The sequence below is a fragment of the Schistocerca cancellata genome, chromosome 4 (genome assembly GCF_023864275.1).
Source record: "Schistocerca cancellata isolate TAMUIC-IGC-003103 chromosome 4, iqSchCanc2.1, whole genome shotgun sequence".
In the NCBI taxonomy this organism is placed as follows: domain Eukaryota; kingdom Metazoa; phylum Arthropoda; class Insecta; order Orthoptera; family Acrididae; genus Schistocerca; species Schistocerca cancellata.
In genome coordinates this window covers 28,196,020-28,312,518 of record NC_064629.1, presented here as the reverse complement: position 1 = coordinate 28,312,518, position 116,499 = coordinate 28,196,020, and the positions used below count along the sequence as shown (strand labels likewise).

At 39.2% G+C, this 116,499-nt stretch overlaps 1 protein-coding gene across 1 annotated transcript; it reads right to left on the bottom strand.

Annotated features, from left to right (window-relative positions):
* Window positions 1-5,171: 5,171 nt before the first annotated feature.
* LOC126185171 (homeotic protein female sterile-like) lies at window positions 5,172-83,275 on the bottom strand. Its single transcript, XM_049928014.1, has 7 exons — window positions 82,787-83,275; window positions 75,594-77,077; window positions 16,468-16,748; window positions 12,752-12,921; window positions 12,504-12,670; window positions 11,805-12,413; window positions 5,172-11,726 (listed from the first exon to the last, which is right to left on the bottom strand). The coding sequence occupies exons 2-7, from the start codon at window positions 77,044-77,046 to the stop codon at window positions 11,614-11,616; spliced, it is 2,793 nt and encodes a 930-aa protein (XP_049783971.1). The 5' UTR covers window positions 77,047-77,077; window positions 82,787-83,275; the 3' UTR covers window positions 5,172-11,613.
* Between the last annotated feature and the right edge of the window lie 33,224 nt (window positions 83,276-116,499).

Below are 116,499 nucleotides of genomic sequence, written 5' to 3'. Positions count from 1 at the left end.
CGTGTCATCGTGGAAAGAACAATTTTGAGATCTGGGATACTCTCGGTAACACTGAGTGACAATGGCAGCAATTTTTTGATTGACACTACACATAGTTGGCAACTTGTTGAGGACTGATAGGGTACAGACCTCCTGTTACCACCTCCAGTCAGATGCAGCATTGGAAAAATCACACCGAACTATGATGGAATTCCTGAGATACTATATCAATAGAGCTCAATCAGATTGGGATTCGTGGCTCAATTCATGGTATTTGTGTACAATAATATACCCTATAGCACCACAAGTTGTGTTTCAGTAGAAAATGTAACATACCAGGTATATTATAAGGAATATCCCGTCACCATCCCCAGTCAGATGCAGCATTGGAAAGAATTATAATTGAATTCCTGAGGCACTATATCAATAGAGTTCAATCTCTTATGCATTTGAATTAGGAGACAAAATGAGACCAATGTACCAGTGTGTCAGGGATTATTATAAATGGTATGAAGAGAAGAATAAGGAGTACTATGACAGAGACCAGTATCCAAAATACTTTAAAACAGGTGATCAAGTTCTATTAGTTCTATTATACAATGAAAGCTTTAGAAGGGGTGGTAGTTGTAAGCTCCAGAAACAGTTGTGTGGCCTAAGGCCAAGGGGACCAAACATTGTCATTCATTTAAAGGGAAAAATTTTTAACAGTGCATGCCCATAAGCTAAGAAGTTCTACTAAGATAGCACTATTTCTTGAATTTCAGATGAGGAAACTGATGGGGGTATTGCACCTGGTGAGATTTATTGCAGCAGTGTACACCCTTGTACTAAACCAAGACTTTAATATAGAGAAGTTTCTTTCATCACTGGGTTTATTATAGGATAGTATTGGCAAAGTACAGATTTACAGCGTGGCATGAAAAATTGTCAGTTACATTAATCTGAGAGAACTTCTGTGAAAAGCCAATGAGACGGAGAGAGTGGCACATTCATCGATAGGATATAGTCTACTAAAATTCAACAAATTTGGAAATAAGTTATCAAGAGTGTACAGCTGTGAAATTAGGTGTCAAATTTGGTGTGGGAAATTAATAAAAAACTGTTTGAGATATTAGATGAACAGGATGCAATGCCTGTAACTCCTATTTCAAATCAAAGACTGACTTAACTGAAAATGAACCGATGCAACTGCTTAAGTTGACCAAAGATCAAGTAACAGTAGCCAAAACAACTTTGACGAGTTTCCCCTAACACAGTAGCTAGCCTTGCACGTAACAACGGATTGTCAGAAATATGGGAAAGCTTCTTAGAAACATAATGAACATGCACATAGCACCGATCTCAATAGATATCACTTGGCTGCGATCACTATAGTTAATGAATAGTTAATACAGTTTGCATCAATATAAACCTACAAAGGGAATATGGCATGTTAATTTCTGCCATAGTAAATGTAGATAAAGGAATACTGGAACCTCATATAATTAATCCAGAGCCAACAGTTAAATATCCACATTTAATTCAGGATGACATTAAGGACAAGAAGTTTCCATGCTGACACATTCATGTCAGGCAATATATGAAGTAATGCACTGAATGTCCCATTTGTAGCCAATGAGCTGCTTGATTTGTACAGAGTATTACCCCTACCTTCCAAAATTGAGTCATGTACACATAACCAGAGAAAGATTATTTGTTAGTTGGCCAATCTATGTGGCACTATGCAAAACCAGAAACAACTGCTGTGTAAAGAGACAGCTCATGTTCACAAAATTTGGAAGCAAAAGTTAGTTTTGAAGTCCATGTACGATCCCGAAACTTGTGAAACTAGGACGTTGCAAGCAGTAAGGGAAATTCCCAAGGATTGTTTAAAGTTTGGAAACAAAATGATTTTGACTCCATTAAGCCAGGACCAACAGTAACTCATAGCTCCAAAGGAAGGGTTGACTATTGTGTGTAATGAAGACAAAGCCGACAGAAGTACTGATCGGAGGTAAAGGTAACCTGGCATTTTATGGCAAATATAAAGAACAGGAACAAAAAGTTTCAGACAATATGAACAAATAATAAGAATTAATGTGACCAGTGAAGAGAGAGTTCCAGCTTTAAATATGAATATTGGCTGCTATATGATAAACAAGGAACGGAGGAACATTTCTGAACCAAAGCTGGACACGCTGCTGGAGTATTTAATACGACGTTTAGAATATCTTAAGGTAGCAGGTCTTAACACAGCAGAAATAGAGGAGAAAACAACTTTCCAAGGGCAGCATAATTTCTGAAATGCCTTGGAATCTTTATTCATTCTGGCCTTACATAGGAGCTGTAATACTTACCATTATGTTTACATGTTTGGTTGTGCAGATATTGCAAATGTTTTACAGATTGTTGTAAGTATACGTGGCAAGGCATGGGCAATGATTGTTGTGGCAGCATGTGCTTTAGGGCCCCTCCATTAAAGCAGACGAAATAATGAGCATGATGTATGCCCCATTAGCTTTGAACACAATAAGAAAAGAGCCTTGTCATCCACATCAGTTCCACACAGATACAGAAGATAATAAAAGGCATTGCAATACTCCCAAAGTATTTAAGAAATTAGTATTTTGAGTCACATAGGGAAAACTTAACAAAAACTTTGTAAGGATACGATTTCTTTTACAGGTTTATTACTGTAATCATGGTTTTCAGTGAGTATGGGAGTGTACAAGTGACACGATGATGATATTATTATTATTATTATTATTATTATTATTATTGTGTGTATGTACATTAAAGTGAAAAGGTAAGACAAAATTTGATATATAATATGTGAAAAAATATTTTAACCAACTGATTTAAATTGTGTTCCTATGTGTATGCAAGTGCACTGAAAAAATGAAACATATTTTATATTTATGTTTAGACGAATATGTAGAAGAAGTGAAAAATGAACTCCACAAAGTGCAAAATGTAAAGAGAACTAAAATATAATGTATGTAACGCCATTTTTAGAGCTAAGGTGATTCAACTGTAACTTCTAGGCATCATCAACAGAAAATCTGAATAGTACAGTCATCAAATTCACAGTGATTTAGTGCCAAATAAATGTAATTGCTGATCAAGTGAGAAAATCTGCTGCTGCTGAGATGGCAATAACAGTGCAACAAACATACCATAACACTTTATAGAAGTTGTGATTATAAGGAAGTGGATGTAATTGCAGTATTTTTTCTTTTAAAAGACATGTATCTGCATATTATATAGCCAGACTGCAAGTTCGTTGCCAAGTGATTATCAACCAATCATTCCCAAAGGTGACTTATTGACTTATGCGTTGTTAAGCTTAAGGCTGAAGCCAACAAGGATACTCCGAGATAGGGAACCAGAGAAGCAATGCCGAGAGCAGGCAAAAGTGGTAGCATTTAGGTTACCGGAGGTAAACAGTAACCATCTAGGTCTGCAAACCTGCTGATACTCTGGGCAGCTGTCCGAGGCTTGAGGTTTCAGTTCAGAGAATTAACTGGTAATGTCATATACTGTCTAGATGCTGTTGTGAGGTGTCATGGTAGGTGTAGGAGGTGGTGGTGGTGGTGGTGGTGGTGGTGACTAACAGGTTTGTCTTAGCCTAGGCAGCAAGCTTGATACTTGTGCTCCTGAGAACAGCAGTGTCAGCGGATTCATTCAGGTTACAGAGGAATGGGAAACGTGAAATTTCTGGAACAGCGGTCCCCACTCACAAGAGCCGTCAGGGCGGAGCAAAGTAACATGTTGCTTCTAGCCATAATAGGAAGGGCAGTGATGGTTAGCTTTCAGTAAAACATTGCTGCTGCCAAACAAGGAGGTAGTCTGTGTAAAAGCCAAGAACATCTCTACCTACAGAGTATTTGGAGAAGACTAGGGATGTGAACATGGTTGTCCAAAGGCACTCCAGAGGTGCACACCATCCCGTAAGATTGTCCGATGCCTGTAAGGTAAGGGTGGATTGATGGACCAACTACAGATAAAGGGAAACAGCATGCAACCACAATCCATGGAAAAACTTCGGAGTTTCATAATCAAGGGAGTTGTCAGTCAGATCATTGGGACACCAACTCTGTGTCCCAGACTGAATTGCAGGCTGACCAGTAACTCCCCCCCCCCCCCCCCCCCCCCCTCTATCCTGCACTAGGGCACGAACTTTGTTTAAGCATAAAACCAAAACCATTCCATTCAAATAGTTACCACAATTGTTTACAGTCATATCTGTTTATAATTTTCCAACACAATACTACTAGATATGTAGAAATGTTTCTACCTTTTAGACCACTGCAGTGACCAGATTAACTACTACAACAATCACAATATTTCAAAAAAGATTCTGACAACCTCAAAATGTTGACACTTCCAGAAAGTCTTTCCCCCTGACCCCCTTCCCTAGATAGTATACAGCACGCAGTTGTGTGAAATGCTAAAATACACTACATAACAAACCTGAAACAAAATTCGCCTACTTAAAACCATTCTGACTCTGTGGAACAAAGTAAATGCATTTGATAGTATTACTGATCTCTGTCGGTCGCTCACTTACACACTGCCTTTAAGCAGCAAGTTTCAGGTTAAATATGACATCTAGGTGTCAACAGAAAATTTGAACGATACAGCCATCAAATTCACATTGATTCAACACCAAATAAATTCACCTGTTGTTCCAATGAGGAAATCTGCATCTGTTGGCATGGCAATAATGGTGCAACAAACTTAACATAGCACTTTAAAGAAGATCTTATTGTAAGAAAGTAATTTCAGTGTTTTTATTTTGACAAGGCATGCTTTAACATATTCAATTTGACACACCATTAATACCAGCACCACAACTCTCAAGAAAACATGTAGGATGTTACCCTTACTTCCAAGTTAACAAAAACCATAAAAATAATTAGGACCGAAATCTACAACATGCAATGGTCTCACCACACAGTCACATATATAGCCCAAAGCAAGATTCACCCTACCACCTACATACATGCTTGTAGATACTTTTTACCTATCCTTCATACACCTAACAAAAATTAACACACACTTCAGCCATTTATCAATTGTTAAGTAGTGGGCTGCATTTTTACTTTTAAGAAAATCTGTAAGGGGGGGAGGGAGGGAGAGAGAGAGAGAGAGAGAGAGAGAGAGAGAGAGAGAGAGAGAGAGAGTTGGGAAACTAGACACACAAAAAAATATCAATTCCATTTATAATTTTATTGAAAAAAAAGGTAATTTGTTCCAAAAGTCATACATGTATCATTTTGCTTAAATATTGGAATTTTTACCTTGCATGCTTACACTCAGCTAATATGTTTCACACATATATTTCACATAAACTGACACCAAATGGAAAAAATGAAAGTCTGACAGATGCCATTTTATAATGAGAGGATTCAATATCCTAACATGAAAATGCAATGAAATGTTTTTCCACTAACTGCAGATACTTTACACCAAGTTGGTAACATCTTATACATGAAACCTAATGACACAACAAAGCCACAAGTTTTAACGCTGAAGATAAACAGACATTTTTGCTTTGGTATCGTGTTTTCCAACCATAATAATGGACATACTAAACAACAATTTCTGCCTTGGCAGCGTCCAAGAAAAAGAAAAAAATTAAGTTGTATTCAGTAATAAAGCCAATAAGTCTCCATACATGCAATTTACATTTTATATCCAAAATAATTTTGCATTCTCTGTATTTTCAGTCAGAAATACTATTCACTAAAAATTTCTATATCTGGTTCATCCAGCCAATTTAAATTTTAAATACACGCCAACAACCTGTACAATGAAAACAAAAGAAAGCAGAGGAGGAAGTTCAATATTTAAGAACTATACATATAAACATTTAACATTTTCCGATTGCACCAAAATGAAGCTACAAGATCATCACCATCAAGGTGCTAGCAAATCTTGGCACTAGACCATATTCTGAGATTCTTCCTTGCAATGAACAAAACATTATGGACAGAGCTAAGCCTCGATGAATAAAAATGAAGCAACTCATGGATATAAGCACACATTTACAGATGAAATAAAAAAGTATGACTGTGCATTCGGAATTTCCTGTCAGTGAGTAGTGCAAATACAGTTGAAGGGTCAAGTTAACATTTGCTCATATGTGGCATTTCCCTAAAATATTTGATCAATTAATCCCATGCTTCACATACATGATACATCATTTTCCAGTTTCTACTTTCATAACTTCATGATGATCTCTAGTAGCATTTTTACAAACCATGTGCAGTTCTTCTATCTGCTTTCACTCCTAGATATCAATTATTCCGAAGGTCTTACCCACTGCAGTTACCAACTGAATACAATTATTTAAGTTATGACACTCATTTCAACTAGGAACGACATTTTATTTGCTTGGCACAAACTATCTTCTTCACATACTGTATGAAAAATTCAAATATGAACAAAAATTTTCCACTCCCACACCCACCACTGACAAGTAAAATACTGTTTTTAGGAAATACAGAAAGTTAATTTCACATTTAACTACTGGCACTCATTATTATATTGGTTATATCAATGAAGATTAATATCTGTGTACATTTCATCTGGTTCCACAAACGTCTAAACAAAAAAATATGGAAATTATTTCCATAAATCCAGCCCCACAACTGAAACAAATAATATATGAACAGTATATCTTATCTTGACAGTAAATATCATGGTGTTCATTGCTCACACAGGATAAATTTGACCTAATATCTCAGAACCACTCTCGGTACATGAGCAGCAGTAAAAAACCAGTGCCTAGAAGCAACAGACAGGAGATAATATGATGAAGTAAGAATATAAAAATAGAAAGTATCTAATTTTTGAAATGCAAACTACACCGTGAATCTGGTAACTTTCAAGCTCGTATGGCAAGCCGCCATGACAAGGCCATTGATCAAATACTGTTCCGCAAAACCTCAGTACAATTTGTACATACATCAGATGCAGAAGAAGAAATTTATTTGGTGCTTCACTTTTATTCATCTCATTTGCATGTTTCAGACACAATTTTTTTTATTATTCCTCCACAGATTCCAGCTTTTCAAATTACACATGGTACTGAAGCCATTATAATTAGCAATATACGACGAAACAGCATGACACGATTTCAGCTGTCTACAATGCTAACATACATATATTCATATTTATATATTTATATATATTTATATATATATATAATTTTTTATTTTGCACACAAAGGCTGTTATACACTACCATAGAAGAAAAAGCTGTTGGCTTATTTCAGTCACAAATTCTTAAAAATCAATAACATACACTGTGAACTAAACACATGCACAATGTCAACCGATAAGATACAACTTTCCTATGCAGAAAATTCTACAAATGCTTTAAATTTAAAAATTAATTCCACACACTGTCATGTGTCTTGATGAGCTCAATACAACAAGCAGGGGCACTATGTTATATGAAACATCTAATGTTCACTGTACAGGACCACAACAGTTTATGAAAGCTCACTATCACCTGCAGAGATCCAGATGGTGACAATAATATCCAAAAGAAAAACATATGCAGGCAAGGAGTTTTAAGTGAAGCTTTAAGATTTTTTCCCCTTTTAGTTTTATTTAACAGGGAACACCATCTTTACCTTTTCCCACTTTTACGAGCCCCATTCAACATATCCAGCAGACATGATTTTCACTACACATCATACATGTCACCAAGACATTGATATCATGCTTCAAATATGCCCATTAATCAGTTATAGTGCTAGAGATGAAAAATTCAGCTGAACCGATTTGCTTCAGATCAGCTCACCATTTCCTTCAAAGCAGAATGTTTGCTGAGCCCCAAGTAACTGCTCAAACCTTTAAGTCTCTTCCATCTAATTGGTTTGGTGCGTTCTTTTTAAACCAAATAAATAGGCATTAGTCTAACTTCATTTGCAGTTTGTGCTGCTCAAGTTTACTGAACTTTGTAGCATTCGTACAATGAGATTGTGTTCCCAAAGACAAGACAATACAATACAATACAATACAATAAAAAGTTGCACTGTTGATCCTCATGGGTTTCCACATTTGTGGACTTTACAAATTAAAAATAAGAACAATATGGCTGCAAGTGTCACATATCAACTAACAGTCCATCTACTGTACAATTACTACATATAATGTGCAAGCAAGCAAACACACACACACACACACACACACACACACACACACACACACACACAGTTCTCCAACTATCAAGATCAAGACCAATGGTCAATGTGGAAAGAAAAAAGGAAAAAAAAAAAAAAAAAAAAAAACAGAATATCTGGCAGAAAGCTATTCACTCCCAATTCACACAGCATCTCTTTAATTATGTATATATGATGAAACAAATTTTGGGATGTGCCACATTTGACCCATGACCACCCACCCCAGGATGGAAAGGGGAAGAAATCTGTCTGCAATTGAAGAATTACTCTATCATTAAAATTACACACATTTAGTTAATTAAGGTATGCCACTGTTAGCACACCAAAAGCGCATCTCATTAAAACAAACACCCAGCAAAGTAAAATGTGTACCATGGCACTGTTCTACATACACCAATAAATCCACTGTCCCATATGACAGACTACAACCACCATAGGAAGAACAACAGACAGTAAAGTACATCGAAGTATAGTTACACTTTCCAACCTGAAGTTAGAAAGCAACAAATGACACACAATACAACAAAAGAAGCCCAGTATCATCCATAATGACTGCAGGCATCAGGTCACTGTTAGCCATTTATTTATTTTTTTTTTCTGGTGGAGCTACTGAAGTACAATGTGCTATATGTTGCAGAAGTCTAATATAAATACCCATGAATTGTTAGATTTAACTAATACATCAATTATCTCTTTGTGAAGATGAACAGATCTCAACACACACCATTATCATTAAATGAATCAATTATTTTTTTTACAAACGTCTGCTTCTGATAACATGGATCACAACAATTATATACATATATGACAATATGTTGAATTAAACTACTTTAAAGACAGATAATTGGTCACCATTGTTGAAAATATTTGCCAGGGCAAAGCATATAGCAATAGAAGCTGGAGAATCAAACTTTTAGAAACCATAGTCAAGTCCACCAAGACTGGGGGGGAAAGAAAAATGTGAAAAAGCTTGAGAAGTTGGTAAACGTCGACATTGTAATTGTCGTCTCGTCCACAGTCTAAAGACTCATTTGAATGGCTCTCTATTACAGGGGCCATTAATGAAAGGCAAGTAGTCCTCCAGATTACCAAAATATAAAATTTACAAGAAAATTTATTTATAGTTTGGATAGTTTTCACTGTTTGCATTACGTTTTGTCCTGGATCTAACACTGTACATTCAATCATGAATGAAAGGGGGACACACACACACACACACACACACACACACACACGTATGTACTTCCAAAAGTTAACATTTGGTACAAATTACAAATAATACCGTATTATCTATCTTTACTATAGTTTACATGTGTTTTACTTTTACTCTGAGATTTCATGATTTATGTTTGTACATAATCTGAAGAGTGTACAGCTGTACATGAATGACATGAAGAGGAAGTGAAGTGTAATGTAAATGAACAATGAATAACTTAAAAATTAACTACACTATTTATTGATGAAAACATACAGCTTCCATATACATAATTAACCATGAGATAACTCTAAAATCTCCAAAATTATGCTATAGACACGCTGATAATCTGATTCGTGATTGCAAATTGCTGGGGCAGCCTGAGATGTAAAATGTTAAAAACTGAAAAGACTAAAATAGTAGCCAGAACGATTACAAGTTATACCATTATGCTGTCAAGCAGTTTCTTATGGTGAAGCTTGGACTAAACATGCATGTACTTAAATACCCCCAAAAATACTTAGCAGAAATGCTACTTTCTTACCCACAGAATTTGCAGGTAACACAATAGTTAACACACACGCAAACACTGAACAAAGATTTTTTTGCCATAAATGCTGTATCTGGAATTCGTCCTCTACAGCTTCCAATTATAACATTCATACACTCAGATTAATGTGCACTACTAATCACAACATAAAATCATTATGTAGTAATAATAGAATAATAACTATAATCTACCACATAGAAACACAGACAATACTCTTGGTGATTTAACTAGCTAATGGCATACTTTCCTGTTTTTCATTTTACATTTCTTTCAGTTCTTAACAAATTTCAGTGTGAAAGAAATAAACAACAAAGTCTGCTTACTACTAAGCAAGTGGTCTATTAAAAACAAGTTTTGATTACAATGTTACACTTCACTAAAATTGATATATACTTTATTTTCATTTAAATGGGCCTCACATAGATCTACACACGGCAAGAACACATGAGCTCAAACATACACAGACATATATTTCTGTATACACACATATGCAAATATTTTCAACGTCATCAGTGAAGTTGCTTTTGCTTTGTTTCAAGTCACTCTCTTGTCTTCACTAATTTTTAAGCTGCTTATAATTAAAAAGTCCAAAACACACACACACACACACACACACACACACACACACACACACACACACACACACACACAAAACCACACATATATTTATATTTATATTTATATTTATATATTTGGGTAAGGAGGGAGTATGGGCAAATTGGGGGGAGGGGAGGGGGACGCATGCACATGCGCAATACACAACCCCCCTCCCAGAAAAATCACGCGCGTGCGCGCGCACACACACACACACACACACACACACACACACACACACTTAAAATTCAACAACATGCAATTCAAACTCAGCATTGGCTGAGGAAACAGAGAGCAACTCTGTGTCAGAGCTAGCATGTGGCAACAAGTTGTTGCACCGTGGAATAAATATATGCAGTGAAAGTACAGTCACAATAAATTCTTAATTTTAGCGGTCATTGGGAAATGGTAAGGTATTTTTTGGAGCAGTTGGGAAAAATATATAGAAACAGCTGCTACTACACTAGAAAAATGTTTTACAGAAACGACATTTCTATGTAAACTCTAGTAACATAAATTTCACTGAAGAGTTAAAGCAAATCTCAACAACTGTCCATTCATATCATCTTTTTCTTTTCTACAAATATGCCATGAAACAGCAATAAGATAAAACACTGTGCAGATGATTAATGATCCCACCTTCTCCTTGGAGATATTTATCTACAAGATGCCAACAGCAGCAATTCACTTTTCAGATCCAATAAGAAACATCACAATAATCTGGGATGCAGAACACATCATGTGATACACATTCTATCCCAACTTAACGGTACAAAGTACCACAATCAAATTTGCATTTTACAAGACTTCCAAATCATCTTGTACCCTGTTCCATGTCCATCCAGTTCTCTTTCTGCCAATAACCATTACAACAGCCATAAATCATTATAATATCTGATTTAGAACAAAAGTAATAGACTCCATTAAAAAGTAAAAGATTTGTTGGGTGCAATAAAACACTTTATGTCAGGTATAAAATATTCACTTGTTACTATCAACAGGTCCATATAGTTGTGGGCTGATAAAAACACTTAGACAGAAAGATATGTTTCTCCCTGCCACATATATCCACCCTTAAGAGTTGTTAATTTGATAACGATACATCACTCACTCACTGTCTTAGGCCTTCTTGCCTGGTTTCTTTCTCTCCTTAGCATTAACCCCCCTGCGTTCACGCTCCTTTGTCCTAGTAATGGGTGAAGTCTTTGAAGGGGCAGCTCCAGCTTTAACACCTAAAAACATATAGTCAGTGCAATGAAAAACTGCCAATGTTCATTAAAAAATTCAGGTATTCACAATACCAAACTTACTTCTGGTTTTTGCAGACCTTGTTGGAATAGAGGTTTCAGCTGAATCTGTTTTTTTAGTTGGTGTAGTTTTGATGTTCTTTTTTTCTGTAGTCACTTTTGTAGCTGTAGATGAGCTCTTTTTAGATTTGTTGCTCGATTCACTTTTCTCAGTTTTCTTTTTAGCACTATTTCGCTTCTCACGTGCATTATCACGCTCTGGTTTCTTTGATCCCTCCTTGTCCTTAGCCTTAGGTTTTTCCTTTGAAGGAGGTTTTGCTTTCCCAGTTTTCTTGGTGGGTTTTGACTTACGAGCTGTCTTAGCTGGAGGTTCACCACTCTCAGCATCAGCAGCTGATGTGCTTGGTCCTCCTTCAGTCCCAGCAGAAGTTCTTTTCTTTGACACTCGCTTCTTCGAATTCCTCTTTTTCTTTAACTGAGCTTCATCTTTATATAATGATAAATCAAGACCATCAGGATGTTCTTCAGTCACAGAAGGCTTCTCCACTCCCTTCTCAAATTGTAGTGCACGTGTCAATATGTTTTCAGTACGTGACCTCTCTCCATTGGGAAGCTCGTATTTATTTTTGTCCACTTTCTTCAAATCCAAATTAGTAAGTATACAGTCAAAATCTGAAATACATTTCATGAATTTTAAAAATGTTAATAAGGAGAAAGTCCTTACACAGATCTGAAATTATAAAAAGGACATTAAGTGTTTACCTGTAGCATCATAGAAGTCAGGAATGTACACATTGGAGTCTTTTTCCTTTGGCTCTTGTTCTGACAACCAACGTATACGAATACGAGGACTGCTTCTATAAATGTTTTGGAGAGTTTGGCACACAAAAAAACCTCCTTCTGTATTTCGTACAGCTAAAAACTCATTCCTAGAGGTAAAAGAAAAGAATACCTTTCACTTTCTATCATGCACCATCAAAACATTCATTCTGATACAACTGTACACTTACTTGTAAAAGACAATGAGTCTGTCATCTGGTGACTTCATCAATGTCTTTAGTTTGGAAATGTACTGCAGTTCTGGTAATGGAGCCTGGTAAGGTTGTGTCCTGGTACGAACACGTTTTGACTTGCGCTCCTCACCGGTGTCTTTTGCATCAGATTTACCTGCCTCATTGGGCTGAACAGAAATGAAGAGTATGTGAATAAAAAAAAGAGCAAAAATTTTCATATAATCTGTACAAAAAATTGGTTAACTAGATATTTTTGTAGGCTCAAATTTACACACACACACACACACACACACACACACACACACACACACACACACACTGGGGAGGGAGCAGCCATTTTACGCTGCACTCAGTTAAGATATGAAGACCCCAAAGCAATGTGTGACTGATAAAGCACACCTGCAATTACTAAAATTTTAATCAAGAACATAATTGACATAAGTAACATGTAACAAGGAGAGAAGGGAGCATCACAGAGGAAAACATGGAACAGTGTAAAAAAACAGATTTTTTTTGTGGAAATTGCACAAACATTGAAGTATCTTCAAACTACTAACTTGTGATAAAGAGTACAAGACGAACTGTTGGGGAAGCAGCACAGGAGGAATACAAAGGTACAATAGTCACAGTCATTTGAAAGAAGCTTCATCTATAACTACATCTACACTCTGTGAAGCAATGAAGTGCATTGCAGTAGGTGCGTGCCATTGTACCAGTTAAGAGAGTTCTTTCCCATTCTATTCACATATGAAAAATGGGAAGGACTGTTTAAATACCTCCATGTGTGCTGTAATTAACCTAACATTGTGATCAAATTCACTACAGGAGCGATGTACAGGTTTGCGATACATTCCTAGAATCGTTATTTAAAACTTGTTTTTAAACTCTGTAAGTAGGCTTTCTTGGGATATGTCATGTCTATCTTCACAAGTCTGCCAATTCTGTCTCTTCAGTATTTCTGCGACACACCCCAATGTATCAAACATGTGACCATTCGTGCTGCCCTTCTCTGTATTTGTTCAATGTCCCCTGTTACTTCTATCTGTACGGGTCCCATACACTTCAGCAGTATTCCAGAATGGGCCCCACACGTTATTTGTAAGCAATCTCCTTCATAGACTGATTGCATTTCCCCAGTAGTCTAACACTAAAATTGAAATCTGCCACCTGTTTAACCCACTGAGCCTATGTGATCATCCCATTTTATATCCCCTACAAAGCATTACACCGAGGTACTTATACGAGTTAACCAATTACAATTGAGGCTCATTAATATTATAGTTGAAGAATATTACTTTTTTTTCTTTTTGTATTGTGAAGTGTAAAATTTTACATTTCTGAACATTTGAAGCAAGTCAGAAATCTTACAAACAACTGACTGAATATTTTTGCAGCTTGTTACAGACAGTACTTCATTACATATACTTTTATCTGCAAAAAGTCTGAGGTTACTATTAACCCTTTGACTGCCACAGATAAGACACACTGCATTCCTTGTCAAGTGTGGCTTTGTTGTCGCTGTACTAGTTGTCTAATACAGTTACCTGTGCTGAAAGATGGTGTTCCGACCACTATGAAATACTTATCATCCAACTTTAAGAAAACTATTTGGGGAAAAATTTCATGTTTGCACATCTTACAGTCTCATATCTTCACTCGATAAAGGACTGAATGTCATAGTTACTGTGCTGAATCAAATTAAGTAAGGCACCGCAAGAAATTTCAGAGTGTTTGTAGAGGTAAAAAGGCATTGTGGAAACTGTGTATAGTTGATTTTAGCTCGTACATAGCTGTCTATGAAATGTACATAACATATTGAGATTTTAGTTAAAATTTAGAGCAGAATGATAACTCATTTCGTTCTCAAGTTATTAGTTTTTATACCTGGCATGCAACACCAATTCTCTCCCTACGCTTGGGGAATCATGTGGTCATAATTATTGTCATATATCAAACAGTTCGAGACATCGAAACAAGGTTTCTTGCAAACCATAGTACATAATGAGGCACGTATTTTGAATGATAAATACTCCAAACACTTATTCATCAAAATATGGAGGTAAATTGTCCGCAGCAGTGAGAGGGTCAGCACATGTAAATAGTGCATAAAGAAAACCCAGAGCCCCACACAAACATTTTCTCAGCACCTGGGGAGCAGTGAAGCACAACACATTAACTCATCCACAGCAGTCCAAGGGTTAATATTGTCAGCAAGATCATAAATATGCAACATGAACAGCAAGGGTGTAAAAAAAAAAAAAAAAAAAAAAACTTCCCTGGGGCACTCCCACAGTTACCTATACATCTACTGACTATCCATCCAATATAACTAGCAGCATCCTCTGTATAAAAAATCCTCCACCCAGACACAAATTTTGTTCGATATACCATATCATACTTTTGATAATATGCACAGATGCATTACTGGGTGAAATACTTTACGTGAATCCAAAACTATTGAGTCTACTTGATTGGCTTCAATTATGCATTCAGTAAGTCATGTGAAAACTACAAGATGAACTTTATACGAGCGAGCACAGAGAAGGTCATTCTATTCAAAATACTTCATTATCGAAGTCAGAATATGTTCTAAGATTCTAGTACAAATCTATGTCATGGATACTGGACGGCAGTTTGGAGGTCACTTCTGCTACCCTTTTTGTACGCAGGTGTGACCTTTGCTTTCTTCCAACTACTGAGTGCAGTTTTTTTGTTAGAGGTAGATATGATATAGTTAAAAGAAGGACTAACACAGCTGCAATTTCTTTACAGAATCTGATAGGAATTCCATCAAGCCCTGGAGCTTTTTTCAGTTCTGGCGATTTCAGCTATTTCTCAGTGCCACTGATACTAATACTTATTTCACTCATCTTTTCAGTGATACAAGGATTAAAATGGGGAAATTCTCCCCAGTTTTCCTTTGTAAAGAAACATTTTACAATTAAGCATTTCTGCTTTTTCCTTGCTACACTTAATTTCAGTTCTGATTTCACCTGCAACTGACTGGGTGCTAACTATGGTGCCACTAACAGCCCTTACATACAAGCAGAATTTCTTTGGATTTTGTGAAAGGTCATTTGACATTATTTTGCTACAGTAGTCACTGAAGGCTTCACACATTGCTCTCTTAAAAATCAGATACGTGACATTCAGCATCTCTCCCTATTTATCCCCCCCCCCCCCCCCCCCATTTTGTTTTACACCTACTATGCAGTAATTTGTTTCTTCCGAAATTTATTTACAGTGGCTGTAAATATGAATTTATTGTGAACTGTTCTACTTGGTAGATATCTATTTAGTGCTTGTTTTTTAACTTGAGCCATAGTTTCTCCAAGTGCTTATGCCATATGCTGAAAGTTTCAAGTTCCTCATTGAGATATCACACTGCAGGTTCCCCCCCCCAGTTTGCTAAACATACAATACTACGACATTAACTCTGTTGTTGATTTGTTATGTAACCTAAGCTGACACTAAGTGATATACCAACATTTAGAAGAAAATGACAGTATTAATAGTTGCCCCAACTTAGAATTAACAATATTTTCCTCCCAATGCTCACTACAGTTATTGACGTATGGAACATTATTTCACTTAAAATAATTTAAAGGTTTTAACACAAATACTAATCAAATGCAAAGGTAACAGTGTCCTCAAGAACTGGGTCAGAAAAGTGTGAAAGAATGAGTGAATGAATAAATAAATAGTTAACCCACCTTTGTCTCACGTTTTCTTTTGCTGCTTCTTGGAGGCGTCGCAACTTTAAATTCAGATTTTGGACCATCAGCCCGAGATTTTGATGAATCACTTCTTGAAGAGGGCCCTGCTATCTGATTATCAGAGGTTGACGGACCAGCACTGGGCATATCAGCATTTGAATCAGCTCCAGAACCTCCAACAACGTTGTCTTCTGTCTCAGCAATTTGTGCCACTTCTGTAACAGCACTTGATGCATCTGGTTTTGTAGTCTCTGTCTCTTCTTTCTTAGCATCAGAACCTAGAGAAACAGTGGTTTCACTGCTATAATGTCTACTGACACATGAAAAAAATACAGTGCATGCTTTACTTCTGAAGATAAAGTGTGACAGATGAGCACAATTCAGTCTCTCAAATAACTAGCTACAACTTCTCCAGGGAACAGAGCCTCATCATAACATTGACAACGCAGGTGGATGTTTGTGTGTTCACATGAAGCCGAGGACTATGCTGTCGGTATCATAGCCACTGGCAGGCTCAAGATGGCAGGTCTCAGCTGATGAAACTGACAAAGTGTGCCCATAACACCCCATTCTTCATACACCCCTTTCCGTAGGGCTTCCCAAATTTCCTGCATACCCAACCTAAGATGTGATGCTATCAATGTTGACTGGTGTGTGGCAAATGTGTTGTGAAAGACACCTCAGGGGTACCTGGTGATATCCCTGAGTAAGTAGCCTTACACCATAGTGGGGTGCCACTGGTGCCAACCTGATGTCCCCAATTCTTGTGGGACTGAAAGAAGAACACTGACAACTCAAGAACTGAAGAACTTGATATCTAAAATATCTTAACATTGGACAAAGAAAGTCTTCCTAAAGATAAACTAGATGGAATGAAATGGCATTGAGCATAAGACTTAGGGTGGGGTGGGGGGGATGGGGAGGATGGGGAGGGGGACTGTTTCAAGGCAAAAGGAGTAACAGACCCAAGCCTCCTATCACTGAGAACAAGGGAGCGTCTGGTACTCTTAAATCACAGGATAATTGGATCTAGTAAATGCCAAGGCAAGAAATAGGGAAACAGACCTATGATGCTACAGTCTCGGTTTTTAAGACAGTAGTTGTCCAACAGGTACATCCACCTCACAGCAGTAGCATGTAGTTCAGGTGGCTCTCTGAAAAGATTGCATAGAGGGGGGAGGGGGGGGGGTGTAAATCTAGGCCTCAAATTTAGAAGGATCTACCCGGATTAAGGTGCTCTAATTTGTCTGTATGTCTGTAAGGCGATGGGAACAGTGGCTGGGCTTTAGGAGATGGAGCCAAGGCATCTCTCTGGGAGGAGGTGAAACTGCTTGTTGAAATGTAATACCTCATTTTTCACATGATTTCAAAGATAGTTTGGATTGCGTGAGTAACTGTTACGTCATTAGGTACAACTCCTAAGTAATTTCATCTTTTTATCATCATTTTTGACAACCTCGCGTCAAAGTACTCATTAATTATTACATCCATCCATTGGTAGGAGCCTGTACTGTTAATTTGTTTACTTCCAATTAGGGCTTTTCAGTTATGAACAAGCGAGTAACAAAAGAGATATCAAATATACTGTAATTTAATTGTTTGACACTTTTAACAACTCTGCTTATCTTACTGTCAGCTTGCTGTGCTATTGGCTATCATCATCTAATTCCCTAATAATTACTGTAATTTATAAAAGAAAACCCGATTAACAATGTAAACAAAGTGTTTATTTGGGCTGCAGCATTATATATTTAAATTCTGTTTACATTAAAAAATAATTTACTCTTATTTGAAACAGGAAACAAGGTATGGATATCTGGGACAACACAGTTTCCGTGTAATTAACAAAAATGTAATCATCATTGTCTATTTACATCACTTCACTTATTTTTCTATGAAAACAAGAGACAGGCAATCATGTTTGTATCACATTCCATGCATTTCAACTGTAACCACCAGATAGTAAAATTTTTTGTAACCATTAAACTTCTGTAGTTTTAATTTGCAAATTTACTATATGCAACTACATGTAAATTGTTAGCGAGAGTACATAAGACCCACAAGAAATCGTGTGGGTGGGTCAGTATGATGTAAGACATTCCATGCATTTCAACTGTAACCACCAGATAGTAAAATTTTTTGTAACCATTAAACTTCTGTAGTTTTAATTTGCAAATTTACTATATGCAACTACATGTAAATTGTTAGCGAGAGTACATAAGACCCACAAGAAATCGTGTGGGTGGGTCAGTATGATGTAAGACCCTGAGCAGCACTCTGTGACAATTTTACATCTGAAACAATAACTGACTTTTCACATTTTTGAAACCCATGGTGTTCTTGGTCCATTACTAACAGGAAACAACTGCAACGAAGTAGCAAAATGAAGGGAAGTTCTGGTCAATGTTTATTATTTTGAACACACTGAGTTACACCCACAAAATTTCAAGAACATTTATTTCAGCTACCATTCACAAAATTAATATATCATACAGATGTTTACTTTTAATTATTTTCTGTTGACAACATATGTCACCAGCAAGGTGGTTACACCGCAATATGGCGAAATGACCTGGGATATGGATTGCATTCAGGTTAAAGTGCTGAAGTCAACTACTGAGTTTCAGGTGGACAATTTTTAACATCAAGACTGAAAGACAATTTTATCTGGAAAGCAAAATATCACACTGGATGCCGCAACATTCTGAAACATAACAACCACCAAAGTACACCATCTACAATTACTTTATCATTTCTACAACATTGTCAATTCAGTGGACCGTGTGAAAAGCTTTCTGGTTAATGAGGTTTTTTTGTGTGTTTGTCACATAATATTATCATGATGTGTGACAACAGGAAGTTTAACAATCAAGAAATGGATGAAGCACAATATTTGATACAAGATAATGAGAAAGTTGAAAGCAATGTTAGTGACTTAAAAGGGGAAGATGTTAAGTGGAGATTCTGACAGTATTTGTTCACCGATTCACGTTTTCAGTCACGAAGAGATAGTTGACAATAGTGGCAATATTTTTAATATGCCTGCAAAATTCACAGGGGAGGGGGGGGGGGGGGGGGGATTAGATGAAGTCAGAAACTAGACAGTAGGATTAGGAAAAAAACTTAAAAAACAAAGCAAGAAATTAGACAAAAAGTTGGATCAACAAGGAAAAAAGTTTGATCATTTATATAAAACTTGGAGAGGCAAGCTCAGGCACTGAAATGTATCAGAAAAGATTCAGATGATATCAGAACTCATGTAGAGAAAACTCCGGAGACAATTGAGGGAGTAGAAGTAGATTTAAATTATTTTAAAACACATGTAAACACAGAGTATAGGAATTTGAAACACACATTATTCTTTAGACTCAGAACTGAGAATGTTGAAAACAAGCTGATCAATGAGACAGAACAATGAGAGGAATCTAAAAATCATACATTAAATGAAAGAGACAGTATTAATTTGAAAATGAGTAAAAGAAATATATTCTTTAACAAAGAACTGTCAGACATAAAAGGTGATGATAGGGCATGAATTAGTAACATTTCAATGTATGGCAAAAGTAGCTGAAATTGAAGAAAATGCTGCAGCTAGAAATTTTTGTACTAACAATGATAGTACTTGAAATAGTATAAACATAAACAATTTTTCTGGGAAAAAAATCCATCCAGTGGACCTCATTTACCAGTGTAAGGATAATTTTACTGACAGTATGTCAGCAAACTTGAAAACTCATAAAGAAATTTTTATGATGGAGAGGCACTCTCTTGGCCTAATCAGAATATATCTACAGATATGACAATTGCAGAATTTGAAAAATTATTTTTGAATAAGCTAGAATCCCATCAGATCTGTTCAATCAGTCATGTTTCAGAGAAGGCAGCCACCGCCCAAAAAGACTTTTGTTAACAGCAACTTAAGACACTTGTACATTTACATAAACCATTAGATGAGATAATATAAACAGATGCATTAGAGAGGCTATTGCCACATAAAGTACACTGGGGGTTGGTATATGGACCAGATGATTCTATTGAACAATTTTTAAAATACACTGATAAACTAGATATGGCACAAGAAAGAAATGAGGGGCAGAGGGATAGGGAGAGAGAACATGGATTTTATCAGAATGAGGACTTGCCCAACAATGATGGAGAGAGAGTAAGAGGAAGAGAGAAGAGGCACAATTCTCACAATTGAATTTTGAGTCTGATGAAGAGCTAATAGATTACAATGTAGTTTAGGAAAGCTTACAACCTGTGAAAAATGGAGAATCTATAGAGAAAGATAAAGGTATGGATTTCAGAGATAAAAAGAGGATTTTTAGTATGAAGATGAAAACATTGATAATTGTGATATACAGCGGAGTCCATATACTTCGGAATATCAAACAAACTAAGAGGCAGAATAAGAGATGGGGTTAATTCTGCTAACTTTCCTGTAACTGGAATCAAAATTAAAGGTGCCACTAGAAAAATTTAGTGAATTCATCACCAGAAAGTTTCACTGTCTTTCAAAATAAATGTTTCTTTTGTGCAGGGGTGTTTAGTGACTGATGATTTAAATGAAAGTTTAATAATGAGAATGAAATGGACTGTGAAGGCTAAACTTGGTTTTAACTGGAATGAGATGAAATTGTCATTTACTGATACTAAGATGGGAATTTCTGAGGAGACAGATATTGTGATGTTAAATAACATTAACAGCAATCAGATTTTGGGGAGGGGTGGAGGAGTGGGTCAAGGAATTTGATGATAAGAGGATACTATGAGGAAGATGAAGGATTTTGTGATAGGAAAATAACTAATGATCCTCAGAGTGAACTCTCAGCATAAAAGATAGGTGCAAGCTTATCTTTGTACTTGGAGGATAAAGAGTAACTATAAAAAAAAAAATATGGGAATATAATGGTGTTTTTTTATAAGAGACCAAGTGGAGTGAAGAATAGCCAATGTAAACTAAAGCTGAAATCTCATGACCAATTTTTCATTAAGCCTTATGGTGTAGATATCTGCAAAAGAAAAACAGTTGATTGAAAGTTACAGAAAATGCAAAGTGGAGGATAGTGAAAAAAGTTGTCATACAAAGAAAAGTGGTGGAAAGAAAACTACAGGTGACACTGATGTGGAAAATTAGTACAGTCCCTCAGGAGGATGCACAATCATTTGTGCAGCTTGCATGTGGCAAACACAAGGGACCCAAACACGTGACATTTACTTCCACAGCAACACATTTTGGATGTCACACATTTTCTTAGACTACCTTTCAACTTTCATACCCATGAATATACCTTTGACTATTTGATGCGTACACTTTGATCTTTGGATAGGCACATACCTTATAGAAGATGGAACTTTGGCTATGAAGATGCACTTTGTTTTTCTTTATGCACATATACTCCTCATAACATTTGTACTAGGAGTAAGTTCGTCACGTTATGATGAGATGATTTTGTCTACACTATATAACACACACACACACACACACACACACACACACACACACACACACACACACACACACACACACACACACACCTTGAGCACACAGTTACTTATTAATAGAAGTGTTATTTAGCTATGTTGAGCACAATGGTACACTGATGATTATGGATACTGTTTATTACACTAAACTATGGTACTCTGATTATGTTTGCTTATTCAGATTACCAGTGCATTCAACTCAAATACTGTCATGGATAATGAGAACTGAAAATACTTTACATTTTGTTTTATAGATAATGAATTATGGCTTATAGTATTAACACACAGACAATATATTGATAATGAAGTTGTGAATTACTCTGCCACAATTTGAGATATGTACTGTTATGTGGAAGAGAAAATTGAATTTAACAATCATAAGAATCAGCTCTGTCATAGGAAAAAAGGAAGCTTATACTTATAAGCTCTGTGTGGAAAGAAAACATATATCTGAATGTAAATGACCTACATTGGGTAGATATTGATTGTATGTGCTTTTAGCAATGAGAATAGACTGATGGTTGTTAGACTGAGATTAGAGTAAACATGATGAAACGATACACTGTAACTTGACATTTTGTGTAGGGAGATCTATGGAAATATCACTACATGTTACATTTGAAATGAAAAACTGAGATAGCAGTTTTGCCTACTTAAAAATAAAAGCTACAACATATGTTGGTTTTGTCTGCCCCGTTCCAACACTAATGAAAAATGAGTTGTGTCATGAAAATGTCTAAGTTTGTACTATGTACTGGAAAGTTGAGAAAGTTTTGTTCTATAAACAGTAGTACTGTCACCTGACCAACTGCTACTACAGTATGTATTGTAATTATATATACTGTAATTATAATGTTTGGACCCAGCAACAACTATGCCTCTTACTGTCAGCTTGCTATGCTATTGGCTACCAACATCCAATTACCTTGTTATTACTGTAATTTATAAAACAAAACCAGATTAAAAATGTAAACAAAATGTTTATCTGGGGCGGCAGTATTATATATCGAAATTCTGCTAACACTAAAAAATTATTACTCATATCTGAAACAGGAAACGAAGTAGGAATAGTTTCAGTGTAATTAACAAAGCTGTAATCAGCATTGTCCATTTGCATCATTTCCCTTACTTTTCCATGAAATCAAGAGAGATGTAATCGTCTTTTATCACATTCCATGTAGCATTTCAGTCTTAACCATTGGATTACTTTTTTTTTTTTTTTATTATCACCAACTTCTGTAATTGCAGTTAGCAAACTTACTATATGCAACAGTACATCATTCACAAGAGTATATAAGAACATTAGAAATATTGTGGGAGGCCCAGTACGATGTAAGACCTTGAGCAGCACACTGTGACTTAATAACTTTTACACCTGAAACACTGACTGACTTTTCATATCTTTTAAAAATCATGGTGTGTTCTCTGACCCGTTTTCACTTAAGAAACTTACAGGTAACAACTGTAGTGAACCAACGAAATGAACATAAGTTCTGGTCAACATTTATTATTTTGAACAAACAAAAGTTACACCCACAAAATTTCACGAACATTTATTTCAGCTACCACTGACAAAATTAAAATTTCATAAAGATGTTTACTGTGAATTATTTCATGTTGACAACATTTCTCCTCAGCAATGTGGTTACACTGCACGGTAAAAACAGCAGTAGAACTCTTGAAGCAATGAAAGTATCAAATTGTGTCCAGAATGTCTTACATATGTTTCTCAAAAGACTGTTTGAGAAAGTATGGGCCCAGAACCCGAAGATCTCAACGGAGGACTCAATTGTAATCAATTGGAAGGTTGTGTCTGAGCCAAACCCTTGCGGTGGAATTCGGTGAGATATCGCTGAGGGCAAACTATATTTAGGGTTCTCACAAGTTACTGTCTGGGTAATTACAGACTTTGGAAGCAAGAATGACTGCATGCTGGTGGCTGGAAGCGTTGCAGGTAAACCTGGAACACAATTAAGGGATCCACTACCATCTTGAGTCAGCCTCTGGTATGACCAGATGGCAGGCAGAATGCTGTCCTAGGAAAATATATAGTGATCTAGGAAAATATATAGTGTATCAGGTGTCTGAGGAACTGAATGTAAATTGATTTATGCTAGAAATTAAAAAAGAAAAGAAAAACATATTTATGTCAAGAATGGAATTTCATTCAAGCTAATGGTGAAGTTCCTGACCATCAGGAAGGAACCACGAGGGAATTTTTATTGGCCTCAGCTTACCTTCCTTGCATGGAAAGTACTGCTCCTTCCCAGGAAGTGAGGAAACTGGTGGACAGCCGCTCCCAGCTGAATAAAAAAAACTGTTGGTTGGTTGTGATGCCAATGCCCACAGCCTGGCATGGGGAAGTGTCAACATGAACAGCAGAGGTGAGTACCTACTGGAATACTTATAGAAGAGCAATAGACATCTCGTAACAGGTGTAGGGAGCCTACCTTTAGGTATAGAAGAAAGGAAGAAGTAACTGACAACTTTTTGGTCCATTCTATTGGATAGTTATGTCAAAAAATGGCACGTGGCAATGGAGCCACCCTTATCTCACCAAATGTATATTTAGTTTGGGGTTGAAATGTGTGTTAAGCAGACCATGGCCTAAAAGATTCCTTAGGAAAACAGATTAGGACCCACATAAAATATAAGTTGGTAGAATAATAATATGAAATTGCAAAGGAAGCAGGTAATAAGACTGCTGAACTTTATATAAGGAATATTTTATCCATGGCAAAATGTACTCTCATGTGCAGCAGAAGGGCCATTGGTAAAAAATAAGAGTCTAAACCCCAAGCGCATGTACTGCATATATCTCAGCAATAGGTACTGAATATATATCTCCATAATAAGACCTATGATGATTTATGGGGCTACAGTACGGTGGAACGGAGAAGAACCAAAGGTGGCTGCTAAGGAGCTCAAGAAGGCACAGAGATTGGCCAGCCTAGACATAACTGTTGGGCTGGAGACCATGCTGGACATGCCTCCAGTACACCTCTGGGTTACAACAGTGGCAGCAGCAACTTACAGGATGAAAAAAAACTGGAGACCCTTAGGATATCCAGAAGCTTCCACCAATACAATTAAGCCTTTGAGTGCTGCAGATGTGAAATCCTGCCATGCTTCACCTTTCCACAGGGGCTGCAGACATTGTTAGCTGCAGCAATAGTATTTTCCAAGAGTGCTGCAAATGGCATTCACTGTTGTGGCTTGGCCAGTATACAAGTCCTAATGGTGGCTTTGGCTTTTACCATCAGCCAGTTCTGCTACCTGTGGTCCTGCATACATCTATAGTCGCTCAGCAGTATTTCCATTGAATTTCACAGTAGCTGTTAGACATTCATGCTAGCAGGTTCATGTCATCATCTGCATTCTGCTTCTATGGTGTCGTTTAGCTTTCTGCTTATTCATCAAGATTTTTTAGAGTGCTATCACTTTTGAGGTCCACAAACAAATGGCACGTTGGTGTGGTTGTACTGACTACGTGATACTGGAGTTACTCACAAGGAGTGAGTGACAGTGAGTGTGGCATCTTCAGTAACTGTAGTGATGATGATGATTCTTCAGAAGAATCTCTTAGTGATGTGTGTCCACTTATTTCACCTAGTAGAGCTCAGCAGAATAGTTGTTCTTCAGATTCTGAAAGTGATGACAAATCTATCTGTAAAAGGACGTGCCTTAGTGACAAATTTGATTGGCAAAAGCACGATTTCAGTCCATCACTGCATGCATTTGATGACTCACCTTCAGGACATAATTGCCAACTAGCGCTTTTCCTTTTTTCAAGCTATTTCAATCTGAAAATCTGATGAAATTTATAGGGCTTAAAACGAACCAATTTTACACTTTCACAAAGGCAAATAGGTCAAAATCAGTTCATTCTAGACTTTCCACCTGGAAAGATACTGGTTTTGAGGAACTATATTCCTTCATTAGTATTTGGTTTCTCATGGCATGTGTTAAAAAGTTGAGTATAAGGAATATTGGTCTAAAGATGTACTTCTGAGCACTCCAATTTTAACATTACTTTTGAGAATGCTGCATTTTAGTGACAACTCTGCCAATCGTGGCAATGACAGTTCGTTTAAAATTAGGAAAATAATTTATATAATACATATGGTGTTCTGTAGTGTGTTTAATCCATACAAAAAGCTCTGTGTTGATGAAAACCTATTATTGTTCAAAGGTTGCTATCTTTAACTATTTATTACTTCAAAACGAAGTACAGTTGGAATCAAGACATTTGTGTTGTGCGACTGTAAAACTGGATAAGTCTTGAATTTTATTGCATACAAAGGCACAACAATAGAAATTGAAGTTCACAGAGTTTAAAGCAGCACTTAGAAGCATGTGCAACTGAGATAGAATTTCACAATAGGCCCATTATAATAGTAGCAATATACAGAGCACCTTCAGGAAATTTCAACGTGTTTATAAATGGTCTTGAAGATTTATTATCTCATCTAAAATTAGAAACAAAGAACAAGTGTTTGCTGGTGGTTTTAATATAGATGTCCTGAAAAACACTGTCAGTGAACAGTTACTGAAATCAGTTACATTGTCATTCAATTTAATTTCTACTGTCAATTTCCCAACTAGGGTATACAAATGTTCTAAGACTGCCATTGATAATATATTTATAGACAATTCTAGGCAACTAAGCCAGTAGTAAATGGGCTATCTGACCATGACATGCAACACCTAACATTAAATCTTGAAAATTGTCAGGGTAAAACATCTATCAGACCTGAGTACAGAAGGCTAATAAAACAGTCAAAAACAGAAATTTAGGAGACTGCTCAAAGAAATTAATTGGATGGATATTTACAGCATCCAAGACACAAATGGAAAATACAAAACATTCATAAATAAAGTTCGCACCTTATTTGAATTTTTTTCCCCCTGAAGGTAACTCAAATTAAGCAGAAGTCTAATAACAAACCATGGATCACACAAGGGATAAAGATATCATGTGAGACAAAAAGGAAACTATCTAATACGTAGGGACACCTTTGATACTAGCATTATAGCTCATTACAAAAATTACTGTAAAATATTGAATGAGGTTATCCACAAGTCTAAACACCTGCATTATGAGAAGAAGATAAATACATCCAGCAATAAAATAAAAACCAATATGGGATATAGTTAACTCAGAGACAGGTAGGACCAGAAATGAGGAGGAACAAATAGCTCTAAAAATAAATGAAACCCTGCTAACAAACGCATGTCGTTTTGCAAACCATTTAAACAAGTATTTTGTGTCTGTTACTGATAGAATGGGGTTGTCAGGTTCAGTAAATAATGCAATGGAATATCTGAGACCAGTGGACACAAGCAATCTCAGTAAAATGGAATTGACACTTCACCCAAGGAAACAGAATCCATCAAAGTCCTTGAAATCAAAGCATTCTAGTGGTTATGATAACATATCAACAAAGTTAATAAAAGAGTGTTCATGTGAGCTTAGTCATATCTTAAGTTATTTGTGTAATCAATCACTTGTCACAAGAACATTCCCAGGCTGGCTTAAATATGCTGAAGTTATACCTCTCCACAAGAAAAGGGACAAAGAAATGCCGTCAAACTACCAACCGATCTCACTTTTGCCAGCTTTTTCAAAAATCTTTGAAAAGGTTATGTTCAAGCATTTACTTAAGCACCTTAGCGAAAATAACACACTGTCAAAGTCACAGTTTGGGTTTCTTAAGGGTTCTGATATTGAGAAAGCTATTTACACTTACAGTGAAAATGTCCTTAATTCATTGGACAACAAATTAAAGGCAACTGGCATATTCTGTTACCTGTCAAAGGCGTTTGACTGTGTGAATCACAGCATTCTTTTAAGTAAATTAAAATATTATGGCGTCACTGGTAGTGCTGCAAAGTGGTTTCAGTCGTATCTTACTAATAGAAAACTAGGGGTGTAATTATGTAACACTTCAGCAGTAGGCAATCAGACATCATCTGACTGGGAAGAAACTTGGTGTTCCCAATGTTTCATACTAGGTCCACTACTGTTTCTTGTGTATATTAATAACCTGTCATCTGTTACATTACCAGATGCCAAGTTTGTCTTATTTGCAGATGATACAAACATTACAATAAATAGTAAATCAAATATAAATTTAGAAAGGGCAGCTAATCAAATTTTTAGACATTGATAAGTGGTTCATAGCCAATTCACTGTCATTAAACTTTGAAAAGACCCACTATATGCAGTTCAGAACTTTCAAGAGATTTCCTTCTGGTGTGTACGAAATATAACGATATGGAAATAGGAGAAGTTGAGAGCGTAAAATTCTTGGGATTACAACTTGATAATAAATTCAGTTGGGAGCATCATACTAACGAACTGCTAAAGCTCCTAAACAAGTCTCTGTTTGCAATGCGAGTGATGTCAGACACAGGAGATATAAATATAAAAAAAACTGGCATATTTTGCTTATTTTCACTCCATTATGTCATATGGTATCATATTTTGGGGTAACTCCACAAACAGGGAAAAAATTTTTAGGGTACAGAGGCGTATAGTAAGAGTAATGAGTAGTGTAAATCCAAAAACATCATGTCGAAACCTATTCAAAGAATTCGGCATATTAACCACAGCTTCTCAGTATATTTATTCCTTAACAAAGTTTGTTGTAAATAATACATCTCTTTTCCAACTAACTGCTTAGTACACAGTATCAATACTAGGACTAAGAACAATATATATAAAGATTTAAAATCACTTACTCTTGCCCAAAAAAGGAGTCCTGTATTCAGCAACGCATATTTTCAATAAGTTACCAGCAACCATTAAGAGTTTATTTTCAGACAAATCACAATTTAAACATAATTTAAAAGAATTTTTGATGGCCAGCTCCTTCCATTCCATACATGAGTTTCTCAACAAGTGCAGTAGACCATTTTAATGAAAATTTATTATACTTTAATTTTTGACAATACTTGGTTGTAATAGCCAAGAAACTAGCAAATGCCTGAATGATGGATTTAATGAAAGCAGAAGTAAGTACGAAACCTGTAAATATTAGAAGTTTAAATTTAATTCATGTACATAATTTTACTGTTTATTGACTGAGGATCATTAAAATTAATGAAACTTGAGTTTTTCTAATTACATTTTTGTAATGTGTTTATCTGGCATGTTCCACACCCAGGAGGATTCCCTCTTTTATGGGTCTATGGAATGAATAATGAATCTAATCTAAAATGTAATCTAATAATTTGGGGAAATCAGGTGATATAGTGGCAACACTAATGAAGTCATATTGTGAATGTGGACATACCCTCTGTGTCAACAGTACAAGCCCAGACTTTTCCCTCTGGCTTCACAACCACAGAACAGTACCATGCGGTACTGTATGTAGCAACAGGCACAATTTACAGAAGCTACAGAAGAAGTTGGAATGAGGGGAAGTTGAATTAATGTCAACTGACACAAGTGGTGCAACAAAAGAGAAGTGTTGATGTTGACTACCTGTAACACTACAGAAATGCACGACATAGGAAAGACAAACAGGAAGACTGGCAAGAAAGTAATGAAGCCGCAATGTGTTGTCAACTACAATGCAGTAGATCTCTCTGATATGCTATGAAGCTCAGTTGGATCTGTAAAAATGTTGCGTGGCTAGGGCCTCCCATTGGGTAGACCATTCGCCATTTTTTCATGTTGTGGACCTTTGTGTTTTGAATGGTTACACTCTTCACAGTTCGGTGACAGGGAAAAAAACACCATTAGCAGATTTTCATTTATGTCTGGTACTAGAACTTGTAGAAAAATTGGCTACAGACTGGAGAAGAGATAGGAAAGGAAAATGCTCTGATGATAAGAATCCTCTGCACTTTACTGGAAGACACTTTCCAAATGTCATTCCAAGTGAGTATTCCAAGAAACACGGACTGTGGCGTAGACATGCAGTGTGCTCTAAACAGAATGTGTGCCGAGAAACAAAATATGAATGCAAAGCATGCAACGTAAACTTGTGTGTTGTACCATGTTTTGAAACATACTCCACACCAAGAAGAACTTTTAGCCAAGTTGCTACATCTGGAAGATGAAATTAAGCCCTTACTTCTGAAAAAATTATTTAAAAATTAACAAAAATAAAAAACACAAAATGAAAAATAAGTACAAAAATAAAGAAATGTTTTTAACTTCGCCATTGCCAGTCCAAAGCCCAGATGAGGACGGGAAATTAACCATGCAAAAAAAAAAAAAAAAATAAATGAGAAAACAAAATTATCTGAGCTTGAAGAGCCTCTCCAGGTGAATTATTGTGCTGACAAACATCTTACATACGAACATTTGAAACATCCAGTTTATGCTGAAAAAACACAGGCTGGATGCTTCAAGTCCAAGACCATAATGAACAAAACAAAAAAAAAGAATTATTCACATTGATTGCTTCAACCATGAATAACTAAAATCATGAAAATTCCATAGAAATAAAGCTTTTTCAGTATTTCCTGAATTTTCCAATTTTTTAAGGCAACTTTTCCAAACTTTTCTTTCATACAAACCTTGCCTTAACAATTAAGTATGCAATTCAAAAAAGAATCATCCAACTCGGTTAAGCTATTTTTGAGTTTTAGTGATATATATATATATATATATATATATATATATATATATATATATATATATATATATATATATATATGTGTGTGTGTGTGTGTGTGTGTGTGTGTGTTTAGGAACAAACAAAAAACACACACACACACACACACACACACACACACACACAGAAGCTATACATCATCATTTATTTCTACTGTATAAGAACTATTGCGTCCCATATAAAAACATTTCAGAAATGTCAACTTTTTGGTTTTGAAGTTTCCCTAGGGATAATTTGTTGGGTTAATGAGCTAAAAATGTAGTGATTAGCTTCAAAAGTGTGTCTCAGCATCCAGGCACTTAACACAAAAGTTGTTTGCAGGCGAATTATTGCACTAATACAGACACGTATCAGTGTTTGAACGTTATGCATTTTCCAACGTTTATATCATAAGATACGTACAAAAAAGTGATAATTAAGTATCAGCATGTTAAATAAAACTCAAATGTATAGAGACCTTACATTCGCAAGAACTAATTCCAAATTAAAGAAAGCCTTTGATGAGGAGTTACATGTCAGCAGCATAAGCAGTTTCAGTGTACATTATGTCTGTCGAGCAATTCACCTCCAGATTCAAAGCTATGGAATAAGTATCCACATACACTGCGTTCATTTGTAACATCGGTGATCACACTCAGATTGCCAGCCGTGACCGCCCTGGCTCCAGAAATACTCGGCACAGGGTGAGGTCAGCCGAGCGAAGAGCTCAGGCACAGACAGCAGTCCGCACAGATGGCTATTAGTGCAGGTAAACGGATTAGGAGACTTCAAGGGCACACTCGACACGGCCAAGAAAGGAAATGTTGGCCAACTGCACAATAACTTCTAGCTGCTTCAACAAACCTTTCGAAGTAACAATTACTGGAAGCAGTGAACAGGTGTAGAACAACCAACCACCCCGTGCAGGAGACATCATCTGTTTTTGATCCACCAAGCAAACCAGACTAAGGTTCTGGGCCTGCGATATACAGGGGACAGCCTAGACCAGAGAATGCAATCTCTCTATGGCAGCTGGTCAAGGTATTCCAGCTGGAAAATTATTTGCTATCAAGAGTGTGCATTGAGGAGAATATGCATAGGTACTACAAGGATTGTGGCATCTACAATCATTCACACAGCCAAGCAGCTCTAAAATCTCTATCAGTCCCTACAACGAGATCAATGATTTTTGCATGAAGCCCTTGTGAGACCAGGGGAAAGCGATACAGTAAACCTGCTGTGGGTCCCTTGTCAATGAACAAGCTGATAGACTAGCCACGACAGGAGCAATGTCTCCATTTGTTGGAACAGAACTTGTCTTAACTATCAATAAGACAATGGTACAATCAAAATTATGTAGCTGGATCAGGTGGTGGCACACAGAATATTGGACTAAGACATAAAAACAAAAAAAGACAAGCGAATGATGCCAAAGCCACATTTTAGGAGAAATTCTGCAACCCTGAGCTGGAACAGGAGACAAAGTCATCTATAGTAGGACTAATGACTGGCCATGGGAACTTAGAGAAATACGTGCACATGATTGGTAGACAGAAAAAAGGCCCCCAAGTGTACACTATATGGTGCGGGGACTGAAACAGCACCCTATTTATTCTTTCAATGTGAAGAATTGGAGGCCAAAAGGGACACAATATTTAGGTCATTAATTCCTGAAGAAATTGTGTCTTAAGGTAAAGGGTCTCCAACTACTACCATTTAAGGGTACTGTCTGTCTTTATTACAATGACACGGACAAGAACCATAGGCAAGTCAGTTTCAGTGTGGGCAACAGCAGGGCTGGGATAACTCCCCCTCCCTACGCAAATCTGATAAACCACTTACAACATACAGGATAAACCATAACTCCACTGACAAACTTTTGGTGGTTGTTCAGAGATACATTCTGCACAATTCTATATAAAGGACCCATGGCCTTCAGCAGATCATTATAGAGGTATTGCATTTCGTATGATTTCTTACACCCAGTTCTGTGTCTGTATTGCACTGAAAATATCCACACTATTGTGTCAACAGTATGTGCTGTACTTGCTTGGAAACAAATTGTTCCATTGACTTAGTACTTGCTGCAGGCAATGCCCATTTCGCTCTTCTACCTGAAATTTTCATTAGGCAATGCTCGGTTCCATCTTGGGTTTGTTTCTCCAGCATTTTTAGTTGTTTGTTAATACTGACATGCATCAGTATGGATATGTTTACTGATGAAAGAGTTAGCTGACATGTACCTCATGTATGGGTTTTACCATAATGTAAACTGACAGGACACAGTTATTCACACTATGATTAAAGCGTCCACATTTCATTTGAAGATTGTTGCATTACTCTGTGTTTTATGCCTTACATGTTGGTGACAACATATTACAGGCTTTTTCACTGTAGTAAATGTATTTTCACAAATCCTAGCTGGGTGGTCAGCACGTTACTGTTATGCAAAGGACCTGGGTTCAATTCCCAGTACTGCCAGCCAATTTTACTTGCTCGGCGGACTGGAGTCATGTCCCCGCTGCCTTGCAAAACCAAATGAGGAGTTAATCAAACAATGGAAAATCCAGGATGGAATAATGACTAAATTATGAAAAGGATAGTGGGCTACTCGCCATACACTGGAGATGAGTCTCAGATAGGCACAACAAGAGGATGATCGAACAAGTAAGCTTTCAGCCATAAAGACCTTCATCCGAATTTTACACACACACACACACACACACACACACACACACACACACACACACACTCACACTCTTCCGGCTGCCAAGAAGTTACCTGCATGAGAAGTAAAAGCTCCAATGTCTGAGAAGCTGACATTAGCCAAGAGAACTGTGTGCTGACCATATACCCTTCCTTACTGCATCTGAATGACACCAATGGCTGAGGATGAGACGTCAGCTGGTTGGCACTTAATGGATTATCATGGCTCCTTTATACTGGAACACTTAAGGAAGTGTCCCTGACCAGCATCCAAAACTGTCGGAGTTCAGTTTCACGCTGCGCTGAATGAGTGGTAAAATTTCACCAACAGCAATAACTTCACAGGTACCAAAGAGGTAAACCCAGAAAAGGAACACTAATAATCTTATAGAAATTGAACTCCGTAGGTCAATAGCCAACTTTCACAGATTAAGCCAGCAAAGCAATCAGACAGAATTCAATATTTAAATTATACAGAATTCAACAAATAAATGGATACAGCGTTCCAAAATTATGAGAGCATGTTCCCTTCACACAAATTGGCACACACAACATATGGAAGTCAGGAACATTCTGTGATAAACATATCAGTGTCAGCATTGGGTCTATTTGTGCCACATGCCAGTAACTACATTTTACTTAACAAATACCACATCAATTTAATTTTTAATTACTGCTCACTTCTGCAGGTTATGAGAACTTCAAATTTGTAGGAACTGCATAGTGTGTACAGAAGCTGCTGTCTGCCATGTTCAAGGTGGCTATGATTAAACTTTTACTTCTTGAGCACACCCATGACAAACAAGTGATTGCAGGAAAATGAAACTTTGTGGAAACATTTGTAAGGAGATGCGGAAGTGATAAATAAACCACAGAAAGAAACACGTTTTAATTTAAACATGAGAGGGCAACACTTGTTAACTGACTACCATGTTTACGTTCCAGGCTACAAACACTGCTCAATGTGACTACCATCTGCACCCAGAACAGCCTGGAATCACACTACAGAAACCATTTCACAATTGTACACAGCACTTGTTGAACAGTGGACCATGACACAGCTCATGCACTGCTTGAAGATCACACATTGCGTCCAGTGTTCTCAGCCAATATGGCAGTAACTTCAACAATTTGTGGTACATTTTGCTGTCTGCCTTTCCCAGGAGAAATTCCCAAATCACCTGTAATTCAAACTTCCAAATCATGTTTTTTCAACTGTGGTATGGAAAGAGAACCACTCAGTATTCCTTTAATGTATGTATACCTGCAAAGAGGAGCAGAACTCTTGCTGTTGTTTTGATAAACCTGCTTCACGTTTGATAAACCAGTTTTACGAGCAAAGCCGTCCACCTTCTTCAGACCCATGCTGACTGACAGCGTCTGCACTGCACACTGATGCTTGTATTCCAACCCTACGTCGCCATAACAGTACCAGCACCTAACAGCAAGTCATGACACTAACACTACTAACAACTCAAATCCTGCAGCACACAGTCTGATCATCATTCCTATAAAGCTGGGAAAGCCATGTGGTAAATGGTTTTTCTTCAACAGTGGATCAAGTAGCAAACTGTTTAATTATAACCACATTGTATAAATGGCTGCCAGCTTAAAATTTGCAAATTTAAAGAAAGTTTTCGACAAACAAGTTACAGACGTAAGCACTGAATAGTACGAAAACATGCCAAGAATTACTTTCCAGGGTTTAAAAACACTAACAAACCCAAACTATGAGAATGTGTAGAACAGTGTAATAACAATGAATGAAGAGCCAACAACTGAGGTGGAAACATGGAAGCCAGTGTCAAGGTAGCTTGTGTAATACCAAAAAAACATCCCCACAAGAGAGTTCCAGTGGAGCAGAGTATTATTTGGTCTCCAGGGAACAGTTTTGTCATACAGTGGTATTTGCACACGTACAGGGCATGCTGCTATGAGAAAGCTGCATGCCTGGAACTGACGGATTGAAGACTGTCATAGAAATAAACGTGTGAGAATGCTCACATGACCACCAACTCTGGCTGGCTGAATCTTAAAATACAGCAGTGTTGGACAGATGTCACCAACTGGTCTTCCTGTAACACCGCATGCAAAAGCTAGATGCTAACCCAGTGACTGCATTCTGGAAGCTTGTACTGTTGAATGGCATGGTAAACAAACCAAAATTTACACTGAATATCTCTCACTCTCTCTCTCAAAATCCAGTCAGTCATGAAACTAAAACAGAAAATCCAATGAAACTTTGTGATTCTAGTATGCCACCAATCATGTCACATCACACTTGTCAGTTCAGAGCATTCAGTGAGCAAGTAAACATGGCTACAACAATAGTCTTGCACCAAGTATGATGTGCATGCTGTCATTCGATTTCTTCATGCTACGTGATGCAATGAAGCCAAAATTCATCAACAAAAGAGTAATGGGTACAGTGAAACTTTCACGAGTGATAGCAAAGTGCGGAATGATGGAACTTCGAAGCAGGACGTACAAGCATTCATGATGCAGGTAGTCAAGGAAAGGAAGCAAGTGTCAACTTATGACCTAGTTCAACGAGTGGATCAGGCAATTCAAGAAAACTGTCCGTTTACATTTTCTGTGTTGAGTGACTATCGGAGGGGACGAGACATAGAGCTGTTAGGAAAATGGAGACACAAGAGCACTCCCAACAGTGGATGCGTACTCATTCCCAAGTCAAACCAAGTGAACCCTCTCTATCAGATAGTGTATGGCTTCTGTGTTCTGGGACCGAAAAGGAGTTTAGTTTGTGGAATTCATGGAACATTGCACAACAATCAATGCTGCCTCTTACAGAGTGACTATTCAACATCTACAAAGGGCAATTCAGAACAAGCAAAGAGAAATGTTACCTGTCACTGTCCTCCTCCTACATGACAATGGTTGTTTGGGTTGGGGTATAAAGGGACCAAACTACAGGGTCATCAGTCCCTTTTTCCTTATGCAAGCAAGGCTCAAGGTACAAAAACACCCAAAGCATATTTGAGAAAGTAAAAGGGGGGAAAAGGAATGGGGAACCACACCTAAAAATAAAATGAATGGAATGAACAAAAAACGGGGAAAACATACACCATAAAGAAAATTAAAAGAAGGTATTAAAACCATAGAGCAGATGGTCTGGGCTGCCTGATCACAATAATAAAAGAGGATGAGCCAGCCACTCTGCAACACATTACATTGTCCCCCCCCCCCCCCCCCAAAAAAAAAGGCGAGATGAACACATGTAGGGAAAAAACAGTCACCAATACAAACAAATGCAAAGGAAGTGCGACAGAGTTAAAATGGAGGGAGGGTGGCGGCCTCGGAGAAAAGGCTAAATGCCCACACTTATATGGTATGATAACCCCCCCTTATGAATAAAATGTAAAACTAAGTCTGCTGTTGAGGCATTGTTGCCCAACACACAAGGTAGGGAGGGGCTAAAAGTGGGCAGTCCAGCAAGATGTGGACGATAGTCATACGTGAGCCACAGTGACACCAAGGTGGGCCCTCGTGACAGGAGAGGTAGCCATGTATTGGCCACGTATGGCCAATGCGGAGCCGGCACAGAACCACAGAGTCCCTGGTTCATTTCCTGTGATTCCAACGTGGCCTGAGGTGCACACAAACACTACGGAATGACTGAACCACTCCAGGGCATAGATGAACTCCTGGATGGTCACTACCGAAGGATGCCAGGGGCAGCACTGGTCAATAGCTTATAGGCTGCTCAAAGAGTCAGTATGGAGAAGAAATAACTCACCAGGGCATGAGTGGATGCGCTCAAGAGCACGAGAAATGGCCGCCAGCTCTGCAGTGAAAACACTGCAGCCATCTGGCAAGGAGTGCTATTCAATATGTCCTCCATGAACATATGCGAAGCAAACGTGACCATCAGCCATCGAGCCGCGGGTGTAAACCACTTCATGGGCCCAGCACATGTCCAGAATCGAGAGGTAGTGACAGCAGATAGGTGCAGGGTTAAGTGAGTCCTTAGGACCATGTGAAACGTCCAGGCGAAGCTTCGGCCTAGGTGTACACCATAAAAGTGTAGAAGAATGGACAAGCATAGGAGGTAAAGGCAAGGACTCCAGACAGAAGAGATTGGATGCAAACTGCAATCATAAGCCCTGACCTGGGCCTCCGATGTGGGAGATGAAGCACCGTAGGTGGGAAAAGGAGACAGTAATCCAGATGCTCAGGAGAACTACGAATGTGTGCAACGTAACTGGTGAGCACTTGTGCACACCTAACCTTTAATGGAGGAACTCTGGCTCAACCAGGATGCTGGCTGGGCACCAAACTCATCCTAAAAGCTCCCATTGCCAGTTGAACGCCACAGTAGTGCACTGCGTTGAGTAAACGCAACACTGAGGGCACCGCCAAACCCTAAACCAGACTCCAATAGTCAAGGACTGAACAAGGACTCTGTAGAGCTGCAGCAGCATAGAATGATCTGCACCCCAGTTGGTGTTTCTCAGGCAGTGCAGGGCACTGAGGTGCTGCCAGCACTTATACTTCAGCTGAGAAAGATAAGGAAGCCATATCAACCAGGCATCAAACACCAGTCCTAAGAATCTATGTGTCTCCACTACAGTGAGTGGATTGTCATTAAGGTAAAGTTCCGGTTCCGGATGAATAGTAGGACACCGACAGAAGTGAACGACACACGACTTTGTGGCTGAAAACTGGAAGCCATGGGCTAGAGCCCATGACTGCGCCTTGTGGATGGCTCCCTGTAGGCACCGCTCAACAACACCAGTACTGGAGGAGAAGTACGAAATGCAGAAGTCGTCTGCATATAGAGAAAGTGAGACAGACGGTCCAACAGCTGCTGCTAGACCATTAATGGCCACTAAAAATATACACTCAATACAGAGCCCTGTGGGACCCCATTCTCATGGATGGGGGGGGGGGGGGGGGGGGGGGCGGCAACTATGGGAGGCACCAACCTGGACAAGGAAAGTACAGAGAGATAGAAAAGTTTGGATGAAAATCAGGAGTAGGCCCCGGAGACCCCACTCATATAACGTTGTAAGGATATGATGTCTCCAGGTCGTGTCTTAAGCTTTTCGTAATTAAAAAAAGACTGCAACTAGGTGTTGGTGTCTGGAAGAGGCAGTTTGGATGGCAGACCCGAGGGAACCTAGATTATCAGTTGTACAGCGACCCTGGCGGAAATCGCCCTGGGACGGAGCCAGTAGGCCACGAGACTCCAGGACCCAACACAACCGCCAAATTACCATACGTTCTAACAGCTTACAAAGAAAGTTGGTGAGGCTGATGGGCCGATAGCTACCCACATTAAGAAGGTATTTGCCAGGTTTGAGCACTGGAATGATGGTGCTCTTGCCACTGCGATGGAAAGATGCTATCGCACAACATCCGGTTGAAGATAACGAGGAGATGTCACTTGTAGTCAGACGAGAGATATCTGATCACGTGACTGTGGATCCGATCTAGCCCAGAAGCTGTGTCAGGGCTATGTGCAAGGACGCTGAGGAGCTCCCATTCTGTAAATGGAGCATTATAAAGTACACTTTGGCGTGTAGTGAACGAGAGGACTTTCCTTTCCATCCGACGTTTGAGGGTGCGAAATGCTGGAAGATATTTCTCTGATGCGGAGGCTTGAGCATAGTGCTCAGCCAAAGTGCTCGGCAATCGCATTTGCATCAGTAGATAACACACAGCACCCAATGATAGACATGTACGCCTCCCGTGTCTGTAGAGCTAACCAATGCTCTTTAATGGCGTCAGCCATTTTCGGCGACCACCAAGGTACTGACTTTCGCCAGGGGCAGCCTAAAGAACAAGGGATTGTATTTTCCACCGCAGAAACGATCGTTCCAGTGACCTACCACATCGATGGTACCGTGTGGGGGAGATTCAACGGTGACAGCAGAGGTGAAAGCTTCCCAGTCTGCCTTGTTTAAAGCCCATCTTTGTAGACGTCTGGGGGAATGGCACTGGGGGAGTGACAGGAAGATGGGAAAGTGGGCTCTCCAGTGGACAGATGGGAGAAGTCCTGGGCTGCAGGGGAATAAATCAATGGCCGAGTAAGTGCCATGAAACACACTGAAATGTGTGAGGAACCAGTATTTAAGAGGCAGAGGGCAAGTAGAGACAGGAAAGTGTTGACATCTCTACCTCAGCCAGTAAGCATGGCACCACCCCACAAGGGGTTATGGGCGTTAAAATCTAGGAAGGATCAGGGAGTTGTTGAATCAGTGCAGCCTTTGCGTTCTGGGGTACTGCACCATCTGGAGGAAGATATATGTCGCAGACAGTTATTTCCAGTGTCATCCTTATTCTGACAGCCACAGCTTCAAGAGGAGTTTGAAGGGACACAGGTTCACTGCATACTGAGATCAGGACATAGACGCAAACTCCACCTGACACACTATCATATTCACTATGGTTCCTGTAATATCGCGTATAGCTGCAGAGGGCAAGGAACTGCATTGCCGGAATCAGGTTTCCTGGAGGGCAGTCCAGAAAGCTGGTGTTAAGCTTAACAGTTGCTGTAGCTCAGCCAGGTGGTGGAGGATGATGATATCGTGAGGCTGGGAAGGCACGAAGCACTGAAAGAGGCAGGTTATGCCTCAGGATCACCAGCTGCCACTAATATGAGTATTTGTATCCATTCCTATTGTGGATGAGGCATCAGTGAGATCCAGGTCCTCATGGGACACTAAGATCTCCACCTCATCCGCAGGTGCAGAATTTGTAGGGTGTGGCGGTGTTGGGGCCACCGGAGGGCCCTTTATCTTAGCAGACTTCTTTGTTTGCCTGCTCTCTCACTTCTCTTCAGGGGTTTGCTGGGAGGACTTCTCCAAAGTAGCTTCAGGCACAGAGGAGGATCGTGAAGCTCTTTGTCCAGCAGCTTTTGGCTCCTTTAGCCACTGGAGAGTGTCCACTGTGGCATTAGTGGAGACCTTGGGAGGGGACCCCTTCCGCACAAGAGGAGCTGGAGGAGACTTGCTTCTCCGGCTGCGGGAGGGGAAGGGGGGGGCAGAACAGTGTCCCCTACATTTTGGGGGACCTTGCTCCCGAAGTAGGTACTTTGGGAGCAACAGACGGAGATTTTCCCCCTACCACCAAGGGGGCGTATGTATTCTGGAGGCCCAGACGCGCAGAGTGTGGTACGACTGGTACTTGTGATGACGATGGTAATGTAGCTGCAGCATAAGTGTATGTCAACCGAACGGGGTGTAATCTTTCAAATTTACGTTTAGCCTCTTAGTAAGTCAACCGGTCCAGGGTCTTGTACTCCATGATTTTCCACTCCTTTTGGACTACTGTGCAGTCTGGCAAGCAGGGTGAGTGCTGCTCTCCACAGTTGATACAAGTACGAGGAGGTGCACATGGCGAATGTGGATGCAGTGGACATCCGCAGTTTCAACATGTGGCGTGCAGCGGGAAGACGTGCCCGAATTTCCAGCACTTAAAGCACAGCGGTAAACCATCACCGCGGTAAACCATCAGCTTGACCTTTTCAGGCTGGAATTGCCCTCAAAGGCCAAGCTTAAGGCACTGGTAACAACCCTGTTGTCTTTGGGTCCCCTGTAAATGCACCACATGAAATGAACACCCCACGGTTCTAGACTGGCATGGAGCTAGTCGACAGACTTCAAGAGGAGGCCATGATGGAAAATAATCTCCTGGACTATGTTCAGGCTTTTATGGGGAGTGACAAACAGGAGTATCACCCAGCCGGTCACAAGTGAGTAACACCTAGGATTGCACTGGGGATGCTGTCTGAATCAAGACTGCACTGCTTCTTATCTTGGACAGCGCTGTCACTTCCCCAAACTTATCCTCAAGATGTTCAACAAAAAACTGAGGCTTTGTAGGTAGAAAGGAGTCCCCGTCCATTCTGCTACAGACAAAATACCGAGGTGAATATGGCTCTCTTGTTTCTGTAGCCCTACGTTCCTCCCATGGTGTAGCGAGGGAGGGAAACAATTTAGGGTCATACCTGCCGGCACTGTATTCAATCTTGCCCTTCTTAGAGACTGCTGGTGCAGTACGGTCACCAGCAAGAGATGACTTAGTCCACTTCACTGCGGGTCATCTGCCCTAATGACACCCACTCCAATCAGCGGCTCTCCTCACGAGTGCCATCGAGCCACAGCAAAGGCCAACTGGCATGATGGCTGTTGCTGGGAGTCCTGATGCCCCAGGAAGACAGTCATCTACTCCTTGGTATACATGGGGAGTTTACAGCTCAGGCATCTGCAGTACAATCCCTGTGTTGTCAGGGGGCTACCACCAAATGGATACATGACGGCCCCACCACAATGGACTGGTTACCGTGCCGGATATTGGGCGCAGAGAAATCCAATATTGTCATGGGGGCAAAAGAAGACAGGAGACAACAAAAGTAGATGACATACCCCGGAAAGTGTCCTCGTCCAAATAGTTGAATTGCAGGTGGAGATGCAAGCCATGACAAAGAGGTTCAGGAGATCAAATCTAAGGGCACTATGGATAACTCATGCACCACGTAAGGCATTCTTCCCCATGTGGCCCGCACTTCTATAGAATTTGGAAAGTGGCAGGTCAAACCATAAAATGGGACCTGAACTTCTATGGCTAAAAGTGTGAGACTCCTTTTAGTCACCTCTTACAACAGGCAGGAATACCTCGGGCCTAATCTAACCCCCAGACCCGCAGAGGGTCTTCATAAAAATGCCTGGCCACACATTGCAGCTGCAATAAAGATGTTCCTGCAGAGTTTTCAATAGGAAGCTCTTTATCCCTCACCATACAACACAGACTTTGCTCCCTCCGATTTCCATCTCTTCGCTCACAAGAAAGCAGGCTAGGACAACAGCATTTTGACACACACAACAAGCTGCACACCAAAGAAGTAGCAGGACAGTATAGCAAAATGTTGCAAATAAAATATTTTTTACTTTCATTCTACTATCCATCTTGCGACTGATCAGACCTTTAAAAAAATTTTTTGGTAACTCCCATATTTAAATCAGCAAATTTATTTCATTCAAAGGGAATTTAAATTCTTCAATGACAGAGGAGAAAATAAATACTACCTGCTGAGATTCACTACTGGAAAATAATACGAGGTGAGGTAAAAAAGTAATGGGGATTTCTTTTTTAATTTTGCACGCTTTGTACATCAGAGTTAAAAAAAAAGTGTCTTGTTGGTTAACATGTTCCTGAATTAATTTTGCATTTTCAGCTGTTTTGAACACTTAGTTTACTGTCGACAGTAAGAAGGTTATACGTGTTTTCTGGTGCTCCGTGAATTTTTACTTAAAAGAAGAAGAATTTGCATTAAATTTTGCTTGAAAATGGAATAAAGTGTAACACTACATTCAAAACATTGCTTGTGACTTATGGCAAATCTACCATGAGCAATGCAAGAGCTTAAAAAGTGGTATAAATGTTTTGAGGGTTGACAGGACATTTAAGGTGACAACTGCCCTGGACCCCCAGCATACCAATCACAGATGACGATGTCTAAGAAATAAAGAAAATTGTTCTGGAAAAATTGTCAAATAATCAGAGACGTTGCTGATGGTGGCCTTTCCTTTGGCTCATGCCAAACATTTTTTGGATGTTTTTGGGCATGAAGCGTGTAGCAACAAAGTTTGTTCCAAAATCGTTGCATTTTGACCAAAAATGACTGCACGTACACACCACTCATGAAGTGCTGAATGAATCCAAAGCTTCTAAAGAAGTGTATAACAGGTGATGAAACACAGTATGACATCGAAACCAAGGCCCAGTTGTCCCAAAGGAAACTGCCTGATGAGCTAAGACAAAAAAACAAAATTCAACAAGTTCACATGTGAAGGTTCTTCTCACTGTCTTCTTCAATTACAATGGGATACTGCACCACAAGTTCCTGCCTTATGGTTATACAGTCAACAAGGAATAGTAAACTGAAAGCTATGCACCATTTATGTGAAGTAATCTGAAGAGAAGAACCAGAATTGTGGCAAAACCACTTATGGAAATTGCATGATGATAATACTCTCGCTCACACCTCATCACTGAGTTACAATTTTCTGGAAAAAAAAAATTTGCCATCACTAATGAGATAAAAGCAGAATCGCTGAAAAAAGCTGTACGTCATAACAAAACCTGAGTACCAGTAGTATTTCCAAGATTGGAAAAAGCACTAGCCCAATTTTATTATACCTGAAGCAGAATAAATAAAGATACTTCAAGAAAAACAAAAATCCCCATTACTTTTTGACCACACCCCATATACTTGACCAACTCAGTCCAAATGTTCCAAGTAATCGATGAAGAGGAATAGTTTCAACATATAGCAGACACACAAATGTGTACATCTTTAACAAGGAATGAAATACAATTATCAATAAGTGCATGACTTCCAAGCGATTAAGGGACAACATATCGCAGTATGCTCTTTCAGCTATCACCTAGTCTATAACGAAATACAATAAATTTTGTGTTTACTGGTGATTACACATGATAGGAGGAGCTACTTGGTTAAACTCAAGTTTCCTCTCGACTTCTAACTGTTCACCAACAGAAACTGGCACAAAGTAGTTGTACAAGTACAGAGCCAGTCTTCAAAATTTGGTGAAAGAAATAAGATTCAGTTGAAAATGAGGCTGCTGAGAGACTGAGTAAAACCTTGAATTGGGAAAGGATAGGAAAGGCGGTCGGCCATATCCTTTTTTAAAGGAACCATCTCAACATTTGTCTTAAGAAATTTAGTAAAACTATGGAATACCTAAAACTGGATGGACAGACAGGGATTTGAACTTCAGTCCTCCTGAAAGAGCCCAGTGTCTTTCACCACTTCACTCAGTCTACATTTAATAAGATGACAATAATGGGTTTTGAAGAGACTAAACTACTAGGTCATCAGTATCTCAATTCACAGGTAAATCAAATCAAAAGATGTGAAAACAAGGAAAGTAGAATTTTCAGCTTCAGCAGCTGTGATCATATCATTGTGCTTAAAAATGTGCATGGCAGCATCTTTAGACATAGGGTTTAAAACGAGATAAAACCCCAGCAGCTAAAAACTGAAGTGGGTCACTGACTGGTACACTTAAGAAGCATTGTTGTAATCTGTACAACTAAAGCTGAGTGAGAAACTAAAATGTGGCAAGAAGATGCAGGCTGTAGGGACTAAAGAGCTGATTTGCCTTGCACAGGCAGATAAAATACATAAGAGTTTAAGAATGTAAGACAGTGCGGAAGGAGAGAGAGCCCCAAGGCAACTCTAGGCACACACCACAGTGATAGGTACTCCACTAAAATCATCCCCGACACCAAACGTGGTGTATTAAATTTTGTTATAAAATCAGCTTTCCCTCAGAAAACGTAGGACTTTGGTAGCTGCTAACTCATTGTCTGTAAGAGAGGTAGGCAGGTTGACTGCCCATCTCTGATGAGCCTGCAGTGAACACTCAGCACTAATATGGGCTATCATGAAATGATGACACCAGCTGTACCGGAGGGATAATCTTGACGCAAAAGGAATTCACAGGTAAGTATGGTGTGGCCAGTGCTTAGTCAGCACAGTATGATGATGGCATCTTAACGAAGGGCATGGAGTGAAGTATGTCACACCTTTTCATGGACCCCTTCACTGCTCTCAACTAGTTAAGGGTCATGGTAGCCTGCCATTCCATAGTCTAGGTTTTCAAAATTTTATGCCATGGCTGCACTCTTAAGTTTGTACATGCTCTCAGAGTTCAAGTGTGCCACTACCATTTCTAGGGTAGCACTGAGATATGCCCTGTAAACAGCTTACAGAGTCACTGCAAATCACAAGAAGACCTTTGTGGTGAGAGTTTGAATGTACTGCAGAGTCTGTGTTATGGCAACCAACTCTGCGGTGTATATACTCCACCCACTCAGCAGAGAATACTTCTGATGCCCCTTTGTAGGTGAAAAGTATGACCAACCTGTCTTTGACTTTTGATCCATCCTTTTAAATGCATGTCAAATATGGGTAGTAGTTGTAGAGAACTGAAAGGAATAGGTATCTGAGAATGGTGGGATCAGGATTTTTCTCAGGGCCATAAAATAAGTCTGTTCAAATCATAACACTGGATACATACCACAGAGGTGCTGAGAGGGAACTCTTAGAACAGACAAGAGGAGGCAGTCTGAGGTCCTTGCATACGGCCTTCAATCATGTCCCAACTGGACTACCCATTTTTGGGTGATCCGTAAACAGTCTGGGCTGCTGATTGTGAAATAGTCGAGTAACACAGATGAGTAGGCATCCAACAGACTGTAACCCTATAATTCACCAAGAGTTGCTGAAGTCTGACCCTCAGTGGTAGGATAACAGCTTCAACCAGGAAAAAGCCTACAAATCTTAGGTGGAATGCTCCAGTTGCCAATTTCACATCACTGCGGTGGACAGGGTCTAATTAAGCTCAGTACTGGTTGTAGTGTGACCCCATTAGCGACACATTTTTAGTCCAAGCAGAATAAAATCAAAGCTTTGTAGAACAACACGAGAACTGTGCAGCCTGTGCCCCAGGAGGTGCTGTTGAGAAATTTGAAGGTATTTAGTTTCTTCACGCCATTTGCGTTGAGCTGTCATATACATGGTAACCACATTAACTTATTGTCAAATAAAAAGTCTAAAAATCTGAAAGTTTCAATGACTTCTAGTAACCTGTTATCAAGATTAAGTTCTTGGTGCGCATGCACAGTGCTGAGTATACGAAAGTGCATAATGTTGGCTTTTGTGGGAGAAAATTTACATCCAAGATTCAGCAACAGCTACATACTTTCTGTATGGGCCCTTGACATTGACGTCCTGCAGTGCACAATGATGTAAAGCTGTAGTACAGGCAAATGTTGCCCACATACAATGATGATGTGACTGAGTGTCCCACAGCAGTCACTATATCATTTATGGCAATGGTAAAGAGGGTTACACTCAAATCCGATCCCTGAGAGATCCAACTTTCCTGTGTGTATTGGTTGCTGAGGTCTAAACCTATTTTGGACCTGAAACAGTGTGAGGGAGAGGAAATTCTGGGTCAAAATGGGTGACCAGAACTAGAAGCCAATTCGTGCAGAGTAGTCAGGATCTGACAGAACCATGTGATATTGTACATCTTCTGCAGGTCAAAGAACACAGTGCTCAGGTGTTGGTAATGTGTGAAAGCACTGCGCACTGCAGGTTCCAGACAAATCAATTGGTATCTGGTGGACCAAATGCCCAAAAGCCACTCCAAAATTGTCATAAATGTTCTTTACCTACGAGGCACCAACGCAATCATCAGCTGACCATTCCTTCAAATAATTTACACAGCTCATTCGTTTGAGAGGATGGTTCATAATTAGCTAAAATTTGATGGTCTTTTCCTGTTTTAATGGTAGGAATAATAATTCTCTTCCACCATGTTTCTGAGGTGTTTAAGCATTTGATTGTAGATTTTATTAGGTCCTGGGGCTGTGTCCAAACACTCTTCTAAAGCACTGTGGAACAGTGGCAAAGTGTCCATTACGGCTCTAACACTGGACCTACCCAAAAAAATTCATCCAAACTGGATTTAATCCAACCTGATCACGTACCCTCATACATATTTTCGAATATTTTACTTTTGAACTTCTTGTATGCACCAGCCAGTATAACTTATCACTCCTCTAGCTTTGCAACCAATAGCAGCACAGAATTCCGTACTTATTACAAGCACAGCCAGTAAGCTCGTTTCCTTCACGTGGCAGACTGTGGTTTCTATGGCATGGATACAGTTTTTAAAAGCCAAAGTTTGATTAATTCCTACTTCTCACCAGCAGGTGGATATGCACCTAAAGGGAATGACAAGTCATTCCTCGGTACCCCAACAGATAGTACTACTTTGCATCGTCTACCACACTAGCAGCAAGCCAGGAAGAATGAGAAACCATTAACTCTAAATTTAAGTGTTTTAAATAAACACAAATATCAAGAAGACACTCCTAATTCATAGAAAATAAATGTGAATGTGTCACTGGGTGTTGTTGCAAGATGACAGGAAATAGCCTACGTATTTTCATTGTTCTTCAGACTAAAATTTAGTAGACTTACTTATTTCAAGCATTGGTAGTTCTGTCGCATGTCTGTAGGTTTTCATATCAACAGTACTAGACATGCTTATGGTGAAACCTAGAACATGAATTTTGTGGTTAAAATGTAGTAAGCGGTGGTAATGATTAACTGATTAATTAAGTATATTTCGGTGTGCCATGTCATGTTTGAGGTGCCATCATCATGAAAGGAAAACTGTATGTTGTGTAATGTTTAAATCATTATCTTGTAATGCATGGTATTGTTGACTACCTCAAACTGCCATGGACACATTTATTTCATCACAAGATCTACTGAATCGTTTTAACTGAAAACCCTGCATTCTTCTCTTGTCTTTCTTTGGAAGATAAACTCCAGGTGAAAGAACAAAAGCCAAAGCATAGTCTGTCCATTAAAAAAAATTGCAGAAAATTTGTAAGACATTTTTGAACACAATGGCACAATTCCAAAGTGGAAGTGTCGTAAGAACACAACTTTTTTGTTTTTACTGTGTACTATTTGGAATGGGCAATGACAGTTTGGAATGGTTTAAGCAAGGAGTGAGTGAAAAGTATCTTCAAAATTTCCTTTTGAAAGCTAAAAAGCATGTATACTCCATTCCACATATCACAGCAACTTTTAAATACAATCAGTTAGGTACAGTAAAAATTGAACATGCTCTTTCAGAAGCAAGATGCCTGGAAGCTTTGAAACATAAGAAGGAGGTTGATTGAAACAGAAGTATAATGAAGAGACCCCATTTCGACTATCTGCTTTTTAGCATGGCAAGATTTAGCTCTTCAAGAAAGATCATTTAGCATTTGATGGAGTATTTAAAGGCACTTCCTCTGACAAATAGAATGAATTCATAGCTTGTATTACAGATGTTGTTAAAGAACAATTTCAACTGAAGTTAAATATAGCACTTGCCCACGAAAGGCAAAGGTCCCGAGTTTGAGTCTCGGTCGGGCACACAGTTTTAATCTGCCAGGAAGTTTCATATCAGCGCACACTCCGCTGCAGAGTGAAAATCTCATTCTGGTTAAATATAGTCCTTTCGTATCAGGATAATCCTACGAAACAACAGATGTCTCAATTAGAAGTCAAATGAGTGCAATTTTTCATTTTTCAAATAACGAATCAAGAGGAATATGAGAGAGATTTATAGGGTTATATGGTGTATAAAAAAAAAAAAAACGAGGTACACAAGAAATAGCCATTACTTTGTTGCAAGTGCTACATGGTTGGAATAATGATGAAAACAAGTTATATTGCAAAAATGCAATTAAATAGCAGGGAAAAATTATAGTGTCCAGTCTATTGCGAAAAAAGCATATCTTCATGCTCTCTTCATCCACTGCTATGCACATCAGGTGAACCTAATCCTCCTCCATGCTTGTAATAAAAATTACGCACGTAAAACTTTTTGTGGCCAATGTATCAGAATTTCACACATTTTTAGCTAATCCAGTAAAAGTAGTTAACTTCTGAGGGAAAGGGATTTAAACTACCAAGTTCTTGTGAAACAAGACGGAATTTTCATTCACGCACTGGACAAACCATTATTCTTCACTATGCAGACCTGAGAGCAGCATTTAATGAAGTGATAAATAATGAAGGCTGGGATGATAATTCTATACATCTCTGTACATCAAGAAATTTGGCTAAATAGCACACTGGATGATCAAACTTTTCTTTTTCTACTGCAGCTGTAAAATTCGATTTTCCAGCATACAAGTATTTTGTCTGACATCTTACAAAAGTAAAACTGTGGACATAAGATGCTGTAGATTCAAAACTGAAAACTGCATTAAGGCTGTCCAAAGACTGAGATGTGAGGAAATTATTCTGAAATGCTTAGTGGAAGCTAAGAGCCTTATAAATTCAGTGCACATATATCAAATTAATTTCAATGAAACAGAAGCACTTTCAGAAATTTAAAGGCTAGCATTTGAAATAATTAACACAGTAGTAAACATGGAAACTAGATTCCAGGACTTCGTGAAATACATTTTACAGAACTTGTAAATGAGAAAAAAGTTCTCGGTTATAGTATGCCAAACTATTTTCCAAAACTAAGTTTAAAAACTGCTTAAAATGTATCCTTTCCTTAACAGTGGAAAACTGAAAGGATAAATTACGTTTATTTACAGCACTGAGGATCAAGGGCTACTTCTCGGGACCTCCTTAAATTCATTATAAACAATGGATTGAAAACTGTGTTCGCTGATTGTGTGAAATTACTGTCACTGATTCTTGCAATTCCAGAAACCATTACGTCTTGCTAAAGCAGCAAAAGTACATTAAAACACATTAAAACCTACCTTTCTAACACAATGACAAATGACACAGTCAAACTTGGCTATAGAGAAGGGAACTGTGAATCTTTAACCAAACGGCAGGAGTTCATATTTCGTGTTATCAATGTTTGCGCCCAGAAATAGGATAGGAGGATAGAACTAACTTATAAGAAAACGATGTGACAATGAGTTACTATGTGTTATATTTTTATTAAGGTGTAGCTGTTAAATATTTTATCCATTTATTTACAACAATTTCTGAAGTTGTTTCAATCTTAGTAGAAATATGGTGCATTGTACTGCCACCTACTGCCAGGTCCTCCATATCAGCGACCTCAGTAGTCATTAGACATCACGAGAGAGCAGAATTGGGCACTCTGCGGAACTCCCAGACTTTGAACATGGTCAGGTAAACAGCCATAGGTCCACTGTTCCTGATGTGATAGTGACGTGGAAATGTGAAGGGACACGTACAGCACAAAAACGTACAGGCCAACCTCATCTGTTAACTGACAAGAGACCGCCGACAGTTGGAGAGGGTCATAATGTATAATAGGTAGACATCTGTCCAGATCACCACACAGTAATTCGAAACTGCATCAGGATCCACTGCAAGTACTGTGACAGTTAGGTGGGAGGTGAGAAAACTTGGATTTCATGGTCAAGCAGCTGATCATAAGCCACACATCATGCCAGTAAATGCCAAACGACACCTCGCTTGGTGTCAGGAATGTCAACCTTGGACGATTGAACAGTGGAAAAACTGTTGTGTGGAGTGACGAATTATGGTACACAATGTCGTGATCCAATGGCATGGTGTAGGTATGGCGAATGCCCTGAACATCATCTGCCAGTGTGTGTAGTGCCAACAGTAAAATTCGGAGGTAGTGGTGTTATGGTGTGGTCGTATTTTTCACAGAGAGGGCTTGCACCCCTTGTTGTTTTGCGTGGCACTACCACAGCACAGTCCTACATTGATGTTTTAAGCACCTTTTTGCTTCCCACTGCTGAAGAGCAATTTGGGGATGGTGATTGCATCTTTCAACACGATCAAGCACCTGTTCATAATGCATGGCCTGTGGAAGAGTGGTTACATGACAGTAACATCCCCATAATGGAATGGTCTACACAGAGTCCTGACCTGAATCGTACAGAACACCTTTGGGATGTTTTGGACACAGACTTCGTGCCAGACCTCAGCGACAGACATAGATACTTCTCCTCATTGCAGCACTCCGTGAAGAATGGGCTCCCATTCCCCAAGAAATCTTCCAGCACCTGATTGAATGTATGCCTGCAAGAGTGGAAACTGTCATGAAGGCTAAGGGTGGGCCAACACCATACTGAATTCCAGCATTGCCGATGTAGGGTGCCACGAACTTTTAAGTCATTTTCAACCAGGTGTCCTGATATTTTTGATCACATGGTGTAGATGACAAATACTGTTCCCAACACCCCTGCTTTCTCCTTTTATTAAAAATCGTGCCTCCTCTAAGTCTCTTGAATGTTATAAAATGTTCTGCAGAAGGATGGTGTCTGTGTCTAAGCAATACTCTCTGACAGCTGCAGCTATTTCTTCAGACCAACTTGGCACAGGTATCCAATAGGAACAGTGCTCTGGAGGTGACCACTGTATTGTACATGTCCCAAGAGTCAGTGGCTTACGAAAGAGAGAATGATAGGAAAGTGGTCAGAGTTGCATATGTTGCCTGGATGTACCACTGGATCAAGGGTAAGATGCACAGGCTACAAACTGTAAGCTCAATGACTAAGTTCCATTCGCCGTACTGAAATGTGTAGTACAGTTCCAGGGTTAGGAAGGTAGACTGCAGTTCTGAAATTAATTGTCCTATTACTTGACCCCTGCTAGATGTGGTTTCCCTGCACTACAGAGGACTGTGGGCACTGAAGGCCCCAAGTGGGAGCTGTTCCACTAGCTGCACCAGCTCATGATAGTATAAATCTGTCCGGAGGTAAGCATATAATAGTATATAATATCGTAACTGACAGGTAGATATGAAAAGGAACAGCTTCTAAAACAATGGTTAGTGGCACCTGCTCACTGACAGTTTCAGAGCATATGAGTGTAGACTCTTCCAGATGCCCCCTCAGCATTTTACAGTAGGATTTGTAGCTTTATAGCTTACGTACACAAATTCTAATGTCAAATCTAAAGAAAAAGGTTTGATGCAATTCCAAGGCTCTCACTTCCAAACAGTGACTGTGGTGGGCATCATTTTACCTATTAATTACTATCCTCCTCTTAGTCTCTTCCAATATTCTAACACTTTTACATATCACCCTCCATTTCCTAACTAATTTGCAGTTTCTATTTTGTTAAATTTTCTTTTTAACTCATTATTATTAGTTTGATTTTTCTTTACTGCAAACTGTATGTGTGTATATAATGGAAATAATTAAGTTATTACATGATGAAAACTGTCATACATTTAAAACTACTTTGTAAAAAGTCTTTATTTCATGTATTGCATGTTTAAACACATGAAAAGCTCTTAACAGTATGGAGTTGGGTTTCTGAGAACTGTCTCTCCTGGAGCTGGCAATGGTTGCTGTCATAGTTTCATTAAAGGCATATCATATTGGGATCTGAGAAAACAGTGAATGGGAAACGAGAGTACAAATTACTTTGCTTTTGAGTAGTGTTCCACCACAATGTGCAATTCATCATTGGTATTCATATGCTAGAACTCTGGTGAGATTGGAGCTGGATTGACCAGTGCAGCAGAATTCAATTTAACTTTCGATTTTTCTTTCTTCCCTTCCCATGTGAGATTTGTTTCTGTGATGACTTCCCTGTCTTGACTTCTGGGCCAGGAGGAGGTCATTTTTTCCTACGACCTACAGCCTGTGGCTCTGTCAGCCACTGGTTCGCTTAATCCTGGCGGGTGGATCTTGGCTGGTGTCCTCTTCCCTGATGCCAGATGATGACATCTCTGGTTGCCATGATGGGGTGGTTACCAACCAAACCGTGGGTCTGAGGACACGAGGAAGCTGAAGTCCCCTCCCCCGCCAGGAAAATAGGCCTGACATGTGGCTAAGGCCAAGAGTTGCTATTCAAAACTGTGTCATTATGCTTGGTGCGAACCTTGACAATATTTGCAAAGTTTGACATCATATCAATTGGATGGAATTGTCAACTTTTTATTGGCATTATGGTAATACATGCAGTCACACATTTCATACTTACTTTTCCCTCTTGAGAACTGTTGGAGGGAGGGGGGCGGAGAGGAGGAGGACGAGGAGGAGGAGGAGGAGGAGGAGGAGGAGGAGGAGGAGTAGTTCTGGGTATTTCACACATGTAGATGGTTGTTCCCAAGGGCTGCCCTCATGCATTGCCCTTAAACACAACCCACAAGTAACCTCATTAGTACAGTGACAGGACGTGTGTCCCAACCTCTGGCACCTGAAATGTCTCATAGGAGAAAAATAGGGTTTGAAATCACACCTATAAACCATAACTCAACTTTTTCATGTAAAACATTTCCATTGAAGATTGGGGTGAAAGCTCCCAGTGTCCACTCTACTATCCTTAGGTCCTTTTTGAATACAACAAACAACTGATGTATCTCCGAACTAGTGACAGACTGAAGCACCTGTGATTGGTTAGTATTCGAAGTTTCCATCAACAAAGATCCATTTCTCAATTCCTATACTACAGTAACTTCTCTAAACCTATACTCAATATTTTCGATGAAAAACAGTGGCTTTGTTGTTGCAAAAGATTTATGAGTCAGTTCTGGAGTATACCCACACCTGATGATGTGGTCAAAAACATAAACACCAAATGGTTGTAAGCCTCTGCATTAAAATCTTGCCTTCTGTCTGAAGAGAAAGCTATGTTGGCATGGTCACTGATATGAGCGAGTTTGACCCACTTCACTGTGGATCATCCACCCTGATACCACTCACTCTGATGGCCAGCTTTCTCCATAGGTGCCATCCTGCAATGGCTAAGGCTGCCTGGCATAGTACGCATTGCACAGAGTCCCAATGTCTTAGACTGGGCAGGCACCTATTCCTTGGCACACACAGGTATGTTACAGCTCAGCTACAAACAGAGCAAGTCCTGCATTGTCAAGGGGCTGCAATTGTGAGGGTCCATTATTCATAATCGACTGGTTACCCACTTATTTAGCCAATGGGTTTCATTTGAGTTGCTTCATGTGTGGTGGGCCTAATAGTAGGTGCCAAAGACTAGAGTGAATGGTGGATAGATTATGCATCTTTCCCCAAATGGCCTGAATTTTTATAAAATTTAGAAAAACTGAGGTCAACCCCAAAAAGGGTATCATAAGTAATAAAGCCAAAAATGTTGAGGAGATGAGCTAAGGCTTACAGGGATCCTAATAATAGCCAAATTGTTAATGTAAAGGTTTAATTAAGTACAGGACTCCTTTTGGCTGCCTCTTACAGCAGGTAAGGAGTAACTGCAGGTCTAGTCTAGCCCCCGACACACAGTGGGATAAATTCAATAAGCTTCTGTTTAGGCTTTGAAGCTCCTCCGAAATAACTGTGGTGGGCAGGCATAAGATAGCATTACCAGGGTATGTATATGATGACAAGAAAAGAAAATTCCCGCATTTTCCCCATATTTCCCAGTTAAAAATACATTTTCTCCCGGGTGAAAACACACTTTTTCCATGGTAAGTGACAGTATACTTTTTCTTGGAACAGTAAAGCTTATCAATCCATTGAACGGTTATGGTTTTATACACCAGCGTAGAATTTCCCGGCACTTTAGAAAACCAAACTCAGTAGTAATAATAATAATAATAAATAAAAAAGTTTTTGAAATATCTTTGATGTGCAGCAACATGTACACTGCATATTTTCGTGTTATGAAAGTATAAATTTGAATTCCACCAAACACCGCATGTTACTTTCTGAAGCATTGAAATCGAGATTGCGATGCGCTTTTGTAAGCCAGTCACAGCTCATGTCACAAGATCTCGCCAGCCAACAACAGCTGATATTCAGGGCATAGCGCACGTGACGGTCAGCCAATAGCAACACCACTGTTAAGTATGGTTTAAATTAATATACATAGTGTTGCTTTCACATATAATACTGGTCTCTAAGATTAATAAGCTCCAAGAGGAGCTAAGCTTTCACATATAATATTGATCTTTTTTGTGTGTGTTACACTTTAAGATACATCACACAAATGTGACAGCAAAATTTTTAGTAACAATATAAATGCCTGATCATCTGGGCTCAAAATTTTTCTAAATGATCGTCCTCAAAGAGTTTATTTTTAAATGAGAGGCAAACGCTCTGTGATTTAAGAAATTCATTGTACATTCTCACACATAGTTCAGCTTGCATAAAAGAAAATTTACTTTGAAAGTAACGCTTTTCAAACAACCATTTGCAATATTTTCCTGCCACCTGTTGGAAATAGGTTCGTTTCAGCAGTTGCCAGAAAGCGCCAGGTAACAGGCATCACCGTGCATGTGCAGCTACGACGGCACAGGAAGCCCGTATGCTTGAACGTGTAAAACATTATGTCATAAAAGATACAAGACATCAGAGGGTACTCCAAGAGCATTGAAATTTTGTGAACCATACTAAAATGCGTAATTCGACCTACAGTGCACATTCATATGTCCAGATTCGGATATAAATTTTCTTGGAGAACCAGTACTGTATCATCTCATGTTTGGTTCTTTATTACGGCATAATGCCATATGTGCTAGAAGATAAAAAGATACACCTTTGAAATGCAGCGAACAGTTTAAACTAGCCAACAGTGTGGAATTAAACACTTTGTTTCACATAAATTGACTGCCTCGGCAGAAAAGATTAATAAAAGCCAAATTTCTTTAGCAAACTGACAAAAATAACTTCATTGTTCTGCAAGGCGATTAATACTTGGCTGTCAGAAAGGTGGAAATAAAATCTGAAACTAATAACATTTTAGCCTTCCGTGAGTATGTGAATGTATTTTAATTCACTTGATAGCTCCCGGCCACAGAAATCCGTTTTGATTTCATTTGACGTGAGAGCACTAAACGAAGAGAAAATAGCAAAATCACTTAACGTAAATGCAGGTCACATAGAGACCACCCACCTTCCCACTATAACTCTGACTCCTCTGTGCATCAGCCCCATATCTATGATATTCCCGAACCATGGCAATACTAAATAGTGACAACTGCCCATGTACATGATCCCGCTCGCAACTGCTCAAACGAAACTAATGTAAACAGTTGTGACTTCACACTCACCAGAGGCAATTTGTTGTTATGAAGGATTACACAGTCTTCCTAAAGCCTTTGACACATTCTGCTGTTGGAAGACGCTTGTATGAGCACTGTTTTGTTGTTGTATATGGCACATTTCCTTTGCAACTTAAGTTTTATTTTGGTTTTTGTTTTCTCTCTCTCATTCATGTTTTATTGCTGCAATATTTTTCTGCAGTAGCAGGATGTAGTAATATTCCTTGTTAGAGTATTGTTTCTTACCAGTCAAAATTACAAAAATTTAACTGAAAACTAAAACAAAAAGTCTCGCAATTCTGAAAAATTCCCGGGTTTTTCCCGGTTTTCTCCTGGATGAAAAAACTCCCAGGTTTTTCCCGTATCTCCCGGTTGTCCCGGGTGGTATACACCCTGACTACGTATGATATAGGGCAGTCATCCACAGCAAATCAACAAGCTACTGAAGTTTTTGATGGATGCTGATTTACTTGGAAGGTATCTATAATTTAATGGAGACAAGCCAAAACACATTTTGTGCAGTATAAGGCAAAACACGAAGTTCAAAGGTAATGCCTGACTGTACTTCAAAATTAGCATGCTGGAAAGTTTGATATCTGTCACGGACCCTACTACATAGCCTGAAGTACCATACAGATGGGCAATAGTAATCATAAATGAACACTTAGCTTCCCTTAAATGTGTATGTTGAAATTTATAGGTTCAAAAAAACACCTAACTAACTTTGAGACTGACAGATTCCATCAGTGGCGCGGCGGGGAGGGGGGGCACAGAGTTGCAAGTATGTAGCCAGCAGTGCATGACAAGACTCCTTATGTATCTACTGTATTTCTAGGACATAGCACTCTAGAAAGAGCTCTATTGGCTGATTGCTGCTCCCTCTCACTCAGCTCACTGAAATGCAATCAAAGTTAGTAATAGCAGATATGGGTCTCCTGTATTAAGGAGTTGTCATTTTGTCAAATTTTCAATACAAATCCACTAAACAAAAAGAAATTACAAAACTATAACTTGGGGAAGTTCAGTAGGTTACATACAGTTAATTTACCAACAGGATCACCCTTGATGGTAACCTTACACGGTCCGCACATCCCCAGATAACCTATATGGCCGGATCGATGTAGCACTGAGTAACAACGTTTAACTTCTCTGTTTTCATGTCTATACCAGGTCAGTATCTCCACTATATAGGGAGTAGTTGTATTTGCTCACTCCACCGCAGACTAAATACATTCCCTATGAATGTATGATCTATTGAGCCTGTCATTAAGCATCCATATTTTTTTCAGAACATGGATTGGGGTATGTAGTTTAAATAGGCTCAGTGTGCTCCATTCACACTGGCTGATAACATGTAACACAGGGTATTTCACAATGTGAAAGAAATCATGAGCAAGATAAGTTTTCAGCTAACATTAATATAGTTTCACACTGAAAAAGCACATGTGACTACACCACTATAATTATCATAGAAGCAAACTGTACAACTGTCATGGTAATCTCAAATTATATACCAATTGCTTCCCTTTCATTAAGTCCATGACAAGTAGGGTTTATCACATTCCTATTCACCTGTCAATATATTAATGAGCAGCTGTGCCCATAAAAACACTAGAACATCAGTACTCACCACAAATCTTCAAGCACAACACAAGAAAACCATTCATACAGTAACGACAATCCAAAACATTGGCTTCTCTGACGTTTGATACAAACGTTTAGAATACTGGAGGAATGATACTGAAAAACTCTGACAACACTGTATCAAATAATACTTCATTTATAATCTGCACTTACACACCACCACCACCACCTTCAAAACCACCACCTTGTATAGCAGTAGAGCACTCAGAGCATTTCTGCCACTAATAAAATGTGTCCTGGAAGTCTTCTTTTCGAAACTTGTCAAGCACCTTCTGCAATTTGTGCTGGAACTCAGTAGTGGTAGCAAAATGGTAACCTCTGAGCTGTACCTTGATCATCAGGAAGATGGCATTGTCTGCAAAAACCAAATCCGGTACGGTGGGGAAAGACTGTGATAATACTGTTTCTGGTGAGAAACTCTTGTGTTAATACGACGCGGTGACAGGGTGCACAGTCGTGCAGCAACCAGTTTTTCATACACAACAAATATGGTCCCTTTCACTGAATGTCCCCTCCACCTCCCCCCCATTACATGGCATGGTAGAACTCGATATTGACAGCCTGAGCCCTTGGGACGAATTCATGATGTACAATGATGCAAATGTCTAAAAAGACTACGAGTGTGCACTTTGTCATGCTGTGGATCTGCCTTGCCTCTTTCAGTCATGACTGGCTTTTCCACTGTGATGACTTGCTTCGTCTCACAGTCGTACCCATACACAGTGCACGTTTCATCATCTGTAATGATCCTCAGCATGAAGGATGGGTCCTTTAAGGCATGTTGATGGTGGTCTCGGCAGACTTCAACACAGGGTTCCTTCTGCAACAGAGTTAGCAGCTTGGGGACAAACCTGATAGCGACATGACACATACTGAAATCACACGTAAGGATTGCCTGCACAACAACAGTGGTCACAACGCTGTGGACTGTTCTGACAATCTTCACGCGAAAGCTGCCAAATATATTTGACATTTTTCAGTGTTTTGCCTGTGGGATGTCGATCCGATCTCTCATGTCTTCCACTGATGATGCTCTCTTCTTGAAGCACACGTGCCAGTCAAAACACCTTGCACAACTCATTGCAACATCAGTGTACACTTACACAATCACAGTGAGCATCTCTGATGCTGATTTCCCCAGTTTCACACAGAAACTCTCATTCACTTGTTCTAGCTTGCTACTCATGCAGACATGGAAACAAATGTGGTGAGAATAGCCCCAGCTGTACAGCTCGCAACGTAAACAGGATGCTCTCTCATGGCACTTGTGGATATCGGTACTTCCAGTATCTTTGTGTGCAGCCTTGCACTGGTGTATTACAGAGCCAGTCATGGAACTTTTTGATATCTCCTTTAATATATCAAACAAGCGACACATCTAACGTGTCTAATCTGATACAACCACACTAGTTGGCACAGAACAACACCAGAAATTTATTTACTTTGCTTTGTTATAGTTCAGTCCTAATACACAGATGGATATCTGCTTCTAATGGCATTTCCTGTTCAACTACAGCCACAACTGCAGAATCCATTGTATAAGCAATTATTATTCACAAGTAAACGCACCGGTGATGTTCAAGACAGTACATAAGACTACTTGTGTGGTATGTAGTAAAAAGTAAGAGGACTAGCAAATAGCTTAAAATCCTCCAGTGGCAGCTCACAAGTATACATTTTGGATGTTTACAAATTTTTTGACCCAGATAAACCTAAAAGCCTGAAATAGGCATCTGCTGTATAAAGGTTAAGACAGTTAACAAATTTATACAACTGCGGCCACTGCCAATAATAATAGTAACAATAATTTAGTAATTACGTCCAATATAATTTTACTATATAGTGAGTCAACTGGAATATCTGAGGAGTGTGCTACCATCTAACGGCATTTATGCCAACTGCAAGAGACCAGAGGTAAATATCTGCACAGTGCATTGCCACCTGCTGGCACTGATGAAAACTTGTAGTTGAGTGGTAAGGCCTAGCTGTGTATGCCACAAACTGTGCAGGTTGTTTATCAAGCCTGTATGTATTTGAACTATAAGGCAATTATGTCATCCCAGCTGCACAGGCACAAAAGATCCATAAAATGTACACAATTGAAGATGTGCTCATAACTCTAGAGGAGCAGTATTGAAGCATATCACAGTAGATTACCCTATCTATGTTACATTTAACAGCATTCAATGAAAAATAATCAATAAATCTGCAAGGTGTCAAAAGTTAGGTTGTTCACATACTCTTGTTACTCTTACACAGCAGCCATAACTGCAATCCTCAAATGTGATTTTGCGTTTTCTTCAGACAAGCGGTATAGTTGTGTTATATAGCAAGCCTATCCTCTAAACTCTTATTTGCACAACAGGCTTAAAAAGAAAAGCACAGAAGTTGAAAGAAAAGAGAAATCAACATAACTGTTAAAATTGAAGAGTCACATAAAAATATTCATACTTCCATGAACAGTGATCACCAAAAATGAGTCCCTTTAATAATTTAAAAGGAAAATTTGTGTAAGTAGTCTAGACATTGCAAACAAGACCATAAATTTCCTATTTTAGATTTCTAGAATTATTATCCTTGCTCTCATCGTCAGTCCAAAGATTGGTTCTATGCAGCTCTCCTGCCCATCACAACTGCAAACCACACAAACTTGGACCCGCTAACTGTAGTCAAACCTTTGCCTCCCTCTAACACTTTTACCTCCACACTTCATCATGCTACCTAACTACGCCTTGATGCATCAGAATGTATCCTACCAACAGATTCACTATTGTAAGGGTCTACGGGTTTGCACGTAGCCGTACAGTATGAAACTCGTGCTCGCCAGCCGACCTATCTTGGAATGCTGACCATTTGCTTGGTCAGTAGACGTGTGTCCGGCCACAGTACGCCACATGAGAGTACGCCACTGGCCGCCATCTGCAAGCCCGCCAGATAACCAGCGCACGAATATGACTCTTTTCTTAACTCACCATGGAGCACTTTGATACGATTGTAATTAGCTGCTGTTACAATGTCAGACACAGTGATGAGGGTGCGTGTTTTATAATTAGCCTTTTGTTAGTAAAACTATTTAAACTTACTTCTTTGTGTTCGCGTATTGCTGTACCTCAAGGACCCACCACGTACAAATTCTGACAAATATTTCGTGTAATCATAATCAGGGGCAACAACACAAACAACTGGTGTCAGCATTATGGAAAACGTACAGTCCTGAAGAGGTGCAGCACAATGTGAACTTCAAGCAGCAGCAGCATGAACATCTTCCGACTACTCGGGGACATCCAACGCTGGAATTCAGGTTGGCCTACTCCAGTTTGGCTACAATAAGAAAGGCAGTGATGGAGTTTTATTACACACTTGAGTGACTCATTGGCGTTAAATTAGACGAAATGCCGCAATCCAGTCAGAGTAACATTGTCAATCTAGATACTGTTATTAATGAACTGCAAGAAGAGATTTGGCAGTTAAAAGCAGAAAGACTTGTCAAATGACAGTTCATGTAGTACAGGTACAACTACAATAAAGAATTTTTCCGTTATTGCCATCAGTACCACTGTTTAGCGGGAAACCCGAAGACAATGTGAAAGTGTTTTTTTCGTAAACTTGAAGGTGACGCACTGTAGGATCATGGACAGATTCCAATAAGCTAATGGTTGCCAAATTAAGAATTCTGGGAGTAGCACAAGATTTCATTAGTGCAGCACCTACTTGCATGAAAACAGAAGATTACAATGAGTTTAGAACGTAAAAACATGATCAGATTTATAGAGAGCAGCTTTACAGTTTGCGAATGCAACGAGATGAATCTATCGAGCAGTTTGCCGACAGAATTCGAAACATCAATGCTCAAACGTACGAGTTAGTAGAAGATAAAAACGAAAATTGCATTCAGTTGTTCAAAGCCAACCAGAGCGCCTTGGACACATGTACTCATGGGTTATACGGAGAGGAAGTAACCAAAGCTGTTAGAATGGCACGATGTAAAATGTTTCAGGAAGCAGTAGAATCAGCTGTTGGTTTTGTTGAAGCACTAAGACGACTGAATGAGATGCAGAAACAAGAACACAGTTTTCAACACAACAGTACAATGCTACAGATGCAATAAGCTGGCTCACAAGCGTAAGGATTGTAAAGAGAATCGAATCTGCTATCATTGTGGGATGCAGGGTCATGTTTCAAGAAATTGTCACAACAAGAAGGACGGTAATGCGAACAACAGACAATCTGCCAGATCTTTAACCGAGTATGGGGACGTACGAGCCATCACTCTGTCCGCCCCCTGCCAGAGACAGTGATTCCTATTAGTTCCAGCAAAAATCAGACCGAAAATGACTATGATAGGTGCTGTATATCGTGGGAGAAACATCAAACTACTTATTGACACAGTAGCACAGACCTCAATGTGGTGTTGCATAGATAAAACAGGATAAACTGAGACTGCCGCTATTAAAAGTGTGAGGATTAAACGGAGGAAAACTACATAACTATGGAGAGGTTGACGTAGAATTAATTCTTGGCCAAGGCCAAGATGAAGGTGAAAATAAAGATAAATACACAGCAAGGGTGCAGGTAGTTTCAAATAATGAAACACGTTAAAATGGTGTACTTGGATTTTATTTCTTGTCCGCTAATGAGGCAGAGAGATTTGTCGCAGAAAGAAAGAACAGACTAGGCCATAGCAACTAAAACCTAGGGAATCTTTCTTCAGATCGTACTCAAAGGAGCAGCACTACTGATGTCTTGGGAATGAACCGCCCAAATGATGCACGAGTTCAAACTGCCCGAGTCGATGTTCAAATTGATCAGCCTCAGCAAATTCCCAAGGAAGCAGAAAAGACAATCTATGTTGAAGTTTAGTCACCCCAATGCAAGGAAGGAACTTTGTTATTAATTGAGCAATCCGAGAAAAGTGAGTTACTGGATACTATGTGTTGTTATGTCGCTAGCAGTGTGGGTGTCGCTACAATGGTGAGACAGAATGTCACTAATGTCCCAGTTACAATAACGAATATGAGCAATGAGGATGTTGTTTTGCCACAAGGAACAAAAGTTGCTGAAGTGTCGAGTATAAGTAAAAGTGACGTAATACAGATTCCAGATGAAGTAACAAACACAGCAGTTATAAACACAGATTTTGGTACAGTCCACACAATTGCAATGAGGAAACAAAGTTGATAATGAACTGAAGTGCTAGATTTGGAAGAAGATAGAACATTCGACAGGTGATGAACAGAAGATTTTAGCACCTGTTTTGTTGGAGTATGCAGATTTATTCCAAGAACTTGCAAATTTACCTGTCACTTATTTAGTTCAGCGTCGTATTCATACAGAGAATGCAGCTCCAATCACACAGAAACATTACCGAATATAATTCAGTCAAAGACATTTGGTAGAAGACATGTTTAAAGAACAATTAGAAGCCAGAATTATAAAACTAAGAGATCCTTCAGACCCACCGTTGTGTTCACCTGTTGTAATTGTAAAGAAGAAATCAATTTCTGGAGAACCACAGTTGCGTTTTTGTGTTTATTACCAATCTTTGAATGCTGTGACCACACCTGACATTTACCCCCTACCAAATTTAGTGGAAACCTTAGATTACTTGGGCAGATGTTGAATTTTTTCAGTATGAGATTTGACATGTGGTTATCACCAGTTAACAATGCATCCAGATGATCAAGCAAAAACTTCATTTGTAACAGCAACAGGAGTATGCCGTTTGGACTTCATAATGCTCCAGCTACATTTCAACGTCTGACGAATTCTGTTTTACAAGGGCTTGCGCCAACACAAGCACTTGTTTACCTTGATGATGTAATAATTTTTTGTGGAAAAATGAAGCAGCATACTGAGAGACTACAAGCTGCTTTTGAGCGTGTAAGAAGTGCAAACCTGTCTTTGTCAACAGATAAATGTCATTTTGTAGAAAGTAAGATTAACTATGTTGTCATGTTATAACCAGTGAAGGTGTTCGACCTGATCGAAAATTGATTGAAGATGTAAAGAATTTTCCTGAACCACAGAATTTGAAAGATCTACAATGATTCTTGGCATTGTCAAATTTCTACAGACGATTTATACCCGGTTATATGAATATAGCACGTCCAATGACACAGTTACTGAAGAAAGGAGCCACATTTAATTGGTCAACAGAATGCAAAAGGGCAATGGAAGAACTTAAAAGGGCAATGGAAGAACTTAAAACTGCTCTACCCACAGCCACAGAGTTAGCCTATCTGGATCTCAGTAAACCTTTTATTCTTTCAATAGATGCACCCAATTTTGTCATAGGTGCAATCTTGTCTCAAGAAGTTGATGGTCATGAACATCCAATTTCATTTGCTTCCAGACAATTAAACAAAGCAGAACGTAATTATACTACGAGTGAGAAGTAGCTTTGTGCTTTCGTTTTTGGTATAACACATAACAGATGTTTCTTAACAGGAAGGGAATTAACAGTTATTACAGATCATGCCGCACTGAAATGGTTATTGAGCTTAAAGGATCCAAGTTTCAGATTAACAAGATGGGCATTAAGACTGAGCGAGTACCAATTTAAGGTTATTCACTGACCTGGTAAACACCACGTGAACGCTGATGCAACGAGTCAAAAACTCAACGTTTGTGTTACAGTAAGTTGAGAAGAAGAGTTAAAAGCAGCTCAAGAAGATCCACAATGCAAGTAATGGAAAAATGATCAACATTTTGTTGAAATAGATGGATTATTGTACAAAATCACTAGTAAAGAAAACCGCCTATTTATCCGAGAAAGCGCGAAAGAGCAAATCACGAGAGAACAACACGATTGTTTATTATGAGGACGTTGTGGTAAAAAAAGGCAACAAACATTAAAATAGCTCAACCGTTTTGGTCACCGAGCCGCAAAGCTGATATTTTTGAGTTTGTTTCACAATGTGATTCCTGTAACAGACTGAGTAATGTAGGAAAAAGTAGAGCACCATTGCAAGAACTGCCAGAAACAAGTGAACCATTTGAACGTGTAGGACTAAATGTCGTAGGACCGTTGCCTAAGATTAATGATGGAAACAAATACATAATGACAATGTTAGGTCATTTCTCTAGATACCTTCCCACGATACCAGTACCTGATCACAGCGCTGAGACTATAACTAAAGTTTTTGTAAAAGAATGGATTCTTAAGTCTGTATCACCATTAAGTATAATTAGTAATCAAGGAATGAAGTTTATGAGTGAATTACTTAAACACACTTATAAGCGCATGCAAATAACTCAGGTAAGGCTAACAAGCACACCCTGAAGGAAATGGAAGAGTCGAGTGAGTGCCCAGCAAAGTGCCCAGCAAAGTGCCCAGCAAAGTGCCCAGCAAAGTGCCCAGCAAAGTGCCCAGCAAAGTGCCCAGCAAAGTGCCCAGCAAAGTGCCCAGCAAAGTGCCCAGCAAAGTGCCCAGCAAAGTGCCCAGCAAAGTGCCCAGCAATTGCGTTTGCGTCGGTAGATAATGCGCCATTGATGTCAATGCCAGGGACACCTGTTGGGGTCTGGTACCCGAAAAGACGTCCGATCTTCATCGAAACTTGTGAAGGTGGCCTATGGCAACCAATGGTAGACACGTACCTCTGCCAACACTCCCGTTTCCGTCGTTTTATAAGCTGGCGAACATGGGCATGGAGCCTCTTAAAGGCTATTAGGTGCTCTAGGGAAGGGTGCCACCTATGTCGCTGTAGAGCTCACCGACGCTCTTCAAATGCCTCGGCGACTTCCACCGATCACCGAGGGCCAGTCTTTCACCGGGGGCATCCTAAAGAACAAGGGATCGAATTTTCTGCAGCAGAAACAACCATTGTAGTGACCTGCTCAATGGCATCGATGGCACCGTGTAGGGAAGATTCAGTGGTGACAGTAGAGGTGAAGGCTTCCCAGTCTGCCTCGTTTAAAGCCCATCTGGGTAGGCGTCTATGGGTATGACGCCAGGGGAGTGACAGGAAGATGGGGAAGTGGTCACTGCCACACAGGTTGTCACGCATTGCCGGGAACCGGGTTTCCCGGAGGGCAATGCGGAAAGCAGGTATAAAGCTTAACAGTTGTCGTAGCTCAGCCAGGTGGTGGAAAAAACCGCCGCAATTCCACTGGAGGATTACACGATCGTGAGATTGGGAAGGCACGAAACACTCGATGAGGCAGCCTACACCTCACGGTCACCTGTTGCCACCAGACGAGTATCTGTGCGATCGACATCCATTGTGTCCGAGGGGCCAGCGAGATCTAGATCCTCGGGGGACACCAGAATCTCCACTTCATCCTCAGACACAGAGCTTGTAGGTAGTGGTGGTGTGGGTGGCACCGCAGTGCCTCGGTTCTCGAGGGTCTTTTTCTTTTTAGGTTTCTCTTGCTGCTCCTTAGGTTTGTCCGGGTGGGAGGGCTACATTGATTCAGTCTCGGGGACAGAGGAGGACTGTGAAGCCCTATGACCAGCTACCTGCAGTTGCTTCAGCCACTGGCAGGCATCAGCTTTGCCACTGGCAGGAACCTGGGAAGGGAGTGACCCAAGAGACGCCTTCCTGGCGAGAGGAGCCGAAAAAGACTTTTGCTTTTGCAGCTGAGAAATGGGGACTGACAAGCTCTTTGCTTCTGAAGTAGGTTGTGCAGGAGCAACAGTGAGGGAAGTGCCCCCACCATCAAGGGGGCAGGTGGAGTCTGACGGCTCTGGGAGCCAACTGTACGCAGGGGAACGGAAGATGGTAGAACCGTTGTCATTGCGGCAGCGTAGATTGACGTCATATGCACAGGATGTAGCCTCTCTTGTTTTCTCTTAGCCTCAGTGTAGGTCAGTCAGTCCAGGGTCTTGTATTCCATTATTTTTCTTTCTGTCTGGAGAATCCTGCAGTCTGGCGAGCAAGGCAAATGGTGCTCTCCAGAGTTGACACAGATGGGAGGCAGGGCACAGGGAGTATATTGGGATGTGTAGGACGTCCACAATCCCAACAGGTGATGCTGGAAGTACGGCGAGAAGACATATGGCCGAACTTCTAGCACTTAAAGTACCACATTGGGGAGGGATTGGTTGGTTGGTTGTTTCGGGGAAGGAGACCAGACAGCGAGGTCATCGGTCTCATCGGATTAGGGAAGGACGGGGATGGAAGTCGGCCGTGCCCTTTGAAACGAACCATCCCGGCATTTGCCTGGAGCGATTTAGGGAAATCACGGAAAACCTAAATCAGGATGGCCGGACGCGGGATTGAACCGTCGCCCTCCCGAATGCGAGTCCAGTGTCTAACCACTGCGCCACCTCGCTCGGTCTTGGGGAGGGATATATGGCTTTACATCACAACGGTAGACCATCACCTTGACCTTCTTGGGTAATGTATCACCCTCGAAGGCCATGATGAAGCTCTTATGGGGCATGATGGAAACATAAACATCCCCCAGCTTGTCACAGGCAAGTAGTGCCAGTGACTGGGCAGAGGAAGCTGTTTTGATCAAGACCGACCCTGACCACATTTTAGACAAGTCCTCCACCTCCCGGAGACACAATTTGTCGGCCACTTAGAGACTGCTGGTGTTTGATCACCAGCAAGTGATGACATGGTATGCTTCATGGCACGTCATCCGCCCTGATGCCACCCACTGACAGGGAGCCTGCCCCACGGGCGCCACCCAACCGCAGCAAAGGCCACTGGCAGGATGGCCATTGCCGGGAGTCCCAATGCCCCAGGGTGACGGGCGTCCACTTCTTGGCATACGTGGGGAGTTAACGGCACAGGAATCAGCAGAGTGATCCCTGTGTGGTCAGGGGGCTACAACCAACAGGGTACGTCTGTCCTGTACAAGGAGTCAGTTCCTCCAGATGAGTCCATTCATATCCCACTGGAGTATGGGAGCCATTAGTGGTGTTGTTTCAGTTCACCCCTATCTTTTGGCCATGATGGTGAGGCACTTTTAGAGCTAAGGGAAGTGAAGGGGTTGTCTGAGTCTGGTAACGGGGCACTGAATCCGTGTCACCATCCTCGTCAGTCAGACATGTCAGGATGACATCTGTCGGTGCCCAGGACAACTTTTGACCCAAACATTGTGACCCCTCCCCTGCTCCCTTTGCCTCTGAGGATGATGGGGAAAGGGGGGTGTGAAGAGTCGCTTAGCTTTTGGATTGCATTCTTGATGCTTACTGCAAAAATGTTGCTTTTGTCTTCTGTCACAGCTGCCTGGATTTCTATGTCTTTACTCGCTCTGCTTTGGTATGTACAGGAGCAAGCCCAAGTGCTGGTGGTGCATAAGGGTGCACCAGACATAGTCTGGGTTGAAACTTCCTCCTTAGAAACAGGTTTCTATATCATGGAAGCATATAAATTGGCAAAAGCAAGGGTTTTGTCACCTTATAATCTATTTTGGCTTCTGCATAGTGGACCCCATCACTCATTTCCTGAATTTTGCATTCCTCAGCAAAAACAGGGCAGTCTGGGCTCCAGAGTGGTTGGTTCCCAGAGCAGTTAACACAAAATGTTCGAGACGCGCAGTCAGTCCCACCAGATTCATGGCCTGCCTTTCCACACATCTCGCAGGTCGCTTCACCTCCACAACGCAGCACCGTATGGCCAAATTGCGAGCATTTGTAGCACCACATAATGCCTAAGCCTAAGTCTCAGGAATCCTACCATAATGTGTTCAAGCAGCATTGGAGAACAGAAGGTCAGAACGAATCATTCTTCTACAGCCACATCCATTATCCCTTGAGATGCCCACTGTTGCTCTAGTTCTGTGATGTCTCTGTCCATAATATCGAAGCACACAAACCTACTGCCGCCTACATCCTTCTGAATCAGCCTAGTGTATTCATCTCTTGGTCTCCCTCTACGATTTTTACCCTCCACGCTGCCCTCCAATACTAAATTGGTGATCCCTCAACGTCTCAGAACATGTCCTGCCAACCGATCCCTTCTTCTAGTCACGTTATGCCACAAACTTCTCTTCTCCCCAATTCTATTCAACACCTCACAATTAGTTATATGACCTACCCATCTAATCTTCAGCATTCCTCTGCAGCACCACATCTCAAAAGCTTCCATTCTTCTTGTCCAAATTAGTTATTGTCCATGTTTCACTTCCATATATGGCTACGCTCCATACAAATACTTTCAGAAATGAATTCCTGACACTTAAATCTATACTCGATAACAAATTTCTCTTCTTCAGAAACACTTTCCTTGCCATTGCGAGTCTATATTTTATATCCTCTCTACTTCGACCATCATCAGTTATTTTGCTCCCTAAATAGCAAAACTCCTTTACTACTTTAAGTGTCTCATTTCCTAATCCAATTCCCTCAGCATCACCCGATTAATTTGACTACATTCCATTATCCTCATTTTGCTTTTGTTGATGTTCATCTTATACCCTCCTTTCAAGTCACTGTCTATTCCATTCAACTGCTCTTCCAAGTCCTTTGCTGTCTCTGACAAAATTACAATTTCATCGGCAAACCTCAAAGTCTTTATTTCTTCTCCAGGGATTTTAACACCTACTCCAAATTTTTCTTTTGTTTCCTTTACTGCTTGCTCAATATACAGATTGAATAACATCGGGGATAGGCTACAACCCAGTCTCACTCCCTTCCCAACCACTGCTTCCCTTTCATGTCCCTCGACTCTTATAACTGCCATCTGGTTTCTGTACAAATTGTAAATACCTTTCCCTCCCTGTATTTTACCCCTGCCAACTCCAGAATTTGAAAGGGAGTATTCCAGTCAACATTGTCAAAAGCTTTCTATAAGTCTACAAATGCTAGAAATGTAGGTTTGCCTTTCCTTAATCTAGCTTCTAAGATAAGTCGTAGGGTCAGTATTGCCTCACGTGTTCCAATATTTCTACGGAATCCAAACTGATCTTCCCCGAATGCGGCTTCTACCAGTTTTTCGTCTGTAAAGAATTCGGATTAGTGTTTTGCACCCGTGACTTATTAAAGTGATAGTTTGGTAATTCTCACATCTGTCAACACCTGCCTTCTTTGGGATTGGAATTATTATATTCTTCTTGAAGTCTGAGGGTATTTCGCCTGTCTCATACATCTTGCTCACCAGATGGTAGAGTTTTGTCAGGAATTGCTCTCCCAAGGCCATCAGTAGTTATAATGGAATGTTGTCTATTCCCAGGGCCTTGTTTTGACTCCGGTCTTTCAGGGCTCTGTCAAACTCTTCATGCAGTATCGTATCTCCCATTTCATCTTCGTCTACATCCTCTTCCATTTCCATAATATTGTCCTCAAGTACATTGCCCTTGTAGAGACCCTCTATATACTCCTTCCACCTTTCTGCTTTCCCTTCTTTGCTTAGAACTGGGTTTCCATCTGAGCTCTTGATATTCATACAAAAGGTTCTCTTTTCTCCAAAGGTCTCTGTAGTTTTCCTATAGGCAGTATCTCCCATTTTTCCCCCGATTTCCTCCTCCCTCTTTATCACTACAAACACAATACAATTTAAGACTCCTTGAGCCCAATTGCTAAATGCAATTTGATTATCAGGACTAGGCTCCGTCATTCAATCGGATGACTGGGTGTGACTATAGATAATACAATTGATAAGTTTGAGTTCAGGAGTTCCATCTCGGTTCCACAAGCAACTAGGGAAGTACGGGTCCTCTCGGACAGAGCCCTGCTTGACTGAGTAAACTTTATACAACTGAGGTGCAGCAGATCCCCAAAGGTCACCCACTGAATGCTCCACCTTAATAGCGAAGTACCTCATTGGTGCACACCTCACCTGTAACATTGAGAGTTTTCTTTCTTTAGAGAGGTTTGTACTGTCCTCAGAACCTGGGCAATTAAGTAGAGATCTCCTGTCCCTGTGACACACAACATTCCATTGCCATGCCACATGAGGGTCACTGAAGAACGCCCAGAGGTTACAGTGACAGAGAACTGGAGGTGATCAGCAACCTATAGCTCAGGAACTCTGAGGTTGCCAAGTTTGTATCCAGCAAAATAATGCTGAGCCCCTGAGGGCAAATAATGTGTGTCAATACATCACAACCATGACTAATGAAACTGATGGTTCAGCAATATTCACAGCCGGCACTACCTGCCTCCTTTGGAATCTGAATTATTACAGTCTTCTTCAAGTCTGAGGATATTTCACCTGTCTGTATACCAGGAGGAATAATTTTGTCATAGTATGTTGTCCCAAGTATCTCTCTAATTATGAGGGAATGTCATTTATTTCCACAGCCTTGCTCTGACCTAAGTCCATTCAGTGCTCAGTGAAATTATTCTTACAGAGTTGTATCATCTGCATTTACTTCTTCCCTTTCTGTAACATGTCTTCAAGTTCATTGTCTTTGTATGACACTTCTACATATTCCATCTTAAAGCCTTCCCTTCTATGCTTAGTACTGGCTTGCCATGTAAGCCATATTCCTACAGCTGCTTCTCTCTTCTCCACATGTGTGTCTAATTTTTCTTTCCCATCATCCTGCTCGATTCTACTGCTGTTCGTTTCTCCTCTAGCTGTTCCTGTTTTACCACTTTGCACTTCCCTCAATCCAGTTTTTCTATACACCTGCATTACCTTTTGCCTTCTTTATTTGCTGCATTTTTTATATTTCCTCCTTTTGCCAATTAAATTCAACAACTATTGTTATCCAAGTATTTCTACTGGGTCTTTTTGTCTATTTGATCTTTTACTGCTTTCACTTCTCAACCACTGAAAGCTACCTGTCAGTCTCCTAGCGCATTCCTTTCCAATGTAAAAATCTTTGCCTAATGCTTCTTTCTAAACTCTAACAACCAAAGGTTCTTGCAAATTGGGAAGTTCCATCTCCTTTATTTCCTACCTTTCTGCAATTTCTTCACATTTAATCTGCAATTCACAACCAATAAATTTTGGTCAGAGTCCACTTCTGCCCCTGGAAATGTTTTGCAGCTTAGACTCTGCCTTACCACACTCCAGTTTGTAAAAAAATGCAAAGTTTACAGCACAATTTGTCACACGGAGCCATGACACAAACTGACTAATTTCTTGCTAGTAGTAAACTTTTCTCTTCTGCACAGCTATCACATATTCTTTGATTACATTCGATGGAACACGACTATTGTCTTATGACCAGTACCACCAGTTTTCCAGCATGGGCCATTTTGTATAAAAACTGCCAGTTTTGTTCAATCAAAGGTTTATTAACACATTCCTATGCCACATCCAGCTGACACAGATTTCACATCAGCTTCCCTGGTCACAACTTTTATCTCTGGTTCGATTTATTTCAGTACTTCACTTAGTATTTTGTTCTTTTAACAGCATTTGGCAAGTTAGTTTCTTTCCTCACTCTTCCTTCATTTAGCCCCCACCCCTTCCTTTCTTCAGACACATCTCATTTGCAAAACCATTTTAGCAGAAATGGTCATGGACAATACCCATTCCATCCAAACATTGCCCCATTTTTAACTTCAAAATTCTCCTTCAGCTTATTAAGTTCCAATTATGCCTCAGCTATCTTTTATGGTTTTTCAATAAACCAATGCCAATGTCAAAATTTTCTTGATTTTGTGGCGATTTAAATAGATTTGTGTGTATGGGGAAGGCAAATAATTGTATGTTGTCAATGAGTGAGAGGTGAAACGATTCAAAATGCCTTCCATTGTTCTACTTCTCCCTATGAACCTTTTTTTTGGCGCATTGCTGATAACTCATTCATGAAAAATCAATTGTGTCTACTAATTTTCGCCCAATACTTGCTATTTTCGCTGCTGTATCATTCTGATCAACAATTGGCATCCCCAAAAATGTGAGGCTTCTGTTCCAGCAAGTCCTTACATTTGACTTACCTTCTCTGTTCATTTCATCATTCTATCCAGTTTTATAAGAAAGCCTGTTCATGAATTTTGCGCATTCGTGAAGCCAATGGCTTTTCATGAACTCATTATTAATCCATTCCCTTCAATGTAATGTAGTTTTTATCTTTTCCATGTTGGTACTGCATTTCTCTAACAGTGGTCTTAAGGGCTATAATTGTCACTGCACTGTATTTTGCACTGAGGATTCTACACATATGCTTAACAGTTCTGCAATAATTCTGAATATACTTCCACTCAACACTGTTCTGTTAAACAACAAAAATAAGTACCTCACTTGAATTTCTAATGTGCATCTCAGTGCATTTTCCAACAGATTATCTGTACTTATTTGCTTAGTATTTTACACAATTTGTTAGTATTGCTGTGTGGCACTTTTGGGTTGTGCAACTCAGTCCAAAGACAGGTTCGATCTAGCACTCCACACTGGTCTACAGTCTTCCTGTCTTTCCTCTTGTCTGCACAGTTATTGCAATCTATATATCGACTTGCATCTACATGTTGTAGCTATCGTAACATGTAAGGAATTCCCTTTCTGCAAAACGTACTAAACTGATTTGCATATATTTCACACTGTTGCATGTATAGTTCGACCAAGATCAAGCTGATGATATGACAATTGTACAGAACCTAGAAAGACAGATTTTACTGTACAATCAGTGATGGGGTCATTGCAGATGGACCAAAGATTCTGACTGGACATGAATGGAGCAGAAAATAAAGGGTGGCATTCTCAAAGGATTCGTCAAGAGACCTGAAATGGTTTACGGAATTCTTTAAAAACAGAACCAAGTTTAGAAAGGACCATATCTCTAATTGCAAATTTAATTCAAACTCTTAACCACACTCACTTGACAGCTGTCTAAAGCATTTTCAAATATTAAAATTCCCTATAAAATATAAATACAACATGATAACTGCTATGTTTTATCGCATCTGTGAAGTTAGACACTCCAGTACACATTTCTTCTTCATTTTGTTTTGATAAAAACAAATTTGTGTTGTGACTCCCGGCCTAGGACAAATCTTTCAATTTTACAGTACTTCAGTGGCTTGCATGCCAATTTCCTTGTTTACTTTGACTAAAGCAGTTTCTCATTTGGTCTAACGTAACCGAGTAGATTCAGTTCTACAGCTTTCCATTGCAGAAATACCAGAGAGTCACAATGAACTGAATTTCAGCCCTACTGTCAACAGTGAGCAGCATTAAATAGTTGATAACAAAGGCAAAAATGTTTTATGTTGATGCAGCATACCTGGCAAACATTTTACCACGACAGAAAGTATCTGTGACAAAAAGAAACAAACAGCAAATAGTATGTCAATACATTCCAATTACACCTTACTACCACAAAGCCACTTAATACAGCTTAGCTTACAGAAGTTAACAGCAACTGAATCTTCACAATGCCTTTCATCATTGTTACCTTTCATCTTATTTGAGTCCCCAGCTGCCGTTTGTCCTCAAAATAAATACTGCCACTGCACTGCAGCTTAATACAGAAACTTTTTTTCTGGTATATGGTATCACAGTTTCTCAGAAAAATTGACATGGGTAGTAAGTAAAGCAATCTGAAGTTTGCTTGAAATGCTCTAAAAATCATAAAATATCGGGCCCTCATTACTTTCAGTGACCACAAGCATTACTAAAATGACAAACTAAGTTACAGAATGAATGAGTTTTGCAATCTAATAACATTCGTCACTTGAGTGCTCAAACACAGAGACAAATGTTTAGTTGGCAGTGCGTAAGTGATGTGCAACAAACACACAAATTTCATAAATTATAGAGTGCAGCCATCATGCATCCTTTTTTAGATTTTATTACGCAAATCCAGATTTCGGCTAGTGGCTAGCCATTCTCAATGCACTAAATGTGACTGACGCCCAAACAACAGGGACTTACATGCATCGAGAATAGAATATTATATTTACTGAAAATCACTGTACTTCCAACAGTTGCCATGAAATCCTTTATGATTTGCTACGAGTTTCAACTGCTACAAAATCACCATCAGACACAAGAAATTTTTTCAATCCAGAATCCGTATACATACATGACATCTCGGTCCACATAACACAAGGAATGCAATAATCGCTTTTCATGTTTAGAACATGCATTTGATATTACATAGAGTGGGAAAAAACAATACATTTGTATCCAAATGTATAATTGGGGAAAAAAAACCTTGTGTTTGATAAGGATTTTTAACAGTCTACACTAGCAGCAATAATAAAAGTCTATACAGTAACTGATGGTCACGAATATGATTTTTAATAAATACATAAAATTGTGTACACACACACACACACACACACACACACACACACACACACGAGATCAAATGGGAGGTTGACACTTCTATGGGTCTTTACTTTTTGTGAAACTTTAGGTAGCAACAAATGTTCTATTGAACGTATGTTCTCTAACAAGGATGCTCTCTTGCAAAACAGCAGAAATGGTTTCACAAGCACGTGGATGAACAATACATCTCCTTGAGTGCCCACCTTCAAACTATTATTATGGAGCATGTGAGATGGTAGGAAACACTTCTGGGAATAATTTAGCAAGGGTACACATCCATACAGTCCAAAATTCAGCTAAAAAATAGGTCACTTGTAGTCTACATTCACCATATAACATTAATTTGGGCATACAACTGTGTGAAATATTTTCATTTTTTTTTTTTTTTTTAAATTACCAACACCAGAAATCTTTCACTCAAACTTCAGTTTTCTTTTAACATCATGAAGTCCTAATTGTGTGTGTGTGTGTGTGTGTGTGTGTGTGTGTGTGTGTGTGTGTGTGTGTGTGGGCGCGTGCGCGCTGGTGCGCGTTCACACATCATATAAAGCATGTATCTTGTGTGTATGCTGTGTATACTCTTGGACCACAACAGCATTGTTTCCATCCATAAAAGGTAAATAAGTTGAGCAATATAACACCCATCACATAATTAGAGCACTGATGTGGACAGCATGTTCTACAAACCTGTTGCGCCATTCAAGCCAATAATGTATAATGTATAACATGTTTGATTAAACTAAATATACATTCATGGATACTGAAAGAGTATTTTTTAATACAAATACCCCAAAAAATTACATACTGTAACAATGTACCAGCCTGAAGAAGCAAGGACTCTTCTGTTATCACCAACAACAAATTAAAATTTAGTAACCCGGATTCACCATAAAACATCTAACCAACATGTCTGCTATACAAATTAATGGTAAAACACACAAAATAGTTAGTTCTAAAGATGATTTGGCAACTTGAAACTACAAACAGCTTCCACATACCTGCTGTACTTGAAGGTGTTTCTGTGTTCTCAGACGTTACATTTTCATCTTTAGGGGTCTGCTCCTTTCCACTTGTTTCTGCTTGGGAATTTTGTTCTTTTTCCCCCTGTTTCTGCTCTTCTGTTTCATTTTCTGGTACACTGCTGGTGACAGCTGTCGTCAACGTAAAACCAGTAGACACTTCTTGGCCCTCCGGTCCAGAGTTTGGTTGTGTCTGCGTTTCCTGGTTATCCTGCACCGTAGATGGCTGTTTCTCTCCTTGGTTCTGTTGTTGTGGCTGCTGCTCTTGCAACGGCTGTTGCCCTTTCCCGTGTTGTGCTTGGGCTTGTTGCACTGAAGGTGATATTGTTGAATTTTGTTGCTGAGATGGCTGAACCTGCTGCTGTACAGATTGTGGTGTCACTTGTAACTGAGGTTGTGCTTGCTGCTGTGTTTGCATATGTTGCATCTGCTGCTGTGTCTGAATATGTGGAGGTTGGAGATGCTGCTGTTGCTGCACTTGCATGTGTGCTTGATTCTGTATCTGTTGCTGCCCTGGAACATGCTGAGCTTGCATGTGCTGTTGAGCCTGCAGCTGTTGTAATTGCTGTGCTTGCATCTGTTGCTGCTGTGCTTGTAGATGCTGTTGGGCTTGCAGGTGTTGCTGTGCTTGTATCATCTGTTGTGTCTGCATTTGTTGTTGGGGTATTACGAGTTGACCGATTCCCTGTTGCCCTAGCATCTGTTGCTTCTGCTGTGCAATCATATGTTGTTGTGCGATCATTTGCTGTTGTGGTAGTATTTGTTGGGATGGTCTTGGCATCCCATGTTGTGTCATAAACTGTGATTGTTGCTGCTGTTGTTGCTGTGGCAACATCTGCTGTTGCATCAGTGACTGTTGCTGTTGGGGTACAATTTGCTGTTGTGACATCATCTGTTGCTGTGGTAACAGCTGCTGCATCTGCAGTTGTTGTAACTGCAACTGAGACTGTAACTGTGTTCCCTGCTGTGTTGGCAGAACTGATTGTTGTGTTGTCTGGGATGTAGGTAATGTGACACTTGAATCAGCTGAATGATTTGCAACTGCTTGTGATTCATCTGACTTCTTATCATTTCCTGAATTTGTTAAACCGTGTTGGGGCTTAGTTGGGGATCCTTCCACACCATTTGATGTAGGTTTCAGAGCACTTGAAGGTGCAAGATCTCTGTTCTTGTCAGATCCTCTTGCTGGCCCAGACACGGTCTGGTTCTGACCGCTTCCATTTTTGTGTTCCTGAACTAAACTAAGAGGCATATTTGATACATTGTGATTAGCATTTCCTGATGCTGGTGGCTTAGCTGGGCTCACAGCTGACAGTTTTGGTACACCTGCTGACTGAGAGTTATTTGCAGCCCCAGAAGCAGGTGCACCTGGGCCAACTTTAGTTGGAGTTCCAGAAGCTGGGAGTGACTGTTTCACAGCAGGGGCACTCATTTTAATGTTCACAAAGATGACTGGTATATTCCTGCAAAATAAAAGTGAATGTAAGAATTTTTTCCTCTATAATTTATATGGATAGTGCCTATTTCTACTGTATGTTGACACCACATCCAACTGTGGGTACCAGAGCCAATTTAACAGGAAGCTGGTCTACAAGTTAGACGAACACATGGGCATTTTGTACCCAACAGGACAATGTAAAAAAAGGGGGGAGGGGGAGGGGAGGGAAGGGAAAGGAAGAAAAAAAGAATGAAAACTGTAATTAAAACAGAACTTTAGAGTGACAATTGCTTGCCTTTTATACAAGAACTCAGCTGTTTTAAAAAAGAATTTCACCCAGTATAATACACAAGGACAGTTTAAAAATGAGCAGAAAGAAAATAATTAATATTTTCTACATAAAACTAAAATCATCTATAGAAAACCTTGTACCCTGAATACAAGTATAGAGGCCAACTATTTACAAAGAAACCACGTGGAACAAAACCCAAATTCTCAAAGGCAAATAGTAAACAAAGTCCTGCAGTTAATTTGAATTCACAATGCAAGATTTATAGAGATCAATTTTGTCCCCAATGGTTTTCCCCCCTCTTATGTATCATACAAAACATAAAAATCATTTTAAGACATCAAGCTGCAACATAAATTCAGGTAATTATGAGTTCATGTTGAAGCCAAACTTCAACAAAATTTCCAAGGTTCTCCAGTGTATTTCCCAAGTATTTTAGTATAAGAGAATCATAGGCATATGTGGCTCATTACAGAGTAATAACATAACCATGATTTATTTGGCTTGTTACCCTAACCACATTGTAATGTGCAATCATCTAAGAGTAAAAGTGTAATGCAACAACCTTCTGATGAAAAACACAATTACCAAAGTTTGGACGTTGTGTTCTGCCAGTGTACAGTTTAGTAACACCAATATTCGAGGCGCCCAACAGCAAACTCATCATCAGTAAATATATCCATACTGTTGTGTGTCACTTAACATACAGTTAACACTGCCAGTATCAGAAACCCAGGACTGCACCAAGCAATACTGATCACAAGCTTGAGGGCAGAAAGTTAAATTGGTATTACTGCTGTTACATAAGTACTATGAGTGACTCAAGAAAGTTTGTTTCCAAAAAAGGACACAGCACATTATTCCTATATTTGTACCACTGTGTAGATATTTTCCATTTCATTTCAAGTACACAGACAAAGGGAGTAGGATATTGCATGAAATGCAGTTAGTCTCATAGGTCACCTGACACCATATTGTCCCTTATACCAAAATACCGAGGAAATATTATTAACAATCTTTGAAATTTTGTCCGAGTTTGGGTTCATCCTATACAGTGTCTTCCACACTTTGTGCTAGAAAATTCTACAAATATTTTACACATACTTCACCATGTAGCTACTGATACTTAATGAGTCTTGGCCTCTGCCATGGTATTAAGATAAACAACTTACTTTGAGAAATCCTGAAGTTTACAGTTCCAAAAGCAGTACAATTTTTCAACATTTCCCCCAAACTTCGTTATAAACCAAAATGGTTCTCTGGAGAATAATTACACAAAATAAATCAGTACTTTAATATACTTGTAAAAATATTGAAAATGAAATTGTGGAAGACAAGAACAGATACAAAGATGTCTTAACTACACAAAAATGAGATGACACACTGAGGCCTACTTCACTTCCAGAGCCAGAGAATAGAAATGAGAATTCTTATGGACAAGCAGACATCCAACACAAGTTAATTTGTGATTTGAGGGCAGAAGTTCATCTCACTGTAACTGCATATTAACAAAACCGTAACCCGAAATGTGGGAATAATATAAAGACTCAAGAGTTAAATTGCTTATTACCACTGAAATCTAAATTACACTGTAACAATAAATCCCTCAATACACAAAAATCAATGAGGAGTCTCATTAGCAAAATACCACAGAAGATAAAAAACTGCCCATGTGCCAGATGACGGGAATGAAATTTAAGAACATACGTAACATAACAAGATTATAGGGAGGAAGGAAATAAAGGAGTAGTCGAACGATGCCAGTGGAATTAGTGGTTTGATGAGACAGTACTGGGGCACAAGTTAACATGGGAACTAAAAATAAAGGGAGGTTAATATTCTTAGCATCCAGATGAGAATTAATTTATATGCACTACATTTCACTGTTCGACTGTGAATAACTTGTGTTGATTTTCTCTTCATTTTCCTCCTTTGGTGGCTAATGGCCCGAGTTGCCGGTCATGTGTGCATGAGGTGTGCTTGCTTGTGTGAATATGGTGTGTATCTCTATCTTTTTCTGAAGAAGGCGATGGCTGAAAGCTTGTGTGTAAGTGCCTTAATTGTGCCTGCCTGCAACTCAATGTGTTATTTTTATGGTAAGTAGAAATCTATCTTTTCCTACATTGTCCACATTATGAGACACACCTACTTTTCTTACATTTCTACTCACTTTCATGTCATGTTCTCTGCAACTCTACACACTTGCTGTATCCTTGTTAACTTATTTCATATCTCTATTTTCCACACGACTTTTTTCTATTTTTTTATTTCACCTTTACTATTACAATATTAGTGATAACTGTTGCTTTACTGTTATTGCCCAATCCAGCCACATGAGAAGAAGCATTATCAACTTATCACCAGGCCTACAACCCCAATTAACATCTCAATTTGCTTGAATTTTCTCACTCTGTGAAACTGAAGGGCAATCTGCTTAATTGCTAAAAACCATTCAACAGTTGTTTCTTTTTCTTCTTTTAAGACAACTGGTTTCAACAGAGTATGACAAACCTTTTATAATGTGCATGAGGTCAGGGTAAAATGAAAGTATTTTACAACAAAAGATTTTAAGACCTGAAGATAACAGCATATTCTGTTGAAATTGATTCTCTTCGATAAAAAAAATATTTTATGCAATCTTGGCTGTTGAATGGTTTTTAACACTCTCAATTTGCATCTTCCATTTTATAATGACCAGCTTCTCCTTAGCCTCTAGCTTCACCAGTCTTGGCTTTTGCACCTGGTGCACATTCCACTCTGTTACAGAGAAACAAAACACCCAATCACAAAACATGGCATTTTTATTTGAATCACTTTTAACAGTAAGCTATTTTTTTTCATTTTTGAACCAATAATAAATTTCCCAAAGAATCCTCCTTTACAATACACTTCTTTTTAGGTTACACGCAGCCGACGACAACTTGAAACGGCAATGAAACTACAACAAGGCTGTTAGACTTTAAGAAAAGTTATAATACTTTCAAACATATTTCTACACTGAAAACAAGTTTAAAAGGCATAGCTGAGTTTTCAGTTTCAATTGCCTATTCTCGCACAAATGGATAAATAAAAAAGGAGGGAGGGAGTAAAGCAATGTATGTTCAGTTAAAACCATGCTGGGATTTGAGTCACAATCTTAATAATTTCTCATATTTCCTCAAGTGCCATTGTCCTGCGTTCATGATCAAAGAACTACCTGTTGCAGGTCTTCCTGAATTACCAACAGATAATTTTCAACATTAACTGCATGTGACCTTAACACTCATGATTTTTGTTCTAAAGGTGAAAGTTTACTTCTCTTGCAATCACTATCAGAATTTTGCAACTGGTGAAACAAAAAATTTGTGCATCTTTGAGACCCTAGTTTTGCAGCTTGAATCGCTACAATTTTGCTCAAATCTGAGACAGAGCACTACTTCGTTACCACTGACTTCAGCAGTCAATACTAGCATGACATATTTATATTTGTTAATCAGGCCACAGTTGCCACAGGAGAAAGGTATGTGGCTAACAACCTGAAACTGTGTTTGAAAATCTCGTACAGGTAACTGAAGAGATACACAGTTATGCACATTAATGACTTCGCGGGTACAAGCAATCTGTAGGGATCTTAGAAAGACAAGCCGTTTCCTTTTGTAATACTTCATTGGCTGCACTACGCCCATGATCCTATACCTTCTTTTTCACATGAAAATGCTTCCTTTTTACTCCATTTCTTATATATACATCAGGAAAATAGTTTATGAGAAGCTATGTTTACCATTCAATAAAAATATTTATTTAATGCTCTAACATGTTAAATGTATCTTAATTATGATTTCTAGAAGGAAATAAATGAGATGGCTGATGACAGAAAGATTGGAAAATTAGATCTCTTCAAGCTTGCAGAAGCCTGCACAAGATCAGTGTAGTAAGTACATGTACTAATATTCATATTCGTATCCAGCCACTTCAGAAGCACAGACATGCATCCTAGGGTTGACTCAGAAATGTCTACAGTGGATAATTTAAATGATAACTTCATTACAACTTCATTTAAAATCTTACGTATGTTTTATAAAACTCGATTGAAACATTAAAGCTATGAACATGCTACATATGTTTAACATCCCCGAAAACTCAACCCTTAATATTACATTGCTTCAAGATGCAAAAATCCCACTCCCATCTCCTGGTATGTAATGTATACCTCAATCATGACTACAATACACCCACTAACTGATAAGATACACACATCTACACACTGCATATCAGCAGAATATGATTTAAATGGAACCACGACAACATTTCTGTAAGATGTCAATAACCTGGATTCTGTATTAAGTAATGTATCACATCACAAGGTATGTGATGCACATTTACCAAATGTCTGTAACTAGAAAGTGTCTGAAGTTAGAAATGTAATCTAGTTTCAACACAAACCCATGCACTCACTAACTTTTTAAAAATGTAATATACGGTACACTTTGTCTGTGTGTAGCTCGTTCACATGAACTCTGCATTTGAATACGTATATTTGTTCTCAACTTGATTCATTAGTAGTGTGAAGTACCTGGTAACACCTACAATCTGTGAAGTCTCCAATAACAAACACAATAAATGAAGCACCGCCAAACAAAGACAAAAGTAATTTATTTTAAAAAGTAAACATAGCCACGATTGGAAACAGTAAAACTTGTGTAACACTGAAAGCTTACATCAAAGCAATATTAGAAACCAAAAACAATAATTAGTTTAAACACACAGGCAAATTAAAGCATATTTCACTGTTTTAAGTGCCATGCTATTACTAAAAAATCTCAAATTTTTTCTGTATACAGTTAAAATCGATATCTTTGAACTAACTGAATACAAATGTTTCGTCCTAGAGAAATGTGCCACTCGCTCAGAGAATTTGATGAGTGTCACAGTAATCTCTCGTGTATATACAAAGGACGTCTTGTTTACAATTACGATATGCACTGGATAATATGTTGATAAAACTGTAACTTTCCACATTAATATAAGCTGAGTTATTTGATAGTTTATTCAATAATATAATTACCTCAGTAATCAATCGACATACGCTATATGCGTTCATCACGAAGTCTTATAAATGTAGAACTATACAAAAGAGTGCACAGCCAAAAGTACACATCACTGGGTATCAGTAAGTTTCCAACAAAAGTTTGTTTATGTTACAAAAATTCTTCATTATGTACGGAATTTAAATTACACGAAAATTTGAAATAAAACAAAACAAAGCTGAAAAAATAAGTACATAACATGCAGTGTGATTAAACAAGGTACAACACGCCGAGATAATGGGAAAAAAAGGCTGGCAATTAATACTACGCATCTAAAATTCGTAATCGTAGAACATAAGCCACTTCAGTAAAACAAAACAGAAACTATACTAATATATCATACAAGCATACGAAATGGGATAAAATGTGTATAACATACGTTTTGTTTACGCCAATCGAGTCGGTTGGGAAATGTCCCACTACCCTCTTCTGGAGATGCTACAATATTGCCTTTCCGTTTAGAGAAAACTTCACCGAAAATACAACACAGAAAACTGAGTTCGATGAAACACTTAGTACAATCACAAATACACTTATTGATTTAAATCATAAAGAACGCCACTCTGCTGCCGTCTATCGCTAAAAGTTGCGCCATTATGTCACAATTTTTGCTCTCTGGCAACAACTTTAGATGGCGTCTCACCGCTCCCGAAAGGCTTTGCTACAACAACGGACTGTCGTTAGACGCTAATTGTACGTTGCCATGACGTAATTTTATGTTTCCTGCGAAGTAAAATAAATATACGCGCGTATCTGAATTAAAGGAAACACGACTATTTACGGCCTAAATGTATCCACACAAGAGCAACTTCTACTAATAACTTCTCGGACGTTCCGAAGTAACGTATACAATAATGTCGACAAAACACCAAAGTACATCTTTTTTGAATCCTGGTCGAAACTTGTTTTCAGAGATTGCAGTTTACTTTGTGCTAGTTCATAATAGTGAAAAGGGTTTTTACTTCATCAGTGCTTAATTTCGATCACGCAACACGTAATTCAACTTTTTTTTATTTCAGCTAATATAAGTGATGCTAATTGTACTATTGACATTTAATTAAAGACATACAAATGCTACAAACAACAAGAGTACAAAGCGTCTGTTAACCAATTACTTATCTTTATGGTAATTTAATGAATATAGAACGAGTCTCTTATATAATAGTATATGATCTTTCCTGACTCTGACAAGAAGCTTAATGAAACTACTGAAACTACATCCAATTGCAGTTAATCAAGATGTTACATCATTTGTAGACAATGTCTTTTGAGACTAAGAACTAGGGGCGATGCAAGATTTCACTGTCTGCAAGCATTAAAAATTAACATAGTGGGGCCGCTAACTCATGATATAACAACGGATTTCGTGCTTTTGCGGATTTCCAGCCCTTATTTTATTAGTTTCCTCTGTTTTAGGGGCTCACTGCAAATGTTTCTTGACGATGTGGATATTTCTTCGGCATGTTTTCTTCCTCAAGAAAGGTAAGAATGGTGAAAGTGGGATAATGGGTCATATGAATACAACAGAGAATGTACTGTATTGTCGGTGAAAGTGGGATAATGGGTCATATGAATACAACAGAGAATGTACTGTATTGTCGGAATTTCGAGAAAATTCTCAGGTTCGCACAAATAAAGCAAGTCGTAGAATATTCTTCACGTGAGAATGTTCTCAGTTTGAGTTAAAAGGGTGAGGAAAGTTGTTCAAAGTGGAGAACGTTCTCCAATTTCATATGAATAAAACTAGGGAAGATTCTCACAATCAGATAACATTCTACAATTTTTAAAGTAAGCTCTGTAGCAGACTTCGAGCTGAGTAAGTTCTGTTGAGGATAAGCTTTACAGAGCTTTTTAGTAAAAATGGTAGTATTTATGTTACCCAGAAGCCAAAAATAGGTATACATCGCCGAAAGAAATACTGAAGAGAGAACTTGTAGACGTTATGCCTATATCAATTTAGCAATGGATACATTATTTGGCTGGCGAATCACTTCCTGAAAATCATGAAAGAAGAGGGAGGCATTCTTCCAAACAAATAGCAAACGAGACCGTTTTTTTTTTTTTTTTTGCTATTTAGTAGACCTAGTGTTTCATTCAGACTATTGTAGGAGAAGACTTATGCATACATCAGACAACTTTGCCACTGACATATTTAGATGTTCTTCATAATGTTACCTAAAGAGCACCTTTGCAGATGTGATTTCCCAGGAACTTGGGAGACATATAAACAGTAAAACATAAATGGCAGTCAAGATATCAGTTTCTATGTCCAGTGGGAGCCCACAGTTGTAAGCACATACCAATCATGGTATTTTATGCACTTGGAGACAAATATATTAACGGAAAGGTTTTTTCTAGTACCAACCTGCAGGTGACATGTGATTATGGTGAAATGTTTACTAGTGCCAATGCTTTATGGCCTCCATCTGTACGTGATGCTAAGACATGGGGAAACTGTGATGTATGCCAGATACTAACCAAGAACCACTCCAATGCATGATGCATGAATTGTAGGAGGCAATGGGTGTGGCATCGCATGGAGACTAATGACACCATTCCAGAATCCACAAACGCCGATGTGAGGCATGGCAGAAATAACTTTTCCAGAAAATTCAGTGGGCGAGATGATTATTTCATCTAATATCTACAGTGATAGTGACACTCAGGTAAACTATATTGGCATAAGTTTTGAAATTTTACTAACAAAGCCTTATTATTAACTAATTCTAAATGAAGTTCATCTGAGGAATTCAGTCTGCATCAGGCAATATAAATATTCCTCCAATACTGGCATACTGTTTTTTGTATCACTTTTGGTTTTCCTCACAGTGGCAGTGGGCCTATCCCTCACGGCATGAATATTATGTTTTGTTACGTTACGAATAAAAAGGTGAATCATAAATATTAATAAATCGTTAATTACAAACCTACTGATCTGATTCTTTTAACAGAACTGCTCTGGCAACCACATAGTACAGGGCGTGTAGTCACAGAGGTCCAGAGTAGGTCGCACTTTTCATATGACAACGGAACTTGTCAGATATGCTAATGCATAATTGTGGAACCGATTTACGCTGGGAAATGTTAGTAACAGTTTTGGCCACCAGGTGCAAACCTGGTGTTGTACGAAAAGGAAGGAAGATTAGACTTTAATGACCCGTTAACACGATGTAGCTGGAGTCAGAGCACAAGTTCAGATTGTTTCAGGATGGGGAAGGAAATGAGCCATGCCCTTTTCTAACCGTCTTGACATTCGCGTGGAACAATATAGGGAAATCAAGAAAAACCTAAAACAGGATGGCCAGACACTGATTTGAACAGATATCCTCCTGAATCAGCACTGTACAACATCTTGTCAATGTCCCCAGTACTCATTTTGAACAAATTGTGTGATCAGCAGTTAATAATAAAACCAACATTATGCATTTCTCATTTGCTTGACCTTATCTGCCCACATCCCATTCCTGGTCCATTACATACGGAAACATTTCTTTACGTTTTCCTTGCATTCACAGCACCAGATTTATACTTGGTGGCACAATTGGAACTAACTTTTTTCCCACATAAATCATTTTCCCATTACCACATTATAATATCTACCAAGTTTCACTACCATACAATAATTACAGCCCATACTGGACCTCTGTAAGTAGCTGCACTTTAATTATAACTGCCCAGTTCTTGACATGCAAGTGGTACATGAGGTGTCATATTTGGGCAAATTTGTCTTGTATTAGATAGCTCTGACAGAGTTCTGGTTTGGAGTAGATGAAATTGTGATGGTTTCTTAAATTTTCGTGTTTACCAAACTTCAATAACATAAATGTTTCCCACATATCGAAAATTCGATTTTCGTGAGCTGTCCTTTTAATGTCTTAATAATTTGTTGCCACATATAAGACTTAAGTCAAAACATAGTATAACTCTCCCAGAGTACACCGTTGATAGTTCCATATTTTTACATTGAATAGTTTGCCTGTTTGAACGAACTGAATGAAATGCAAGATTTTGTGTGTTCTGTGCGGGATGCGGAATGGAACACACACTGAGAACTTTCTCAAGAAGAAGGGGAGGTACTAAGGAAGAACTCCCTGGCCAGAGAATATGCTTTGAATTTTTTATTCATATAAAATTGAGAATTTTCTGAGAGAATGTTCTCTTGTCTCGATAATCTTTTCTCGGAAATGTCCTCCTTTTTATTCGTACGACCCTATGGATGGTATGAATAAAGCAGGGAATGTATTTTACTCTCAGAGTTTTTGAGAACATTCTCAGATTTCCACGAATACAGTGAGTTGGAGAATATACTTCACCTCAGAATGTCCTCAGGATGAGTGAAAGTGTGGGGGAAGCTGTTCAACACGAAGAACAGTCACCAATTTTGTATAAATTGTATAAATTCTCACATGTGGAGAATTGTCTCCATTTTCTGAAGTGAGCTCTGTAGCATACTTCGAGCTGAGTAAGTTCTGTTGAAATCAGTAACAATGGTAGTGTTAATGTTGCTTGGAGTCCAAAAAATGAATACAGAGGTCCAAGAAACACTGAAGAGAGTGACTGTAGAACTTTATTCAGGTTTAAGAATAAAATCATTATTTGACAGGCAAATGTCCTACCCAAAGATCATGAAAGGAAAGATGGTGACCTTTCAAATGAAGTGAAAATGAAAACATTTTTGTGATATTTAGCAGGCCCAGGTTTTCAGATTGGTGTAGGAAAAGACATAGATATACTCAAGACAATGGTGCTACTGACGTTTTAAAATATTCATCATCATGTTTTCTCATGGCATAATCTTTCATTTTGCTATGTTAGAAACAAGTAAGCAGATCAGAAAAATTAATAACTGATTTATTACAAACCTAGCAGTCGGTATCTTGTAACAAAACTACACAGGCGACTCCTTAAGTACTTGATGTGTGAGTGGACCATTGTGCAACACATTTAATCAAAATAATCTAGTGTTAGAATACTCCGCCAGAGTTACGAATTGTAAAATGAAAACATAATGTATTCTTAAGATTTCGCTCACATAATGGTTTCACCTATTTAAATAACAAACATGTTTCCCACATGCTGAAAATTGCATAACATAGTCAGAAAATGTGTTTTCTAAACATAGTCCAATCCTCTTATTAATTTGTTGCTGCAGATAAAACTAAAATAGAAAGGCAGTGCAGCTCTTCCGAAGCATGTTGAAGCCAATTCCATATTTGTACATTAAATAGGTTGCCTGTTTGACCAAGTTGAATGACATGTAAGATTATGTGTGTGTTCTGTGTGAACATAACACTGAGAACCTTCTCGGGGAGGGGAGGTTGTGAGAAATAACACCTTTGTCAGAGACTCTGCTTCAGCTTTTTTATTCATATGAAATTGCGAACTTCCTCAGAGAATGTTCTTTTGCTATGAGAATGTTGACCAGAGAGTATTCTATTTTCTCTTCATATAATCCTCTGAAATACAACATAATATCTGAATTATGGAACTGTAATGATAAAGCTTATCAATGGCTAAAGCAAACTAATTCACAGATGTGTTTGATAAAGTTTGTATGGTAAACTGCTGAGAAGTTAAATAATAGCAGAAGTGTCATCTAAATATTTAAAAACATCGACATCTATTTGTTAACGAAAACATCAAACATTTTTACAAGGAAATACATACAGAGGTTTTTACTGTATCAATTGCACTTTAATATCAAACCAGTTTTTTTCTGTTTCAAAAGAGCTGAATTTTTCTTTGTCAACAAAAGGTTATTTAATGAAAATTAATGAACAATCCATTCCTGGTGGAATGGAATAGTTGTTTCTGATATATTTGGTGGTTAAGGGAAAAACACAATGCATAAGGTAGAAAGGTTCTATGTGTAGCCTTGCAAACATTATTTGATGTGTTTGTGTGTATATATTTGGATGTTTTGAATTGCTTGTACGACACTTTTCCTATTGTTTCACATCTCTGTAGTTTCCTATAAAAAATTCATCAAAAAATTCTGCTATGAAATTTGCTTTGGCCATTCGTAACCTTTATCATTGCTAGTTCCTTAATTCTGATACTATGTTCTTACGTATCGCACGTGGCATCTTGAAACCTCACCTTTCCTATCCAGTACTGAGATTAGTAAACTCATTTTGTGTTGATGTTCTATTATTTCACATTGGTGTCACCTACAATTCCATTCCACTGATGTTTAGTGTGAAATGGCCTATAATAAGAGAGAATGTTCATTCTCTAGAATGTGTACAAATGTATAGAATCTGAAACATTTACATTGTAATTCATTAATCTATACAGACTCAGTCAACAGCAGTCTGAAAGACTTACAATTAACATAATATTGTTAATTCATGTTTTGGAACATACATAAGGTACTCCAGACAGCACACATTTAGATCATCTAAGAAAGCAAATATGAAAGAGCCCCCAGAGGATTTTAATGCTTTGTGTGATTTTAATGCAGATTTGTTCAGTTTTGAAAACATTTTTACGTGAAACTGACAAAAAGGAATTGCTTCAAGGAAAACATCACCAAGAAGCAGACCTGTAGAAATCGATATCAGACAGGTTAACACATTTTGAGCACTCTACCTATGTCCAAACATAGTACTTTCTGGCTGCATTAACAACGTGGAGGATTCCACATCATACAAGACAATAACAATGTCTTGTGTTGCATAAACATACAAATCATCTTTTTGTTCTTTTCATCATTTATATGTTACAGTAAAAACTCTTGTCTATTTCTTTTGTTTATTATCACCAGACAGGCACTGAAATCGGAAACACAGACCATATACCATTGCTATGAATTTCTGAAAGCTATCTGTTCAAGCAGTGGACCACAGATTACACACCAATTTTTAGGAGATGCAGGGAAAAGGAAACATTATTTAGACTGACCCAAACTTTACAGTGCTCTGCTTTCTATTCACTAAATACAAGATGAACCATTTACCAATTATATCATTAATGTGATAATTTTTCACTTTCTCATAGAAAAACTGATATTCACAAAATCAAATACTTTGAACTGATCAAATAGTGTTCAGCTTGTTGGTGGTGAATTTACAGTAATATATAACCATTTGACAGGCGCTGAAGAAATTCAAATTTTGATTGAGTTGGTATCCAAGCCATAGTTTCACAGATTTTCTAAACTTTCCTGAAGCACCATTTAAGAAAAACGTGCACACTAAATTTCATAGACACAGTGTCGCTATAGCACAGCACAGTTACTTGAAGATATAGTAATACAGTTTTTGTTAAGCTGACTGCCCCATATTATGTTCATCTGGTTCTATGTAATTAGGCCATTTCCTGTAGTAACTAAATTGTTCTGTCCCTTGATCAGTCATTTTGGTTCACTTTCGTTTATCCTCCCCGACAATGTAATTTCATTGATAGGATACCTAATATTGTATTAACTATGCAGTTTTTATAAATTGTTAATAGGCCTGCTTTATAGTGAATTTTATTTATTTTTTGTTTTCTATGGATATATCAAGAAAATAGATTTTACAAACGTCACTTTTATAACTTGTAGTTTAAAATCACTACACTATAAATTCTATGTTTCACGAAATATACGATATTACTCTATATTCTTATAACATATCTGTTACCTTACAGTTCAAAATCATCTCTTTCCTTGCAGATTTTTGTTTGTAGTACAAGCAGTGTCTAATGTTACATGAAGTATGTGCTACATTTGGTGCTTAAAACCCAGTAAATTAAAAAAAGTTGCCTATTTAATTTGTTATTTAGTAATATCATGGCTGAGATATTGTTACAAATCTTTTTTCCAAATAATATACCACATCAGAGGAGCTATGAATTGTTTTCATAGATTTTTCTTGGCTGTGGACCCAGTCCTTAGTGAAAACAGAGTTTTCTGAAATGATTCTCATTACATCACTGATATATGGAGAGGGATATATTGTTTTCATTATTTTGATCTCTTTCTGTGGCAGTTATAGTTCTTTCTGGCATACTATACTTAGTTAAGCTTGTTAAAGCATAACAAATGAAATCAATGTAAAAAGAACAAAAAATAATAGTTAAATATTAATTTTGCATTGAATTTTCATCAGAAGGTTATGTATTGCCTAATCTGTGTGCATGACTTAACAGGTTTTGTAGAAGTAATATTGCATTTTGTCATAACTATGTTGCACAGATTCATTGTTCGGTGTAACTGTTAAAAATTGAATGAATTGTCCCATAGCAAACAATTTTCAATTTTTGCATGGGATCCATATTTTGCCAGAGTGTCACTATTTTAGATTTTTTTCTCACATGCCAAATTATTGTAGTGTTTCTATCCAAAGTTTTAGCTTAGGTAAGTGTTGTTATTGTTATGGTCTCTATTCTGAAAACATGTTTGATGGTAGTCTTCCTGTGTAAGACTCCTCATTTCTGTATGACAATTGCAACCTACATCAACTAGAACTCGCTTACTGTAGTCAAGCTGCAATGGCTCCACTAGTCGTTACTTCCAAATACGTGATGAAGTGGGCTAGTTGTAAAAGCCACACATTTCATGCAGGTGGACATGTACACTTGAAGCACATGTCCTGTATGTCCTTTCCATTCACCTTGTGTCTCCTATAGTTTTGTCCCTTACACAGGGACTGTTATGAGTGGAACAGGGAATTGTATGTATGCTTTATAGATCTAGAAAGGCATATGACCGGGTTCATAGGAGGAAGTTATTGTCTGTTCTACGAGATTATGGAATAGGAGGCAAACTTTTGCAAGCAATTAAAGGTCTTTACATGAATAGTCAGGCAACAGTTAGAGTTGACGGTAAATTGAGTTCATGGTTCAGAGTAGTTTCAGGGGTAGGCCAAGGCTGCAACCTGTCTCCACTGGTGTTCATATTATTTATGGATAATATGTTGAAAACAATAGACTGGCTGGGTGAGATTAAGATATGTGAACACAAAATAAGCAGTCTTGCAGATGCGGATGACTTAGTTGTGATGGCAGATTCGATTGAAAGTTTGCAAAGTAATATTTCAGAGCTAGATCAGAAATGTAAGGACTATGGTATGAAGATTAGCATCTCCAAAACGAAAGTAATGTCAGTGGGAAAGAAATATAAACGGATTGAGTGCCAAATAGGAGGAACATAGTTAGAATAGGTGGACGGTTTCAAGTACTTAGGATGCATATTCTCACAGGATGGCAACATAGTGAAAGAACTGGAAGCGAGGTGTAGCAAAGCTAATGCAGTGAGCGCTCAGCTACGATCTACTCTCTTCTGCAAGAAGGAAGTCAGTACCAAGACTAAGTTATCTGTGCACCGTTCAATCTTTCGACCAACTTTGTTGTATGGGAGCGAAAGCTGGGTGGATTCAGGTTACCTTATCAACAAGGTTCAGGTTACGGATATGAAAGTAGCTAGGATGATTGCAGGTACTAGTAGATGGAAACAATGGCAGGAGGGTGTGCACAATGAGGAAATCAAAGAAAAACTGGGAATGAACTCTATAGATGTAGCAGTCAGGGCGAACAGGCTTAGATGGTGGGGTCATGTTACACGCATGGGAGAAGCAAGGTTACCCAAGAGACTCATGGATTCAGCAGTAGAGGGTAGGAGGAGTCGGGGCAGACCGAGGAGAAGGTACCTGGATTCGGTTAAGAATGATTTTGAAGTAATAGGTTTAACATCAGAAGAGGCACCAATGTTAGCACTGAATAGGGGATCATGGAGGAACTGTATAAGGGGGCTATGCTCCAGACTGAACGCTGAAAGGCATAATCAGTCCTAAAAGATGACAATGATGATGGTGAGAGGGACTGTTAATAGCAGTTGCACTCGTTTTGACAGAAATGTGGCTCATAGACTGCCTGGCTATTGGCAACGCCTCCTTATAAGACCATGCCTTGGATAACCAATTAGAAATGAGAAAACGTATTTCTCAGTCTTTCTGAGTATTTCTTGGTTATTCTGCCAGTCTTTGTCACCCAGAAAGTGTGATATTGTGGCAAGCCAATTTCTTTCCATCTTCAGGCATTTCAGATGATTGGTTATCTTCCACTGGGAGCCGCCTTTGTATCCCCTTCCCCGCCCCACCCCACCCCCCACCAGCGGCCTATAGCATACCATCGCTGGGTGCAGACCTGGTGCAATGGCAGGGGAGTGCATCTGTAGGGAATGATCTGATGTCTTCACTCCCACCGTCACCAGTGCTAGACACTGGGGTGGTGACAATACGTTCTTGTCCTCTTTAGTTGCCATGACAAACGCATATCTGCACATAGATTTTCGTTGTGCTTTGACCATGGTTAGCGCCGGATCCCAGCTCTTGCTTAATTGAAAACCACTGGCTTTATTTATGGATTCATAATGTAGGCAGATCTTTGCAGACTCTATCAGAATAAAAGGAGCTCGACTGCGGTAATAACTTGGTGCCATTCAAATTCATATTTCATAGAAGATGCAGTGCTCTGCCACAGTGGACTTTATCGAGCGTTCAGTGTCTGTGTATCATTTATGGTCAGCACGTCTCTCTTGTACTGTTCAAATAGTCTGTCCTACATAAAGTTTCTCATACTCGCAAGGGATACAGTAGACTCAAGTCCTAGGTCATCCTCGACTGATCCCAACAAGGCTTTCGTCTTGGCTGGTAGGCACTTGACATTATGTTTCCAGATAATTCTTCCGATTTTTGCTAATGTGTTCGCAGCATATGAGATTATCACGACCGCAACAGTTTCCTCTTAATCCTCAGCAGGCTGTGGCCTCGACTTGTGTGGTCTTATGAAACACTGTATCTGACAGTTTCTGTAATTATTCACACAGAACATGGCCTGTGGGTGCTGTAGTTCAACCGCTAGAATGTCTTGGTCTGTACACTAATGAACTTAACATGGAACAGTCCAATACAACATGTCGAAACCTGCCCTGAAATTTTTTATACAGGAAAAATACATCGAAAGAAACAAATGTCAAAAATTTAGCTGCTAAGTAACACTGTATTTGTTAAAAATGTTGAAAATTGCCAAATTCGTAGCTGGCCAGGTGCTTGAAGAAATATGCACCCCTGCTGTAGCTGTAGCATACAGTACATACACAAAATGGTGGGCACACCTCATTCGTAGAAAGAACATTGGTAAACAGATCAGGTGGCCCAATGTGATCGTAATTTGTACAGTGAGCTTCAGTTGCCATTGATATTTTCTCTGACTCAAATGCTCACAATCACTATTTGCTCGAGTTTGCAACTCATTTAATATCCATAATAATTAGCGGTTGCCTTTGTGCTATCACTAAGTATTAATAATCAAGATAAAAAAATGAATTTTCTTTGTCATCTCTTAATATATGCTTGTTGATGGCATCTGTCTTTTTGTGCAGGTTCCAGTGTTTGACTGTGATGTGGAATCCAACCTTGTGGAGTGGACATATGAAGAATGTGGTATGCAATTACAATCACCTACTTCTCCTGAAGACCAACATTTGTGGTATTTATTAGTTAATTTCTTCTACACACATTCGAATGACGTCGATATTTCGTTAGAAATTGTGGAAACATTATAAGAAGCAAGAAATTTGCTTGTGCAGTCGATGAATGTGATGACACATTCGTATACAACAATGCCAATGACAAGTATCAGTGGAATATTGTTTCCTCAGTTTTATATCTGTCTTCAGTGACATCAAGGCAAATTATGATTAAAAATTTTAAAAAAGGACTGTTTACTTAAAAGTATCTTATAGTCGATGTAGCAAAATCTGGAAAAATGGGAGGGAATCGTTTTTTATGTTTCATCCAAAACGTCTTCCTACCATTTGTAGAAAATAATTCTTTGCTTTTGTTGGACTGCTGACTGGGACCTCTGTCTTTAGGAGGAAATCGAAAAGACCGTTAATATAACTCGGGTTCTGTCCAGAACTAATAGTGTAATTCAGCCTCTCGATAAAAATACATCTATTAAAGCATCTTGCACAAAATTATTACACAGTATAGTTTATAATAGCTCTTTGTCATATCAGATTTTTCAGCAGAACAATATTGCTCAACTTCAGTCATTCCTGTATTGTCAGTTTGCATAACCACACTTTGTGAATTTGACCAAGTATGCCTGGTGACCAGCACAATATGCAGAACAATGGACACAACCATTACTTACTCCATTCCAGATCTGTCTAAAAAATCTAGTAATATCTGTGAAGTACCTGAATGTTTGTTTTCATCATCCAATACACACACTTCGCATTTTTGTGATGGATAATGGGAATAAAGAGGAACTGTTTCGTTACTAGTAAAATATACGAGATTCAAAAGTTATCATAAGATCTGCAGGACAGGAGTTGTTATAAAATTTTTAATATCAAAAAATTAAAGTCCCAATTAAGGGAAATCAACCATGGTGTAATGTCATACACTGCCTTGATTTTCTTTCCTGTGCTAGTTATTTGTGGAACAATTACATGTGCAGCAGTTTAGCTGTCAACATGAACTGCAAGTTATGGAAAAAATTAATGATTTGAGATTTTTTAGTCTCATTTAAATTATTACAATTCGCCCATGCATGTGTGTGTGTGTGTGTGTGTGTGTGTGTGTGTGTGTGTGTGTGTGTGTGTGTGTGTGTGTGTGAGTGTGTACTTTTGACTTCGCTCTACGCGATGCTATATTCTCTTGTCACAGCTGCGTCTGCTTATTCATCAAAAGGGCAAATAAAAAATTTCAACAATATGTGCCATCAAACTGAGGAATAATGAAGAGGGAAATGGCACGTTCATTTCGATATCATTTTTAAGTAATATTCCCTACAGGATTGGCTGTCTTCTGACTAGAAAATAGTCCTACGGGATTGCTGTCTTCTGACTAGAAAATATGGTTGTAAATTTACCTTCTCTGCTAACAACAGTTTGAAGAAAAATTTTATACATACATTAAAAACTGAACCAGATCCTTTCGCAAATTCAGGCGTCTACAAAATGACCTGTAAATATTGTCCTATTGCATAAGACAGACTTGTCGAGCTATTAAAGCCAGATATAAGGAGCACCTACTGGGTACAAAAGGGGGAAATGTTCATAGTTCTTCATTTGCTGAACATTTACATATTTCAGACCATTCTCAGAGGAAATTAGAAGAAACTGTAATTTCACATAAGGAAATAAAGGGCTGGGCATTGGATTTATTAGAAGAACTTGAAATTTATAAACATCTTGCGAAGAGAGATGGTAACATTTTGAATGATCAGTTTCAACTTGCAAATATGCACTTCCTTGATGGATTTAAACTGCTGCTGACGGACACATAAAACATGTTTATCAACCTCCGCTAACATTGATGTATGTGCCGTTTTCCTCAAAATATTTTCTCTATATATACTATATAGCTACAGACATCTCATAACACTGAGTTTCGTTTTTCGGGCCTTTTGAGCACATGTTCCAACAGTTGATATTAAGAAAGTTAATTGCATTCGTACACTTAATCAGAAGATTCTCATTTTTTATGCTATGATGTAACTTGCTCTTGCTCTTCTTTCACGATGCCTTCATAACAGTGGTCCTTTGTAAATAGAGGTCTAGCTTCTGCACGCTGAATTTACCTACAGGCAAGTTCATGAATGCAGTAATACAAAGTCATTGAAGAACTAAATGAATAGAAAGTACAGGGAAGTTATGACGAAACGGCTGCATGAAAAATGTGAAGAAATCGAAAAAGAAATGATTATTGGAAGGACGGACTCAGCATATAGGAAAGTCAAAACAACCTTAGGTGAAATTAAAAGCAAGAGTGGTCTTTTGCCACTACTGTTCAATCTGTACATAGAAGAAGCAATGATGGAAGTAATAGAAAGGTTCAGGAGTGGAATCAAAATTAAAGGTGAAAGGGTACGAACGATATAATTCACTGATAACATTGTTATCTGAGTGAAATTGAAGAAGAATTACAAGTTCTGTTCACTGGAACGGACAGCCTAATGAGTATAGAATATGGATTGAGAATAAATTGAAGAAAGACAAAAGTAATGAGAAGTAGCAGAAATGGGAACAGGCAGAAACTTCAAATCAGGATTGATCGTCATGAAGTAGATGAAGTTAAGGGGAGCTAGAGAGGACAAAAAAGTTTTTTCACATTTTCGGATTTTCATCTCATTATAAAACTTGCTATTTTTCGAATAAAATAATATGTAATTTTTTATATAGAAGGCTCCACATTTCTGTGTTATAAAGGTTAAATTACATGTTTGTATTGGTAGCAATGTCAAAAACAGTTTCGTATCATTTCATAGTATAAACACGCGTTGTATGTCGAAGTGCTAACGTTTTTCCGAGGAAAAATGAAGAATAGCTGGTAAATCTCTCAAAAAGTACAGAATGACGCCAAAACGAAGTGTTTTTAAGAAATGTAGGTTTCATAATAATTGATTTTCGAATAAAGTGAAACACTGTGTTCAACATGTGACATGTGAATTTGCAGACAATGAAATACAGGCAATTTCTTCAGTATCTATTGAAACACCCATTAGTGCTTTGAAGATTAAAATAAAATGTTGTGATGACAGTTTTGTCAAAACGAAATTGATGCAATTGGTAGGTTGAGTTATATTCTGAAAGATTTACAAATCCTAACAGGGGGTGAATGTGTGTGTTGTAAAATATGTGGAGGGTCAGTTAGTTTACATAAAGACATTGAGGTATCAAATGGACTAGCCAGGAAACTTGTCATTAATTGTGCCAGTTGTAAATATACTATCATTAATAGTGCCAGGTGTAAATATACTCATTCATTTTTTAATTCTGATAAGTGTAAAGGTAATTATTTTGAAGTAAATGTTAGGTGGTTTTATGGATTGAGAGCTATTGGCAAAGGACACACTGCAGCAGAAACAATGTGTGTTGTGATGAATATGCCATGCCCACCTTGTAAAATCGACAAATATGCATGGTTTATTGGAGCTGCTGTGGAATCTGTTGCATGTGAATCAATGAAGGGTCCTGCAAACGAAACTGTTGCAATAAATGATGGTATGACTGACATACCAGTAGCTTTTGATGTTGCTTGGCAGACATGTGGCTAACAGTTCTAAGAATTCTGTTGCTACGTTGACTAGTGGGGATACTGGAAAGGTAATAGATGTCCAGATTTTAACCAAACATTGTTATAAGTATAAATCAGGGAATGAAGAAGGGCATATCTGTGACAGAAATTGTGAAGGAACAAGTGGTGGCATGGAGGCCTCTGCAGCTATTGAAATTTTTAGTCGATCTGTGAATGATATGGGAGTGATGGAGACTCAGAAGCATATAACAGTGTACTAGCCGCTCAGCCTTATGGTGAGAAGATTATCACAAAAGTGGAATGTGTTGGTCATGTCCAGAAGAGGATGGGTACCAGGTTGAGGAAGTTGAAACGAAGTTTGAGAGATAAGAAACTTTCTGATGGTAAAACCATAAGAGGCAGGCTGTCAGACAAAATGATTGATGAAGTATGGCAGTATTATAGGATGGCCATTAGAAATAATACTGAGGATTTGTTGAAAATGAAGCAGCCAGTACGGGCTGCCTTCTTCCACAGACTGTCAACTGATGAAAAACCAGTACATAATCTTTGCCCTCCTCTACCAGATTCATGGTGCAATTACTGCAATGCCTAGTACTCAAAAAGTTCATACAGTCATAAACATTCCATCCCAGCAGCAGTCATAGATATCATAAATGACGCTGTGGCCGAGCAGTTCTAGGCACTTCAGTCCGGAACCTTGCTGCTGCTATGGTCGCACTTTCGAATCCTGCCTTGGGCATGGACGTGTGTGATGTCCTTAGGTTAGTTAGATTTAAATAGTTCTAAGTCTAGGGGACTGATGACCTCAAATGTTAAGTTCAATAGTGCTTAGAGCCATTTGAACCGTTTTTATATCATAAAACCTATTTACAGAGACCTGGCAAATCCTGAATTACTCAAAAAGCGTCTGCATGGTCAGACTCAAAATCCCAATGAGTCGTTCAATTATCTTATATGGACTCACTTACCAAAAAATGTTTTTGTTGGAATGAAGACACTAAAGTGGGGGCTCAGTGATGCTGTTACTGCTTTTAATGATGACAACATTGGTAGGGTGAAAGTGCTACAGCATATGGGAATTAATCCTGGAGCAAACTGCATCAGAGAACTTGAACAGACGGACAAGTCTCGCATTGATAAAGCAGAGTATGCAGCATAGTTGGCCACTAAGGAGTCCAGAAAGAAGAAAAAAAAGAAAAAACTAGGTAAAACGATCAGGAGGAGTATGGTGTAGTGTGCTTCTGAGTGACTAAAAATAAAAAATTAAGCATATATTAAGTGAGTTACAGTATTTTAAAACTTTAGAGGCCATTCCTGAAAATTTACATTTTTGTTGCATTTTTCCCTAAATCTCAGAAACCACTTCGAGTAGAGTATTCAAATTTTCAGGAAGTAATAACATACATATCCTGAGTCTACTGAACTAAAAGAAGATTATAATGTTATGTATAATTACAATTATTTAGGATAATGTACAAAAAAGTACACGAAATTTTAACCATATAACTAAAAATTTGTATTTCCAAAGTCAGTGGATGAAATGCAATTATTGTAGTTTAGTAGACTCACTACATAAAGTGTATTATCCTACAAAAAATTTATGTCAATGGCTACAGTGGTTCCTGAAATACAGGGAAGCGAAGTCACTAAATTTAACGTTGTCAGGACAGGGTGTTCCAACTCCCCGTACAGAATTCCACCACCTAGGCAGCAAAACAACCAATGATGGATGGAGCAGGGAGGGCATCCAAAGCAGACTAGCACTGGCAAAAAGGGCATTCCTGGCCAAGAGAAGTCTACTAGTATCAAACATAGGACTTCATTTGAAGAAGAAATTTCTGAGAATGTACGTTTGGAACACAGCAATGTATGGATGTGAAACATGAGCCGTTAGAAAACCTGAACAGAAGGGAGTCGAAGCATTTGAAATGTGGTGCTACAGACGAATGTTGAAAATTAGGTGGGCTGATAAGGTAAGGAACGAGTAGAGGAAAGGAATATGTGGAAAACACTGGCAAGGAGAATGGACAGGAATGATAGGACATCTGTTAAGACATCAGGGAATAACTTCCATGCTACTAGAGGGAGCTGTAGAGGAAGACAGAGATTGAAATGAATCCAACAAATAATTGGGGATGTAGCTTTAAGTGTTACTCTGAGAAGAAGAGGTTGGCACAGGAGAGAAATTAGTAGTGGGCCAGATTAAACCAGTCAGAAGACTGAGGACTCAACAGAAGTGTAACTTTGTCCATTTTATTCTTTCCTTCACATTTTTCTAACAGAAGTAGATTTTTGTAATAGAATTGTTACGTCTGCAAACTAAATTTACATGCAGTATCACTCTCCTACATAAATGTTTTACAGATAATTTTATATTTAATGTATACCTCTAAAATTACTGCATTTATTACTTACCTTCTATAAGAGTTTGTCATTTTGCTTTAATGTAAAATTACGTTACTTAACACCAGCAAGACACAGTAATTGTGTGCATATATATAGCTCCCACTGCATTCTAATTTTCCTTATTACTTAAGCTTCTGTAGTGTTAAGCGGAAGTTTCTCTTTTTAGTGACGTTGTTTTAGCTCATATTTGCTCTTCTCTCCCCATGCATTTATAACAGTGATTCTTTATAAATAGATTCTGTCTTCTGCACAGTGAATTTACCTACAGTATTACTGTGTCAAAGAATATATTAGAGGTTTTATGCATAATGTATACCCGTAAACTTATTGCATTATTAGCAGCCTTGTGAAGGAAATTTTCATTCTTACTTTTATGCAAAACGCTGTTACTTAACAGCCGGGCTCGGTGGCCGAGCGGTTCTAGCCGCTACAGTCTGGAACCGCGCGACTGCTACGGTCGCAGGTTCGAATTCTGCCTCAGGCATGGATGTGTGTGATGTCCTTAGGTTATTTAGGTTTAAGTAGTTCTAAGTTCTAGGGGACTGATGATCTAAGCAGTTAAGTCCCATAATGCTCAGAGCCATTTGCACCATTTTTTGTTACTTAACACAAGAAAGGCGTGGTTCTTATGCAGATGTATTTAGCCTCCTCTGCAGCCCAATTTTTCGTTATCGTTTGAGCATGTACCTGTGAACAGTTGGCCTTTGTCTCTGGCATGCTGAATACTTAGGTTATGCAAATATTTTATGCTGTAAGTCCGCAGCCGTGGTCTTGCGGTACCGTTCTCGCTTCCCGCCCACGGGGTCGCAGGTTCGATTGCCGGCGGTATCAGGGATTTTCCCTGCCTCGAGATGACTGGGTGTTGTGTCGTCTACATCATCATCAATCATCCCCATTAGGGTCGGAGGAAAGCAATGGCAAACCACCTCCGCTACGACCTTGCTTAGTCAGCTGTGTTGGTCTCCCGGATCGTCCCATATGCTCCTTGGAGTATGGGACCTCATCATCATTATCCTTTAAAATCTTGTTATAATTTATGTTGACAAGAGCCTTTACCACTGTGTAAATACATTTATGCTGAATCTAATCTGACTGCTATCTTAAGCTATGGCATGTGACGTTTCTGAGGTTTTTTTATCGACTTTATATATCACAAGAACCGCTCGGCTTCAGCTACTGTAATTAATCACCATGTGATGTAACAAGTGAGTATGCTTACCTCACAAATATTTTTCTATTATTAATATTTTTGTGTATGTAAAAACAGTTTATAGCTGGTTATATACATTTTTAGGATCCACTCCTTCTGAAGAAGATATTTTTAGAAATATCGACACCTTGATCTAGCATTAAATAAACCTTTGGTTTGCAACTGATTGGCTGATTTTTTCAGTCTCTTCAACTTTATACAGTTGTTAATGAACAACCATTTTTAGGCTTTTTACATACAAACGTATCAAAAATGAGATCGACAGGAAGTGCAAAATGGCTCAGCAGGGATGGCTAGAGGACAAATGTAAGGATGAAAAGGCACTTATCACTAAGGGTAAGATAGATACAGCCTACAGGAAAATTAAAGAGACCTTTGAAGAAAACAGGACGACTTGCATGAGTATCAAGCGTACCGATGGAAACCCAGTACTAAGCAAAGAAGGGAAAGCAGAAAGGTGGAACGAGTATACAGAGGGTCTACACAAGGGCGATGTTCTTGAGGACAATATTATAGAAATGGAAGAGAATGTAGATGAAGATGAAATGGAAGATATGATACTGCATGAAGAGTTTGACAGAGCAATGGAAGATCAAAGTTGAAACAAGGCCCCGGGAATAGACAACATCCCATTAGAACTAATGACAGCCTTTGGAGAGCTAGGCCTAACAAAACTCTACCATTTAGTCAGCAAGATGTATGAGACGTTGAGATGTTGGCAGATGTGAAAAACTACAGAACTATCAGTTCAATAAGCCACAGCTGCAAAATACTAACACTAATTCTTTATCGACGAATGGAAAACCTGTAGAAGCCAACCTCAGGGAAGATCAGTTTGGATTTCGCAGAAATGTTGGAACATGTGAGGCAATACTGACCCTACGACTTATCTTAGAAAATAGATTAAGGAAAGGCAAACTTACGTTTCTAGCATTTGTAGATTTATAGAAAGCTTTTGACAATGTTGACTGGAATACTCTCTTTCAAATTCTGAAGCTGGCAGGGGTAAAATACAGGGAGCGAAAGGCTATTTACAATTTTTACAGAAACCAGATGGCAGTTATAAGAGTCGAGGGGCATGAAAGGGAAGCAGTGGTTGGGAAGGGAGTGAGACTGGGTTGTAGCCTAACCCCGATGTTATTCAATCTGTATATTGAGCAAGCAATAAAGGAAACAAAAGAAAAATACGGAGTAGGTATTAAAATCCATGGAGAAGAAATAAAAACTTTGAGGTTTGCCGATGACATTGTTATTCTGTCAGAGACAGCAAAGGACTTGGAAGAGCAGTTGAACGGAATGGATAATGTCTTGAAAGGAGGATATAAGATGAACATCAACAAAAGCAAAACGAGGATAAGGGAATGTAGTCGTAATTAAATCGGGTGATGCTGTCGGAATTAGATTAGGAAATGAGACACTTAAAGTAGTAAAGGAGTTTTGCTATTTGGGGAGCAAAATAACTTATGATGGCCGAAGTAGAGAGGATACAAAATGTAGACTGGCAATGGCAAGGAAAGCGTTTCTGAATAAGAGAAATTTGTTAACATCGAGTTTCGATTTAAATGTCAGGAAGTCGTTTCTGAAAGTATTTGTATGGAGTGTAGCCATGTATGGAAGTGAAAAGTGGACGATAAATAGTTTAGACAAGAAGAGAACAGAAGCTTTCGAAATCTGGTGCTACAGAAGAATGCTGAAGATTAAATAGGTAGATCACATAACTAATGAGGAGGTATTGAATAGAATTGGAGAGATGAGAAATTTGTCGCACAACTTGACTAGAAGAAGGGATCGGTTGGTAGGGCATATTCTGAGGCATCAAGGGATCACCAAATTAGCGTTGGAGGGCAGCGTGGAGGGTAAAAATCGTAGAGGGAGACCAAGGGATGGATACACTAAACAGATTGAGAAGGATGTAGGTTGCAGTAGCTAGCTGGAGATGAAGAAGCTTGCACAGGATAGAGTAGCATGGAGAGCTGCATCAAACCAGTCTCTGGACTGAAGACCACAACAACAACAACACAATTAAATGATTTTTTTTCAAACAGATGGTCTTTGTACTCTCCTCCATCTTCAGTGGCCAATGAGCTGCATTTACAACCCTGTTGAAATTTTAACCCAACCAAATATAAGTTTGCATGCATTGCTTTCTATACTACAAATGCAGTGATACACTGACCTATCTATGCTGATATCCCTTTTTGCACGTATCTCCTTAGCTCTGTCAGCTAAATTTCGATCTTTACTGTAATGTCCTAGGAGATCTTTATTTGCAGTATAGGTTATGTCATGTTATCTGCAGGCCTCGTCTAGTAGAATGATTCCCTTGCCACCATGCACAAGTCGTTTCTCAAGCTTCATTTCTGGTCTGCGATAATTAGATGTGGGGATGCGCAGTTCCATAGATAACTTCTTGAGGACACTACTACCTCTGCTGATGAGACTCCTATCATACATGTCATGTTACGCTATTACATAGTTTGATGTTTGTGAACCTTGTTACAAAGCAAATCATTGTCATTCACTTAACTGTTATGCAAAGAAGGGAATGCACTAAACAAGAGCCTTGTTTCCCTGATGCTTTGTGATGCCTTCTACGAGAAAGATGGCTGGTTCATATCTTCTCTTTAATTCTTCACTGTAAAAACTGCCTATTCCTTACTGCCACTGCTATACTTCAAGATGTAAGTACTAGGGTTTGATCGTTGCACCTTGGAAGCTATAAATATCTCTGTTGGCCAATTTCATAGGTATGATTACACAAATACAGTCTTTTATTTTGATATACATACTAAGTCACATACATTTAATTAATGCTTGTGTGGATCTGCCGGCTGCGGTGGTCTAGCGGTTCTAGGCGCGCAGTCCGGAACCGCGCGACTGCTACGGTCGCAGGTTCGAATCCTGCCTCGGGCATGGATGTGTGTGATGTCCTTAGGTTAGTTAGGTTTAAGTAGTTCTAAGTTCTAGGGGAATGATGACCAGAGATGTTAAGTCCCATAGTGCTCAGGGCCATGTGTGGATCTACCATTGTAATATACAGGGTGTCCCAGCTATCTTGTCCACCCAAAATATCTCTGGAACAATAACAGCTATTGGAAAACGACTTTCACCGGTATCAATGTAGGGCTGGGGCCCATGAATGTACATATTTGGAAACATTCTAAAACGAAAGCATATGTGTTTTTTAACACAAACTTATGTTTTTTTAAATGGATCTCCTGTATTTTTTCTTCAGTAATCCATAGCATGAGAAAGCACATACACAATGGCGTTGATTGCATCGCTATATTCCCATTACATCCCGAGATACTAAGACGCGAAGTTGACGCTTGAAACACCCGACATGCGCTGCTAGCGCACGTCCTGAGGCTCAGGCGTGAACCCAATGCTGCCCGTAATCGCGATGTGATTGACATGCGTAATCACACTTCCATACTTATCAAGAGGTCCGAAACGAATAATACGGTCTGCGTCCATCCTGCATTAACGTCGTACATTCCAGCAGGTATTTACCCCATAGGCTAGGGGTGATGCGGTTCTGTAACATATCTGTGTACCGCAACGTTAGTCACAAAGTTAACTTCGCTTATCGTTAATCCGTTACTAAAAAGGTAATGCTGTTCAACGTTAAAACTTTACTTTACTGTAGATCTAGCGCAAGTGACAGTTAATCATTCACTCGTAATAGTAAAATTCATGTTGATGGTTTTAGTGAAACGAGCAAGTGGACTAAAAGTTTTACCGTTTTTTAGGTAAAAATGTTTTGATTTGGGAAGTTTGCAACGCCGGAAATGCATATCCTCCTATTTCCATCTATTGTACTATTTTTTTTTCTTTGTTACCTCAAGACATTTCTGTCTCTTTATATATTGTAATTGTTTTACTGTTTGTATATATATATATTTATGCATTTATGTTGGTTTGTTTCGTAAATATTATTTGTACTTTTACGCTGGGTCTTGCCTAGGGAAAACTGCTGTCGAACGATTACATCGATAGGTCGTGTGAAGAATCAAAGTGTGTAGGATCTTTGGTAGTGTTAACTCTGCCGCGTGGAGCGCGGGCTGAGGGAAGGTGTGTGGCGGGAGTAGCGAGTGGAACAGGTGTGTTGTGTGACGCTCCCGCGAGTTGCCGCGCTTTCGGGGTTTGGCAGCATGTAATTGCGCTCGACTTGCGATGATAGTTTCTGACATGGACGGACGGGAAACATTAACTAGCGCACATCAAGAGTCCGTTTCGTCTGGTGACCGTGTCGAGAAGAAGGCGCGCCAACATCCAGCTTCTGCAACAGCGACGGCCGACAATGAGTGACTGTCGCCACCTCCTCGATCGACGGCTTCAAACCTTCAATCTACCATCAAGGAAGACTGGAAGCAAGTAAAGTTTTAGAACTGTATGGCAGACCTCAGCTTTTCAAACTGTACCATTTTCGTAACTATAATAACAGCAACTTAGCATGAACCTTTGTTGCTCATTGTCCCAATTGCATTACCAAGCAGGGTCCCTTCCTTTTCCGAAATGAACCCGAGTGTCGTTGAAATTTAAACGCCAGCACTAAAGTAATATAGCTAATTCTATTTCACTGCTTTAATTTCAAAGTTCAGTTAGCTGGCTACAATATTCAGATTACACAAGCACAAATTAAGAGTGCGAGTTTTGTTATCGTATTTTAGCTTACCTGTGACTGCAGCTCAGCTTGGTACGTACTAAATTTTACTATTGTTAATTGTTCAGAATCATTTAATTCAAGTTCAAAGTTAAATCTCTTATTTCCAAATTGCGTAGATTCAAGTAGTTTTTTGAAATGATTGTTGAGGTAGTCCAAGACTAACCGTATTTTACTGAATTTCGATGTGCTTCAGAAAGAAAGCTCACTATTAACTTCAGTCACTAAATTAACTTTCGATTTTCCGGTTTTATTAATTCTTTGCTAAATTAAGTCAGGGTGTAGCGAAATTTATTACTTCTGACAAACTTTCAGTTTTCACACTACACGTGTCAACCTTCAGTTGCCACGCTTCTAGTGCTAATTATATGTGTAATAACCTTTCTTTTTCAGTTACTATAGTAATTGTCCTTAGGACTGGCGACCGTGATTTCCCCCAAATCTCAAATACCTAATTACCGCTAGTTAATTGTTAACGTAACGGCTGCACATTTACTTTCTTTATTAACTTTACCCCTTTTCAAAATTAATTTCCACCAGTTTCATTAGTACATTTCCTTTCATTTAGATGTAACCCTTTCCTCCCTCTTTACCGACAGGTTAACTTCGGTGGCGATTGCTTTTCCAAAACTCCCATTAGGTACACGCGGTTTCATTTTTCACTGTCATTAAGGTCGGCAAGTGAGGGGGAGGTTACACGTGGCGACCTGGTGACAGGACGTTGTTCAGTTTTGAGGTTGTTCTGGACACGAATTTTGCATTGTGCAAATCTCGTAACAAAGTATTGGTTACGTACAGGCCGTTACGTCAGCGAGAATAAGTAGTGGGAGTAATCCTAATTATATTTGAGATTTGGCATTTATATTGAAAATTATTAAAATGAGTGAAGGCAACAATTGCCAAAATTTGGTAGACTTGGATACGGAACAATCGGTCGAACAGTGGGAAACGCGCACCGCGGTACCCATTGTTCAGGGGCAGGCGGCTAGCATGAAAGACGCGACCACCGAAACGCAACAAAGAGCAGAAATGGAATTCCAAACTTTAGAAAATGTTTCGGAATCGGAAATGAAAATCAAACCTGAATCCCTTTATAACGAATAAGGGGGGACAATTAAAGAGGAAGCCGCTACGGAAGTGGAACCGGTAGTTTCCGGGAATTTAACTGATTTATTGAATGTTTTGATTAACGAAATCAAGAGTCAATCGGCCAAGCTAGACAATCAGAACAAAGCTATTAACGTTGTTAACAACAATGTTGGAGTTGTTAATACAAAAGTTGATAAAATCAAAGAAGATATTGTTGTAATTAATACCGAAATCGGTAATCTTAAACAGGAAATGATAGGCGTTCAGGCGGAAATTGCGAGCATAAATACTCGTTTTGATTCCGAAATTAGCAGAATCGAGAAAAGTGTAGGAAAAGCAGTTGCTCCGATCATCGAGAATAAGGTGACGGAACAAATTCAATTAGTGAAAAAAGAGGATCAACAGAAGGTGGAAACTTTAAAGGCTTTAGTGTCCGAAGTAGACACTAAAGTGAGGGAGCAGGCTAATACCTGCGAAGACAAAAAGAGGGAAGTGGAAACGCTTGCGACAACCACTTGCCAAGTAATTACGAGAGTGTCGGAATTAGAAAAGAAACTTGACGAAAAACAGAGCTATGTGCCAATCTGTGCACATAGTTCGGAATTGTTGACGAAAGAGGAGCGGTTCGACCCCTTGAAAAAAGGCGGTATACACGCGACGGATTTCATTAAAAATTGTGAAAGAGTTTTACCCAGATCATGGACTAATGAGAGAAAAATTAATGCGGTTATTGATGTGCTGGCTGGTGATGCCAAGCGTTGGGGCTTAAACCTCAACATTACGAACCTGACTTTTGACGAGTTTAAAAATTTGTTTCTGGCTGAATACTGGTCAGAGCAAAAACAGCAAAGTGTTTGGCGCGAATTTGTCGTATCGAGGCCTTTCGATGCGAATTCGCGCGGCTCGATGAAGGAGTTTTGTGAGGGCTGGATCCGCAAGTTGGAATATTTGCGTGATCGCCGCACGGAATCCGAAATAGTCTGGGAACTCTACAAGAAGCTTCCAGATGATACAAAACGCTACGTAGGAAGCAATTATAGGACAGTGAATGATTTCCTGGAAAGAGTTGAGGACGAGGACAATTGGCGCAATAATCGCGACAGTGGTAGAGGCCGTGGTAACAACAACGAGTACCACAGCAACCACAACAATGATAACCATGGGAATAATGCATACCGCAGCAATAACAATAATGGTTCGGACCGTAATAACAATCGGTACAATGCAAATAATAACAGGAATGACAGAAACCAGTATCATACTAACGTGATACGGGCTTCACAGAATAGTAATAACGCCAGAGGGTGTGATCAGCCGCCTCAGCAGCATCCGGGGAGCGTATCTGCTGGGACGAGACAGGGAAACCATTAGCCGCGCCGGTGAGGGGCCGAGCGGGCGTGGAGAAATTTTGGCGGCCCAATAACAAGAGAAAACCCAGGTGTCGCCGTTATGAAAATTCCGTATGGAATAATCAACGGCGGGAGAGTGTGCCAGTGTTAAGAGAAAAGAGTGCGCCCACAAGTAGTAGATCAGCTGTATACACGGCAGTAGAAAATACATTCGCTGTCAGTGAGAACAATTTAAGTAGTGTTCCGGAAATCGATCATAAAGTGGCAGCTGTAATACCCACAGCGGAACTGGAGATTGAGTTTAAGAATGATTCGCAATTGTTGAGAGAAGATCAGATGTCGGATAACACGTCCGTCATCGAGCGAGGGGATGCAGAGAGGGATGAGGTCTGGTTAAGGCAGTTCGGTCGCTTATACGACGAACTAAGAGATTATAGGGGTCTGTATGGGAGAAGTGTTTATGGGGAGCGCGTGCAGGATTTTCCGCGTCTCGTCCCGCAGGAAGATAGTGTTTGTGAAATGATAGAAAGTTCTGGCCCTAATCGGCAGACTTTACTAGAAATAGTTGATGTTAAGGGGGAGCACGAGCAAGATTCGTCGTGTTTCGTCCCGCAGGAGTTAGATGTTGAAGTAGTAACGGAAAGTTCTGGCCCTAACCGGCAGACCTTACCGAAAGTTTCAGTGGTAGAAGTAACCGACCCATCCGACGCAAACCTCCAGTTTAAACATTGCGAGAGTATTAAGGAGAAAGATTGCGAAAATTTTAGTGATAGCCGGACACGATTGGTAGAAAAGCACATAGATTACAACGTGTATGAGGTTAGAGCTGACATTATACGGTCAGACGATAGCAGTGTGGGTTGCGCAGATCTAGCGGAAGTAATTGCAGAAACTACTGGACACATTTCTCCAGGTAGATTGGCGGATGAGATTAATCTGACCAAAGTGGAATCAACGAAGGTGACGATTAATGAATTGATAGCAAAGCAACACTCACTAGTTGACGAATTACAGGAAAAGGTTTCGGTATTGGAGGCGAAGCTACAGGCTAAGCCTCAGGACAAACGTGTTGAAATTAAAACTGTATGTGAACAGAGGCTCAAAAAGCCGCCAGATAAGCCGGATTTAGGGTCAAAGCCGGATGGTTTTTTCTGGAATGACCTGGATATAGACGAGGATTTACTGTGGGAAAATAAAGAGACAGCCGAGGACAAGTGTAGACAGATAGTAGTGTCTGTTAATATGCATGACCTACAACTAAACGTGTTGATTGACACCGGTGCAGAATTGAGTGCTGTATCTGGGAAAATATTTGAGTTACTGAAAGATAGACCTGGCATCGTAGTTATGCCAGTAGCAGGAGTGAAAATTATCGGTGCTACTGGGAAGGCCAGTAAACCGGTCACAAAACAGATTTTTGTCAACTTCGAAATATGTGGGGCACGATTTGAACAAGAGTTTGTCGTCGTGCCAGACTTGACTACGGAAGTAATTATCGGGTTAGATTGGCTATTAAAGTACCGTGCAGTGATTAATTGCGAAAGTAAAACTTTGACATGTACGTCACAAAATAAAACAATAGTAGTTAGTTTTGACGAGGCAGGAGACGGTGTGCATAGGCAATACCAGCCTATACACATTGTTAACTGGCCGGATGCTATTGACGTAGGTATGAATTTGAACAACTGTAATGTGAGGAATCTCGGAATTGACAATAGTGTAGAAAGTGAATTGGAAAGTATTGTAGACGGTGTGTCAAACGTAACACACGAACAAAGACGAGGCCTGTATGAAGTAATAATGAGGAATAAGAGTGTGTTTTCAGACAAACCGGGACTTGTGGAAGGATATAAATGCAAGTTGCATGTAATTCCGCACGAACCATTCTTCGTGAGACCGTATGCTATACCGCTGTCCAAAAAGGAAGCAGTGCAACGAGAGATAGATAAGATGATCGAACGGGGAGTGATTGAAAGAAGTACGAGTCCATACAATAACGGTTTGCTCATTGTAGCAAAACGGGATGGTAGTGTGCGTATTGTGATTGACGCACGCACGTTGAATAGGGTCGTTCAACGTGAAACAGACAGACCAGAGAGTATGGAGGAGGTTTTGCAACGTTTTCATGACGTTAAGTTCATGACTAGCCTCGATCTGACGGCTAGTTACTGGCAAATAGAACTCGAAGAAGAATCTAGGCCATACACCGCCTTCTTGTTTGCGGGCAGGTGTTATCAGTATAGAGTACTGCCGTTTGGACTTAATATATCTGTGTCCGTATTCATCAGGGCCCTAGATAAGGTGCTAGGACCGGCTTTGAGTTCAAGATTAACTGTATATGTTGACGACCTATTGTTGGCCAATGCCACTTGGCATGACCATTGTGACCTGTTAGATGAAGTTTTTAGAGCATTGCGCCGTGGCGGAATGACTCTAAAGCTAAAGAAATGCGAATTTGTGAAGCAGGAACTGAAATTTTTAGGGCATGTAATTACCACTGCTGGTATTACGAAGGACCCAGAGAAACTAGAGGCAATAAGGAATTGTCCTCCACCCAAGTCTAGGAAACAGTTAAAAAGTTTTCTAGGGTTAACAGGATTTTACCGCAAATTTGTAAAAGGACAAGTGTTTAATGATGAAAATTTGAATAACCTCTTACGCAAAAACGTTCCGTTTGTGTGGACTGACGGGTGTCAGGCCGCTTTCGAGAGATTAAAAGACGAGTTGTTAAGATCTAACATACTATTTCATCCTGATTTATCGCTACCCTTCCATCTGGGAACGGATTCGTCCAATTACGGGGTGGGAGTAGAACTGTTCCAAGAAGTTGGTGAAGGAGAGGATAAGGAACACCGGACGATAGCGTTCGCGAGTCGAACTTTATCAAAAAGTGAGCGAAACTACACGATTTCTGAGAAAGAGTGTCTTGCTATCGTGTGGGGATTCAAGAAGTTCAAGGGTTACCTATGGGACCGTAAGGTGATTATTCATACGGACCATAAGGCGCTCACTTATCTGAAGGATTGTAAACTACTTCACGAAAGACTGACTAGGTGGTCGCTGTATTTACAGCAATTTAACTATGACCTCTGTTACGTAAAAGGGATCGACAATTGCGTAGCGGATGCGCTGTCGCGGTTGCCCGAGTCTAATCAAGATGTATTGAAAGATGAGTCAGATGGAGTGGTCAAATTATACTATTTTAAAGAAGTTGAGGGACGTAAATTAGTAGTGAACATCTGTAAGAATCTACGTCGTCATCAGAACGAGGACGGTTGTTTAAATATGGTGAAAACCCGATATGACGAAAGGAGTCCAGAAGGAGAGAAATTAAGAAAGTATTACAAGATATACGATCATATCTTGTACATATGTAAGGGTGAAGATAGTAATATTTGGCGGGTATGCTGGCCCACCAAATACGTCACGGAAATAATAGACTACTACCATTTGGCGTATGGTCACTGTGGACCAAAGAAATGTACGGAAAAGCTGAGTGAAGTAGTGCATTTTAACAACATGTTAAAACGCGTTACTGACAGAGTGAAAACTTGCGATTTATGTCAGAAGGTGAAGGTTACCAACTGTACGAGTCGTGGTCCTATGCAAAGTATAAGGCCTAACGACACCTTTGAGTTACTGTGCGTGGACTTGTACGGACCTTTGCCCAAGTCATCAGGAAACTTTGCCTACATTTTAGTAGTGCTAGAAGCTTTTTCCAAGTTCATCAAGCTATACCCGATTAGGAAAGCTACAGCCAAAGCGGTCTATAGCAAGCTTGTGAACGATTATTTTGTTCATATTGGCAAGCCCAAGGCGATTCTATCAGATAATGGGGCACAATTTACTTCTAAGTTGTGGAATGAAGGCATGGAAAGTAATGGGGTCGAGGTGATCCATATTTCAGCTTACTGTCCGGCTGGGAATCCCGCTGAGAGGTATATGCGCGAGCTAGGCCGACTTTGCCGTACCTATTGCCATCACAATCATAGGGCATGGGGCAAATATGTAGCAGTATTTGAGAGAATTATGAACACCTTGAGACATGAATCGACGGGATTTTCTCCAGAGGAAATCCTGTTGGATGACAGAAGTAAAAGTTTAGTGGAAGAGATAATCAAATTCCCTCCACGGATTGACATTAGTATTGGTGTGAAAAAAGATCGTTTGCGATAAGTAATGAAGCTAAAAGCCGATGCTCGCATACGTCGTCATGACGCTAAAGCGCGTTTTGCTAAGTTTGCAATCGGAGACTTAGTACTTGTAAAAGCTCATGAGAAATCGAGCGAGATAGACAATGAAATCTCTAAATTTAAGTTTGTTTATAATGGACCATATAAAGTCATTGGTATACCTCACACAAATGCTTATTGCTTAGAGTATCCAAGCTCTGGAAAACGATTAGGTATACGGAATATTGTAGACTTGAAATTGTACCAACCTAGGATCGATTAATACCACACAATGGGTAATTTGTACAGTATGTAAATATAGAGTGTAAGATTTAAGAATGTGCCATGTTACGATGCTTTTGCCTGACCTAGGGGTCATTAAAGAAGTTGTAATTAATAAGTAATTAATTTTGAGTAAATGATTTAAGAGTAACTGATTAGTAATCATCTGAAAAATCCAAGCTGCGAGTTTAAGTTTTCAGCTGAGTCACAGTAGATTAAGCAATGTAAATATGATTTTGTAACTTTCTGTAATATTTCTTGAATGTGTGTTTTTATTAGTCATTGCCAATGTACTTAGACGCTGTTTTAAGTTTCAGGCTAGTACATGCGTGTGATGATGGACAGTGTTGAGTTATCCACTGTGATAGTATTAAGGGACTCCTTGAGATTACTCGGGAGTGAGTTTTTCCTAAAGAATTCAGTGAAACGGACGTTCTGGAAATGCCGTCACACAGGCAGGTGAGATCAAGCGTGCCGCACAGGCGGGCGCAACAATACTTGCGAGGCGAAGCCGCTGTCGGCTCTGTGCCGCTGTCGGCTCTTGTGCCGCTGTCGGCATTCCTTGTACTTGCGGGTACGGAAGGCGGAACTGTTTTTCTTCCTGGACAACTGAAAGAATTCTACTGTCAATATTTATGTTTTATTTTATCTGCTGTATATTATTTTCTTGTTTAGCGTTAATTGGACATGACGAGAATATTAATTATGAAAAGGTTACATAAAATTGTGTATTCTATGTAATTAATTATTAGTTTGCGTATTTTGATATACCTGTTTTTTATGACCATGTACTCTGATCAATTTTGCAAATAGTATTCCATTTCTTATAGTGTTACGAATTTTAATGATTTTGGAATAGCTAAACCATTTTCTATGTTTTCTATGAAGTTTGATATGTTGTCAACCTGTTTTATTTTGTGCAAGATGACAGAGTGGAATAAGATTAGGAGTGTCTCCACTCAATTATTATTGTCTAAAAAATTGGGTTATGGTTAATTAGACGAATGCTAATTTTTTTTGATGTTTTGAGCATATGCATTTCCGCTGTTTCTTTTTTGGGACATTTTCTGAGTCTGTTTACGTTACACGAACATCCTCAGACAATGTGGGGCACGTGTAACGCCGGAAATGCATATCCTCCTATTTCCATCTATTGTACTATTTTTTTTCCTTGCTTTGTTACTTCAAGATATGACATTTCTGTCTCTTTATATATTGTAATTGTTTTACTGTTTGTATATATATATTTATGCATTTATGTTGGTTTGTTTCGTAAATATTATTTGTACTTTTACGCTGGGTCTTGCCTAGGGAAAACTGCTGTCGAATGATTACATCGATAGGTCGTGTGAAGAATCAAAGTGTGTAGGATCTTTGGTAGTGTTAACTCTGCCGCGTGGAGCGCGGGCTGAGGGAATGTGTGTGGCGGGAGTAGCGAGTGGAACAGGTGTGTTGTGTGACGCTCCCGCGAGTTGCCGCGCTTTCGGGGTTTGGCAGCATGTAATTGCGCTCGACTTGCGATGATAGTTTCTGACATGGTGTCGCGGACGGGAAACATTAACTAGCGCACATCAAGAGTCCGTTTCGTCTGGTGACCGTGTCGAGAAGAAGGCGCGCCAACATCCAGCTTCTGCAACAGCGACGGCCGACAATGAGTGACTGTCGCCACCTCCTCGATCGACGGCTTCAAACCTTCAATCTACCATCAAGGAAGACTGGAAGCAAGTAAAGTTTTAGAACTGTATGGCAGACCTCAGCTTTTCAAACTGTACCATTTTCGTAACTATAATAACAGCAACTTAGCATGAACCTTTGTTGCTCATTGTCCCAATTGCATTACCAAGCAGGGTCCCTTCCTTTTCCGAAATGAACCCGAGTGTCATTGAAATTTAAACGCCAGCACTAAAGTAATATAGCTAATTCTATTTCACTGCTTTAATTTCAAAGTTCAGTTAGCTGGCTACAATATTCAGATTACACAAGCACAAATTAAGAGTGCGAGTTTTGTTATCGTATTTTAGCTTACCTGTGACTGCAGCTCAGCTTGGTACGTACTAAATTTTACTATTGTTAATTGTTCAGAATCATTTAATTCAAGTTCAAAGTTAAATCTCTTATTTCCAAATTGCGTAGATTCAAGTAGTTTTTTGAAATGATTGTTGAGGTAGTCCAAGACTAACCGTATTTTACTGAATTTCGATGTGCTTCAGAAAGAAAGCTCACTATTAACTTCAGTCACTAAATTAACTTTCGATTTTCCGGTTTTATTAATTCTTTGCTAAATTAAGTCAGGGTGTAGCGAAATTTATTACTTCTGACAAACTTTCAGTTTTCACACTACACGTGTCAACCTTCAGTTGCCACGCTTCTAGTGCTAATTATATGTGTAATAACCTTTCTTTTTCAGTTACTATAGTAATTGTCCTTAGGACTGGCGACCGTGATTTCCCCCAAATCTCAAATACCTAATTACCGCTAGTTAATTGTTAACGTAACGGCTGCACATTTACTTTCTTTATTAACTTTACCCCTTTTCAAAATTAATTTCCACCAGTTTCATTAGTACATTTCCTTTCATTTAGATGTAACCCTTTCCTCCCTCTTTACCGACAGGTTAACTTCGGTGACGATTGCTTTTCCAAAACTCCCATTAGGTACACGCGGTTTCATTTTTCACTGTCATTAAGGTCGGCAAGTGAGGGGGAGGTTACAAGTTCAGGTAGGACATAGAAGATGAATGTAAACATGTTTAACCAATTAGTTTTATTATCACATAATTATCAATGTTATGTTTATCTAATGCGTTAAATGACAAATTGTTGCAAACAAATGTTTCTTAACATCACTGGGTAAAATGGCCCTTTGTAGAAACTTCCACTGTGATACCAGCACGACATACCAAACATAGCGTTCACATCTCACGCTCAAAGTGATGCCCATTGGTTTGCATACATAGGGTCACTCTGTTGATGAAGGATGCCCTACTTCGTGCTACGGTTTCCTCTTTGATGGCTGTACAAGCATCAATAATGCGTTGCTTCATGTCCTCTGGTGTTGTTGGTTCATGTTGGTAAACAGCATTCTTCACTGCTCCCCAAAGAAAATAATCCAGCGGTGTAAGGTCTGGAGATCGGGCAGGCCACCTAACTGGGCCACCTCGTCCAATCCACCTACCAGGGAACTTACGGCTCAGAAGTCGTCGTGCTCTTAAGGCGTTATGTGCAGGGCGTCCGTCATGCTGATACCACATGACCATTCTCCGGTTCAGAGGTACGGTGTCCAAGAGAACAGCAAGATTGTGTCGTATAAATCTGGAGTATTGTCTGCCATTTTGGATGCCATTTATAAAGAAAGGTCCGATAATGGTATCCCCAATAATCCCACACCAAACATTAACTTTCCACGGACGTTGATGCTCTACCTGAAGGAGAAGTTTTGGATTGTCTGCGGACCAATAATGCATATTCCTCATATTGACAATTCCTTTGTTGGAGAATGATGCCTCGTCGGTAAAGAGAACATCTGCAAAAAAATTTGGATTAGTCAGAAGTTTTTGCTGAGCCCACCGACAAAATGTTACCCTATTGCGGAAGTCATTTCCATGAAGATCCTGGTGTAAATGAACATGGTAAGGATGAAATTTATGACGTTTAAGAATACGCTGTGCACTTTATTTCGACACACCAACTTCACGTTCAATTTGACGAGTGCTCATCTGAGGATTCACAGCTATGGTAGCGAGCACAGCAACTTCAGCACGTTCATCTGCGCGTGTTCTAGGATGATGTCGAGGGCTTGGATTTAAGCTTCCCGTTTCTCGTAGGCGAAATGTGAGACGACCAAACATCCGGCGCGAAGGCGATGGCTTGTCAGGGAATCGTCT

Coding starts and splice junctions, on each gene's coding strand:
- LOC126185171 (XM_049928014.1), bottom strand. CDS start 77,046: ATGAGTGCCCCTGCTGTGAAACAGTCACTCCCAGCTTCTGGAACTCCA. Junction 16,749..75,593: donor AACACCTTCAAGTACAGCAG/GTATGTGGAAGC, acceptor CTGTTTCTCTAG/GTTCTGATGCTAAGAAAGAA. Junction 11,727..11,804: donor AAGGTCTGCAAAAACCAGAA/GTAAGTTTGGTA, acceptor ATATGTTTTTAG/GTGTTAAAGCTGGAGCTGCC.